Source organism: Microtus oregoni, unplaced genomic scaffold (genome assembly GCF_018167655.1).
Source record: "Microtus oregoni isolate MIOR12 unplaced genomic scaffold, Mior012 000036F_ref0000092, whole genome shotgun sequence".
Lineage (NCBI taxonomy): Eukaryota > Metazoa > Chordata > Mammalia > Rodentia > Cricetidae > Microtus > Microtus oregoni.
Window position 1 is genome coordinate 4,707,606 of NW_024543095.1, and position 109,172 is coordinate 4,816,777.

Below are 109,172 nucleotides of genomic sequence, written 5' to 3' on the forward strand. Positions count from 1 at the left end.
GTAGGACGTCAGAGAACAGAAGCCAGAAAAGAAGCTCACTCATTTGGGCTCAGAGTCAAAGTGTCTGCCAAGGGCATGTAATGGTCTTGTCCCTCCTCACAAGGTTTGCCAGTTCTGACAAGTCCAGTGGTACCTGTTTACCTTTCCTCCCATTTTTCTACAGTGGAACAGCTGTTTTGGTATCATTAGTTCAAAAGCCGGATGTTATAAGAAACCTGGATCTTGCTGAGCAGTAGTGGTGCACGCCTTTAATCCCAGCACTCAGGAGGCAGAGGCAGGTAGATCTCTGTGAGTTCGAGACCAGCCTGGTCTACAAGAGCTAGTTCCAGGAGAGGCTACAAAGCTACAAAGAAGCCCTGTCACAGAAAGAAAGAAAGAAAGAAAGAAAGAAAGAAAGAAAGAAAGGAGGGAGGGAGGGAGGGAGGGAGGGAGGGAGGGAGGGAGGGAGGAAGAAACCTGGATCTTAATGGCTTTGATGATCAAACCCATCAACTGGGTACCTCTGTTGTGACATGCCGTGGAGGAAGAGTGAACTGTCTACTAACTTAAGTCCCTGTGGTTTCCAGAGGTTCCTGTAGTGTTCTTCTGTCCACAACCCTCCCAACCCAGACACAATGACACATAGAATTCAACAGGAACTTTTAGGGTGAAGTGGATCCCTCTTGTGGAACCTAGTCAGGAGTTTCGTTCAGGGTCTCTCCAAGCCAAGCAGGGCCCAGCAATCCCAGTATTCTAGCACTCCCCTAGATGTTCTGCACCGACTTTGGTATAGCTGCAGATGAATAAGTCAGTGTTTTTATAGCCTCTATTATTTGCCTTATGACGCACTTATAATAGAAAAACCAAAGCTAGGAGAGGCCTCAGAAGTCATCTAATATAATATTTTTCAAAATAAGAGCGGGATTCTTTCATCATATGGAATCCTACAGAGATACAAGGATGGAATCTTGAGCCTGTGGGTCAGATGACAGCCCCCTATTTGAAAAGTTATTATTGTTTAAAACCCGCCAATTTTACCAAGTCCTCTTGTTTTGAGGGGTTAAAAGTAACACCTACTCATCCATGCACTCACTAAAATAGTTATTCGAGACTTGCTGTCTGCTGGGCGCTGGGCTTCATTAGGCATTTCACCGCAGGGAGCCCCCCCCCCCCCCACCTCTCGGCTCTTACACTCTATGGGGATATAAAAGGATACTCCCTGACACCACAAAGAGCTATTGTGTCAGATCCAGGTCCTCTGGTCATCACAGCGCTCAGGCTGCCGTGCCTGCATCTGCTTGACCCAGTTCAGATCCTGGTGCAGGATGAGCGCGCCTACTGTGAAAAGCAGACAAGCTCATCCAAGTGTGACACCCGTTTGTGGCTGCAGGCGTGACCCGAGGGTCCCCTCCACTTGTCAAATCTTGTCTGTCTTCCACACTCTAACCTGAACACCCAGGAAGCCTTCCCTGAGTGTCTGGGCTTCGCTGAGTTCCCTTCGTCTGTTGACCCTCAACCCACTCCATCTGACTACCCATTCTTCTCTAATCAACGCTTGTCTGATTAGCACTTCTAGAGGACCTCTAGTCTTTTATTTTTAATTTGTCACAGAAAATTAATGAAACAATATAATAGAAATTCAGATTTTTAATAGATAGACCAAGTCGAGCTTCTTTTTGAAAAATCACTTCAGATCATTCAGAAAGAGGATTCTCTGGTCAGCTGCTATGGAAGTGTCTCTAAATACTGGTCCTCTGCTTTGCTCCAGCTCAGCATGTACTGTTGTTCTTAATTTCCGCGGGTTGTTCTTAATTCCTGCGGGTTAGACGAGGGTTACGCGAGGAAAGACACAGACACGCGGCGGTACCACGTGGTACACTTTTTAATGGGAGGGGAAAACACACTAGGAAAAGTGAAAGGAAGGGACAAAGGGAAGGGATAATAAAAAGGCCGAACTTGTGGCTTGTCCTCGCTTTTAACAGAGGATGCAAAGGCTTCTGGGAAATGTGTCCCGCGCTTGCCGTGCGCTGGAGTCCAGAGGGATGTTGGGAGTTGTAGTGTTGCAAGGGAACAACATGTACTGCTGGTGCCTGGTGGTGATGAGCACAAAATCCCTGCTTGGTGCTGGTGTTTTATTCCCAGGATAAACACTGGCTGGATACCGCTTAGCTCCCTTCATTATCTCTTGGTGTGTGATTAGTTCAGCCTGAATCTTGGCTTTAATTTGTCATGGTGAAGGCACACTTCCTGGAGGGGAAGATCCGGAAATTCTCCCCTGCTACATGAACCTGTTGTAACAGTTAGTTCTTGTGTCTGCCAGTAGTTTTTTTCTTCTTAAATAAATGGGTGAGAATAGCTTCCTCAGGTCTAATCCCATTTTCTTCCCGACAAGTTTCTCCTACCATGTACAGACTGGTAAACATATTTAAAGCCACACCAAAGCACGATCTCACTTCACTGTCTCTTCAGACTTAAACAGTGATCCTTGCTTCTTACCAAGTTCTGGGTCATACACACCTTCTGAAAGACTGAAATCATGCCACCTTGTGACAAGGGACGTGCGTTATGAACTCGGAGTACACAACACCCATCACAGATCCTCTTACAGCGGGCTGTGGTAACACACACCTTTAGTCTCAGCACTTGGGAGGAAGAGATAGACAGATCTCCAGGTGTTTGAGATCAGCCTAGTGTACCTAGTGAGTTTCAGGTCAGCCAGGGCTATGCACTGAGACTCTGTCTCAAAAATAAATTAATTAATTAAATTAAAAAATAAAAAAAACATGAAATAAAGCAAAGAAGAACCTGTCTGTTAACCCTTCGAATTTCAGAACGAGGCCACAAACATGTGTAAATAGTTTATATTGAAATAAGTCTTCCTAAATAGCTGAAAGGGGATCTAGGCCCAAATCCGCAAGTCTCCTGGACGTAATAAGCTGTGGAAGGCATTGGCTGATTCTCAGATTAGCAGCGCTCTTCGCAAAGAGCACAGGGGTCTGGGTCATTTTCACTGTAATTGAGCAGTGTTGACACAGCTCTATAAAGACAAAGCCATGGAACTAGGAAGAAAACAGCTGACTGGAATATAAGACACTGGAGTGCGCAGCCTGAAGGCGTCCTTCCTATGCAGGCAGGTCGGGGGTGGGCATCTTTCTCAGCAACATTCCTAGGTATAGTACACATTACCACGTATTGCTCTGCAGGCCAGAATTCTTTCACATTCAGAGCACTCAATCTTCCCTGGCTCCACAGTGGCTGTGTCCAGCTTATCTACAGGATGGGTGCCAGAGACTGTACTACAATGGTGAAGGGTATTTGTGTCACTCGGTCCCAGTGTCTCAAGCCAAAGAAGGCGTTTGAGTGTAAACTGGCTACTGATGATCAAGGAGCATCATGGGAGTAGGAATCAGGGGCTCCTAAGCAAAAACTGAGCTAGCCTTGTAACTCCTGCCTCCCAGCTACAGGCAGGGCTTTCTCGCCTCTCTTGACAATGCTTTATTTAACATGTTGGAGATTATTATAAAGCTCAGTATGGAACTTTTTAAACATGGAAGAAGGATAGACTTCAGCTATACCTACAACTTATGCCCTTCTATTCCTAAGTCTGTGATCAATGATGGAACTTGTCATTGACCGTGGTTATCACAACTACTCTACAAAGCTAGCACATGGCATTAAGTAGGGGTTATATTATTCTAAAAAAAATTTGAGAACGAATTGCTAAACAATTACCAGATCTCCACTAGTAGAGCTTGAGAAAGCAGGCTGACTGTTGCTGGATAATTTCCAGGTGGACGCGTCCAAACTATTTTCTGTGAATACGGGGAGTCCACAGTCTCTGGTGAGAATCCTTTGTTTTATCGTGATTATCAACCTGATGGGATTGAGAAAGGCCTGAGCAATAAGTCACACAGACCTCTGAGTGTGTCTACAGTGGTATTTCCAGAGAGGGCTAGATCCTGTGGGCTCTGGGCTCATGGAAGACTTAAGCCGTTGATGGATTCCAACAATACACAGGCTACTTGGAGGAGGTAGAACTATGGAAAAGAGGGTCCTGGTTAAAGAAAAGAAGTCATTGGGAGAATATCAGTAAGGACTCTATGTCTTCCGGATACTGCTTCCTGCCTGCTGTGATGGGAGCCGCTTTGCCATGCCCTCCCCACCGGCACGAACCTCTAAAACCCAGAGCTAGCCCCCTTTTCTCCTTTGCCAGGTGTTTGGTCACAGCAAAGACATAATTAGCACGACAATGTTTCAGTGCATTTAGAAAAGGTTTACTACTAACCAAGTGTACGGCAGTAAACAACTCTACCTACAAAAGGTTAGTTGCATGGAGGGCTTTACATGCTTACCTCAAAGACTTGAAAACAAAAGAATGACTTCTCACTCAGCTATGAATTGACTTGTTTCCCAAAAGCAAATGTTGAATGTAGAAATACTAGGGAGACGAGAAGATTTAAAAGGACTCCATTCTACACGGTCAATGTTTTGTTATTAATTTTGGAGAGAAAATGTCTACATTTAATTTTATTTTTTATGAAACCAGGAAACAATACATTGTATTTTAGACCGTTCTCATTCTGATAGTTACTATTGTATGCTTTCCTTTGTCATGAAATGCAAAGGCAACACATAATTATTGCACAACACGCTATTACCACGAGTCAGCCAAAATTTACTTTCAAGACAGTTTCAGAATGTTGGTGACTTTTCAGGTTTCTCCTACTCTGACCAGGATTACTGCATTATAAACCCTAGGGATTGTTTGCCTAAGTTAGGAAGAGAATTAGAATTGTAGCCTAAAGATGGCCTGCACTAAAATATCTAGTACAGTATTGGGCTTTCTAAGAAAGGATTAAAAGCATTTTCCTAGAGCTTGATAGATGGCTCAGTGGGCAAGTGTTCACTACATAAGCATGTGGACCTGAGATTGGGGTTCCAGAACCCATAAAAAGCAAGTGTGCATCTGGAACTATGGTGCTGTAACAGAGATAGATCCAGGGAGCTCGCTCGAGAGCCACACTTGCTGAAGTGGTGAGTTCCAGGTTCAGAGAGAAACCAACCAAATACTCAGGTGGATCAGAATAGAGGAAGACAGCTGGTATTGACCTCTGACTGACCTCTGACCTCCGGAAGCAAACCCATACTACACATACATATTTGCCTCTCCCCCACATGTGTGTGTGTGTTGTGTGTGTGTGTGTGCATGTGTGTATTTTAAGGATACTAATTACTACCATTCATATCTTTAGTTATAAATCTTAGTCAACTCAATAAGATAGAATAAATACGTACACAAATCAGAAAGTAAAGAATCTATTCTTCACAGAGAAATTATTCTACATGTAGAATATTCAAGAGAAAGGGAGGGGAACTATAGGAAATAACATAACTCAAGGATGTCTGCGAGAATGGGGTAATTACATTAGACTCAGTAGAACTCAGTGGCGTTCTTCAGAATATCAACAACTAAGTAGAAATGTAATTTTAAAAACTATTCTTAATAGTGCAGGTTACTGGTGGCATAATTTGCATCATTAATTATGATAAAGGAATCAGTTAGAAATCCTATGAACAAAATAATTATTTCAAACACAATCATTAAAGACACATTAAACAATCACTGAAGAAATTGTCTCTGCTCCATGACCTTGGCATTAGCATGTGTGTGGGCATGTGCATATGGGAACACACACACACACTCATACACTCAAAAATGGAAAGAAATGCATTTAAATAATAATTGTTCTTTATACTTTTCTATCTTTTCTGAACTCTAATTAGTATGTGTCTTTTACCATGAAAAAAAAAAAAACAACACATGTTTTGTAAAATGCAATACTGTTAAAGCCAGCCAACATTTGCTGAACGCCAGGATGGAGAACTGGCAGGGTACAGGGAACTCTTAGGTAACTGAGATGTGCTGTTGTTTATGGTTGATTGCTATGGTTCTAGTTTCATTCTGCTGTTGTGATAAAAATATTTCGACCAAGCTGGACACGGTGGTGCACACCTGTTATAATGGCACTTGGAGGGAGAGGCAGGCAGATCTCTGCGAGTTTGAGGCCTGCCTCATCTACACAGTGAGATCCAAGCCAGCCAGGAACCTGTCTCAAAGGAAAAACCAGCAGCAAAAAAGACCAAAAAAAAAAAAAAAGTCCACTCTGACTGAATGAAACTTAGGGAAGGGTCTGCTTGAGCTTTCAATTCTAGGTCACAGTCCCTTATTGAGGGAACTCAGGGAAGAACTAAGAACTCAAGGCAGGAATCTGGGGCAGGAACCATGAAGGAACATTACTTTTTGAGCTATACCCTGGCTCACACACAGGCTTTGTGGCTTTCTCGTACAGCCTGTGACCACCTTCCAAAAGATGGTGTGGCCAACAATGGGATGGGCCCTCCTGCACCAATGAATAATCAAGACAACCCAAACAGACAAGTCCACAGGCCAGGTTCTCAGCTGAGGCTTTCTTCTCAGATGACTGAGCCTAGTCAAGTAGTCAAATCAAAGCTAGCCAGGACATATGGGCATATGCACATGTCAAAATTCAGTATACTGTGCCCAATACACTAACAAACCCATAGTCCTTCTATTATAGAAAGCAATACTCGAGACGCACAGAGGCGGAGCGGCGGCGGCCAGACGCGGCGGAGCGGCGGCGGCCAGATGCGGCCAGACGCGGCGGAGCGGCGGCGGCCAGACGCGGCGGAGCAACACCGCATACAGGAAGAGGCTTTCGGGGACCGGCGCAGAGACAGACCCAAGCGGCGGGAACAGGCGTGCAATAAGGAGAGCAGATCGCCCTACTACAATCGAATCAAAGAGGTAGGCCTTTGGTTGGCCAGGTCACTGGCACAAGGGGAGCCTGGTCCTGTCCTGAAGATCCTTCAGAGGGGTGAGAGGGTTCTTGGCCTGCAGCAGGAACCACGAAAGAGAGTGAGGGCATTTTGTAAGCGGAGCCCTTGGCCAGCAGGGAAACCTGATCCGGTTTTTAAAGGACCCATTGGATAGGATCAATAGGAGGAGATGGGCAGGCGTCAAGGCAAGAATTCTCCCAATAATCCGAAAAACAACATGAAAACATCAGAACCCAATGATCTTACAACAGAAGTATTTGAACAACCTAACACAGAAGAAATGGAAAAAATCGACTTTATGAAGATAATAGAGTCCCTTAAACAACATGTAAAAAATGCCCTTATAGAAATGGATGAGAAGTATAACAAAAAGTTTGAAGAAATGAGTAAATACGTACATGATACCCTGGGAAACCAAGAAAAAACCATCAAACAGGTAATGGAAACAGTTCAAGAATTGAAAACTGAAATGAAGGCAAAGAAGAAAATACAAACTGAGGACCAGCTGGATATGGAAAATCTAGGCCAACGAGCAGAGTCTACAGAAACAAGCATAATCAATAGAATACAAGAGCTAGAAGAAAGACTCTCAGATGCTGAGGACACCATAGAGAAAATAAACGAACAGATCAAAGAAAACAGCAAAGCCAACAAATTCTCAACACAAAACATTCAGGAACTATGGGACACAATAAAAAAACCAAACCTAAGAATAATAGGAATAGAAGAAGGAGAAGAGTCACAGCTCAAAGGCCCAGAAAATATTTTGAACAAAATTATGGAAGAAAACTTTCCCAACTTAAAGAAAGATATTCACTTAAATATTCAAGAAGCATACAGAACACCAAACAGACTGGATCAAAGAAAAACATCTCCTCGCCATATAATAATCAAAACACAAAATATACAGGTTAAAGAAAAAATATTAAGAGCTGCAAAAGAAAAAGGGCAAGTAACTTATAAAGGTAAACCGATCAGACTTACACCTGACTTCTCGATGGAAACTATGAAAGCCAGAAGGTCCTGGATAGAGGTTCTGCAGAAGCTAAGAGACCATGGATGCAAACCCAAACTACTATACCCAGCCAAGCTATCATTCATTATCAATGGAGAAAACAAAACATTCCAGGATAAGAACAAATTTAAACAATACGTAGCCACAAATCCAGCCCTACAGAAAGTAATAGAAGGAAAATCGCAACCCAAGGAATCCAACACTGCCAACACTGCCTACAATAACCCAGGCATCTAATGACCCTTCACGAGCACATCTCAAAGAAGGGAGACAATCTCTACTACCAAAAGCAATAAGAATAACCGGAGTAAACAACCACTGGTCATTAATATCACTTAATATTAATGGGCTCAATTCACCTATAAAAAGGCACAGGCTAAAAGATTGGATACGAAAACAGGATCCAACATTCTGCTGTTTGCAAGAAACACATCTCAACCACAAAGACAGGCACCTACTCAGAGTAAAGGGTTGGGAAAAGGTGTTTCAAGCAAATGGTCCTAAGAAAAAAGCAGGTGTGGCCATACTAATTTCTAACAAAACTGACTTCAAACTAAAATCAATCAGAAGAGACCGAGACGGTCACTTTATACTCATAACAGGAACAATTCATCAGGAGGAGGTCTCAATCCTGAATATATACGCCCCCAATATAAAAGCACCTACTTATGTAAAAGAAATATTACTAGAACTCAAGGCAGACATCAAACCACACACACTAGTAGTAGGAGACTTCAACACACCTCTCTCTCCAAGGGACAGGTCAATCAGACAGAAACCTAATAGAGAATTAAGAGAATTATTGGAGGTAATGAAGCAAATGGACTTAACAGACATCTATAGAACATTCCACCCAAATAGGAAAGAATATACCTTCTTCTCTGCAGCTCATGGAACCTTCTCAAAAATTGACCACATACTCGGAAACAAAGGAAACCTCCACAGATACAAAAAAATATCAGTGTCCACCTGTGTCTTATCAGATCATCACGGATTAAAATTAGAAGGCAACAACCACGCTGCCCCCAAAAAACCGACAAACTCATGGAAACTGAACAGTCAACTACTGAACCACACCTGGGTCAAGGAAGAAATCAAGAAAGAAATTAAAGTCTTCCTTGAATTTAATGAAAATAAAGGGACAACATACTCAAACCTATGGGACACAATGAAAGCAGTGCTAAGAGGAAAGTTCATAGCACTAAGTGCCCACTTAAAGAAAACGGAGAATGCATACATTGGGGTCTTAACAACACACCTGAAAGCTCTAGAAAAAAAAGAAGCAGACGCGCCCAGGAGAAGTAGAAGACTGGAAATAATAAAACTGAGGGCTGAAATCAACAAAATAGAAACACAGAAAACAGTCCAAAGAATCAATGAAACAAAAAGCTGGTTCTTGGAGAAAATCAACAAGATCGACAAACCCCTATCCAAACTAATTAAACGACAGAGAGAGAACACGCAAATAAATAAGATCAGAAATGAAAAGGGGGACATAACCACAGACACAGAGGAAATTCAGAGAATCATTAGATCTTACTACAAAAGCCTGTATGCCACAAAACTGGAAAATACAAAAGAAATGGACATTTTTTTAAATAAGTACCACATACCAAAGCTAAACCAAGACCAGGTGAATGATCTAAATAGACCGGTTTCTCGCGAAGAATTAGAAATGGTTATCAAAAATCTCCCTTCGAAAAAAAGCCCAGGACCAGATGGTTTCAATGCAGAATTCTACCAGAACTTCCAAGAAGAACTAATACCTATACTCCTTAATGTATTTCACAATATAGAATCAGAAGAGTCATTGCCAAATTCCTTTTATGAAGCTACAGTTACCCTGATACCAAAACCACAAAAAGACCCAACCAAGAAAGAGAATTACAGACCGATCTCACTCATGAACATTGACGCAAAAATTTTCAATAAAATACTGGCAAACCGAATCCAAGAACACATAAGAAAAATTATCCATTATGATCAAGTAGGCTTCATCCCAGAGATGCAGGGCTGGTTCAACATACGCAAATCTATCAATGTAATCCACCATATAAATAAACTGAAAGAAAAAAACCATATGATCATTTCACTAGATGCTGAAAAAGCATTCGACAAAATTCAACACCCCTTTATGATAAAGGTCTTGGAGAGAATAGGGATACAAGGGTCCTACCTAAATATAATAAAAGCTATTTACAGCAAGCCAACAGCTAACATTAAATTAAACGGAGAAAAACTCAAAGCCATCCCACTTAATTCAGGAACACGACAAGGATGTCCACTCTCTCCATACCTCTTCAATATAGTGCTTGAAATTCTAGCAATAGCAATAAGACAACATAAGGAGATCAAGGGGATTCGTATTGGAAAGGAAGAAGTTAAGCTTTCGTTATTTGCAGATGATATGATAGTGTACATAAGCGACCCCAAAAATTCTACCAAAGAACTCCTACAGCTGATAAACAGCTTTAGTAATGTGGCAGGATACAAGATCAACTCCAAAAAATCAGTTGCCTTCCTATACACTAAGGATAAGGAAGCAGAGAGGGAAATCAGAGAAGCATCACCTTTCACGATAGCCACAAATAGCATAAAATACCTTGGGGTAACCCTGACCAAGGAAGTGAAAGATCTACTTGACAAGAACTATAAGTCTTTGAAGAAAGAAATTGAAGAAGACACCAGAAAATGGAAAGACCTCCCTTGCTCTTGGATTGGGAGGATCAACATAGTAAAAATGGCAATTCTACCAAAAGCAATCTATAGATTCAATGCAATCCCCATCAAAATCCCATCAAAATTCTTCACAGATCTGGAGAAGACAATAATCAACTTTATATGGAAAAACAAAAAACCCAGGATAGCCAAAACAATCTTATACAATAAAGGATTGTCTGGAGGCATTACCATCCCTGACTTCAAACTCTATTACAGAGCTACAGTATTGAAAACAGCTTGGTATTGGCATAAAAACAGAGAAGTCGACCAATGGAATCGAATAGAAGACCCTGACATTAACCCACAAACCTATGAACACCTGATCTTCGATAAAGGAGCTAAAAGTATACAATGGAAAAAAGAGAGCATCTTCAACAAATGGTGCTGGCAAAACTGGATGTCAATCTGTAGAAGAATGAAAATAGATCCATATCTATCACCATGCACAAAACTCAAATCCAAATGGATTAAAGACCTCAATATCAGTCCGAACACACTGAACCTGATAGAAGAGAAAGTGGGAAGTACTCTACAGCACATGGGCACAGGAGACCACTTCCTATGTATAACCCCAGCAGCACAGACACTAAGGGCATCATTGAATAAATGGGACTCCCTGAGGCTGAGAAGCTTCTGTAAAGCAAAGGACACTGTCACTAAGACAAAAAGACAACCCACTGACTGGGAGAAGATCTTCACCAACCCTGCTACTGACAAAGGTTTGATCTCCAAAATATATAAAGAACTCAAGAAACTAGACCGTAAAAGGCTAATCAACCCACTTATAAAGTGGGGCACTGATCTGAACAGAGAATTCTCAACAGAAGAACTTCAAATGGCCAAAAGACACTTAAGGTCATGCTCAATTTCCTTAGCAATCAGGGAAATGCAAATCAAGACAACTTTAAGATACCACCTTACACCTGTCAGAATGGCGAAAATAAAAAACACCAATGATAGCCTTTGCTGGAGAGGTTGTGGAGAAAGGGGTACACTCACCCATTGCTGGTGGGAATGCAAACTTGTGCAACCACTCTGGAAAGCAGTGTTTCGGTTTCTCAGGAAATTCGGGATCAACCTACCCCTGGATCCAGCAATACCACTCTTGGGAATATACCCAAGAGAGGCCCTATCATACAACAAAAGTATATGCTCAACTATGTTCATGGCAGCATTGTTTGTAATAGCCAGAACCTGGAAACAACCTAGATGCCCTTCAACGGAAGAATGGATGAAGAAAGTATGGAATATATACATATTAGAGTATTACTCAGCAGTAAAAAACAAGGACTTCTTGAATTTTGCATACAAATGGATGGAAATAGAAAACACTATCCTGAGTGAGGTAAGCCAGACCCAAAAAGAGGAACATGGGATGTACTCACTCATATTTGGTTTCTAGCCATAAATAAAGTACATTGAGCTTATAATTCATGTTCCTAGAGAAGCTAAATAAGAAGGTGAATCCAAAGACAAACACATAGGCATCCTCAGGAATATTAACCTTCATCAGGCGATGAAAGGAGACAGAGACAGAGACCCACACGGGAGCACCGGACAGAAATCTCAAGGTCCAAATCAGGAGCAGAAGGAGACGGAGCACGAGCAAGGAACTCAGGACCACGAGGGGTGCACCCACACACTAAGACAATGGGGATGTTCTATTGGGATCTCACCAAGGCCAGCTGGCCTAGGTCTGAAAAAGCATGGGATAAATCCGGACTAGCTGAACATAGCGGACAATGAGGAATACTGAGAATTCAAGAACAATTGCAGTGGGTTTTTGATCCTACTGCACGTACTGGCTTTGTGGGAGCCTAGGCAGTTTGGATGCTCACCTTAGGAGACCTGGATAGAGGTGGGCAGTCCTTGGGCTTCCCACAGGTCAGGGAACCCTGATTGCTCTTCGAGCAGATGAGGGAGGGGGAATTGATCGGGGGAGGGGGAGGGAAATGGGAAGCGGTTGTGGGGACGAGGCAGAAATCCTTAATAAATAAATAAATTTAAAAAAAAAAAAAAGGGAAAATTTACCTACACAAAATCACAATATCTCTCAATTTTGCTCTTAAGTAATTTTACAATAAAAATTCAGAATTTTCTCAAAAAAAAAAAAAAAAAAAGAAAGCAATACTCAACAGAGTTGATTCAAGTTGAAGTTTTAAAGTCAATTTAAGAAATGCAAGCGATCATTTCAGCTCCTATCCTTAGGCCTTATCTTGTTTGGAATCACAATAGCTGCTGAGCTACTGAATTTCCTGTCTGGCAGCTGTCTGTCTCTTCAAATACCTGGGAAATGGTTGAGAACTGGGTCAACTTTAAAGCTGGGAAGAGAGAGAGAAGTTGCAGAGTAGAAAAGAATCTCAGGATCTCAACAGAATACAAAACGAAACTTGTTTCAGGATCCTTAGTCCCTGCCCCAGTGTTCAGCTCAGCTATATCCTCTCTGAACACCTAATATCTGCCAGAAACTGTGCCTGGGCTGGGGCTGAGCATATATACTAGCTTCATTCACCTGCAAGGGTGAAGTCCAGTATCTGAAAAGGAAAGAAAGGATGTCCCACCCCCTTCCTTCCGGGTTCCGTAGTCATGCAGAAGCCTCCTTGGGATGACGGATTTTCAGAGGCATCTGGCATCTTGCCACAGCCACTGCATTGCCCCAGGTGAAATTGGAGTTAGAAACTTAGACTCCATGTACAATGGCTGTCTGTAGGACATGAAGCTCTACATTGGGGAGATGATTAATTCCATGTTCTTGACACTCAGAACAAAGGAGCAAGATGGATTGTTGGTGCTGCCTGATCTGTCGAGTTTCTTGTGTATAAGGAATGCACAGTGGCTACAGTGTTGACTTGGAAAGCCAGGGCTGTCTCAGCAGCTCTTTCTCTCAGCCTGAGCTAGTTTTTGTACAACAGGGGTGAACCTCACTTACCGTTTTAGTTCTTTCCTTGTTGCTGTGATAAAACACTGACCGAAAGCATCTAGGGAAGAAAGGGCTTGTATCATATTATACTTCCAAGTGACCATCTCCATCTCCATCATCAAGGGATTCCAAAGCAAGAGCCTGGAAGCAGAACCTGAAGCTGAGACCATAGAGAAGCATTGTTTGCTGGCTCGCTCTCCATCACTTACTCAGATTGCTTTTCAATGCTACCCATGACCACCTGTCCAAGGAAGGCCCCACCCTCAGTGGGCTGGGCCCTCCTACATCAATCATTACTCAAGAAAATGCCCTGGAGACTTGCCTACAGGCCAACTGATGGAGGTATTTTCCAGAATACTTAACTACTGTCAAGAGTCAGAAGAGATGATCACGTGAAAGGGTTCTCAATCAATCAATCAATAAAACCTTCTAGTGAGACTTGACAAAATACAGACTGTGAGCTACATCCGGCCCAACCCTGCTCTAGTAAAGAAGACCTAACGAAACACCATTACACATGCCTGTGCTCTCTTGTCTATAGCTGCCTTGGGAAGACAAATGAAGGAGTGAGTAGATGCCACAAAGACCTTGTGGCTTACAAGCTGAAACTATTTCCTATCCAGGCCTCTGAAGTTCACTGAGCCTCCTCTAAGTCAGGGCTTCTGTATTTGGAACCCCTTTTTACCAGAGAAATTCTATGTAACCCTGGATAAAATCAAATATTTACCAACCTTCATAGAACAATTTACTTAAAAAAAACAGTTCTTTGGTATGCATGCTATTTTATCATTCGTTAAGGGTGAAGGCAAAGTTGCATTTGAACAAGATAAACATTCTTGTTAGTTGACTATCTGATGCTGTAGAATGCAGAACATCCTCAGAATTTCTCGGAAATGAGTGGTATTTTGATTTTATAACCCTCAAAGCTGAGAATGCTGCTGTTCTTTTCTTCAAAAGAATTATTTTATTTTAATTCTCTCTCTCTCTTTCTCTCTGTCTCTCTCTCTCTCTTTCTCCCTGCAGAGGCTAGAAGTACCAGCTTCTCCTGGTGCTAGAGTTACAGGTAGTTGAGAATCATCCAGAGTAGATGCTAGAAATTGAATTCAGGTCCTCTGCAGGAATGCTGCATGCTCAAACTGCTGAGCTATCTCTCCAGCCCTTGGAATGTTACTTTTCATAAATATGTAGTACAAATGGCAGAAATATGTTTAGGGCCATTTCAGATATTCTATTCCACTCTCGACCCAAAATTAATTTCATATTTCTAGGAGACTCAAGTTGGCAACTAAACAGTAGCTTTTAAAATCAAATATCCTACTACAACGCAGTCCAAAGATACATGAACTTGGTACTTAAGGCTGAGGAATGATAGTGGGGGAACTATTTTTTTTAAACAAACTTTATTTTTATCATATTTAGACTTTGTTGTTGTTGTTTTGACTTTTGAGACAGGGTCTCTCTCTCTTTGTGTGGCCCTTGGCTATCAAGGAACTCTTTTTCTTTTTATTATTATTATTTATTAGGTATACATTATTCTGTTTGCTTGTATGCCTGCAGGCCAGAAGAGGGCACCAGACCTCATTACAGATGGTTGTGAGCCACCATGTGGTTGCTGGGAATTGAACTCAGGACCTTTGGAAGAGCAGGCAATGTTCTTAACCTCTGAGCCATCTCTCCAGCCCCGTGGGGGAACTATTAAAAGTCCTTGGTGTCGATAATGTTATGTTATGATGTTTCTATAAGAGCAGAAAACCTATGTACACTGTAAAACACCACAGCTCCTAGCATACAGCAGTCTGGAATTTGAACCTAGATGGCCCATGAACCATTTGTTGGTACAGGACAGTGTGATAGTGTGAGCTGCGCAAAGTGCACATGTGTTCAAAGCCAAGGTTACACAACACAGCATGGTGAGTGAATCCAGAACACCTTGGATTCATTACATATTTATTGTTGAATTAACTTTTGGTCACTAAACATCCAGAAACATTTCTGGCTGCCTAATTTTTCATGGCCCCAACAGTCAGTAATGTGACCCCACATATGGGTTGTGACATAGTACTGTGTCTGTTGGCAGACTTCAAGCAAGACTTCACAACATAAGACACAGTTGACCAAATCCATTACTAAATTTATCTTAACAAAATAGAATTTTTGTCTCTCATGAATTCACTGACTTTCAATAGACTCCTCATATTTTCAGTTATAGTCACGTCTCTAGGTGAATGTGGTCCATTATTCTTCTTAGTAAAAGTTTTATCACTGCTAAGTTTTAGCTACAATGATAGTACACATTCCTGGGCAGTTTCAGGTGGCTCTACAGTTATTCAGCTTGGCAAGGAAAACCCATCTCTTTATGTGCTTGTTAAAACCAGTCCACAAACGTGGGAATGGTTGTACAAAAATCAGTGGTTTAAAAAAAAAACCTAAGTTTTTGGCTATCTAAACATCTGTCTGCATTTAGGTTGGCATTTTCACTGAAGACTCTAAGCACACATCTTTAGAAAACAGTAAGGGATGTGACCCAATGTCAAGCTCTTGGAGACAAGGACAGCATCCTTCCCCTGGGTGTGCGGAGTCGCAGGGTATTGTATCATGAACAAATAGATGTTTGATGAATGTTCCCTGGCTGAACGGATGAATTCATGGCTTTTTCTTCATTTGTAAAATATGTAGCGATAAAAAAAATACTAAATAAATAAAGTGTACCTCCACCTCCTATCGAGTAGCAGAAATGAGATAAAGGTGTCAAAAGGAACTGCCTGCCATTTAGCTGCCATTCTGATATTCTAACCACATCTCTAGGAAATGATGGATAAAGTGGCCTCCTTCCTCCTCCCTGCCTGCCCCGCTGCTTTCCTGGCTTGCTTTAAGGATCCTTCAAGGGGGGGGGGGAAGGGAGTCAAGGCAGAGCACATCAAAGAAGCAGACTCACAGTTGGCTGTGAAAGAGAAAAGACCTCTCTAAAGAAGGCGTGAGCCTTGAGAGTGGCCCCAGTAAGAACAGGAAGCCCTAGATCAGTGGCTCTCACCCTTCCTAATGCTGCAGTTCCTCATGCTGTGGTGACCCCCAGCCATAAAACTATTTTTGTTGCTACAGTTATGAAAACTGTAAATTTGCTACTGCTATTAATCATAATGTACATATCTGTTATGCAGGACGTTTGATATACAACCCCTGTGAAAAGGTCATTCTACTCCCCTAAGTGGTCGTGATCCACAGGTTGAGAACCACCGCTTGACTGGTAGTGTTGATGCTGGAGGTGAGCTCCCACGGGTTAATTTCCCGTCCCTATGGAGTGGAGCTCCTGACTCACCCCAGCTGCTTTCCCGGCTTTCTGACCCCAGGAACTACTGCACTGTCGCCAATGTGTGTCCCCAGAGACGCCAGAATCTTGGTGTCCATCTTGAGGTACTAGTTATGAGGACAGCTCTTCCTGTAGAAGCTCGGTTCTGTTGTCATTTATTGCAGGTCCCAAATATCAGACTAGCAAGAATTAGTGGGTACTCTGGTCAGTGGCCCTTGTGTATAATCAAATGCCCAAATAGTTCCAGGGGCTCTTGGCCTACTTAGTCTGCCTCAGGTTATCCCTAGAGCATTCTTTCTGCATATCCTTCTCTTACAGCCTCTCATCAACCGTAACTATTCCCCTCTACCTATCTGCCCTGACACTTTACATCAAGTTCAAAGTCCATCCCCACTCCAGCTTCTCCACTAGTTCCTATGCTTTAGAAGCAATTCTTTGGTTTCTTACCACTGTAAACATTTGAGAACACATCTGGGTAAGAAAGGGTCTTAAAATAAATGTAAACCAGTTCCTCTCATGTTTCTGCAGCATTTGCATCTTAAATGAGCCCCAGAATATCAGCTTTATTAAATGGTCACAGAGGTATTTTCTCCTCATCTTGCATTCGCCATCTGACTGACCACTTCATGAAATGTTTCCTTTAGAGCCACAGAGCTCATGCCTTCAAGTTCACATGGCCAGGCTGTTGGGATATTAATACCCCATCTCCCACTGCATGCCTGCCTTGACACCATCCCAGCCTTTAAAAACATGTTTGCACAGAAAGGAGTTAACCCTCCTCTGCTTTGTACCATGCTCACTTTTCAAAGTTCAGCACAGATTGCTCTCCTCCCAGGAGACTGCTCAGACCACTTATCTTCTCTTGCTGGAAGAATCACCTCACCTCAGAAGAGGTACATTGAGGACTTATGAGCTTACTACATCAAAGACGAAGGTTTAGTGCAAAATGTGCTTCCATGAAGGAGAAGCCCTTAGTCTTTCACGGCCAGTGCTTCCTCTCTCTTCAAGGTTATAAACTGCAGAGAAGGCAACTAGGTAAAGGCATGTCTGAAGCTCTCTCACTGTAGAAGAAAGCCCTAGCACCTCAGGTACTCCAGAAGACCAAGCTGTGTAGGTAGACGCCTAGGTGAAACTTGAAAATAGCTAAGTTAATCAGAAACATCTTTTAGGAAAAACATTTGATGATAAATACCAATGCTAACTGTCTATATGCTTATGATAAAATAATTCCATTTCTGGGAGTTACATAATATGTGTGCTTAACTTCATGCACGAAAGACATGTGGAATAATATTCATAGGATATTCAAAATAGTCCACAGTGGAAAACTACCAAGATGACTGCATACATGGGTAAATAAAACAGAGGCACATTTTTACAGTAGAATGGTATATATCACTAAGAACGGACAAACAAGCATTACATGCTACAATACAAGTGGGGTTCACAAATGAAGTACTGGGGGGAAAATCCAGACACAAAAACTATTAATCCATTTACAAGACTTTCAAAACTGGCCAAAGAGGGGGTGGGAAGCAATTCATGCGTTAGAAGTGGTTTACCCTGGAGGTGAACTGATTTATCACCAAACAAATTATACCCTTAATAGTTAAATCAATTCTATTCTTTTCCTATTGATTGTTTTGATGGTCAGGAGAGAGATTTACACAGGAGTTTGAAATGTAATAAATTCAATTCATTTTTAAACAAGGTATTATTGAGTACCTCCCTACAGACAGAGGTTGCTGTAAATCGGAAGGGCACAGAGAGAATTAGATAAAATTTCCACCATCTAGGATATGATAGTCCACTGATTAAAGTCACATTTAGACAGTCCCCTTTCTCTTTACTTCAATGTGCTCTCTCTGTGTGTAACGGCTGGTACCTAACCTGTGCAAGAATCTTAATTCAAAGACATCTGCACCCTGTTGGACCTGAAGATGATTTCACAATAAAAACCCTAGCTCAAGCTGACATTCAGTAATAGCCACGAACTCCAAGACTCCACGCTGCATCCCATATATCAAACACTACTTCCTGCCTTTCTAGGAAAGGGTTGAAAGCTGACCTGAGAACCGGATGCCTTGCTCTGGTGTTCTTCAGAGAGTTTATTAGTGTTCCTCTGCGACTAGAGACTAGTAAACTGCGCAGATAATGGACGTTTCTGGATTTCTAGTCTCCATAGAATTCCTCCAGCACCACACTGACAAATGACATTCTGAAAATGATTTCATCCTCACAGGATGTGGATGTCATCCAGGCTTTTACATCTCACCTCACAGAATTCAAACCAGGCTTGTTTCCCAGTCTAATAAACCAGAGAGGAGCCTGTCCCCACCCCTTGATCTGTGTGATCTCACAAGACCCTGGGCAGAAGCTAGCTGCTCCCTGATTCCTTCCATCTGGAAACGTGCAGAAGCCCCTGGGATGGTCTGCAGTCTGGAGAAGAACAGCACCTAGTGGGTATCGGCAACTCTAACAACCATCTACCCAGAGAAACCAGATCTGGAGGAGACTTCGGAGATTACCCAGGTCCAGAGACACTCCTTATCTTTTCCCCACTTTGATGAAGAGTCAAAAGCCAAAGGGCTAAAGTCTATTCCTCAAGGTGACATTGTTCCATAATGTCAAAACTGGGGCGGGGGCATTTACAAAGAGTCTTGGGTCTCCAGAACTTCCACATACTCTTGAGCTTGCAGCCTTCAAGCTGGATGAAGTAAGTACCTTCGTTCTGCATTCTGAACCCAGACTCTGTGGAGACGGTGGAGTGCACCAAGGACTCTGTGCCAAAGCAGACCAACGCTTAGAACTAAAGTAGACGCCCAGGAGATCTTGCTCACACTCTGATGTAGTTGGAAGGCTGCAGTATAAGACTGTCTATTATGTATAGGTGCTTGGTTGAGATGCCATCTCTCAGGGTTGTGACTCCTCCCCCATCTTGAGTTCCCTGGAAAGGAGAGAGGCACTCAGAACTTTGTGAAAGTTTTATACAAAGCCAATATTTTTTTTCTTTTTTCTTTTTTCTTTCTTTTCCTCCTTTTTTTTTTTATTCAAGATAGGGTTTCTCTGTAGCTTTGGAGCCTGTCCTGGAAATAGCTCTCATAGACCAGGCTGGCCTCGAACTCACAGAGCTCCACCTGCCTCTGCCTCCCGAGTGCTGAGATTAAAGGCGTGTGTCACCACCGCCCAGCAACAAAGCCAATATTTTCTTAAAACACCCTACTGAGCAAACTTACTGCAGCAATACTGTTTTAGTTTGGGTTACTACTATTATGATGAAACACCTTGCAAGCAAGTTGGGGAGGAAAGGGTTTATGTGGCGTACAAGTCTACATTCATAGTCCATCATTGAAGGAAGTCAGGACAGGAACTTAAACAGGCCAGGAATCCGGAGGCAGGAGCTGATGCAAACAGAGGCCATGAAGGAGTGTTGTTTACTGGCTGGTTCCCACGACTTGCTCAGCCTGCTTTCTTATGGAACCCAGGACTAGAAGCCTAAGGATGACTCCTCCAACAACTGACTGGGCCCGCCCTCATCAATCAGTAATTAAGAAGATTAAGAAAACATTCTACTGGCTTGCTGATGGCCCAGATCTTATGGAGGCATTTTCTCATTTGGGGTTCCCTCATCTTAGATGACTCTAGCTCATGTCAAGTTGGTGTAATATTGACCACTATAAATACATTGACAGACAGTCACCTTTACGCTTTCAAGCCTTGATGGAATCCCTAAAGATGTTGCTTAGAGTCTGGTCCACAGAGGAACACTTAATGATGCCTACTTATATCTTCACTCACAAAAGCTACGATTCCTAGACAGCCATGTGTTCAAACTAAACATTAGCCAGAGGCAGAGAAGTAATAAGGAAGGTTGCTATGGGTTTTCTTTTTTAGAAAAGATTTATTTGTTTTTACTTTATGTATGAGTGTTGTTTACATATATGTATATGTACCATGTGCATGCCTGTGGGAAAGTCTGTGGAACCTTTATTGGGTGGCACCTAATTGGCAAAAGTAAGTTACTATAAAAGAGACTTTAAGGTCACAGCTCAAGTCCTTGCTATTTCCTGGTCCACTGTGATGTGAACAGCCACATGTCATGTTTCCACTGCCATGGACCAAAGCTCTGCTATGCCTTTCTTCCTGTGATACTACTAAAGTTCCCTGAAGCCACAGCCCAAATATATCCCTCCTCTTTTAACTCATTTCTGTCAAGTATTTGGTCACAGGGGTGGAAAGTGGCTAACAGAGCCTGGTACTAAGAACACTTATGCTGGGCAATAGTGACACATGTCTTTAATCCCAGCACTTGGGAGGGAGAGGCAAGTGGATCTCTGTGAGCTAGAGGCCAACCTGGTCTACAGAGCTGGACCCAGGACAGCCAAGGGCTACACAAAGAAACCCTGCCTCGAAAAACAAACAAGCACACAAATAGAACACATACCTTTCTTGACCGTGTCCTTGCATTGCATACTGGATGAAGTTGTTTCAAGTCTTCCTTCAAAACATTTGGATCTCATGTGTCTCTTCCATGTGAAGAGTTCTTGGTCTTCTGGGGCCTTTCTCTTGGCTCCCACCACCAAGTACGCAAGCTTCCTCAGCAGCGGCTCAGTTAGTTCGAGCTTGCCTGTCTCTGTTTCCATCCTTTGAACCCAGACTCTAGAAACATGAGGGTACCCAGTAGGTACTGAATCTGGGAAGTGTAATCAATTGGACTTTTATATCTCAAACTCATTCTTTGCCCATCCTATCTTCTTCTCTGATTTTTTTCTTGACTCTAGTCTCTCATGTCTGATCTTAATTGATTAATGTTTCACCATTTTATTAAAACTAATAAAGATAATATCGATGATATAAATGATAATAGTCAACATCTATTGAATGCCAATGGCATGCAAGGTGTATCAGTGAACATATTACAGGTAGTGTGTCATCAAATTGCCACAATGTTAGCTGTTGGTTCTATTATTATCATGCCTATTTTATAAAGTAGTAGCCAAGGCACAGAATGGTAAATTGTCTAAGCAATTTACAGCTTGCAAAGAGGGGATTAAGACACAGGCATGTGGCATTTTACTGTTTTCAGCATCTTGGACAAGAAAGTATGTGTCACCTTGGACTGCCCACAGGGCAGGGAACCCTGACTGCTCTTTGGACTGGAGAGGGAGGGGGAGGGGAGGGGGGTGTGGAAAGTGGGGGGGGGGGGAGGCAGGGAGGAGGCGGAAATTTTTAATCAAAAAAAATTTAATAAAAATAAATAAATAAATAAATTCCTAGCAACTGGAAAAGAAAAGAAAAGAAAAGAAAAGAAAAGAAAAGAAAAGAAAGTATGTGTCCCCAGGTCAAATTCTGACTTCAGAGTCCCTTGGGTTCTTGTTCGCACTGCCCCTCACGCCATCTGGTTTGAAAGTATTTTAAACACAGCAAGAACAGTTGCTGGAGAGGTTGTGGAGGAAGGGGTACACTCACCCATTGCTGGTGGGAATGCAAACTTGTGCAACCACTCTGGAAAGCAGTGTTTCGGTTTCTCAGGAAATTCGGGGTCAACCTACCCCTGGATCCAGCAATACCACTCTTGGGAATATACCCAAGAGAGGCCCTATCATACAACAAAAGTATATGCTCAACTATGTTCATGGCAGCATTGTTTGTAATAGCCAGAACCTGGAAACAACCTAGATGCCCTTCAACGGAAGAATGGATGAAGAAAGTATGGAATATATACATATTAGAGTATTACTCAGCAGTAAAAAACAAGGACTTCTTGAATTTTGCATACAAATGGATGGAAATAGAAAACACTATCCTGAGTGAGGTAAGCCAGACCCAAAAAGAGGAACATGGGATGTACTCACTCATATTTGGTTTCTAGCCATAAATAAAGGACATTGAGCCTATAATTCATGTTCCTAGAGAAGCTAAATAAGGTGAATCCAAAGACAAACACATAGGCATCCTCAGGAATATTAACCTTCATCAGGCGATGAAAGGAGACAGAGACAGAGACCCACACGGGAGCACCGGACAGAAATCTCAAGGTCCAAATCAGGAGCAGAAGGAGACGGAGCACGAGCAAGGAACTCAGGACCACGAGGGGTGCACCCACACACTAAGACAATGGGGATGTTCTACTGGGAACTCACCAAGACCAGCTGGCCTGGGTCTGAAAAAGCATGGGATAAATCCGGACTAGCTGAACATAGCGGACAATGAGGAATACTGAGAATTCAAGAACAATTGCAGTGGGTTTTTGATCCTACTGCACGTACTGGCTTTGTGGGAGCCTAGGCAGTTTGAATGCTCACCTTACGAGACCTGGATAGAGGTGGGCAGTCCTTGGGCTTCCCACAGGTCAGGGAACCCTGATTGCTCTTCGAGCAGATGGGGGGGGGACTTGATCGGGGGAGGGGGAGGGAAATGGGAAGCGGTTGTGGGGACGAGGCAGAAATCCTTAATAAATAAATAAATTTAAAAAAAAAAAAAAGAACAGTGAGGCTGGGAAATGAAGACAAGGGGTCAAACCATGACTCAATTTTCTCTTCTAAGAAACAAGAAAAAGAGCATCCCTAACTCAAGGTATATGCCAGGTCATGAATGTAAGAAGAGCTTTATGAAAACCCCACAGAGCTCTGTTGACACATAAGTGCATGCTCACCATTATACCAACCTCTCCGTCATTCTGTTTTCACTTCCATCTCCTCCTAACCCTTAGCTACTCCTTATCCTCATCTAAGGAATCCCAGGCTGAGCCACATCTCTTCCCTTGAGACACCATCCCACTCCCAGCCCAGAGCTGGAGCCCACTCTGTGTTTGAATTGTTTATACTACACTCATAATTGGGTTTATCGTGAGTTGTGTCAAAGATTAGCAGAGCCAGAGAGTCATTTCCTCCCATGAAAACTCTTGAAATTATTAACAGGAAACAGATGATCAGGGAGGGCTCATCGACCTCCCACCCCAGCCCTGGGAACTTTGGGCATTTCCAAGGCCATATGTCCCCTCCCCAGGCTCTAATTTCTCACTAGGTCAAACTATACCTGACACAATGGCAACTGAGCCCATGAAGAAGCTTTGGCCTCTGTGCGGCACAGGAGGTCTGACCCAGCAGTGGATTGTGGGTGTAGCTGGTTTATAGCCAAGAATTTGTTTCCTCCGGAAACAATTCCTTAGGAGAGCTAGGTTCCCAGGAGGACTACAGCAATCTGCAAGAAGCCCTGGGCAGCAGAGTCTGAGCACTTGCTGGATTTTTGCACCTTGGTGGCAAAGTAAAGGGAGGAAGCAAGTGACCCCTTTGAGAAGGATGGATTCTATCGCAAAGCAGGGAGTCCAGCCAGGAGGGAAGCTGTGCCCCTAAATAGTCCCAGTGCTCAGGAGCCTGAGGCAAAAGGATGGACCATTCAAGGGCATAAAGTGTAAAAAGAATGTTTAGAGACAGACAGGCACAGAAAGATAGAAGCAGAGAGGGAGGGAGGACAGAGAGGGGAAGAGGGCACAAATATGAGCTGAGGTTCCCAGAGAAAAGGCCACGCCCACGTGAAACTTTCTATTTGACTGAGGAGAACTTCCATTATTGTGCAGGGTTAGAATGTGGCAGATCCACAGCCAAATCCTTTTAGACTCTCTTAGCCCCTTAAATGGCCATTTATTGCCCATCTCTGTGTGTGGCCCAATATCTTTGTGGAATGTAGGACAGACACCTAGTCTCTACCAGCACAAAGACAAAGAATGTCACCAGGAAGTTTCTAAGGCCCACAGCAGAAGTTTGGGGGCTTTGCTGTAAATATAACTTTGCTATGTGATGTTTCCACTAACATGTTTAAGGAGTGTTTTGGTTCAGAATTTTCTTTAAAACACTGTAAAAGCCTCAATGAACCGTGACCACACTGGAGCACAGTATTTGCGGTAACCTAAATCTGTGTTCCCAGGTCACAGTCACTCATATTTGCCCCCAGGATAAACTGTTTCTTCTTCCCTTGGAGGGAAGAGCTGTGCCTCTTTGTATGAATAACGGAAGAGGGAGACAGAGGAGGGGAAGGGTAGAGAAAGAGAAAAGGAGAGGAAAGGAGAAGGGGAAGGGACAAGAGAAAAGGAGGGGAGGGGAAGGGCGGGGCGGGGCGGGATTCAGGTTCACTACAAGAGGCTAAGTAATTCACTTCCTTTCTCCAAATCTCAACTACACAAAACAGGGGTGTCCTCACCACCATCTCTCAATGTTCTATTCTGACACTCTGTGACTGTTTGGGACTGCATTAGGCAAACATTGATAGGAGTTAAATCTGTCTTTTTACCCTCTAAGGCAGTTCTCAACCTTCCTGAGGCTGTGACCCTTTACTACAGTTCTTCATGTGGTGGGGACCCCCCCAACCATCAATTTTTTTCCTTGCTCTTCATAACAGTAATTTTTCTGCTGTTATGAATTGGAGTGTATATTTAATATGCAGCCCAAGGTGTTGAGACCCACATGCTGAGAAAGACTGTTCCAAGGGCTTATTTCCCACCTGTTGACACTCCTCAAACTTCCTTTCCACCAACTAAACTGCATTCTCCAAAGTTTCTCCTTCCTGTTGGTTCCTCCAGCCCAAACCCTGGCTTCTTTGCAGCATCAGAAAGCATTCTGATAGTGACAGCTCTCACTACTGTGGAGAGAGTCCATCAGTTTCTCTTATCATGAATTTTCACTTTCGAACATAGATAAATTCCTTTATCTAAGGGAACCCTTTATTTTCTGGATTTTCGGGCAATAAAATAAGAAGTAAAAAAGTTCAGTCGAGGCACGAATTAAAGTGCCTGGTATGATAGTCAAGAGTTACCTGAAGCATTCATCCATGCTCACACGGATCATGCATGGTGCTTGGTTAAGCTTGCATTGAAGCACTTGGGTCCAGTATAGTTGCACACAGGTGAACTACTGATAGACTTACGGCTATGCTGTAAACCTGGATTCCTTTTGTGTGGAGATAATAAAACCAGACATTTGTGGACTACCATTGCTTTGCACGGGGTTCTTTTTGCTGTGCTAAGGACAGGACCTGGGGTTCCAAGCCTGAGAAAATCAACTTGAGGGGATGTCTTACTCTGCATTAGCTTTTGTTGCTGTTCGCTTGGTGTTATGTTTTCAAAACCAGGATTTAACAAGCTGAGAAGAAGAACTTTGACTTGTGAGTGGGAGGAAGAACAATACTAGCAATTTCTAACTAACAAGAACAATTTCGTCTAGAAGAATGAAAGGAGAAATGGCTGTCTCCGTGTATATACCTTCAAAGAATTAGAAATTTATCCTCAAACATCCAGATCATAAAAAGGGACTTTGTAAGCTAGCTCATAAATTTAAGTCATCTCCTAGGATACGAAGAAAGTTACGAGACCCACTCTATCAATCCCTTCGCCTCACAGTAGCTCGAGACTGTCATGGGGAAAATGTTCTTTAAGAAATGCATTGCAAAGTCTAGAAACTAAAAACAGACAAGCTGTTTTACTCAACAGACCACTGTTTTCCTAAATCATCCAAAGCCCAATTAGAATTCCAAGGACATTTGTTTGAAACCCATAACCCTGGCGAACTCAAATTAAGCAAGTGTGTGCCATACAGGAAGGGCGTGGTGACACACACTGGAGCAGGCAGAGGGCATGAGCTGAGCACCAGAACACCAGGCAAAGTCAAGGGCATCTGAGGTTGCTGGGAACATGAAGATGTAGACCTCTACAGAAGTCCAACTCGAGGAGGGCGGGATGCCATCCGACAGCTCCCGAGCCATCTGTAGTCTCCTGGCCACAGAGTACATGTGGAGTCTGAGAAAGGCAGCCTTGCTCTCCATGGAAAGTGGGCTCCTTGCTTTCCCAGGCAAAGGGGCTCCAGACAGCGCTCTCGAGTGCTGTTGCTATCTGAGGCAACTAATTGACTGTGGGAAGTAGAATAAGTAAAACGTGGAGTTGTAGAGACAAGGTCTCAAGGGTCCACGGAATAATGTAAACTGGACTGTATGCACTCACCTGGTCTTGGGTCAGAGGAATCTTGGCCAGACTGGGGTTAAATGGAAGGGAAGGCAGAGACTTCTGTCTACCACCTTCTGTTTTCATTACGGCCACTCTGATGGAACATCAGGCCAGGGCAGCAGGTTTGCATACCCCTTGGAGGCACCATGGGCACACTCACAAATGACAGGCATGTAGCATTTCAGTAGACGGGTTGTGCAGATTCGCCTTTCTCCAGCATGCTCATGCAGCATGCATGAGTTCAGCGTGCTCCTCCTCCTCCTCTTCCTTCTTTTTAAAACATGCTTCTCCCACAACCATTGGGAAAAATATGATAATAACTTTATTCACCATAAGGCATGTGTAACAGATAATGGACTGTCAAGGGCCAGGGAGTCCATTAAAAAATATTGATCTGGAGACATAAAGAGAAGCAATGGCCTGTTCCTCAGAACAAGAGCTGCTCAGGAGAAACCAGAAAAGGCCTTGTGGTGTCATCTGCCCCTCCAATTCCTTTAGCTCCTCTTTTGGCTCTAAGATTGAAATGTCTAAACATCCCCCCCTCCCAGTATAATCTCTCATTTTCTGCCTCTGTTATTCATGTGTTTGGCATAGTCCAATATATATATCAATATTATCAATATCCTCCTAAAGAACACCTCTATTCCCCTTTCTGCCCCTGGCATCATTTTCCCTGGGGGGTTCTTGGTTTCGCCTCTGCTGACTCATCTGCTTTGGATTGTTGTTTTTTGACTTTTCTTTTGACTGGTGACCTGGCCTATCTTCCTCAGCAGGAAATTCATTTGGCATTCTGAAGCCTGTGACTGGGAAGACTGATGGCCCCCGGGCACAGAGTGGCTTCCGTGCTTCCTTCCATGGGGGGTGGGGTGGGGGAGGGGATGGGGTTCTGCTACACATCAGTGAAAATGAGCCAGTAGGAATGGAGGCCTGATGGCAACAAACCCTGACAAGCTCCCAGGGCGAGAGAGTGAGAAAGGTAATAGGCCTGATGCTGCAGAGGACAAGCAATGGAAGGAGGTGTGAGAAGCCCTCAGGTTCCCAGCATCCTAACCAGAGTTTCGTGTCCAATAGAGGTGGCAGCCTGCCAACCCTACTCATCAGCATCCTCTCATGTAACAATCCAAGGAGATGACTTTAGTGTGGAAGCTTCTAGAACCCTCAAAGAAATTCCTCACCTTAACAGCTATGTCATTTAGTCATCCTGAAGCCTGCAATACCATGAAGGGACTGGCTTCTCAGAAAAATGGTGCTTTTATTGAATTGCATGGGCTAAAACGTTAAAAAGGAACATAGCACAGATTTATACCGAGATGTCTTCCTCCCAAAGTTCTGTGCCTGCCAAAGCACAGAAAACCGATCATGTAACGACAGATGCATAAGGCCCCGCTGCTTTCAGCCAGAACTTTCAGCAATGAGGAAACAGCCCCGAGAAACTAAGAGCCCTTTGAGGAGATGCCAGGACAGGGTTTCCACCTTAGAGAGACCCTTGATAACAGTGTCTCCAGCCTACTGGGCCACAGTGGCCCCAGGTCCACAGAATGGTGTTACTATCTGCCCAGGGATCCCAGAAATAACACTCAGGGGACACTGCCTAGGTGTCAGGCATGACCGACAAACATGTTTGATAAATTTGAGGCCAGGTTACAATAAAGATACTCTCCTTTGTAGATTTTCTTTCTTTCTAGCCCTTCAAGTTTGAATCTGATACACACCACACACACACACACACACACACACACACACACAGAGAGAGAGAGAGAGAGAGAGAGAGAGAGAGAGAGAGAGAGAGACTCATAGTTTGAATGTGCTGTTCCTAGATGATGGCATTATTTTAAGAGGTTGTGCAAACAGTGAGAGATGGGGTCTAACTTGAGAAGAGAGGATATGTGTGTGTGTGTGTGTGTGTGTGTGTGTGTGTGTGTGTCTTTGAAGATCACATAGGCCTCCAGTCTCTTCTTACTTCCCCTGTCCAGGTGGGAGAGAAGAACTTCAGCCATCAGTTCCTGATGTTGGGATGTTCCACCTAAAGCCATGGAGCCAGCTGACCATGGACCAAACCCCATGACCATCATGAACTAGAATAAACCTTCCTTCCTTAAGCAGCTATGCCAGGCAATTCAGACACAGCTACCCACCAGCAGCTGACACACCAAACAAGAGGGATAATTGACTACGTGTGTATGTGTGTGTGTGCATAGAAAAGAAAGGAAATAAAATTATCCCAAATTTTCATAATTACTTTTCAGTTAAAGAGAATGAAAGATTGGAAAAGAGTAAGAAAAAGAGGAGGGAGAGAATGACAGGAAGAAAGGGAGGGTGTGGAAGCCGTGTTTAGAGAGGGTGACAGATGCCGTGAAGTTAGAGAGTCACAGAGTTTCCATGAGTTAAGTACCACCTCACAAAAAGTGGATAAAAACTCCTGAGACATAGCAGACAACCTGGAAAAGGGCTTACAGGCACTGAACAACTTCTCTTCAAGATGTCTTGACAAATCAAAGGAGAATGGAAGATGATTTGGCTGAAAGAAGTAGCAAGGCCAGAAATGCTTTCAAGTAGATTGGTCTCCTTCAAGAGACAATGACTGTAAAAGATACAAACAAAAACGTAAAGCTTATGAAAGAAAAGACAAAATGTTCTCACATTTTCGACAGAGGAACACTTTCAAAGTCGAGTGTAATAAGAAAGCATAAGGAATAAAATCAATAACCTTTGCAATAGGACATTTTCAAACTTACCCAAGTACCACACACAAATTTTACCACTTAAAAAGGTAAAGAATAGACGATAGACCTACACATTTGAAACAGAGAAGTAAGTTGTGTCTAATGTGTAGCAAGCCAGGATAGACATGGACAGCTCCCCCAGAACAGGCTCTGAATTCCCCTCCTGTCTGTTTTTGTATTTCTAACTAATTCACACTTTTATCTTCTGCCTCTATCAGTTTCTGTGTCCTTGTAGACATTTTTATGATATTGCTATTTTATGATCTTTGGCCAACTACAGGCAATTCACATCTCCAAGCTTCCTGTTTGTTTAACAAGAATCCCACTAGCAATGAATGAAGGATGCAGCCTACACTGGCCCAGGACCAAGCCTAGGAAGCTAGGGTCCCTCCCCTGAAGCTTTCTCTAGTTCCCTTCAGAGGGAGATACAGAAACCTCATTGGCCAGCCCAAGAAAGGGACTCAGAAACCTGCTCTGCTTCACTACCCTTTGGCCCCAGGCTCTGCATGTTTTTCTTACAATCAGTATCCTGCTCTGTTGGGATAGGCTGGCTTATCTGGGACTGGAACCACAGGCGTGGTCCTGCTTTGCTCAAAAAGAATTCTGAGGTTTGGTGTCATGGTGTGCGCCTTTAATCCCAGAACTTGGGAGGCAGAGGCAGGAGAATCTCTTTGAATTTGAGGACATCCTGGTCTACAAAGTGAGTTCCAGGACAGCCAGGGCTACATAGTGAGACCCTGTCTCAAGAAGATAATGAAAGAGGAGAAGGAGGAAGAGGAGGAAGGAGAGGGGGAGGAAGAAGAAGAACTCTGCTCAGAACTAAACTAGCTGCCGGCTCTAGGGAGGATTCGTACTTCCTCTCCTCCAACACTGCGTTGTGCCATCTACCTGCCTATTCTCCCATAGCCTCAAGAGTCAAGTTACTTCTTAGAATGCTGAAATTTGGGATTTTGTTGTTGTTGTGGGTTTTTTTGTGGTTTTTTGTTGTTGTTGTTATTGTTAAACCAAAGGAAAAGGGAAAAGTAGCCAGGATGAAAAACTGCTCAAGAAAGGGTACCCTGGGAGGCAACGCTTTCTGACTCCTGAGCCTGAATACTCTGCACAGCATCCTCCCTTCCCCTCTGAGACTGCTGAGATGGTGTGGGACTTTAAAGGCACCACCCCTCTCTGTGAACACTGTGCCACGAAAGCAGAGTGCGGCAATGGAGGTGAGGAAGAGGTCCTCCAATTAGGGCTCATGTGTCTGGTCAGTTCCAAATGTCCAGCCTTTTGAAGCTGAGCTTCTCTGACAAGAAACTGAGCTAGCCCAGCTAGCATTCTCATGAACCTAGATACTCTCCACAGCCTCCCTTGGGTGGGCTTTTCTTCTTGAAATGGTGGGTTTCTCCTGTGAGTACTGTTCTGCTATACCTGGGATAATGGGATGATGTTATCCCTGCTACCTCAAGAGCTACTAAGTAGGATTTTAGACTTTCCTGCATCTAGAACTAGGAGCATATACGTCTATAGTCATTACAAACCACCTTGCTTGGAGTATTCTATTATAGCAGCACAACTCAGGATGATACGACTCATATAGTTCTCAGTAGGAGCAACTGGCTAGTCAGGGGCATTTTCTCTGTGTGTAACTTGAGTTTCCTCTGTTGTTGTTTTTTAGGAGTAAACTATGGGACCACTTGGAAGACATGTACAGTGAAGGAGGATGAATGAAGTCATGGGAATCCTGGAATCATGTGAGGTGGCTCAGAAACGGAGAGGAGGAGGAGAAAGGCTTACTCCTGTGGGAAAGCTGTCCACGCAACTCTTCAGAACAGACACGGACCAGTGAGGTGAGACTTGATGGCGGCAGTCCGTTGCAGAGATGGGGAATGGACTAATGGGTTATTGAGGGTAGGAGTTCCAAGGAACTCTGCATGGTAGAAGCAGGCATTTCAGTACCAAGACCCTTGTTTATGCGCGTGATGCTCTAGGAGGCGCACTGGGTTATGGGGAGGGGACCGGGGTTGTGAGACCTAAAATGGTCCTGATTGCAGGTGACTGGTTGTGCCCGGAGGATACTTCCTGATTCCCCTGGAAAGGTGAAGCTTTCATGCTGGATTGCCACTTCACCTCCAGCTTCTCCCGTTACCTCTTTCCAGATGGTGGTGGTCTTGGCACCAAGGAGAGGAGAAAGGAGACGAGTAGAAGGAGGTACATTTCATAGCGACATCCCCAATGGATTGCATGAATGTCACAACTCCTACTATTAGCAATGAATGTCACAGCTCCTACTATTAGCAATTATATTCCCTGGAGCTAATGAACCACCCCCAGTTAGGACACAAACGGACCAGACGGAGCTGTTCAGAGCTTATTAAGTAACTTATTAAATATTAAAGTTATTGAGTATTAACCTTATCAGTAGCTTATTAAAAAGCTTATTAAACATGATACAGGGCAGTACCATGAAGTGAATAAAAGTTACAGTGATTATACTAAAGAGCTAATGATACAGAGAGGCGCTCTTAGTAGAACAGGCACGGAGCTAAGCATGCTTTAAGTATTCTGTCCCCTAATCCAGAAAACCAACACTGCCACCATCACCCTTGCAAACCTGAGCTGAGGCCTGGATGTAAAGCTTCTTGCCATTAGAGTTGCCTACCAAAAACCAAAGACCAAAGGGGCATGGGACCACTCTATTACAGGTGGTAAGACTGAGCTTCCCCCCTCCAGCACACATGGTCAGCACAGGGGTTGTTTGCTGAATTAGAGATAGTAGGATTAGAGAGAAATGCCGCTGCAAAAAGTTGAGTTCCAGGGGAGCAACAGGGGAAGGATGCTTTTTGTGAAGTCTTGAAATGGAAATGCATGCTCTTTAGGCATATGTGTGTGGGGTGTGTGTGTGTGTGTGTTTTACTGGATAGTGAACCTGGGTCCTGGTACATTCTAGGTAAGTGTGTTGCTTTTCCACTGAGCTGTAGCCCATCTCTGTTGAAGTTTTTGAGACAGGGTCTCTCTAAGCTGCCCATGTTGACCTGGAACTCATCCTGCAGCACAAGCCTTGAACTTTTTTCACATATGCATGTATATCTGATACATATAAATTTGCCTATATGTTTGCTGGTTTGTGGGCACGCATGTGGGGAGTTGAGTGTGATTTTAAGTATGCATCCATGCGAGCTCTGAAGCCAAGACTGTCTTCCTCCATCATTCCCCACTTTATACCTTGAGGCAGGGTCTCTTGTTAAACCCAGAGTTTTAGCTAAGATGGACTTACTCTAGGAATGTCCTGTCATTGCCTGGGTGCTGGGACAGCAGGCAGGGCATCACACCCACCCTGCTTTTGGGAGATTTGTAGACCCAAATGGATCTTCAAGCTTCATAGCAAGGGCTTCACCCACGAATGCGTCTCTCCAGGCCTAGGCTTTGAACTCATGATTCTCCTGCTCCAGTCTTCTTAGTTTCTACTAATTCCAAACATTTTTCTTTCCCATTTGCTGTTTGTATTTTGGGCTTTGTTTAAGGGTTTCTTCCTGGCCTATGGTGACATGCTTGCAATCTCTAGGGCAACTTCTCTGTGTGTCATGTTTCTGTGTTTGCTGAAATTTTTGACTCTATCATTATTGTACTGGTCTATCTCTATGCTAAAACCACATCATCTTCCCCACTGCAGCAGTGAAAAGGCCCCCCACTGGGTGGTTCCCACAGTTTATGTTCCGATATTGCTCCCTCCTCCCTGCTACCTCCTTATTGTCTATCCTTCTTGTGGATGGAATAGCTAAGTTATTTGTGGACCATGGTTCTATAGACACCTTAGCTGCACCTTGTCAATTTTCTTAGACAATTCAGCCTGGATTTCCATCCCTGCACCACTGAGTCAATAAATAACTGCAATATTGTCTATTAGGCTCGCATGTTGGTGCTAATATAAAATGGGAAACTATGTGATTTCTCAGCCCTAGCTACAGTGCTCAGAAGAAGATAGTCCGCTTTTGGGTTCAACAAGGGGTCGGGAGACCTGAACTAAGGAAATTCCATTCAGCACCCTCTCTAATGGTCCCCACAGAAATCTCACAGCGTCAGCACATCCATGCATCTGCCACTCACACAGGCTTGTTCCAAGGGCGGCCCACTGTAGCTCAAACACATCTATTCATTCTGCCCCCTTGCCAGCTTCCTCAATTACTGCAAGAGCTCTTCCAACTCTTTGGTCCCCAGCAGTAGAAAATCTGAAACTTCCTTAGGCTTTGAGTCACCATCCTTTCCTCTTTCATAATTTATCACACTGTCAACTCTGTGCCAGAGTCTCTGGAATCTCACCTCTCCTTCTTCCCCATTGTTGCTGTTCTCTGACCTTCTGGACAGTTCCCCCAGCCTCTTATGCTCCCAGTCTCTCCAACCCCATCTGGTCCATTAGCTACTTGTCCACTGAAGGGAGGATAGTGGGAGCCCTCTGCCTGAGTAGAAGGAATGACTTGCCATCACACTGCTCAATAGAGTTAATACTGTCATAAAGTCCCTTCAGTGTTGCTGCCCCCACCCATTGCCGTACCTGGTGGTTTCTCCACCACTCTGCTTGGCATTGCTGGAGATGCTATGGGATGTTCTTCCCCACGGGGATGCTGTGATGTTGAGTTGAGAATGTCTTCTGAGATCTCAGCGGTGGGCATTTTGTTAATACAGCCATTATGGGGCTTCCCTGTCCTGGTGTGCACATCCTTCCATGATTGTCTGCAATCATACCTTCCAGCTTTCTGAAAGAAGCTCTGCCAAACTGTTTACACTGCCCCGGAGGCACCAAGACTCCCTTTCTTTACAAGAACCCTTTACTTGTCCTCAAATACCTTCCTTTCCTTTCTCTCGGTTCATTCTCGAAGATCCATCTCACAGCCGTGTTTCCCGTGGTGCCTACAGATTTTCCACGGAAAAGCAAAAGATGATCCCGGTTTCCACATCCCTCTTCTCGTGTTTGCTGTAATTCTCAGGCCTGCCTTGCTGCACTCAGCTTTGTACGTAGTTGGGCAAACTATGTCGCTGCCCCTGAGCACACACTCCCTACATGTGTGTGCTTTGCTGGGTTACCTGTTTTATTGTGGCAGGGGAGGGAAACAGTTTTGTCTTCAACCCAGGCCTAAAGAAAAGTTTAATTACTGGTACTGGTATTTGAGATTATTTTATGTCACCTGACATCAGACCCTTCTTTCCATGCCCCAAGAAAACATACTCCCCAACAGTGGAATCTTCCCCAGATAAACAGTACTGGTGTCCTCAGGGAACTGACCTCAGTAACCAGAGGAACTGGGTCTCAAAACAGGGAGAGTAGGTCAAGGCTGTCTTAGGCGCCATTCCTGTCCCGGAGAGGGCGCTGCTCCTAAGACAAATCCCCAGGGCTGGGAAGGAAATACCAGAGATTTCCCACAGGACTCTAGAAGCATCAGTTTGCAGATAGAGTCCGCGCGGTCGCAGAGAGCCTGCCCACAGACATGGCGGCGCCCTGCTCGGCTTCGCGTCGCCCGGACCGTGGGGCCGGCTGGGCTTTGCCAGTTCTCGGGGACTTCCTGCACGACTGGCATTTAAACACGCGCCGGGGGCGGCGGGATGCTGCTGCGGATGCGGAGTTGTGTGCGCGGCCGCCTACTCGGAGCTGCCTGGGCACCACAGCAGCGGAGCCCGAGCATCCTCTAGCCACGCATCTTGGGGAGACCCAGGACCTCCCCGCCACCTCCCCACCCCCACCCCCACCCCGCACCGGCTTCCCAGCAGGTTCTCTTTTAATTTCCAAGGCTGCAGCTCTCCTAGCTCAGCTCACAGCATCCTGTTCACCAGCCCTGCTGCGGATGAAGCAGGGACTGGGCTGGGTCCAGCAAGTGGGGCAGCACGGGCCATGGTGCATCTGAGCCCGGTGCTCCGGTGAGGTGGCGGTGGTGACTCGACCCAGGCGGGTGCCTCTCCCTGGAGCCTTTCCCTAGCTGCCACAATGTTCAGCTGGCTGGGTAACGATGATCGTCGCAAGAAAGACCCCGAGGTCTTCCAAACTGTGAGTGACGGGCTCAAGAAACTCTACAAGAGTAAGCTACTGCCCCTGGAAGAATATTACCGCTTCCATGAGTTCCACTCGCCTGCCCTGGAGGATGCTGATTTCGACAACAAGCCCATGGTCCTCTTGGTGGGCCAGTACTCTACTGGGAAGACCACCTTCATCAGGTGAGCCGCGGCTGGGTGCTGAGCCTTCAGGGTGACATGGAAAGTCTTGATTAAGGGCTCCGAAGAAATCCCTGTGGGAGGCCTCAAAAGTTGATCCTGCTGCCAAGTCCCCCTTGAATCCTACGTGATGCCGCTCCGCTTTCTTAGCCCTTGGTCAATTTGAAGCGTTCAAATTAAGAATCATCTCTGTTGTCTGATTTGTGCATTGTGAAGCTGAGGCAGAGAAGGAACCAGGCATCTCGTATAGCCGGGTGTCATAACCCTCCCTTTGGCTAGGGCCTCTCGTCTTGTGTAGAGCAGCCTTACCTTTACAACTGAGTTGTTCTCAGGGCCACAGGCCTGGGAGTAGTGGTGGTGGACTGTGGACCTTGGAGCCTCTTATTGTTTTTTGGGGTTTTTTTTTTGTTTGTTTGTTTTTTATCATTTTTCCTTCTCTGTGTCAGAGCTTTTGCGTCTTTCTCTTAGAGACTCAAAGGATGTGAAGCAAGCCCAGAAACAGAATACTTTTAATATCTGTTTCCTTCTTTGATCTTAATAGTTCAGTAATAATATTAAAGACTCACCAAAGTAGAGGAGATACTGACGTGCCTCATCCAGCCCATTGACTTTGCAGGCAAGATAGCAGAGGTGATGCGGAGGGGAAGTGATGGTTCAGAGCCACACAGTATGGATGCAGACCTGGGATGTGGCCCTTGGTGCATGTGAGGAAATGTTAGCTAAAAGCCTATAACTTCAACAGTGAGTCTTCCATTCCTTTAAATGATAGAGTTTGGGGGCTAGAGGTATCCTTAAGAAGTCCGGCAGGAATTCAAAGAGAGAGGTCTGCGTATTTTCCACCAGAGTCAGGAACATCCCTATCTGAGGAGCAGGCCTCTCTCCGTCTTCAGTGTGCACAGTCTGCAAGGCCAGGCTGTCTTTGCAAAGGCTGAGGAGTACTTATGGGTTCTTACAGTGTGGAGAGAGGGCTTGGTGCCCTGCGAGAGTCAAGGGTACTCCCCTGCAGAAGCAGCTGTCCTCTTATTTCTGGGTTGGTGTTTGTGATGTATAAAGCCATGTGCTTTGTTTGGTGATGAGATCAGGAGAGTTGACAGCCCGGTGACTCATTTTCTTCAGTGCTAAACTTCTGGGAGCACTGCACACAGCCTGCTAACCTGTCATGTCTGAACAGGGCACCAAGTCAAGTTTGTCTTTGGGCTGTCCACTAGACCAGAAGCTTTACAAGGTCAAATGATTTCTAAAGTGAGGGCCTGGGGTGGGGGTGGGGTAATGGTTTGCTGACTGTATTTTAAATAGGAGAGTTTAATCAATTGCTTTCACTTTATTCTTAAAAATCTAAATCACTTTCCTTAAAAAAAAACCTAATGAAAGATGTAGAGCTATTTTTAGAAAAATACATGAATACCCTAAATTTGCCTGTAGTGTTGAGTGGATTTAACTGGAAACACAGAGGGAGAATCTTGGATTCAAGATCAGCCATTCATTTTTATTAAGCATCGATTGGTACCAAACGTGTTTCAGAGATACCTGGGTTGGGTACACAAGGTCTTTTGTGATCAGTGCCTTCCAGTCTGTTAGGTTTTGTCTCATGGGAAATGTGGGCCACCTGCAAACTGTTCTTAGCTTTGCACAGCCTGCCCTGGCCCTCTGATCATCCTTGGTCATGACCCTAAGGACATTAAGCTGCTGGAACATCTTCCCACAGCAAGGGTACTTGCAAGGTAGGCTCTGTGCCTGAGCCTCTCTCCAGGACCTCAGCTCTGGGAATTTCCCAGCAGCCATCTTGCAAAATGGGAGGGAAGAAGCGAGGCATGTGTTTTAAGAGCAGTGTCCCGAGCAGAGAAAGGTTTAAAGTATCTTTGTGTGAGATACCCTCCTGATTTTGCCTGAGTCATCATTGGCTGTTACTAGGTCTGAGAAAGTGGCAGGGTGACGCACCCCACATTAGCCCTTATCTGAGGGGGACAGAAGGCTAAGGGGGCAGATCCCTCCCCTCTCTTATCCTCCAAGCACAAGGGGTTCCCCTTCCCGCTCACACCAGTAACTGAATTTAGCTCATGCTTCCAAAGCTGTTTCCCCTCTAGAGAGAGTCACCTGGTAGTGCAGGAAGGGGGAGAGTATTCTCTAGCAGAGCAAGAGGGGGCATAACTTTTGGGTTTTCCCAAACCAAACTGCGCACTTTGCTTCCCCCTCATAAAATCCAACAATTTCATTTATTACTACAAAGTAAAGAAGCGGAAAAAAAAGAAAATGGAACAAAACTGTCCCTAACTTAAATCCCAGGAGAAAACATTTTTAAAAAATATTTATTTATTTATTATGTATACAATATTCTGTCTGCATGTATGTCTGCAGGCCAGAGGAGGGCACCAGACCTCATTACAGATGGTTGTGAGCCACCATGTGGTTGCTGGGAATTGAACTCAGGACCTTTGGAAGAGCAGGCAATGCTCTTAACCACTGAGCCATCTCTCCAGCCCCCAGGAGAAAACATTAAAAATAATATATTTACCTTCCCTGTACTACAGCTGTTTTATACTCTGTTGAAGACATGCCATGAATGTAATTTTGTATGTTAGAGGTTTTTTTTAGTTATCGGTATAGTGTGAATATGCCCCACATAAACGTCGTTTTGTGGGCTGTATAATATTTCACTTCATGAAGATGCAGTTTGTTTCTTAATTAGCTGTACTGCTTTTGAGCATTCCTGGTTGTTCCTAATTTGTTCACTACTGCAAGATTACCCTGAATAGCATCTTCCGCACAGACCGGCTATCTTTTTTCCAGAGTTTCCCAGAAGCAGAATTACTAGGCCAAAGGTTGTGCAGCATTTTTCATAAATATTTAATTTAAAAAAGTTCTGTATTAAGAGTCACATTCTGCAGTTGTCTTACAAGATGGCAGTAGGCAAAACTGGCACTTTCCTCTGTGCGCCCTTGTCTGTCCCTTGCCTTCCCATCTTTGTCTGAGGCCTGCACCTCAAAGGAACCTTTCCCCTCCAGAAACAAGGGTTTGCGCCTTGGTTCCCCTCGTCCTTGGCGTCTCCAGCCACTTCCAGCTCAGTTTCATCCACACCATGAAGTCCTATTTCTTGTCCTGGGAAGAACACACAGAAAGGACATTCTTCTAATAACTAATTAACGTGCTATGATCTCTGCCTGAAATAACTTCCCTGGCCTGAGGCCCGGCAACCCAGAGTAATAAAATAAACAATAAATTGGTCTGTGGGCTGCTCCTTCCAACACAGTCTGTCTTTTTGGAGCACAGTAGCTCTGTGTTCCTGGCAGCCTCCTTCCGCCTCTGCTGTTTCTCTTGCTGGCCTGCAACTCTAAGCCCCTCCTTCCTTGGACCTGTTAGACCCGCTGGCCACCCCTTCCTGTTTCTTTCCGCGCCTCCTCTGTCTGCTGGCGGTAGGGGTGGATGTGGACCATTCCAGGTACCAGCGGCTACTGTGGCCTCCTTGAACCTTGCCCGGGCTGACATGGGGAGGTCTGAGATTCAGAACCCCCACTGGAATGTCTGGGTTGATCTTGAGCCTCTTCTTTAGTGGGCCTTGAACTTCGGGGATGCTGGGTGTTCCAAAGTGAGGCCATCTTAGCTGGCCCTTTGAAGTGCTCACGCTTCTTTAAGAACTCTGCAGCCTCCACCGAAGGTGACTGGTGCAGCATTTTCTTGGGGTGGCACCATCTCTTATCAGTCCCAGGATAGATAGGGATGGGGTCCCAATCCTTACCCTGGCCTTTAGTATAGGATCACCCCCAGGAAAGATGGTTTTCTTGGAAGCCAAAGGTAGAGAGGCCACCATCCCAGGGACAGCCACTCATCTGTGGACCCAGTTCTGCCTGCAGCAGTACCTACACCACTTCAGGCTCCTGCCAGCCTGAGCCAAAGGATTCTCTTATCGTCAAGGGTCCTGGTCTGTTGGGTTCCAAATGGGGCTGGGTGAATATCCAGTTACTTTCTATCTAAGGCTCATTGGTTTCTGAAGGGAGCAAAGCATTTCAGGCTAGAGGAGCTGTATCTGCCTGCCTCCGGTCCAGTTGAGGAATCACCTTGAAGCCAGGCATCTGGAGGGCACTAGAGACACCATTGGAGAAAGGTTTGTATCCTGTCTGCATTGGCTGTGGCACAAAGGTCTTACCCAGGCTAGGTCAGCAGAACCTGGGTTCCCCTACTTCCTCGCCAAGAGACTGATAAGAAGGATAAGGTCACAGCAGCATTCCTCTCTGACCTTCAGTTTCATTATCTGTACAGTGTGAGTCTTAACAACCACCTCATGGGAATTGGATAGTTCATAGCCAGTTCAACACCATTTAGTTCCAGGTACCATGATGGGGGTGGTGCCATTCCCTCCCTTCTTTCTAGCTGAGGTTGACTCTCAAGAGATAGGGGACAGTCTCCTTCCAGCACTGCCACAGCCTGATGAAGGTAAGGGCATGCTGCCTCCCCATACTATATACAGAAGGGCAGAAGTCTGGGTGGGCAGACTTGTCACAGGGTGGAGCCAGGAAGGGAATGCTAAGAGCAGACGATCTGAGCTCTAAACTATCCTTCTGCAGCAAGCCCTTCCCGTAGCTGAGGGTCCTGTGCACACGGCACCATGGCCAGTTTGCCTGGGGCGTGTAGCTAACTTTTCTTAACCTAGCCATAGAGAGCCTTCCACCCACTTTGTGTGTACACTGTTACTGTTTCCCTAAAACTCAACCAGGCTAATGGAACAAGAATTATCCTGACCTTGTTTTAAAGTAGAAGGAGCCATGGCTGAGTGACCCAAAGATACAGATGCGTGACACAGAATCTCGTGATACTGCACAGCTGTGCAGAGGAGGAACCCTGAGGTCTGCTGTTGCCCAAATGAGGGGAGAGTGTGTGTGGTTTGGGGGAGGCGACGATGAATCTGTTAAGGCTTGAGTACACATCTGAGCCGCGTCTAGAGATGAGGTGGGGATCTGCCGAGTACCTGCAGGCGACGTGGAAGGGATCATTTTCTCTAATTACTGTTTGTGTCCTTGTGGGCAACGTCTGCTGTAGCCTTGCTTTCCCAGAACTTGAGTATTACCTGAAACGGTTTTACTTTTTAGCTGTCGTAGTTAGGAACTAGGCATTTCCCTACTTTATACATCAGGTAGCTAGCGGCTATTCTTTGGAAATTTTACTTATTTGTTTACTTAGCATGTGGGTACATGCGTGCATGTGTATGTGCCTGCCTATAGGTGTGTATACTGTATGTGGAGGTCAGAGGATAACTTGCCAGCATGAGTTCTCTCTTTCCACTATGCCAGAGATCTATCTCAGCCTGTCAGGCTTGGCAGCAGGCGCCTTTACCCACTGAGCCATCTTGCTGGCCCTCCTATTCTTTTGAGCAACTTGTCTAGGGTCATGTGGGTGGTAGATTTGTATGAGTTCCCTAAGCCACTCAAGAGAACAACAGATTCTCCAGATGACTTGGGACACCCAACCCAGAGCCTCCAACAGCGGTATTTGCAGTCCCCCTCCCCACAACCTTTCAGTTCTTTCCCCCAGGGTGTCGTCTCAGTAGCAGCTCAAAGCCTGGGCCTCTGTCTGGGGAGATGGGTGCCTGAAAGGCAGGCCTGGTTGAGATTCTTGGCTCTGTGCCGAGCCCTGGATTCTTAGGTCATCAGTAAAGGAGACCACATACTGAGATTGCCAACCAAGAAGGGCCTAAAAAAAATGAGGAAAATGTTATGAAGTAATGTTCTAGTTAAGAAGCATATGGAGAAAAATTGCCCTCATGGGGAAAAATCAGATTTGTTTTGAGTTTCCCCACACATATTTTATGGTTTAGCTTTTATTTATCTTGCATTGGATGGTAAAGGAGAGGAGGCACCAAAATCCTGTCGGTGTGTGGGACCTCCAACTAGACATGCTAGTTTTCGGCTGACTCCACTTCAAAACTGAACTGATGTCATGCCATGGAGCAGGTAAGGCTGATGACGTGGGGTGGCCACACGGAACAGCCTCAGAGTGTTCTGTCCCTCCTCATTTCATGTGTCCCTGTCTCTGCTCGTCCCAGCCAGGCTTGGATTTAGTCTTCTTTTATTAGCCAGCTGTGGGAATGTTTTTACCCAGCCACAGAGGCGATCTGTCCCACTCCCCGTAAGGAAGCAGTGCGTGAGATTCCTCAATAGATTCTCCTTTCTGGACACAGTGGTGGCTTTGTGTGAGGGGTACCCGGCGCCATAAGACAAACCCAAATGTCTCTGAGAATTTATCCCACCCAGTTCTCTGACTGTAGCCTCTGGGCCTTCTGGTGGCCTCCTTAGACTCTGTGTTTCCCCAGACCCATATGTGGTGAGCAAGTTTTGGGTCACGTGAGCACAAGAGGCCAGCAGGCCCAGCCACCTCAGGCCATGGCTCTGTAACTCTGCAGGAAGCTGACCTGTTGGGCTGGGCATGTTGCCCTTTGTTCATCTGCTGAGTACAGCATGTTTCCCAGGGCTGGAATCTGAGCTGCCTTTTAAAGAATATAGCTCATTGCTGCTGCTGCTTTCTTCGTTCTGGACATTTTTGAGGCTGCCTCAGAATGGATCTTTCCATCCTTTCAGTTCATTTGTGGTATGGGGGTTCCTTCTGTCTATGTGCTGCTTTTATTGGTCAATGAATTAAAAAAAATGCCTTGGCCTGTTATTAGGGCAGAACTTAGGTAGGTAGGGAAAACTAGACTGAATGCTGGGAGAAGGAAGGCAGAGTCAAGGAAATGCCATGGAGCCACCACCAGAGATAGATGTGCTGAAACTTTAGCTGGTAAGCCACAGCCACGTGGCGATACACAGATTAATGGAGATGGGTTAAATTAATATGTAAGAGTTAGCCAATAAAAAGCTAGAGCTAATGGGCCAAGCAGTGATTTAATTAATACAGTTTCTGTGTGATTATTTCAGGAACCAATAAGCGGCCTTGCTGTAACATAGTTGTCCCCAGAGTTCCCATCTACACCCACTATACTGACCTCCTCCACGGGCTGCACAGGACTTTCCTGCCAACATCAACTGTCCCAAGTCAGCACATGGATTCCCACAGAGCATCTGGCCTTACTGTTCCTAATTGTCCTTGTGAAAACCACAGGACCAGGACCTGCTCCTGTCAGCCGGTAGCAACAACTTTTGTGTGCCTCCTGCAGGCACTGAGACTGAGTGGGCACCCAGGACCTGAGTTCCTGGAGACACATGTATTCCTGGGTTTGCGGGTCCCAAAGCCTCCCCTTTTCCCTCAGGCCCCGACGTTAGTCAGCTTTCTTGCCAAATCGTAGACTTTTGTATATTTTCTCACTTTCTGTTTCTAGTTCCACATGGGGCAGGACATCATTTTTGGCCTGTCCCAAGAGGTGGCTCCATTTCTTGGAGGAGGCTTAAGCCATAGAAGGAGATGGTAGGTATAGTGATTAAAGGCATGGGTTCTTACATCCAAATACCACGTTCAAATCCTAGGCTATCTGTAATGCATGTTTTGTCTCATTCCCTTTAAAATGAGATGAGACACTCACTATTTGGTACCAATTAAATGTGTAATGATTGTGACCATCAAACCTTCCGAACAGCCTTCAAGGTAGATTTACTTCCCAGGTACATTTGACAAGGAGGACATAACACTCCCAACCTAGTGCATATGGATATGAAGTAAGATGAACAATGTCTAGCCTATTGCAGGTAAGCAGTAAGGCTAAACTATGATACTCTGTGTGGTAGTGGGAGATGCTGAGGCCAGTGTTTAAATTGAGTGCCTTCTAAAAGCCATAGCCCACGTAGTTAGAAAGCCCATGGTCCTGTCTCATTCAGGAAGTCCCCAAGGGAAAAAGGTCACCAGGAAAGCAGAAAGTACAGCCCTGTGTGTGACTTCCATGTTTATTCTCATCACAGTTCCAATGCAAGAACTCAAAGTGACTCTCTGATTGGGAGAAATCCTTCCTTTATATTCCCAGTTGTTGGGCGTGGCTAGTCGAGGTATGAGGGGCTTCCCGAGGTGACCCAGACTTACAAAGCTTCCTAATACTGCTGTTGTCTAATTCGCCTCTTGGACAACAGCACTCCAGGCTCTGAGAAATCAACAACTTCCTCTGGGATTGGGGCTACAGCAGCTGCTCCCACAGGCTCCTTGGGGACCGAGTCCATAGCAACCCGGCTTAAACCGCCTGGGAACTGTGGAGTAGAGTGCTGCTCTGAACGCTTCCTGAAGGCACGGAGAGCCCACTGGGGACCCGGAGGAAGCCAGCAGGAAACCCGGAGAGGCAAAGGATGGCAGGGGGCTCAGGCTTGGGCCAGGGAAGCTGGGCCTCTGGCTCTGGAGCTGCTTTGTCTTTCCTCAGGCCTTGGTCAGCTTTCTGGGGAGTGATTTCTCAGCAGCATCCAAGATGGTAGAAGGGTGACACCATGTCTCACTGGTTGGAGGTTGGCCCCAGCCCTATTACTCTGAGAAAAGCTACGTCACTCTTCTGCTTCCTCAGTGACTACCTCAAGTGGCACCACAGGGACAAAAGAGACAGCATTGTCAGTTTCAGAATCAAATGTGACTTAGAATTGCTATTACATGTCAATGGTTATTACCAGGAAAATGATAGCGTTGATACGGAGCATCCCATAATGCCCTGGGCCATGTGTTTGAATCATCTGGGAATCTTCTAAAGCCGTGGTTCTCTACATTTCTAATGCTTTGATACGGTTCCTCGTGTTGTGGTGACCCCTCTGTCCCAACCATAAAGTTAATTTCGTTGCTCCTTGTTCCTGAGGACTCACTTTGTAGGTCTGTGTTTCTCAGGCAGTGTCCCTTGGCTCTCTCAAAAGATGCTCCGGGACTATCCTCTGTCTGGCCAATCCTACCCCAGGACACATTCATGCAGTTGTATTCAGTCCAGTCTCCCAGTGTCTGTGTCCAAACTTGTGCTGGGATCCTAAAGGGCTCTGTTGTCTGGTGGTGGTGTTGACTATTCCCTGGGTAAGCATGTGCCTTTGTTCTTAGCGTCTCCCAGGGGCAGCAGAGCGGGGGAAGCAGGTAGCCTTGGGCTCTTACTGCCCAGGCCTAAAGAAGAACGTCATGCCATGCGTGACCAGAATTTCAGAAGCAACTATCCTCCTGCCCCCTCGAAAAGTGCTCTTCATCAAGGGATGAGAATAAATGGCTGCAGATGATACCACCCAGAGTGCTTCCCTGGCACAGTGGCCCAGGAAACAGAAGGCCCTCCGGAGATCACATTGACCAGTCTCCTAGTGGAACAAACCTTGAGGCTCAGATCGGGGAAGGGGCCTGCTTGGGGTCATGAGTGAGCAGAATCAGGTGCAGGAAGTAGAAAGGGAAGGCGTTAAAAACCACCCCCTTAAAAATAGGCAACCACCCCTCCTCCGCTTCCCTTCTTTCACTGAGGTGTGTCAATTCCCGAACAGCCGTTTCTCCCCCTTCTAGACAATAGAAACTGCTGTTAGATAGCAAGAAGAATTTCACTAAGAAGTATTTGTAATAATTCACATCACGGGATTACACATAGTGATTAACAAGGGTAAAGTAAATTTGGGCTGTCTCCCAGATGTATTACGCATAAAAGGAAGCCCCTGCATAGCTATTATCTGCATAATCTTGCAGAGTATGTAAATTCCCACCTAGAGGCTGCACAACATCCTCTGTGGTTACTAAGTCTGCGCCAGTTGGGGGCAGGGTATGTGTGTATATGCGGGTGTCAGGTGCAGTAGAAAAACATCAGTAGTTAAAAGATAAATTTTGATCCCACTTCAGGTAGAAACGATAAAACCTAAACCCTTTCAAAGAATGCAAAGCTAGACTTTCCAACCAAGAATCCCTCCACAAACTGAAATCTTGGTATGGAAACTTCCCGGAAGCCTAAGGACACAAGGGAGGGAAGGGGTCTTGTGGAAGTCCAACACAGGGTGTCTTGAATGTGGTCATATGCTGGAAGCTGCGCCAATTGGGTCGTGACAAGAAGGGAAGGTATAAACTCTTAAAAACTCCAGTTGGCCAATGAGATGGCTCAGAGGGGAAGGACTCCTGCCACTAAGCCTAATGGCTTGAGTTTCATCCCGGGACTCACGGTGGAAGGCAAGAGCCAGTTCATTAAAGCATTCTCTGATTTTCACAAAGGCACAGTGACACATGTCAACACACACACACACACACACACACACAAATACATAAATAAGACTACAACACACACAATAAATAATAAAAGTAAGAAAAAACCTTCGGTCATCTATGTGAAAGTATGCTTAATCACAAAAACTGTAGCATGTTTATAAATGGACTATTTCTACAGAACACACAAGAAAAATCTAGGATGGGCTGCAATTCATTTTGCATAGTTTACCCTTCAGGCTGCTTTTCCATTCTATCACGTATAAATGCTCTATATTAAATAACTAGTCATGTATATAGCTAATGATCTCCAGGAAGCCAGGAGAGCCTTGGGATTGTCTGATTCTTTGCCTGTGTGTGTGAGTTTCAACAGTAACCTTGATTTGTGAACTCTGCAGTACCCTAGCTAGGGATTGACCTCAGCCCATGGTTGCTTCAGAGTCCAAGCCTTGGCTTTCCTTCATCCCTTCCTGAGTCAAGAAGGGGGAAAGGACTGAGAAAATTGAGTGTGTGGAGTTCAGCTAGATCCCACCTCCTCTGCACAGTGCTTGCTCTGGCTCTGTCCCTGCCCCGTGACCTGTGTCTATGCAGCTGCGTAGTAGACGAACGGACCATCTATGAGCACCAAGCCTACATGACTGCACCCTTTCCTGCAGGTACCTGCTGGAACAGGATTTCCCAGGCATGAGGATTGGGCCCGAGCCGACCACTGATTCCTTCATAGCGGTGATGCAAGGAGACGTAGAGGGCATCATCCCCGGCAACGCCCTGGTGGTGGATCCGAAGAAACCCTTCCGAAAGCTCAATGCCTTTGGCAATGCCTTCTTGAACAGGTGAGTCCAAGTGCTGGGGGTGGGCAGGATGGGTGCACAATGCTGGGTGGGTTCTTTGCTTCTTTTTGAAGCACAGGGGTGAAAGGAGAGGAGTGTGGTTCTGGGAGACTGTCTTTTCTATGCTAGCCGCTTGACTGTCTCCTGAGTGTAATTGAGTCATCGTCATGGGCTGTGGGACTTGACAGCTCTGAGTGCTAGGCTGAGGCCACCTAATTACTGAGTAGGGAGAGATCTGACAGTGTCATGATTCACATGGCTCTACCCTGCCCTGTCCCAGTAAAAGCATCAAAGGGAAGTTACATGTTTTCCAGGACTTGCTTATACTATGCCTGGGATTATTTGTCCAAGCAGAAGGAAGCATTAGAAGGTTCTTTCTTGTTCCTGAATGTTCTTACCTGGAAAGAAAGCTAGAGAGGCCTTGAGTTTGACCAGTAGTTCTCTTAAGCTCCCTGTGTGACCTTGGGCAGGTCACCTCCCTCCCCTACGATGAGTTCAGAGTCACCATGAGGCTTTGAGTGGAGAAAGCCCTACACCAGTGGTTCTCAACCTTCCTAATGCTGTGACCCTTTAATACAGTTCCTCATGCCGTGGTGACCCCAACCATAAAATTATCTGTGTTGCTACTTCATAACTGTAATTTTGCTATTGTTATAAATCATAATGTAAATATCTGTTTTCCAGTGGCCTTAGGCGACCCCTGTGAATGGCCATTCAATCCCCCAAGGGGTTGCGACCCACAGGTTGAGAACCACTGCTCTAGAGAGTGCATAGCAAGCTAATCTCAGCCTTCATGTTATAAATCTTCCCAACTGGAGTGGATAGGATCCTGGCTGTGCTTGTCAATGGTTAATCCATTTTACATGTACTCTGCACTTCATTTCAAGGCTACTCTTTCTTATTGGAGATATTTCAAGTAAAAGAGAAGATCCTAGACTTTGGCTTTGGATAAGCCTGGAATCAGATCCCACCTTGAACTGTGGATCTTAGACAAGTTACCAAGCTCTTGTGTGCCTCACTTTGCTCACGTGTAATACAGGACAACAATAATATCGTTGGCCGGGTTGAAGCAGAGGCAAGTGAGAGTCTGAACACTGGGTAGAGTGTCTAACAGAAATGGTAGGTTATGGTTAGGATGGCTAGTGTCAGTGCACAGTAAATAACAGAAATGGTAGGTTATGGAGGACAGCTAGTGACTGTGTGGATTTCCTGCTTTTTGTTTTTAAATTCGATTCCTGGACTGGGAAGATGGCTCAGAGGTTAAGAACAGAGGACTCAAGTTCCATCACAGCACTGACCTCCAGCAGCTCACTGTAGGGGGTCCAGCACCACCCAGCACAGACACACATAGAAACACATACTTAAAAGAATTTTAAATTAATCTTTAAACTTATTTCCTAATTTTTCAGTGAGAGAAATGGGTCATTTATAGCATTTCCATCTCTGGAAATTGAGGCCTGTTGCCCAGAAACATTCTCAATATCTCTTATCCTGTAAACTTTCCTGTAGTGACCTGTAACCTACAGTACTTTGAGACAAGAAGGGACAGATGACCTGGTGTGGGACAGTGTGGAATGCCAACTGGCAAGATATGTTTCCCGGGGGACAAAAATCACTTGTGGGGAGTTGGTCTAGTAGGGAGGATCCTCAGGAGGTGGGCATGGTTTCTTAGAAAGGAAAGTTGAATCTGCATAAATGGATGGGTGGTGCACTGAGGTATGGTCCTTGGGACCCGGAGTTTCCGCTACCTGGAGCTGAGGGACAGAGGCCTGATCCAGGTAGAGGGGGAGAGGGCACATGGAATACTACAACACAGAATAGTATGTGTTGAAAGGGATGAGAAGGGTGAGCCAGCTGGGGGTGAACTGGGGCGTCTGAGGGTGGGAGACATGATGTATTCAATTTCGGGTACCTCAGTTTGTAGCGAGTGACCGACCGTAAGTCAGCGAGGGAGCTTCATTCTTCAGAGGCAAAGATGAGCTAGCTTCCAGGTGAAAGGAAAGAAGAACTTGGGGTACCCGAGAGTCGGTTATCAAAAGAGATGGGAGGGCCAAGGTTGGCGGTTAAGCTCCTTCAGGATAACTGCTTACAGTGATAATAGTATCTCTGTGTAATGGCATGTGGTCAGTTATGATAACAGATCTATGTAATTACCATAGTAGCCAGCACATTCCTGAGGGAGGAGTGCCTTTATGTCATGAACCAAACCCAGGAGGGCCCACTGACTATATGATTAATTCGACTTTTGAAACCAAGGACGCATATGCATGAAAAGTCTGGTTAACAACACATAACCTCTTTCAGTACTGCTGTCTTCATCCATAAGATGACGAAATGCAAGTCACAGACTCTCTGGATGCCCCGCTCTCCTCCTGCAAACATAGAAAGATAACCTGAGAGAGGAAAAGCATCTAGAGAGCGGGTACCTGTGACTGTGGATTTCACAGTTGGAATTGAGGGGGAGAAGGGTGAGGGAAGACGCAGCCTCATTGTCCGTCTTGCTGAATCGCTTTCTTTTTTAAACTGTAGGAAAAAAACTATAATTTAAAATATTCTGAAAATGATTCATTAAAAGCCTAGATGTGAAGGCACTGTGGGGTTGGGGAGTACACAGAAGGTGAGTCCGTCTCCCCTTAAAGCTTTGCTTCCCTTTTGGGGATGAAAATGTTAACTGGAAAGAGCAGACACAGGTGAGGTTCCTTCAGGGTTCCTGGCCACAAGGACCTATACTGTGCGGCTCTGGCAAAACAGACTGAGGAAAGAAAGCAGAGCAGCTGTCTTAAGGACTGTCCCATCCCCCAGGCATGGCACGAGGGGGTGGAGTGCTCGCTTTAGCGCAGGAAACTCTAGTCCTTGGAGGCAGCAGCGTGGTGGGCTCAGCAAGAGAAGTAAGACTCAGTCTGATCCTTGGGTTCCTTCCGGAAGATAAGCTGCCTGTTTCACAGCAGGGGAGAGTAGTCCCAAAGGTGATGTGGGAAAGCCGGCATTTGACCTGGGCATGAAGCGATGGGGGGAAATGACACCGGAAGGGTGAGCAAAGGGATTCCAGGAAGAAGAACCTGAAGCGAGAGAGAAAAATACAAGCAGGGAGAGACCAAAGAAAGGGGCTTAGTGTAGGACCCTCTAACTAGAGGATGGGTGACAGTGTGCACACACCACTAAGACAGAGGCTGATAGGGCCAACTGGGGCCTGCCAGTAGTGACCAGTCGTCAGTCCAGCGCTGGCTATAGAGTTTCACACCTCGTCAGCACCCATCGCTGCTCCTCCTGGGTACCATTAGACAGTCATCCTAGAGTAATGTCTGGCTGAGCTAGCCTTGCAGTTGCCCAAATAGCACACTCCTGGGTGGTATGACTCATCTTTCAAGGACAGCCCCAATTCTACCTCCCCCAAGAAACCCTCCTCCCAAACCATCTCTCTGCCAGGTTCTAACAAACATTTGGCTTTGGGATGCTGGCACCTCAGCACCCTGGCTTGTCATTGCCGGGCATAGCGAGCATCTTTGCCTCCACCAGAGGCAGGGATCAAAGTTGGTTTGTCATAGGACTCTTGACAGCAAGGGCTCAGAGCATGAGCCCAGACTGCCTCAGGGTCACCTGGGGAGTTTTTCAAAGAACAGATCTCCAGGCATACCCGCAGTCACTTTCAGCATGGCTTCCTGTGGGTTTGTGATCTTCTGTTCTGCATCCATCTGCTTACTATCACATGCTACATAAGGCTTGCAGAACACATGTAGGATGCACAGTGATGGGGGGCGGGGGGGATGCAGAGTGATCAAATCAGAAGGGGGTTACCATACCCTGACTATGTGCAGATCTCCAGGCTCCTCCTGCCCCGTGACTGGAAGCGCTGTCTGGAGGAGGTAGAGTTCTGATTGGCCATCAGGAGTTGGCCAAGCGAGGTGAAGCCTTTCAAGGAAGGAAGTGGCTGGCCAGAGCTCATTAAAGACTTGAAGCCACAGGCATTTAAAACAAGGCTTTGGACACATACGAGAGGTAGGATTTCACTGTGGAGCAGCCAACATTTTATCAAGCACCCTGGGTACCAAGCACTCCAAAACAGGATATGATAGGTGGCAAGAGAACCATAACTCACTCCTGGGATTAGCCGGCATACCCAGCATGCCCACAGCAGGTGACCTGGTACCCTGTGGCCCACGGGATGGTCCGGTGATTGAAGCCTTGAAGCTGAGCCAGCAAGGTGCCTCAGTAGCTCACCGTAGCCTTCCTCTCACCATCCGTGCAGGTTTGTGTGTGCCCAGCTGCCCAACGCCGTGCTGGAGAGCATCAGTGTCATTGACACACCAGGGATCCTCTCCGGGGAGAAACAGAGGATCAGTCGAGGTAAGCGGCGTTCCTGGCGGGTGCTGAGCTGGTCACCTACTCCTGGCCTCTCCTGTCGTATCTGCTATGTACCTCTGAGTAGTCCATTACCCTCTCAGTGTGGGTTTAGGATTTTTGAAGGCTGGCCTTGAACTCCTGATCCTCTTAAGTTACAGGTCTGTACCCCAGTACCCCACTGGCCTTGCCTTTCTGTGCCGTGCTTTTAGCAGGAAAACCAGACGAGATGTACTCTCGCCAAACCTGGTGCTCGCAGCCTGGACTGGGACAAATTAGCACTCAGAAGTCTGCCTCCGGGAAGGTTCAGCCCTGTACTGGCAAGGCTCTCTGGGGAAGTGGCCTCAGGTGACACAGGCCTCCTCCCTGGGGCATGTGCCTCAGCACCGTTCACTCCGTGACTCCTTCCTGACGTAGATCTGTCTGTCCATCTTGCCACCGCAGCAGGATCCAAGAACCTCTTCCTCAAGGGCATGGCCTGTGTAACTCAGTACCCATTTACACCCAAGCCTCAGAGAAGATAGTCACGGACCAACAGGCATACAGCCCATGGCTGTGGATCCTTGAGGCTTAGCAGTGCCAGGGAAGGTCCTGAGCTTTTCTCTCCTGCTAGAAGTCACTCTCCTTTAGGAAACGTGAGGATAGAAAGGCTCAGCTCCCTGGGGCCACACTGTAGCTGTGTGTGAGCCCAAGCAATGGGAGAGACTGCCAGAGAACCCTTGGGAAATAGCCTTCTCTAGGTGAGACCCGGACAGGCCTTCCTAGAGCCCCACTTCTAAAGCCGTGTTGGGAGTGAGGCATCATGAAATATCTGAGCAGGACCCCCGCCCCTATCCCAGGAGGTAAAACCTGGAAAGGAGAGGGGAAGGAAGCAGCTAAATCAAGAGGGCATCTGGAAAACCATGTTCCCAGTGCCTATAATTGGTGACCTGTGATGGGGTCCAGGAAGCCTGATCCCTTGGCCCCTAACTCTGGGCTCTGGTGGAATGAGGAACAGTCAGTCTGCACCCCCAGAGCCCTGGGTCTGAGTCTAGGCCTTAAAGGATGTAAGGCTCACAGGGCAGTCCACATCTTGCAGGATAACTCATGCACCTGCTAGGGCAACACAACCTAGCCTGCAAGCAGGCCTGGAGAGGACAGCCTTGAGGGGCCCAAGGGCACTAGATTTGGACTTGTAGTTCAGGGCTGTGGCCTGACAAAGCCCCCCGACGTCTCAGGGAAATGCATCGTAGAGCCTTATGACAAAGTCTGCAGACCTCTTCCCTCCTTAGAGGCTCTCCGAGGCTGCACGTTACATGACCACGGTCAGCTGTGTGATTCATCACCCTTGAATTTGGGCCTGTGCAGATAGATGCACAATGCAGCCTCATCTTCAGCGACTGGTGTCTTCTACCTTCCTGCCCTGCTTCGTTCTTTTCCGTTCTCCACGTCCTCCCCTGCCTTTGTCTTCAGACCCGCGCTACACACACTGGGCACTGGCGATCTTGATTACGTTTCCACCCCCTCCTTCCAAGAACTGACACCGCATCAGACTCCTCCCTTCTCTGAACAAAACAATGACTCTGCTAGGGTGTTCTCTGCCATTCTGAGTCCAGACCGGTGCAGCTGCTGGCCAGAGCAGCCAGAGATAGAGAGAAGCTGGGGTTGGGGCTGCCACCAGCCCAGAGCAGTTCTGATTTCAGCACCCTGAAAAAAAACCAGAGTCCGGGAGGAGAGCAGATACCCCAGTGATCCAGGTGGTGGTGGTGGTGATGGGACCCGATTCAGGAACATTGTCTAGGTACACAGGCTCTCCCATCCTTCCTTGTGGTTAGCCATAAAGCCAGAGTTCCAGTTTAAGCCCCTCCAGACTTCGCCACCCCCACTTACACATTCTTCATACCTATACCCACACCCTGCCTCCCTCACACCTCCTGACACCCACACACAAGTGTCTACACCGATCTACAGTTGATTACCCAGACTTCCTTCACTTATAGGGTTGGCCGTAGTAGATTGGATACTTCCTACCACCCTCTTCAAGCCCAGGTGGGCCAGGTCCCCTCAGATGGTCCTGCTGATTAAGCCCACAGTCCCCTCACCATGCCTCTGCCTGGTTCAGGGCTTATGGCTCAGCAGAAGAGTTAGAATCAAGTCAGCACAGAGACAACCTTAGCCTAGACTGCCCAACCTCTGGCAGTTGCTCTTCGGCGCTCCCAGAGCCTTGGCCATCATTGGGATGAGCCTTCTGCCCTAGGCTAATGTCAAACAGTGTGGTCTTTGCTTCAGCGTGGCCTTCTGTCCAGGCTGGGGATTGGGGTGTATGTCTATAGAGAAGACAAGTCCGTGAAGTTTCAAGCTTGCACTCTGTTCTGAAAGAAGAGTCTCTGGAGGAGGCAGGAAAGGCAGACAGAAAGCTGTTCCTGGAAGGGGCAGGATGTGGCTGGCCCTGGTTCATTACCGGGAAGGAGCACGGATGTAGCAGTGTGCAGAGGGCGCTGGAAGGCATCATGCCTTCTCACATGGAAGGCACATTTCCTGACTGTGTTCAGACTGAGTCCGCCAGTTCCACACTGGGAAAGCCACCCCGGGGCTTCATGCTCTCAACCCAAGACTGCACATAGATGGAGACCCTGGCCCAAGCAAGTGCTCAAGAGGCTCAGAGCAGGTGACACAATTGGGATGTGAGTCCTGGTCTCCCGAGTCCCAGTCCTCAGTGTTCAGTACATTCCCAAAACCTACTGGGAAAGACTAGGCAGGAATGGGGGCTAACTTGTCTTCTCCAGGTTTCCTCTTGAGACGTCAGTGGTCTGTGCTAATACAGCTTGTAGCCTACACCCCTAGCCTACCCCTGAGCACTGAGGAGTTCCCAGGCTCCTTAGAGGATGAGCTGCTAAACCCATGCATGCTCAGAGCAGCTGGGCCCTGATGCCTTCTGAAGGCCTCACTGCCAGTTTCGTGGCACCTGAGGCCTGTGATGGGTCTGCTTGGACCATTTTTTGTGGTTGTTTCCTGGAAGTGTCCAGGGTATTGTTCCGTATTGTCAGCCAAAGGCTCCCATTTGATGCTGCATGTCTCTGTATCTCCCTCTTTTTTTAAGCAACCCTAGGACTTAACAGATTTGGGGAGGGGTATGCTATATGTCCATTATAAGTAAGCCTCCGGCCTCTGGGTTGCAGGCTCACCCAGGACTAAGAGCTAAGAGAGTGTGGATCTGGGTTCTAAGCCTTCGTTTGCTAGCATCTGGTCTGGCTGTGTACTTTGGAATGCCCTTAGCTCACCTCTCTATGTCTGTACTCCCTCTTGTGCACGATGCGTACACCCTGTTTACTCTGGGTGATGGAAGGCTGTAGAGATCCTCCACTGAGTTTTGTTTTGCAGCTGAAAATGCAAAGAACACCGCAGTGTATATCAGACAGCGAGGGAAGTGCTGGGTTATTAAGGAGTGGCCCTGCTTATTGAGTTTGTCTCATTGATTTCCTCCTGCCTGGCATTAATTAGAAATGCTTTCTTCCCCGTCCCTGGAGCCCAGGGGCGGGAGCTGCAGATCCCTGCAGGCTTCCCAGACTCTAGCCTGGAGCCTACCCGTTGGATCTCTGGGTGCCGGCAGACATTCCAAGAGGAATTCAGGAAGGACCACTATTCTGTCTCTCCACCCTATGATTCAGAGACCATGGGCTATTGAAAGTGTTCAGGAATCATTACTGAGGGTCTCGGAGCCATTCCTGAGTTAAAGGGGTGTATCAGGCAGTGGCCGTGGGCACACTGTGCATCCTGGGCATTAGGGTGGTCTCCATCTAGACTGAGTTCTCTCCTCCTCCTAGTATCAGGCCTGCTTTTCATGGCTACACCATGGGTCCTCCATTAAGCCAGTTTTTACTATCCATATTTTTTTTTTACATCCAAGTAAAAGAGGTTCAGACTTGCAGAAGGCCATTCAGAAAACAAATGGGAAAGATAGCTCTGTGTCCCCCTCCTGACTGTGTCCAGTCTTTGCCTTTCCTGTACCTCTATTTCTGGGGTTACCTATAAGTCCAGGCTATGGAAGCACCTCACATTCATCCTAGAGGTTGCACGGGCCCCCAAGTAGTCAGGAGCTAGAAGGGTGAGCATTGAGGGGAGCTTGCAGAGGCATGACTTCAGTCTCACAGTCTTCCCAACCGCACACCACAGAGGAGGCTTCTCCCTGCTTGTCAGTCGATAGCAGCTACCAGAGCCTGCCGAATTTGCAGAAGTGGGAGGATTAATAGGAGGCCTCTGTGCTCATCCCATCATAGGAAAAATTCCCGGAAGCCATCTGCTTGTCAGCAGATTGGAGGAGGCTTCCTGTAGGCATGCCCAGGGCACAGAGGCAGCGGCCTTCAGCCTTTCCCTCTCCGTAGATATAAAGGCATTCTTGTGTCTCGTCTCCGTATGACTGTGTTCCCCATCCTCACACCTCTGGATGAAGACACAGAGAACTGTAAACCAAGAAAGGAAGTGCAGAGATCATCCATCCCGGAAACAGAGACCAAGGATAAGTGAGGGGATTCTATTGGGCAGCGTATCAAGTTAATAACTGAGTAGAAACTACAGGGAACACACCCAGGTCAGTGATCCTACAGAAACACAGACCCGCAGAGCAAGCTCCATCCTGTGGCCATACACAGAGGAGTTCTCTATAAAGGGACCTGGTGTTTGGCCAAGGTCATGAGCCTGCTTCTCTTAGATTTGATCCTCACAACCCTGTGGTCAAGGCATTGGTGGGTCCTGGTTTAGAGAGTGGAGGATTAAGGCCCAGAGATGCGCTGTTCTCTGTTTCCCTGGGCAGAACAGGATTCTGTGTATACTGTGTGCAGCAGATGCAGATGGAGGACCTACCATGTGCACCCTGGGTGCAGTGGGGATGGAGGAGGATAAGGCTACTTTGTTCAGGTTGGGGCCACAGGGAGAGGTCCCTAATTACATGAGGGAAATGGGTACCAATTATTGTTAGGGAGATGTAGCTCAGTTTATGAAGTGCTAGTTATGTAAACATGAGGACCCGAGTTTGAGCCCTGCAACCCACATAATAAAAGCTGGGCATAGAAGCCATGGTGTCCTCTTATATTGATAATCCCAGCACTGGGGAAGCTGAGACAGGGGAATTCCTGTGGCTTTCTGGGAAACCAGCATAGCCCATTTGGTGAGTTCCAGATCAATGAGAATATTGTATTATTTCGATACAATAATATGTATTGAAAAACATGGAGGATGGTTCCTGAAGAATGACCTTCCCAAGGTTGGCCTCTGGCATCCACATTCATGAATACAGATGTGTATATATCTACACACACACACACACACACACACACACACAGACAGACAGACAGACACACGGAGAGAGAAAGAGAGAGAGGAGGGGAGGGGGATAAATGCCTATCCAAACCTCCTGGATCAGACTTGAGGTATTGTCTCAGAGACCTCATGATCCATTCACTTCCTAAAGTAAATTGGCAACCAGTCCTCCCAATATGAGTCTTTTGGATTCCACTACATAGCCAAACCATGACCTTCTCCATGATCCACAGCTGCTTGGCACTAAGCAGAACAGGCGCTCTAGAGTTCCCAGAACCAGCGGATTTAAAGTAGCTCAGGGCTGGATAACAAGGTGTGGCTGCCAGCGGCCCAGTCACATCCTCAGGAAAGGACTCCGTACAGAACAGGAGTTGGGAATTTGGGACTGCAGCAGAGGAGCGAGGAAGGAAGTAAGCCTGGGAACTATAGGAGAATAAGTCACTTGGGTCTGTAAGGAGTTCGTCCCAACCATGGATGGGCGTGGTTTGAATCTGCATTGGTCCCTTGCATCTTCTGTTTTGCTGAGGGTACCTTGTAAAGAATTTCTGAGTCTTTATTCAAATTCAAAACATAAACCAGGTGGGGGTACCTTGGACTTCCCACAGGACAGGGAACCCTGATTGCTTTTCGGGCTGAGGGGGGGGGGACGGGACTTACTTGGGGGAGGGGGAGGGAAATGGGAGGCGGTGGCGGGGAAGAGACAGAAATCTTTAATAAATAAATAAATTTAAAAAAAAAAAACAGAAACCAGCCCAAGCTGATGAGGATGCGCTACTGGAATCTCAGCACGTTGGAGGCTGAGGCAGGGGTGGGTATGGTGTGGGGGATGGCGGCGGTGTTTAAGAGCGAGGCTAAACTGGCGTTTCTAAGAAGTTCAAGGCCCATATGAGCTACTGCAAGACAGTAAGACCCCTACCTCCAAATCTCGGCACAAAAGCAATGTCTAGACTTTTTTTTTTTCCAGCAGGAACTCTAGCTCCCGACTTTAATAAGACGATAACTGGGTAGTAGCTGTCCTTTGTGGGAGTAGCAATGCTTATAATAGAATCCAGCATTTACTGAGCATCATCTCCATCATCCTAGTGGCCAAATATTCACTAATGACCATTCTATAGATGGAAAATGCTAAGGAGGTTTGGAGCTATAGCTCAGTAGAAGAGCATTTGTGTAGCATGCATGAAACTCAGGGTTTGATTCCCACTACTGCACACACAGGGAGGGGGAGAGGCAGGGAGAGAGAGAGAGAGAAATTTGCTCAGGGTCAAAGAACCAAATGCGAGGAGCCAGGCTCTTTCCAAGACTGTGTTGTCTTACATCAGACCCTTCACTGTAGGTCCATGCCCCAAAGCTCCTCCCAATGACTATGCCTCTGCCACAGGGTATGATTTTGCTGCTGTCCTTGAATGGTTTGCCGAGCGCGTGGACCGCATCATCCTGCTTTTCGACGCCCACAAGCTGGACATCTCCGACGAGTTCTCAGAAGTCATCAAGGCTCTCAAGAACCACGAGGACAAGATGCGAGTGGTGCTGAACAAGGCGGACCAGATTGAGACCCAGCAGCTGATGCGGGTCTACGGGGCCCTCATGTGGTCCCTGGGCAAGATCGTGAACACACCAGAGGTGATCCGAGTCTACATTGGCTCCTTCTGGTCCCACCCTCTCCTCATTCCTGACAACCGGAAGCTCTTTGAAGCTGAAGAACAGGACTTGTTCAGAGACATCCAGAGTCTCCCCCGTAATGCTGCCCTTCGAAAGCTCAATGACCTCATCAAGAGAGCCCGGCTGGCCAAGGTAAGGCTGGCCCCTAAAGGTGGAGTTTAGACAGGTTCATAGGTAGGGGTCAGTTGTAAGAACTGCAGTCCCTTGGTTAGATGGCCAGGTTGGTTCCATGCGCACCCCACTGACCCTCAGGATATGCTTTTATAGTTTCTCTGTGCCTTTTTCTGTATCTGTAAATGGAACAGGCTGATGTCGATGTAGAGAAACAGTGTGAAAATCCTCACCACTGCACTAGATGCCTTCGTGCTCAGAAGGTACCACTGTGGTCAGCTCTACAGCATCAGCAATGGAAGCATTCTCACCCCCACCACTGTGACCTTACTTCCCGAGACTGTGAGGGATGGAGAGAGAAATGGTCTCGGAAGCAGAGGCAGGAGGAAGGACTAGAAGGGTCAGTCTGGGCTCCTCATGAGGTTGTTTTCTGTCCCTCTTTGTCAGGTCCATGCCTACATCATCAGCTCCTTGAAGAAGGAGATGCCCTCAGTGTTTGGGAAGGACACCAAAAAAAAGGAACTGGTGAACAACCTGGCTGAGATTTATGGCCGGATTGAACGAGAGCACCAGATCTCCCCCGGGGACTTCCCCAACCTGAAGAGGATGCAGGTAATGAGGGTCAGAGACCCTATGGAGGGAGACAGGGTCACACTAGCTGGCTTCCAGAGAATGAAGGGGGCTGACAGAGCTCCTGGGAGAAACCCAAAGTCGGATGCAAGGAGGTGACATTAGATATGTCCTTCCTGATGGACCACTACTCACAGCAAGTGCCATAGCCAAGCCAGGAGAGAAACAGCCCAGCAGCCCCAAAGGCATGGGTGTGTTTGGTGACACTGAAGACCTTATCTAGTGAAGGGCCCATCTCCACCATCTCTAGGATCATAATAAAGGCCCTTAAGTGCTTTGGTTATTCCCTTCTTGGGAATAGTTTGTGGCAGCATCTTTGGGGGATGTTGGAAACCCTTGAACCTAGGGCCACCACTTGGTGTGTGGTGTGTGTGTGTGTGTGTGTGTGTGTGTGTGTGTGTGTGTGGCCTTCTCAGAAGGAACATCTTCATCTGCCTTTTGTACAAGAATCAGCTAAGGTCTTAGCATTTTCCCAGCAAAGTGTTCACATTACCCTTACGTAGAAAAGATGGGAACTGTCCCCAGGAGCCAAGCAAGAAGCCACCATACCACAAAGACTAGATGCATACTGAACCTTTGTGTCAGCTCGAAACAGGGGATGCAGAGGGGTTTGTACACGAGTTCTGGGAACCCAGTGAAATATCTTGTCTGCAAGATCCTTAGCATAGAGCCCTGTTCTACTCTCCATAGCCCTTCTTCGTCACCCAGCCCTAGAGAGGAGGTGAGAAGTGTCCTGCCAGCCTTGCCCTTGACTGTAGCTGTGGATATCCTTTAAGTTTTCTGCAGTGGACTCCACATGCCAATCCTTGTTTCCTGGCCTCTTCCCCTACCCACACAATGAGATTGCTGTGGCCAGATCAGGGCAGCAGTGGGCAGCTGTGTCCTCCTAGAACAATAGTTCTCAACTTGTGGGTTGCAACCTTTTTGTAATGGACCAACCCTTCCCCTGGGGTCACCTTAGACCACCCCAAAACACATATGTTTATATTACTATTCATTACAGTAGCAAAATTATAGTTTTGAAGTAGCAATAAAAATGATATTATGTGGGGGGGTCACCACATATTGAGGAGCAGTGTTAAAGGGTTACAGCATCAAGAAGGTTAAGAACTACTGAACAAGAAGCAAGTAAAAATTGGATGTTCTATGTTGAGGGCCTTTCAAGACTGTAAAGGTGTTGGCAGAACTTTCTTGTCAAGGAGCTGCTCAATCACAATACCCAGCAGCTGCTCCCCAAATTACCACACAGAGGCTCAATGTTACTTATAAATGCTCAACCAATAGCTCAGGTTTATTATTAGCTAACTCTTACATTTTAAGTTAACCCATAATCCTTATTTACACTCTGCCACATGATGGTACCTTTCCTCAGTACCATGTGCCCATCTTGCTGTCTCCATGCAAAGGTCTTGAAAGGAGAGCATCTTTCTTTTATGATGTGGGCTGGTAGCCCTGGCAAGGGGACCAGCTTTTGTAAAGTCAACATGCCTGCCAGTGCCTACTAGGTCAGAATGCTGGTAGGGGTCCAAACTTTTGAGACATCTCACCAGGCAATTCCACTGAGTATCCTAATTGAGAACAGTAAAGCTGGGAGTGACCTTTGGCTTTTGTTGTGGTTATAGTTGCCTAATTTTCAATCCCCATTACCTTGACCCTCTCACTAAATATGAATAGTGTATGACTTCTCCACCTCCCAGGGCACTGAGGAGAGTGAACTAGTAAGCAGGTAATGAAAGCACTTTGCTGTGCGTTTTTAAATCATAAGCTGTCCTAGAGATCCACAGGACTCCTTCTCAGAGGGCCACCACCTTCAAGAGTCACCATTTGACAGCCAAAACTTACTTTGGAAGGAATATAAGAGTTACCTTTTGTAATAATATTTAAAGAGATGTAAATAAACAAACCAACACTTGTTCCTCAGCTCTTGCTTCTCATCTCTTCACACAGTCCTTTGGCCTCACTGCCTTCACCAGAAAGAACTGGGCAAGCATTCTAGAGTTAGTAGGAAGCACCTTCCCTGATGTGGAAAATCTTCCTTTGTATTCTACTCCCTCCTTTTTCCTTCTCTTCCCAGGACCAGCTGCAGGCCCAGGACTTCAGCAAATTCCAGCCATTGAAGAGCAAGCTGCTGGAGGTTGTAGATGACATGCTGGCACACGACATTGCCCAGCTCATGGTGCTGGTGCGCCAGGAAGAGACCCAGCGACCTGTCCAGATGGTGAAAGGCGGAGCATTCGAGGGAACCCTGCAAGGCCCTTTCGGGCATGGCTATGGAGAGGGGGCCGGGGAAGGTATTGATGATGCTGAGTGGGTGGTGGCCCGAGACAAGCCTATGTACGACGAGATCTTCTATACCCTGTCTCCAGTGGATGGCAAGATCACGGGTGCCAATGCCAAAAAAGAGATGGTACGCTCCAAGCTGCCCAATAGTGTGCTGGGCAAGATCTGGAAACTAGCCGACATCGACAAGGATGGCATGTTGGATGATGAGGAGTTTGCCCTGGCCAACCACCTTATCAAAGTCAAGCTGGAGGGGCATGAATTGCCCAATGAGCTGCCTGCCCATCTCCTCCCTCCGTCTAAGAGAAAAGTATCTGAGTGACAGATCCAGGTAACCAGATAGGCAATGTTAGAAGAGAGAAGGGGCATGATGACCATAGACACACACACACACACACACACACACACACACACACACACACACCCGTGCGACTTGATATATAGATGAGAAGGGTTCATCCTTGTTTGGACACTTCCAAGTTCCCAGGGTTGGAAGAAGGGCAGCTGTACCTCCTCTATCCCAGGATAAAAGCCTGCATCTCCAAACTTCCCCTCTCTCTCCCATTCCCCAGAGACATGAGGCAGTTGACTGGCCCACAGATGGCCCAAGCCACCCTACCCCTAGTGCCTCCACACTTGGGCTCTGAGCAGATGGAAAAGGCTTTCTGTGGAACAGACAATTTGCTTTCTTTTCTGTGCTTTTATTTTTCTTCTTTGGCTTCTTAATTAGAAATTTACTCAGGGGCTAGGAGCTGTGAGGGAAAGGAGAGGCTGGGGGAGGATAATCAAATGGAGAAACCTCCTTAGGGCACTACATCCCAGACCTGAAGAGACACACTGGCCCATGTTCTTTTTATCTTTCTAAACAGAAAACTCTATCTTCTTCAACAAACTTGAACTTAATTGAACTCTGTCTGCCATTTTGTCTTCAAGAATCCCAGATATGGAGAGAAAGGGAAAACCTTGGTAGAAAAGCACAAGGAAGATGCCCTGTGGTCTTCATGGACAGGATGTTTGTAGTTCATGGGTGTATTAGGCCCAGGCTGTCTGGATACTCAGTTTCTTTATATATACCATGCCCCCCCCCCCGGGTGGCAGGAGCAGTGTTAGGCACTTTATACATGTTGGTCCCTGAGGTCTTCACTAATGCCCTAGGCAAGTATACATCACCCCTATTCTCTATTTGTCAGGTGAGGAGCCAGAGACTCAGTAGTTCAGGTGACTTTCCCAAACTCCCGAGGTCCCAAAGAGAGAGGATTCTGATCCTCCATTTGTCCCTGTTCTGTGATGGATAACGGTCCCAATGTTGCTATCTGGTGACAGAGCACAGCACCATCTGAACACACAACTTCTCACACAGCCTCCCAGAGTATCCAGGCAAAGGAAAAGCGCTCGCCAGCATTTGGTGGGCCATCAGTCTGGCCATCTGTCACCTCCTAGAAGCAAACTGTGCCTTCTGGCCCTGTGCCTCATGTTCCCAACATCACAGAAGTCCGACCAAGCCATCAGGAGAGTGGGCTGACCTGCTAGATGCTGTTTGTGCCTATTCCTGCTGAGCCTCCCATCCCTTCACCTTGAGCACCCCAGCTCAAATTCAGCCACTGGATGTCACCAAGCAGGACTCTGTGCTAGTTCTCAGAAGACCATCTTGAGAGGACTGGGACCTTGTTCTCTGTAGAGTTTCAGTGTTCTTGGCAAAAATCCCCACTGTAATCAGTGCCCTCCATCCTCCTCTTGGCCTTTTCCTTGGCTTGATCCCTGGCCACTGACCCAGTGACTGTCTGCTACACTCCTACTGTGATGGAAAACAAAGCAACTGTAACTTATTTTGTATCTATGTTCAGACTATATAGAGACTGTTCTGTGTATCTACAATGTGCTTATAACCGCAGTGTGTTTGTCATTAGGATTCATGTGAATACAACACATTTATCCTTTGGTACCCTCCTGGCAACTGAGCATCATTGCATAGCACTAGATTCTGACATGGGGCATCTACTGGCAACTTTGGAACAAAGTAGTTAATCCACTCAGAGGTCAGGAATGGAATACCTTCTCTTGGACTCACTTACATGAAGCTACCAGGGCCACTGTTTCTTGCTTTTCTGGAGTGGAGATGTTTGCTTCAGCAAACTTTTTCTTCTCTTGAGTCAATAGTAGAGGATGGCTAAGACAGAGAGATCTCAACTCAGAAGACAGCCCCAGTGTACCCAACAGGTGAACCATTCCCCTATATGTTGTGTTGAGCTGGAGGTGATATAAGAAAGTAGAAAGTGAAGTCTTTTTTAGTTCATATGAAATGGAGTGTGTGAGTCTCATGCCACCGTGTATGATGCTCATACCATATTTCCTGTCCTCCTCTATTCCTCATATACCATCTTGTCTTCAAGAACACCCAAAAGAATCCAGAAGGTACAAAGGGAGTTCCATTTATTCTCCTCTGCCATCTGGAAGGAGGAGGTGGTACTTGGGTCTCCTCTCAATGTGGTGATGGTGGGGGGGTGAGTTCTTCTCACTTGGGCTGTACCCCTCTGGCTCTAGCTGTTGTGACTTGCTGATCCCTTGCAGGACCTGAGGGTTTGCAGTGGTTCCGCCTCATCCAAAGGGACATTTCACATGAGAAACAAAGACACAGAGTGGTCATGGCATTTACAAAATCCTCTACACCTTTTTCCCGTACAATTAGCTTAGACCCTGAAGATTGCCAGTGGTGCAGAAACATCCCACAATCCTGGCCCAGTGAAGCTTCCTCTGTACCAAAGAGTTAAATCCTGACCAAAATATAGTTACATACTTGTGCACCTAGGTGAGTTGCCCACCACAGTAAGGTGTGGGCCTCTCTTCACAGACTGGCGAGAGGTTTCTCTGAGTCATCCCCACTCTCATCTGGTTCCCTCCCTTCCAAGAACTAGAATGTGTGAGTTTGTTCATCAAGAACTCTCTGAGGAGAATAAACTTGTTCATTCTCCCTGTGAAATACTAACTGGCCTCTGTGCATACTCAAACTATTCTGTCGTCTGTCCATCCATCCATGAACCATCTTTCACTTGAGAGGTCCTAAGCACTCCCCACAGAAAGACTCTTGGGAAAATCCTAGAGATTTATTCTTTGAATCATTTGGAACTACGTAATAAAGTTCACGTGTGTGGTCGGGTCTGTTTTAGATGAATCTAAACAACTTCTAGAGTGTCCAAAAGCTCACATCCTAGTGGAGAAGTGTGGTACTTACAAAACACTGATAACAGAGAGGGCGTGTAGGGAGAGATTCAGGCAATATGGGAACTCGAAGGAGTCAGAAATGCCTTCAAGACAGAGCAAAGGTGGAAATCACAGAGAGCCTAGGGTGAGGGCAGACACCTGCGGAGTAGAGAAATTGGGAACTGGGCACTGGTGCCTAGAGTTACACGGGCAGGTGTATCGGTTGGAAAGAGAAACTGCGGTTCCCAGGTTTCCTTACAGCCAGGTTCAGGAGATGATTAATAGGTCCTACTCACCCAGTATTCCAATGGAACCCAGGAATGCTGTCCTTCTTTGGAAATGCTTACAATGAACCCAGAAAAAGTTCTGGAGCCAGACTCTTGGGCCTCTGTCCTTCCCTCCTAATCCAAGGATGATAGGCAGAATTTTTATCCAAACCTAGACAGTGTTTCCAGGCCAGATCATAGCAGACTTAGAAACACTGCAAAGCATGATGAGAATTTTGCCTCCAGGGACCCTGCTAGCTTGTTTTCCCATGAGAAAACAAGTGAAAAATTTTAAGTGAAAATTTTATCAGTATCTCCAGTGCATGGAAGAAAAGAAAAATATGGTCACAGAGGAGGAAAAATATGGTCAGCTGAGCGGTAAGAGTGTGCCCTCCTAATTTGAGCTTCCCCTTTAAAGTTAGGTGGGTTGTGCAACTGCTCTGGCTAGTGCAGTAGGAATGTGAACAAGATGCCCCTGATTTAAAGGAGCAAGTGTGCAGGTTGCCGCATTGGAGCAGGTGTGAAGGCGGAGCCCTGGTCAGCCTCATGCGTATCTGACCTCTGTGGACAGGTGACATGGACTAGACAGAGACTCTACTCACTGGTGGTGGAGGCCTTTGCCGCTGTGAACCCCGATAAGCCTTTTCCTAAGGACAAAGAGTTGCTGGTAGACGAGGGTCCAGCCTCTTAAGAAGCAAAACACCTAATGCTAGAAGAAAAGATGATTTGGGTAATACTTCTGCATGCTTGATCCATGTTTAGCCATGTTCCGGAGACACCTGGCCCTTCAATGGGCAGCTGAGGAAATGGCTGTCCATGAAGAGCCTGCCACAAGGCATGAGAACCTGAGTTCAGATCCGCAGCACCATGTAAAGGGTGGGTGTGATTTGTGACTTAGCACCGAGGGAACGGAAACAGCACTGGCTAGCCAGTCTACCCAATGGATGAGCTCTGATTTAGTGAGACACCTTGACTCAAAAGATAGAGAGCAATTGAATACGTGCAGTGTTGACCTCTGACCTACACACAAACACACTGTATATATACACATACTCACAAGCAGGCAAACAGACATTGCCTATAGATACCCCCCACACACACATACACATATATACTGCATACCCCCACACACATACATACATGAAACTGCAATTACAGCATGAAACTGGTAGGACTGGCCTGTGCAGGGATGTCAGTGTTGGGAACTGGACCCTTGTCTGCTAAGAACTACACAGAAAAAACATAGATCAGTTGGAAAGAGAAAAAACTACAATTTCAAGGCTACTTTGCAGCCAGAATCCAGAGAGATGATCTTAGGTCCTACCTACCAGATGGACTTAGGGGAAAATGCTTAAGTGGCTCGCTGGAGGTGACTAACAACTATCACATCGACTTCCTGGTTGGGCAGCTTTGAGCTGAGGTTTTTGTAAGGTTAAATAGGCCAATGGAAAACATGCTAGTAGATAGCATTGGGAAAAACACCTTGTGTTTGCCTTCCTAACCCTGGGGGACCATGGAGGCAGTTAGGTAGAATGGTGTGTGTGTCTTTGTCTCTGTGTGTATGTGTTCTCTGTATGTCTGTGTCTGTGTATCTGTGTGTCTATGTATCTGTGTATATGTCTGTGTGTCTGTGTGTTTGTGTGCATGTCTGTGTGTTTGTGTGTGTGTATGTCTGTTGTATATGTGCCTCCGTGTGTCTGTCTGTCTGTCCGTGTGTTGGGGATCAGCATTGGGAGGGTACACTAAAGTGGTGCTTTACTGGATAGGAAAAGGCGTGGTGAAGCTTTCCAGAGAGAATGGCACAGGAATTTTCAAAGCAGTAATCCTTTTCAAAGGGTAGGGGAGAGGGTTCAATGACTAAAGTACTTGATACACAAGCAGGACCTGATTTTGGACCCCAGTACCCATGTAAAACTGAGGGTACAGTGGTGTGTACCCATGATCCCTAGGGTGGGGAGCTAGGGGATGGAGACAAATAGATCCCTGGGGTTCACTAGCCAGTCTAGCTAACTGGTGAGCACCAGGTTCATTGAAGGAACTTGTCTCAAGGCAGAAAGCAACTGAGGAAGATACCTACCACTGAGCTCTGACCTCCACATACATGTGCACCCTCACACACACGTACACAACACGAACACGTTTTGTAATAGACCTTTTCTAAGAATTGACTGAGACAGGGATTACTTAGGACACTCACTACTATAAAATAAGACTTGTTATATAGAAAGAGGGACTCTATGTACTTCCCTTGGGATTTCATGAGCTATGTCCCTTTTCCTAAGCCGGAAAACATCACTGCAGCATCATGGTAGCAGCTACAGCTGGAGGACGGGTCAGCACATAGACATGAAGCTGCATGGGTAGAGCATGGGAAGAGTAGGTGCTGAGTTCCAGGATGGGACTAGCCATGTGTTCTCTGTGCCTCCATCCATTGTTCCTCTAAGTAGAGGTTCTTTCAGTCCTTTGGAGCCATTATGAGGATACAGAGACCAATGGTGGGAAAGCTTTCCAACTAAGATCAACATTCTACATGGGTTAGTTTTGTTGTCTTCTACTAGAAGAGACAGGCATCAGAGAACAGGGGAGAATTCTACCTATGTCAAGAAAGGAAACCAACCAACCCCAGGAAAGGCATGGAGGGAGACTAGTTGTGGACGTGATGGACAGAGCAGTGCCCAAGTACTGATGCCTGAAAATTATCCAGAAGCTTGTGATTGGTACTTGTGACCTTAGACTCTGGAGCCCACTGCCACTCAGCCACTGTGATCTGGTGCTGCCCAGTCTGTGAATGCTGGACACACTCATTGGATGGCTTTGTAGAAGTAGTAGCTGCAATGCAGAACACCCGAGAACTTCAGAGGTTATGGCAGAGCTGCCAATGCGGCAAGCAGGACTCCAGTGGGTCCCTGGGTTTCTGCTTTGGTATCTGTTTTCAAGGCATTTCTAAAACATCATTTAAGATTATGAACAGTAAAACTGGGCATAATAGCCCACACCTCAAATCCTAGCCCTAGGGAGGCAGAGGCAAAACCATATTTGTATGTTCAAGGCCAGCCTGGTCTACAGAGTGAGTTCCAGGCCAGCCAGGGCTACCTAATTGAGACCCTGTAAAACTGTAACTGTAACAAATAGATTGTTGTAGGAAGGAGGTGACCTTTCTTGCTTCCAAATCCTATCACAGGAAGAGACTAGGGGATTAGGTTTAGCTCACCATTGAATAAGTTAAAAACATATTGGACTCATGAGGATGCTAGTTAAATCTAACTTTGGTCTAGGTGTCCTTGGTCATAAGGACACTCCCTTTCCTTACCCCTATTACTGACTATGCAAGATGCACCAATCCTCTACTGTCTGGACCTTTTCCTTACTAGGTCGGTAATCCATTAATCCATTCCTGTCCTCCATGTCTGCTCCATCCCCAGGAGAAAGGTACTACTAAAGCCTGCTGGCTGATTTGAGGAACCAGGAGACTACAGGTGACATCATGAGGATAGACACTACTGCCATAATTCCCGAACTTTATGAGCCAGGGTAAAGGGTCCCTATCAAGCTCACAGGGAAGTTGAAAGATACAGGATCAAGCAGGCATTTAGGAACACCCCTCCCGGAGCAGCGCTTACATGCAGAATTCCCTGTAGGTCTTCACCTACTTGCTGAATGCCTCCTCAGCTTTTTTTGGCTGGAGGAAACAATTCCTCTCATTCCAAAAAAAATCTTCAGCAATGTGTGGTGGAACAAAAAGGCACAACCCACGGCAGGGAAGCCAGCGGGAACTCTGTGCCCTGAGCACAGTGGCCGTTCTAGCTCTGGAGCAGCTGCAGCTTGTCCTCTTGATACCTCAGTGTGTCCAGGGCAACTGGAACTGAGGCCGGAGATACCAGTGGCTGTGACCTCTTCCGCAGTGCTTCCTGGAACTTCTGGGGATGGAGAGAAAACAATCAAACTGATTCTGAGCCTCAACGCTGGGCCAGATGTCATTCCTTAGCCATGGGGACTCATTTAGCTTCTAGTCCAATGTCCTAATCTGGAGTTTTGTGCGAAAGAAGCCCTGCTTTACCCACCATGGATGTAAACTTTTGCCCTTTGACTTAAGAATGACAAAGCTAAGAATCTTTTAAGGCCCAATGCAAATGTCCCCCAAATAAGATGTCTTCATCTCTGCTATCCTTGCCAAACGCCTAAAGCATCGGGAGCTTCCTCTGCCTGCCAGGTGCCGTTCAAAGCCTCATCCCTTGCATGCTTGTTTAATTCCACCCTGGCTCTCCATACTCATCACAAATGCCTGTGAGCACAGAATGCACTTTGCTCAGAGCAAAAGACATCTCACGGTGTCACCAGGTCTCCCTTTGAGGCTCAAGAACGTCATTCTCCAGATGGCGCCTTTGTTGACAGCGCTAGCCCTAAACTTCAGACTGTCTCCAGAAGTTTCCTGCAGAGGCTGAGATCTGCATCCTGGGCTCATTGTCAGGGGCAGTTAGAGTCAGTGACTAGTTAAGGGGAGCATAGAAGACCCAGCCCCCTTGCCTCATCATGGAAGGCTCTACCAAGCCTCATAACTCCCCATGGGACCAAGCCGAGGCATTGTGACTGCATTGCCACCTAACTGCCCCTCTGCCTCATCTTGCTTCCTCCCTCTTTGTTTCCCAAGGGCAGGACCCAGGCACGCTTTCGAGGAAAATTCCCAGGACTCCAGCTCAGAATCAACTTCCAGGCAGCCCAGCCTGTCTAAAGTATCGGACAAATAGGAGATGTTCAATAAATACGTGTTTGCATAATTGAAAAGCCAACTGCTTGGTAATGAAACCACTCTAAGATGGCCTTGTGGGAATTAGTTAGCTGACTATGCAAATAGGTATGAGGGCTTTGCCATTATGAGGGCTTTGCCGGAACATAAGTGCTACGTGGCATCTGATTCTTCTTGGAAGGTTCTTGTGAATGATCAGGAGCGTCTAAGTGGCTGAACACATAGAAAAAGATCAACAGAGCTAGGGAGTTTTACTTTGGGAAGCCCCAACCAAGTCTGAGTTGCTATCAGTGACTGACGCAAAGAGCCACAGGGCATCGAGTCTGTGCAAAACGAGAAGTTTTTTTATTCCTTCAGCTATCTCAGTGTCTAGTTTCTTTTCCTAGGAAAGCAAGACCCCCACTTTTCAAACATGAACATAGAGAGGGAAAGGCCAGTGAGTTTTTGCTTCCCTGAGGTACAACTCTAAACTCAACTTTACAAAACCCAAGCATTATAGCACAGGAGACTTGTGTGGGAGTGAATACCATAACAATACTGTTCTTGAGCGGCTGCCTAGAGACACTTCATATAGAGACAGGAAAGAAAAAGAACAAGTCACGGCTGAACACTGTGAGGGGCTGTTTCTGCTATGAGCTGGGACTTCAAGGCCTGAATAGTTCATCAATGACCTATAACAGATGCAGCTGTACAATTGTAGCGGGTCTGGAGTGTGTGTTTGATTTTCTCCGTGCCCAGCCCCTTCTCTGTGCCCCACTTCAGCTCCCGTTGAGAGCCTACCTTCTACCATAGCCAAGCCCTGGGATCATTATGTTCCAGCTCCGCCCTTTGCTGTTGTTTCGTTCGACCCATGTGTGGGGGAAAAAACAACCCAGGCTAACTTACTGTTGGAGGAAAAGGAGATAAGTCACGTAAAGGGGAAAGAGAATTATTTTTTCTACAGTTCAGGAAAAGCATCTCTCTAGATAAGTGTTTAAAAAGCAAACTCTCCAACTTTCTTCCAATGTAAAAATCAAATTTTCCTTGAAATTCAATGCATCATTCATGTAGTCCAAACCGCAGGTCATTGCTTTTTCCAGACTAAAGAACTGGGGAAAAAAAGAAAAGAAAAAAGCAGGTTTGCCATGGAAGAAAGACGGTCGGTTTCAGTCCACCCCCTTCTCCGTGAACATTAATTAAACACAGATTAGTTAAAAAGTAAAATGAACCTTCCCATGTCCTTCCTCTGTCTTCCTGCTGCCTGCAGCGGCTTCACACGGAGTTACTCTGTTATGATAGTCCCTGGCCTTACTCCAACTTCTTAAAAAATAATATTGAGAACACCACGGTGTCTGCAGAACGTGTGTGTGTGTGTGTGTGTGTGTGTGTATGTGTGTGTGTGTCATTAGGGAAAGTATATTTTCCATGTGTTCTACATATGTGTATACCTGGGTGCTCGCCTCTATATTTGTGTGTGTGATTTATATACATTTGTGGATGTGGGAGGAGTGGGAGGGTGTTTTTTCATTTCTTCAGTGATGTACCAGCTTTGGACAATACCTGTGAACAACTTGGAAAAGAATCTCACTAGAACCTTCCCACCCTGTTTCTAGTACACACTCCAGCTTTGGAGGAGGACATTAAAAAGTACAATGAATAATTTGAAGATTCAGAATATTGTAGTGTTCAAGTATCATTGAGTAACTCTCTCTGAAGATGGCAAAGCTTGTGTATCTGCACCCTATCACTTGAGCACATTGCTAGGCTCTGCTTTGAACCATGTCTGTAGCATGCAGCTAGTTAAACCCTCCAGCTTCTGATGAGAATGCAATGAGACAGGGCCCGTGATGGACCCAGGGCAGGTGGATAACACTTGCTTTGCCTCGCTCCCCTCTTTGAGGTCCCGGGAGCCTTGGCTCACTGACTATTAACAACCTCCCATGGAGGGCAGATAAGGAATGAACTTAATATGGCTATCACCCTTTAACTCTTTCAGTCCCACTCAAAAGTCCACCATGAGAAACCTGTCTTCTGAACTTGGGAGCGCCTACTAATTTAAAAGCAATGGCACGTGGCTAAATCACTTGCTAAGGTAGCCATATCTCTTGCTTCCAGACTATTGTTCAATCTGTCTTCATGCGACGTGTGTGTGTGTGTGTGTGTGTGTGTGTGTGTGTGTGTGTGTGTGTTGGGAGGAACAAGGCAGAATCATCAAGGAGAAAATGTTTTATCTTTGGTATCTGCAGGCCCAAGTTGAAAGCCCATATTTGTCATTTCTTGATTAATAAAATTTCTCAATCTGGAAATTAAAATGTCATCAAAGACTTTTGTTGAATTTTAAGTTTGTGATTTAGTATTATTTCTATTTAAGTAGTATTTTATTTTAAATAAATTTATTATATATACACGTATATTAGCTATTAAGTTATTAATAATCATATGAGAGAAATGGCTCTGTGGTCAAGAGCACATACTGCTCTTGTAAAGGACCTGAGTTCAGCTCTCAGCACTCATGTCGGGCAGCTCACGACAGTCTGTAGCTCCAGCTCCAGAGGATCTGAAACCCTCTTCCAGCCTCCACAGGCCCCTGCACAAATGTGAGCACACCCACATGCACACATGCTCATACATGCATGCATGCGAGTGAGCATGTATGCATATACACAACTAAAAATAAATAACTCTCAGAAATATTTGTTAAATGCATGCCATACACTTGGCTACATTCCTAACGTGCTTTTTATCCAAACCTTTGAACAGTCCTCTAAGGCAAGTATTGCCATTATGTCCCCATGATGCAAATGAAACCTCAAAGAGACAGGCTTAGATGAGATATGAGAAATAAATTACTTGCCTGGGGTTATCATTCACTAAGCACAGACTCAAGGTTAACAACAGGAAGACATATCCATTGTTCTTAGGTATATCTTGTCTTCCCAGCTCTAGCAAAGGCTTATCAAAGACACGCACTGCTACTGTCTTTATACTGAGCTATATAAACTTAAGAAAACACACACACACACACACAATAACACAAGGTGTAAAGAAGGAATGAAGGGCTTCTTTACCCAAGGGCAAATCTTTGGAAGATAATAAAAATTGAAGTACAGAGACTATGATGTTATTTACATACACAAAACCAGAAGAATAAATTACTCTTCATAACTTCTTTCTAACATTGTGATAGTTAATACTAAAAATAGCCAAGCCAGAGCTTCAAGTTTTTGACCTTGCTCATGTCTTCAACTACCTGTTATGTATCTATTCATTAGCTGTTGATCCTGGGCTCGCTGATGGCTACACTCTGCCCTTTAATTGCAGTGGAAAATTGAATGAATCTGTGTTGAGTGATGACCTCCATTGGCTGGGAGGATTTTCTTTTGACCACATTAAAATGCTTCCAGGACTTGATCAGCTGATCTTCACATGCTTCCACCGAGATTATGACTGCTCCAAGATGACCTGTGTGAACAGGAACTTGCTGATTATTTACTAAACAGGAGGGAACGATGCAAACAAAATCAGGGGAAGAAAAGAGCCTCCTAAGCCAATGTGAGCCCAAAACATCTTCACCCAAGTCAAAGATGAGATATTCTCCCAAAGCTCTGAGAAGTATTTTCTTGCTTAAGATAGATCCAAACTTGCCATCACAGCTTTGGGTGGAAACACATCCCTCTCTAGAAGGATCATGTGACCTTCTGCAAGTTTACATAATATTGCAATTTAGAAGTACCTTCAAACCAAATGGTGCCAATGCCTTTGAAAGCCTGTGGACTATATTTCCTATCCAATTCTTGAAGGCTTCTGTGGACATCAGTGAGAACATGGGATGAAGATCTGAGTCTTGAACTGTACCCCAAGTGGGCAGTACAAGGAAAGGGACAGTCACCCTCCAGACGTAAGCCCGGAGGAAAGGATGTGATCTCAGAAACCAGTGGTGCTAAGTGTGATTGGGCAGTTTCCAAGAGAATGTGTGTGATAGGGGAATAAGGGTCAGGAGCCATCAGGAAGGTAAGGAGACACAATGACAGCATGGCCTATGGCCAGAAAGAACAGTGATCCATACGTTTAAAGAACTGGATAGGAGCTCGGGGGAAGTGGAACTGTTTAATAAACAATTCACAGTCAAGGACATGGTTGAGGCTAAGAAAGGAAAAGACCTTCGGGATGACCTGCTGTCCTTGTTTATTCATGACCTAGGAATGTCTTGGGACTTTCAGTACGAAAACTAGCGAAGTCTCAGGCAAACAGGAATGAGTGGGGGCATCCTACCAAACCCAAAGAGAGCAAGGCAGGAATAGAGCAAGATAAATTATGGAATTCTGGAAGGAGGTAGAAAGGTTAACCCAGGAAAGAAAGATAGATTTTCATACACCATCTTTCATCACACTGAGAGTGACAGATGGGCTGATAAATTATAAAAACAATCTCAGTGGCTCCATTAGCTTGGCTCAGGGGCCAGTCCTTACTAGTGCATATTTCATGTTCACGGTCAGCTTATTCAAATTGTTGAGAACCTTCTGGTCACTGACTTTCAGCTCTCTGTCCTTCAACCAAATGCCGTGCTACCATTGTGCTGTCCCACAAACTTACAAAACTAAATGCTTCTAAAACCAGAGTCATTGGCTGGGCCCCTCTCCATATCAAGGCATGGTCCCTAAGTACTGTGAGTCCCCAAAGTTTATTCCCTAAATTTTCAGATTTTACTTCTTCTTGGAGGTCTCGTGAAGCCTCCTCTTCTAAAAGCATTTCTTACCCTGACAAGCAGGTAACAGGACTCATATCTATGGGCTCCCAGAGCCCTTTTCTGAAAACCTTGAATCTTCACTGGTGACCGCAAGCCTCACAGGAGGAAGCCCCTAGATCTGAGGCTTATGCACCACTTCTACAATGCCCCCCATCCTTTACCTCCTTCCCACCAGCTCGATTCCCTTGGAGCCATGCCCTCAAACCTCTCTGACATTTCAGCTCTGCCAGCCTCTTTCATCCTGGGACCACTATCACTGATGTTTCATCCTGGGACCACTATCACTGATGTTTCATGGGAACTGAGGCACACAGTTCCTTTTCTTAGAGTTTCAGAATTCCCCAAAGCTGTCAAATCATTCCCCCTTCTATTAAGAGTCAGAGGCAAACAAAAGGCCAGATGACGAGGGTAGAGCCCCTGGTTGTGTTTGCTAGTCACCATGTGACTAAGTTCTCTAAACTTCTTCCCACTGAGTGGTCAGAATGTTAGTGTCCCCCAAAAGTCACATGCTGAAACTTAACCCCCAAAGCTGCACAGTATTAGGAGGTATGCATTTTGGGAAAATAAGTCATGAGGGTGGAGCCCACATGAAGGGAGTTTGTGCTCCTATGAAAGGGACTTTGGAGATCTGCCTTCCCACTTTTACGACGTAAAGACTACGAACTCAGAAACACATTTTCACTGGGCACTGTGTATGCCAGTGTCTTGTTCTTGAACTTTAGCCTCCAGAACTGTAAAAAATAAATTTGCATTGTATATAAGCCAGACAATCTTTGGTTTTCTGTTATAGCAATCCAGACATAGTAAGACAATCATATAATACCTACTGCAAAACATTAACCCAGAGGTTCGGTTAGAAAAGAAAACAAAAAAGTTCATGAATTTTCAGGTGCACCAAAAATCACAATGAGTTGGAAGGATGTAACAACAGAACATGCTCAATAAATATTGTTGAATTCGTGAAAATTAGAATGAATGAGAGGCTACTTAGGTTAGTCAGTCCTATAATTAATTTAAATCCTAATCAATATTAACTATTCTAGGTCTGAAATCAAGACCCACCAGATACTAGTTTGGGAGCTCCTGGATGTAAAAGCTTGAAGAGTCTGTAGACAAGCAAGGTGCTAGGATCTCAAGTACAGAGCTCCACAGATGGGGCCTCACAATTGAGGAAAATACAGTGTTTGCTAGAAACCTCTTCAATAAGGATGCCAATCCCAGTGAGTGGACATGATACGCTGTGCTAAAATCACATATTCAGGGACTGTTGGCACTGGGAGAACCATCTTGTCTCAAGATCTACAATCAAATGTAAACAAGTCAAGCAGACACATTTGAGTTGATCATAAGGGCTGGACTTGTGATCAAATAGAGCCTATGTGTCCTTTTAGATAAAGACATTTTATAATTAGTTATAAACAAAATCGTCTTCCAGCAAAACAAGCTACACATGAGAAACTGGCTAAGTGCCAGTTAATGACGGCCCCGCCCCCACCCCTCCTCCATCCCCCCACAGATACACACATACACAGACACACACATATACACTCCAAGGCACATGGGCAGGATAGTGGGAAAGAGAGAAAGGAGTGTGAACAAGACAGATTTAAACACAGATCCTCACTTGACATGACTGGCCTTGTCCTAATCAAAGACCTGAGACAGAGACTCGTACAGGAATTTGAGGTAATATCCTACAAGACTATATAAGGATACTATACCCAAAATATAATGAGGGAGGGAGAGAGAAATAGCCAGTCAAGAAGACACTGGTGACATCTGATCATCCCTCCAAAGCTTTCCTTAGATCTGCCATTTTTGGCTTCATAATACTAGAAAGGAATGAAAGTCTTCATGGACCTAATCTAGGAATGTCTCAATGTATAGCAGAATATCAGCCTGTCCTCCACTCTCAGAACTTACAATTTTCAGTTAAGAACTATTTTCTCATGTCTCTGCAGTCCAAGCAGTTGACCGGGCCTGGAGGGTCTAGCAATGAGCAAGGGTCACCCGCCAACACCGCAGACCTGAAATCATACTTCTCCTGGTTCCACCCCTTGCTATTCATGGAACTTTGACCAGTGTGATTCGCCCCAGGGACCCTCAGTTTCCATATCTACGAGATGAAGAAAATAACACCTGTAAGGAGATAACTCAATATAAATGTAGGGCCATCATAGATATTCATATCTGGAAAAAAGTGTCCCTCAGTCCTGTTACCTAGAATTCACGTATACAAGCAGATATCAAAGAGCGAAACTTTCCAGTCTCAAATGGAACGTCCTTGCTTCAGGATTTAGTACTTCCTACCCCAGAGTAAGACACAAACAGGCTCGTACGTTACATGTGGATCATGTTATCAATAGAAATGTACATTCCAAGATAACGCAGAGCCAGCTTCTCAGGATCTGCTGTATCCCTCCCTCTCCTGTGCCAGTGGGTAAGGAAGGACTGGCGCCATCTTGGACCATAAATCACTTCTAAACAGTTCCTGGAGGGTGCAAGCCCTCAGGGCAGAACCTTCCATGCAGCTGAAGAATTTCCGGCCAGAACGGATAAGAATTTCCTGTTTTGCTTTTCATTATTACTTTAAATAATCATATTTTGAGTCTTAAAGGAGAATCATAAGTAGCAGGGGCTAAGAGGGCATGTCAGCATCATTTCCATGGAGGAATGGTCTGGTACCAGCACAACTGGCCTGCGAGCTCTGAGAACATGGATATTGGGGATTCCCATTTTACTAAATGGGGACAGATGCTCTGCCAGCCACTCACAGTGGGAACTTGGTAAATGAATTCATAGACTTCTTTTGCTGTTACTTTTTTTCTCTTAGGAGCATTTGGTGTCTCAGCATGGAGAGTAGAATACCCACAAATAATTCTTAGAGAGACAGATGACTGACATTTCCGGTTCCCTTCTTGGTTTGGCACTAGATGTTACCTGTGCCTTTGACCGTGACTCTGTACTAGCTAGCGTGTCCTCCATGTGACTCATCCTGGTTAGCACTGGGGATTCAAGAAGGAGCTCCCATAGACTATAAGATGAAGAGATCTATCCTCTTTCCATTTTATGACCTTGGAAAATGCATCTGTCACAGCAGCCCAGGCAACACCCTTTTGGGATATCACGGTCACTGGACATAAGGTCTAATTTTGGAAAACATTGGCTGGATGTTTTCTCCTAGCTGTCCTGGGGAAGTGCTGGCTTGAAATTACACACCTAGAAAGGCTACTGCAGCCCCTTTGAACACCCTAGCAAGGGCTCCCCTCTTGGTAGATTCCCATGCCCACTGAAAGCAGCAGCTAAGAGACTAACTCCTGGCTTCCAGAATAGGGCCTCCCCCTCTGCTCCTCACTTCAGCCCAACCCTTCTTTAACTCCATCTTCCTGCCGATGGCGCACCTTCTGTTTGGATGTTCAGACTCCACCCATCCTCTTCATCTTCGGTTCTCTATCCTTGTGCGGAATTCATCTATTGCCTAGCTCAAGCTCTGATTAAGGTACCAAAGCCTTGCTGGGTTTCACAGGAAACCTGTACATTTGTCCAGTTTCTTCTGCTGTGTACTAGAATGAAGCCTCTGCTTCTCAGAGCCTCATCCTGTCTGCCGAAAGGAGGGCAGGGACCGTCTATAGAGCTTCTAAAACCGCCCCAACAATGATTGATAGGCCCTCAAGCTGGTCTGGAAATCCCAGGGCCAAGAAAACAAGAGATGGATCTCTTCAAGCCCCTGGTGTGACTCATCTTTAAGGCCCTGCAGGGTTTGCCCTCTAATTTCTCTCTTCCTAATCTGTTTTCCTGTGTGTTCATCCACACAGGTGGTACCCATTACATCATCGGGTCCTGACCTTTCCCATACCCTGCTCACATTTCTTCTATTCCCTCTAGATTCGGTAACTGCTAATATCTACCTCTGAGTGCAGCCTGACATGGTCTTTCTGTGACGTCTATTCAGGCCAGGAGTCCCATCCGCCTGAGCCGCACAGCTCCCAGTGCTGTCTCTCTCATATGAGGCACCGTGAAGGTAATAGGACTGTCATCTAATATCCCCATCCTTCTCTCCTCTGGGCACATAGTGGATGACTTGTGATGAGCTTTGCCCAGTAAATTATAAGTGGCAAATACATGTCAGTTTTGGCCACTATATCTAAAAGACAAGGTCACTTGGCCATGATCAGGCTGAGTCATTATTCGCACGGTGTATGAGTGAGAAATAAGTCTCCGAGATTGAGAAGTTGTTTGTTATCAGTACTAAGTCCAGCTGATTCTGACTGTAATAGCACGTGAACTGAAAGATCCGGGTTCTACTACGTTTTACCAGTGGGAAAACTGGGGCTTGGAGGAGATTTGCCCAGTCTCACCTGGTGAGTCACTAATATAACCAACTTCTCCCAATAGACAGTCCAATGTGTCTTCCATGATAGCATCCTGTGGGCTGCTTAGAGGTAAGAGTATAACAGGGCTCTAAGATCTTAACCTCTTCCCTCTACTCCTTGGTCATGTGGGTAACTCATTCCTGCTCTCGTCTCTCTTCCCCACTTCTAAAAGGAGACTACGAGGAAAAGTGGGTCCTAGGCGAAATCTTGCTGTGATCCCTTCCATGGCTCTCCCTCTCCATAGTAACTGTCTCCATGCTTTGCTGTAGCAGGAACTTAGGCTGCGCCAAAGATCCTCTAGCAGTCACACAGATGTCTCATTTTACTATGGAAATAATCCTGAGTTTCCAAAATGAGACCAGTTCAGACTGGCTTATCTTGAACCAACTTTTACCCCTCTAAATTCTGCCTCTTCTTGCCCACGAGCATCTGAATTTTTGTCTGATTCTTGTTCATCCGGGCCTGTATTAACTGTCACCTGTTCTATTAGTACACAGAATCCATAGCTGGGTCCTTGAGTAGCTTGCCTTTGGCAATGACACACACCCTCACCGTGACAGGTGTGAGCTGGGTTTTATGCCGTGCCCTAACTCTTGAGTATTTTAAGAGCTGCCAGATCTCTGTCTTGTTACTGAGTTTCTACCCAGAACAATTATGTCTAATTATTTTCTTTCGATCTTCTTCCCTTGGACTGCTTCTAGATGAATGAAATCAATTCTCTGAAGTTAAGAAATTTATTTACCAGGGTTGTAAAATGTGACAGGTGATCTCTCAATCTTAGACAGGGTGCTCCAGGTTGAACATTACAGTCTATGGGTAGTCAAAGGCCCAGCTGATCAGCCCCTCTGCAGGGATAGTCTCAGAGCACAAATGATCCCTTCCTAATGCTGGTAACAGAGAAGATAGGAGCCTATGGTATTTAGAGATGGGGATGTCATGGACTGCTTGTTCATGTCCCAGAAAAAATCGTCCATTAGAATCTTAAGACAAAGGTGGGACCTTCGTGAAGAGATGGTCTTCATGAAAGGGCTAGTGAACCAGTAGAGACAGTCCCACTAGTGAACCGGTAAAAACAGTCCCACTAACGGGCTCTTTAGCGCTCTGTCCACCATGTGAGAACACGGCCTGTGAATAATAAGGATGAAGAAACCCAACATATACAGTAAAGTTAATAAAGGCCCCAGCTTCAGAACCAAGGCCCAAGCCCAGGTTTTCTGCAATTGCTTGTTTTCTTTTAGAAAAAATTAAAATTCCATGTTTGTCTGTGTCGTGCCTACACTATAATGTGGAGGTGGAAGTCAGAGCAAAGTTTGCAGGAGTCACTTCTCCCCTCTGCCCTGTCCCAGGGATTGAACCCAGGTCACCAGGCTTGGTGGTCAAGGCCTTTACTTGCTAAATGTAATAGTGGTTGGTTGTCAAGGGGATGGCCAGTTCATTGCCTGTCACAGTCATAGAATTGAATGTCCAGGATAGACAAAGGACAATAGAGAAAGGAAAAGTAATAGCTTTATCCTTTTGGAGGCTTGGAGTCTACTAAGTGGATGCTGGCTTTGGTATTATATAGCACCCCTGGGTCCTCCCCTTATTCCCTATTGGTCCTGTTTAGAAACTCACCTCATGCCTTCCCACTGTTTCTCCTTACAATGTGTTCCTAGAACAGAAAGCCACTCTCTCAGGGAGCCCACCATTATCTTCCTTATTTACCTCTGTCTCTTTAACTCTCTTTCATTTCCCCCTCTCAGAGATTAGCACCAACTGCTTAATGCCGAGAAAGTGGAGGAGTCTAGAGGTGTCAGTCTAAGACAGAGGGGTTTTAGGAAGCAGGCTCACCAGACCAGTTCAGAGGATTTGTGATGAAATCCTGGTGGGAAGTGTATTTAGTGATCTGTCTGCAGAACCGTCTGTAGAAGTAGAGGGGCTGAAGGGACGGAGAAGAGACCATCAGGAGCCATCACAGTATTGCCCAGAGTCGGGTCACCATTCCTGGAAAAGTCCCACATAGTAACGATCAATACAAGACCAGGCTTAAGAGTAATGAATCTGCACTGAGTCACTTTGATGGCTACCAGAGCGGCAGTGGCTAGCATCCCAGTGTGAGATCGCTTCTGAGTGGCTTCTGGAGAAGAAACTCAACCACAATTTGATTCTAGGTCAAAACAATAGCAGGTCTGACTCTCTTGGCTGCATATAGGTGCTACAATGTTGGATTGAGCCAAAGTAATAATTTCACATATCTGAGAAGGATTTTACTTATCAAGAATATCATTAATGAGAAATCGTTGCCTAAGTAATATCTCATATGGGTTTGTGCTAATATCTACGGGGTGTGATTCCTTAAACTGTTAGAGAAACATGCCAATCATTTTAGTCTTTGGTTATACTTTTCTGTTAGGTGTTTAAGACCATTCAGGTAGACAAAATTAATCAATTTTCCCACTATCAAAGTCCTGGTCTCTGAGGCTCACTTGGCTTGAAAGGAACCAATGGCTCCTTTAGGTTTCCTTTTTCCCCAGGTGTTCCATCTGTATGAGGATAAGTCAAAGGCTTCACTGGGAAGCATGGAGGAAAATTTTCCTCTGTATTGATACTTCCCTGGTAGACTAGACAATGGTTAGAGATTACCAGGGGTTTCTAGAACCTTCCTGAGTTAGAAAACAGGCGACACCCCAGTTACAAAATAGTGGGAGATGCTCCACAGTTCCCCTAGAACCTAGCTGACGATGTTGGGCAAATGAGTAAATACTCTTCCTTTCAATCCCTCTAACACATTAGTACAGCATCCAAGAAAAGCTATTGAACACCCAGAAAGTCATTAGCATACGTCTAGAACTTACAACTCCCATGTATTACTTAGATAAAGTTTGAACAAAAACCAAATAAATAAAATGTGATTAGACATCCTAACACTAACAAATCAACAAGCTTAGCCACTGTGATATTTGCCAAGGCAACATGGTGATATCATGGCAATTGTTTAACTTGAAAAATTATGCTGTGTAACACCACCTTAATAAAGGAAAGTTGATTCCAAACTGCATGCACAATAAATCAGTGTTAGCTGTGTAAATACTCTTAAACTGTGGAGCTTGGTGAGTTCCCAGGCAAGTATTATAGAAAACAAGACAGACTCCATAAGGTAGCATAACCACACTTTTGGTAAGCAGCAGATATAGACTGAGCTTTCTCATGAGATAAATAATAGTCATGACACCTTTAACCTTTGGCTGTTTTCTTGTTCTCTTTTATCCCTGACACAGAATCAGGGGCTAGCCTGACTCAGGAAACAGGGCTTTGAAGGACATTTTGAGAAAAAAAAAAAAAAAGCTTGAGTCTAAAGTGGGACATCCCAATTCTTTCTCCAGAGCCAGCTTCTCAGTAAGCTCAAACAACACGGGACAGTTTACACAAAAGGCATTTGTTTCTCCACAAACGATCCACACTGAGCAAGAGCCTTGCCATCTACAATGAGTGGGGGTCTTGTTGTCTACACTGAGTGGGGGCCTTGCTGTCTACACTGAACAGGATCCTCACTGTTGAGCTCAGTAACAAAACACCTGTCTTCTGTATAACCAGTACAGATTTCCAGATGAGTCTCAACTACTGGGCCGTGCAGTAGGAACAGGGATTCATAGGAAACAGAAAACATGTTTCTCTCTGGATGAGGTCATGGGTGAGTAACCATCAGTGAGACCTGTGATCAGGAAGGATCAAGCCGACAGACACATTTGCCTTTCCACCCCGAGACTCTCCCTGGTGAGGCACTATGATGGAAATCTCTCTCACATTCTGAGACTGAAACTTCAGGTAACCTCATCACCAAAGTCAGGAACACATTTTGAGGCACTTAAGCATGCTGTCCTACTGTGTGCTCAGCCTTTTTTTTTATTCACTTGAGTTTTGTCTTCAAGAGAACAATGCAGCGAGCAACCTTACTTCCCTTGGATTTCTCATATAATCAACTTTAATAACTTAAGCGAATGCATAGTTGTGTCTTAAGATAGGAGGTCTTCTGTACCCTGACCTAGAGAGCAACACGTGTGTTTTTATGTGTGTTATGATATTCATGTGCTGAAACAGCAAATAGGGGTTGAAACCAACCTTACAAGATTGACTACCATAAATATGGAAGACAGCATACAGATATTGCTTGATGAACAATGTTCGTGATATTGTTTGTTATCTGGGTTATCTGGGTCAGCTGGAGTCAGTGACTCGATCCCCTGTGAAGCTCTGTTAAGATGTCTGTAAAGTATCCCTCTTTCCTTCCCGATGCGATGCTGTCTGTGCTGTTCAGTGAAAGAGAGAGCAAAGCCCTTTGTGAGGGACAAACACACAGAGACAGACACAGGGACAGATTCGAAAGACAGCCTTAAGGCTGGCACAGATTCAGACTCATACAACAGACAAGCAGGAGGCAATGGAGAACACACAAGAAAGTAGAGAATTCGAATCAGAGCTTGTTCTTAGTTAAATGACATTAGGGCAAGTGCTTGGCTTTCATTCCTTAATGTGATGCCAATGCATTATTGGCGACTCTGAGTTTATCGTCAATATAATCAAACCACCTGAACCTCCCTGGCTAGAGCTGGGGTGACCCAATGTCTGGAAGCCTCTAATACCCTCTGCTGTTTTTAGGCTCTGCTAATCAGAGGACTGTGTGAATATGAGTGGCTTCAAATTCTCCCACCATTTTCCTGAAAGAGAAACATCTAGGAGATATTGGGGCTGTACCTCCTGACAAAAGAAATCAGGTTTCTTGTTTGAGGGTCTGGATGTCTGAATCTGCCCTGTGTTTGAGAAGGCAGCTGAGTGGCAACTTTGGAAGCATCTTGGAACCAGTTTATCCTATCTACAGTAAGATGGAGGAGAGATCGAGAGGTCCTTGGGTCAGGGATACCCTTTCCCTATCCTTAACTCACTTGTCCAACTGGATGGACATGTCCAACCTGTCAACATGGAGCAGCTATTGTAGTCTAGTCTACCCCAGTGAGAGGCCAGACTCATTCCCCTGCCATTCCCATTTCTTCCTTCAGTCTTTCTTGAGGCCATATTGCTGTCTTGTTACTAGTCCCTGGGACACAAGACATTCAATGCCAGATGTCCTCTAAACACTTGGTTTTTCATAAGAGTTACTTTCTATGTAAGCCACACAAGCTCCAAGAGGCACCAGAAGCCTCATTCACTGAGCACATGCTATATGATAGGCAAGTTATATGATGGAGTGTTGGGCTTACTTTGTGATGGTCATGCTAGGTAATGGTCATGCTAGATGATAGGCATGCTAGGTGATGTCATGCTAAATGATGGGCATGCTAGGTGATGGGCATTCTAGGTGATGGCATGTTAGGTGATGGACATTCTAGGTGATGGGCATTCTAGGTGATGGGCATGCTAGATGATAGGCATGCTAGGTGATGGGCATTCTAGGTGATGGGCATTCTAGGTGATGGGCATTCTAGGTGATGGGCATTCTAGGTGATGGGCATGCTAGGTGATGGGCATGTTAGGTGATGACATGCTAGGTGATTGCATGCTAGGTGATGCCATTCTAGGTGATGGATGCTACTTGCTCCAGTCACCCATGATTTAAGACATTTCCTGTGATCAAAAATTCATCCAAGTTCACAGATTTGGAGATAGATCCAAATGCAGAAAAGGGGCAGGTAAGTCCCAACTCATTAGACTATTGTACAAAAGATCAAGAATATACTAGGGATAGCCCAGGAACCAAAATGTATCTGCCTTGTTCTGGGTCCCACCCACCAACCAACTCAGAAATCCTCCAAGAGTTGGTCATTTCTAGAAATTCTAGAGAAACAATTAGAATTACATACTTTCTAATTTCAAGAGGAAAGAACCAGGACATAGTCTCAATCAGAAATAACTCATTCACAATAGTCAGCCCTGAAAGAATGTTTGCTTCCCTCTGAAACTTCATTAGCCAGAACTAGTAGTCCAGTATGAGACACAGATGACAGACAGGGTGAGGCCTCTCTCACTCACAGTTTTGTCTCTAGTGACCATCACAACTGGTCCCCAGATGAGCAGACGAGAGGTGTTTTGGGGACCTGTGATTTGGCTGAGACTACTGTCACCCAACTAAAATGAGGAACATGTTGCTCATGGGTTCTTTTAGACTCTGTCAGCTAGGTTTCAGTCACGATGCTGGGCCTGTACTTAGGTCACTGCTACCCTCCCAATTTTCAGCAGACACTGATTATTCACACCAATCTTTCCAATCACATCTCATTAGACAACCATGGGACCAAAGGTTCGAGGCTACAACAAGTAGACTCCTGTCCTAGTCAGGGTCACTATTGCTGTAACGAAACACATGACCAAAAGCAATTTGAGAAGGAATGGCTTATTTCAGCTTCCATCTCCAAGTAACAGTTCATCACTGAAGAAGTCAAGGCAGAAACTCAACCAGGGCATGAAGTTGATGCAGGGGCCATGGAGAAGTGCTGCTTTCTGCTTTGCTCCTCATGGCCTGATCAACCTACTTTCTTATAGCACCCAGGACCAGCAGTCAAGGGATGGTACCACCCACAATGGGCTGGATCCTTCCCATCAATCACTAACTTAGAAAATGCTTTTCAGCCAGATCTTATGGAGGCATTTTCCCTCCTTTCAGATGACTCTGCCTTGTGTCATAAAATTAGCCAGTACAAACCTATATCATAAATAGCAGTCACAGAGAGAATGGCTCCTCAATGGGAAAAGGTCAAAAGCCATTCCTGGTGGGGCAGGGGCTGTCTAATTAAGAGCAAAAGTGGCTATAGTTCCAGGGATCATTTAGAAGGATCCATGGCACAACTAGTGGACATCAGAAAGGACTCTCTTGGTTGCTAGGATAATGGCATTCTCTGATCTATGGAGGTCCTTGGCTATAGCAACCAGGTCCAGGGTCAGGTCAAAGTGGAAAAGTATCACCAAGGGCAGTGAAACTCAATACCTCTCTTCTATCCAGAGAAACACAGTAGTGTATTCTTATTAGGAAACATATGCAAAGCTCAGGGTTATACAATTATGTATTTTTTCCCTAAAGCACTAAAACTTAGTGGAAAATAGAGGCCATCAGCAAGCTGTAGTCTCTCCTTCCACTATGAGGGCTTTAGGAACCAAACACGGATGATTGGTGTTGTGACAAACCCTCTTAACCATGGAAAGCCAGAACCTAAGAGATTCAACCAAGGGGCTCAGAGCATGTTATTTGGACTCCAGAGCCCCAGAACATAACTCCTTCTTATTCTCCTGACCCTTTAGTGGAGAGTGGTGTCCTCTGTACCTAATGGTCCCCTACATTTGTACCTCTGATCAAGTACTTATATATATTGCTTGCACTTTGAGGTCATTGTCCTCATTTGCTGCACATTTGTTCAAAGATTGTTCAATTTTTTAGTATGAAGTTTTTGTCTTTAAGCTATATAGGTATTAAGAATTACAGGTCAATAGTCATCCATGTTTGCCATACTTATAGTTAGACTACTCAGGTTCTTTAGATGCATAGAGATTGTATTCCACATAGATAGGTAATCTTCAAACACTTCAGATAACTTTAAAATGTGGCATTTAAATAATTTAATTCTTTTGGCATAAGACATGATTGCTCCTGGCAGCACCAATCTATTTCTGAGAGACTGTTGGGCACCAAAGACACCACACTTGGAGCTTGTTTTCTTCTTGACAAAACAGGCCTTTGGGCAAAGAACTGCCCCTGCCTTGACTACTGACAAAATGCACATTGTCCAAACTGGACAAGCAGGATACTAGTGAAAAGACCACCAAATCTTGCCAAGACAGGGTAAGACAGTTTTTCAAATTTTCCTGCCTCTGAAAATGGCCTATAAGATACTCTAGACCTTAGCCAAAGTTGGTTGCTACAACATAGCAAATGAGACTTTGGATGATTGCCCAGGTAGCCTGTTGTCTCTGTCATTTCTTGCACCTTTTGGAAGATTGCACTTCCTGCTTACTCAGGTAATACTATTTCCCTTATCAAGACTTTGATGGGGTTGAAGACTAGATAGTCATAGTTACTTTCCTCTCATGACTTAGCCAAGCCATTTTTAAAGTAAGGGAAAGGTGTTGTGGGAACGCCTTCACTCAAAAGCCTTTAAGATACCAGCCCACTTTGGCCTTGATCTCATGTAGTATAAAGGCAGACACAAAGCATGCATGGCTCTCTTCGCTGCTGGATTCAGTTCCAGTTCCCAGCACACACAGAGGACTGCAGATGGTTACCCTTACTGCGAATTGATCCCCAAATAAATAGACCTTTGTTATACTCCATTCTGAGCTATTGTGGAACTCTTAGGTACACCCTCCATCACCTCTGGGGCTTTTCTGGAGGTGCTTCCTTTACACTTAGGAAAGACTCAAACCCGTGACAGCCCATATTGTGGAACTCCTCCAGTACACCCTCCATCACCTCTGGGGCTTTCCTGGAGGTGCTTCCTTTACACTTAGGAAAGACTCAAACCTGTAACAGCCCATCAAGCTTCACCCAGCCAGAAACTGGCCCTGCAGCTCTCAATCCATAACCCATACATCACACAGTCTGGTGAGTATTTTCCACTAAAGGCCACTTTTTAGGCCGAGCCATTATAAAGAAAAAAATACTGAGTGCTTCTTTTTACTTTATTTATTTATTTATTTTTGGTTGTTTTTTTTTTTTTTTTTTTTCTTCAGACAAGGTTTCTCTGTAGCTTTGGAGCCTGTCCTGGAACTAGCTCTTGTAGACCAGGCTGGCCTTGAACCCACAGAGATCCACCTGTCTCTGCTGGGATTAAAGGCATGCGCCACCACTGCCCAGCATCAGGGGCCCATGGTTTAAGGAGATTCCAATGGGTAATTTCACAGTCTTCCAGAGGATCCTTTACATGATGACTACTCAACCGTAACACAAAATAACATATTTGGGGGTGTTTTCCCGTGGAGATACACTGACATGGGTATGGGTACCTGTAACCCCTCCTTCCTCACTAGTGACCACAAAAGAAGGGGGGCCTATTCTTATCAATAAGACTCTTTAATACACTGTAACCGCAACGAATGCCTAATCATATCTTGCGTGTATAAGATCTGCCATTCAAAAGTCCTCCACAGTAAACATTCTCTTTGACCCCTCTCTAATGCCCTTGGAGTGGGTAATTTACCCATCATTTAGAGAATATGGGATGCTCTTTGTCCTTTGCCCATTTCTGTTACAGGAACGGAAAAGTGTAAACAAAAGCATGTATCTAGGGCATGACGGGGCAAAAACAAAGGAGGAAAGAATAGATAAAAACAAACAAACAAACAAAACCAGGCTTGGAGACACTGGGCAGAAAGAGCAAGCATTAAGGCAGGGAATCTTCTAAATCAGACACTTCCTGGTGTTTCATAGTGGTCACGGATCCTCCCTTTCTCCCATTGGTCCCATTTAGAAACCCACTCCCATGCCTTCTCACCATTTCTCCTTCCAGTTGCTTCTGGAAACAAGGAGCCACCATCTTGGGGAGCCCACTTTCACTCTCTTTGTCCATCTATGTCCCCCTAACTCTCGTTAACAGCCATCTCTCCAGCCTCTATAGTGGATTATTTTGTTTCACCATGAAACACAAACAAATAGACAGAAAACGCTCAGCAAATAAGGCGTGGGTTTACATAAACCTCAGACCAAAGCTTAAGGATGTATTAGCAGGCTTGCAAGAAACTGTCATGTGACTTACAAGTTGAAGCCAGCTGAGCAGTGAGGGAATTTCTTAACTACCCTCTAAATGCAGGGGGGATTTGTGCTGTGGTAAAAGCCTTGCAAAAGCAGCTGAACTTGTAAACATGTAAGGGCTCTTGCAAGAGAAAGGATTCATAGCTGATTGCCAGCCATTGAACTGGTAGTGTCCACACTAGAAGACTCCAGATCCTTTAGCTTTGCTTTTGAACTAGAATATAATGCAGAAAAAGAAGAAGAAAAGGATAAAAGAAAGGGGGAGGGAGGGGGAAGAAAAGGAAGAAAGAAAAGGAAGGAAATAAAAGGAGAGAGGGAGGGAGGGAGGAGGAAGGGAAGGAAGGAAGGAAGGGAGGGAGGGAGGGAGGGAGGGAGGGAGGGAGGGAAAGGAGAGTGGGAGGAAGGGGGGTAATAAGGGAGGGAAGGATGGAGAAAGGGAGGAAAAGGAGGGAAGGAGGGAGAAAGGAAGGCAAATCTATAAAAGATGGTTGGGATCAGGATGAGGGGGGAGGGATGTGGCTCAGCTGGCAGAGAGCTTGCCTAGCATGAACAAAGCCCTGAGTTCAAGACCCAGCACTGCAGAAAGTGGTTTAACAGGAGTACTCAGAAGGTAAAGGCCAAAGGATCAGAAGTTTAAGCTCAATCTGGTTTCCAACCTTGATGGGAAACCTCTGCGCCTAATTCTGCAGATTAAGGAAGACGATGCTGACATCATCAGTGATCACTCCTCCTGCATGTCCACTATAAAGATACAGTGGCTTAGCCTGTGTTAGCCCATATTAGGACCACTGACTGGGCTCAGTCAGCTCTGTCTTCACTTTCTCCCAGTGGTTTGGTATGAGGGCCAGTTCTGGCCAGGGAAATCGTAAGTATTAAGTTCTACCATTTGCATTGTCTCATTTTCCTCAAGGGCAACTGGGGAGGCAGTTTCCAGGTCCCTCCGTGCCTCCCAGGTGCCATCACCTTTTGCTCCCTTCATGAGCTCGGCAGCAGCACTGCTACCTGGAGTTAGGAAGAAATAAAGGCAAGGAATCCAAGGACTTTGTCTCCCCTGACAACATCAGTCAGGCTCAGAGGGAGGAAACCCTCATAGCAATGGTTTAGGGACAGAGCTTCTCTAATAAGGAAGAAATTTAGTGCATGGCTTCAATAGAGAAGATATCTCTCTCTCTCTCTCTCTCTCTCTCTCTCTCTCTCTTTCTCTCTGTGTGTGTGTGTGTGTGTGTGTTATTTTTAATTTGAACATCAAGTAAAAATAGAATTTCCTGTTGATCAGATAAGAAATTCCTGTTTTTCTAGCAGCAGGGCAACCTCTGTTGGCAGGCACAGAAGACAGTGGGGGTTACCAACTATTTCCGAGATGAAGAATTAAAGAAAGCAGAGGCTGGGTGGGCCCTGACTCACATCTTTTTTATTTTTTTTTTGAAGTGCAGAGACAGCTCGTAACACAGGGTGCAATGAATAATTTCCTACATGCATTACACTGAGAACTCGGGCTGCCTTCGGAAAAGCTCACTCCGCCGGTTCCCTGGGGCCTGGATATTTTTAGTTGCTAGATGCAGTTGGTTTCAGACTTCTGAGGCCTGAGCTGCTGGACCTGAGAATGGTGGGTGTAAAACGAGAGCTTCTTACAGGGACATGCAGGTATGCTCCCTCCAACTTCCCAAGTCCTTTGTCTCTCCAACTTGGGCTCATCTCTCCTGACTGGGTAGTCCGGTGCCCTACTTAGTGTACCAGCCTGTATTTGCTTCTGTATTTGCTTCTGCGGAGGAGGCTTCAACAAGCCCATCTCCAGTGGACCACCGGGGGCTTTGGGAGCCTTGAGCATCCGTTTTCTTCTGAAAAGCAGCCCCCTGATTTCAGCTAAGGCAATCACCTCTTCCTCGGTATGTAGCTTGATGGAATTGCCAGTCAAGGCTTCTAAGTGTCTCCCTAGTTAAGTCTGCCCATCAGCCATCCCTTCTCAAGGAAATTAGAGCTTTGGTGGAGTGATGCAGAGACAGAAAAAGGACCCCAGCTTATCCACTACAGCAATCAGTGCTGCGACTGGACCCAAGACCTTGTTTAGTCCCTGCCCTTCTAGACCAACTATTCCTATCCACACCAATTTCTGTGGGCTTCTCGGTGGCCTTCTGGCAGATCTCCACTCTCTAACACCCACGAAAAAGCGCACTGACACCAGGTGACTCACAGGAAAGACTGTTGCCATGAGTCAGTCAGAAGCGGCACCTGTGTGACTCTTAACGGGATTGATAGTCACAGCACAAATGTGTGATCTTGTTACCACTTGAGAAACACCCACACATGTGACTGCGCCTTTGGCCCTGTTACAGCTCCGTGTGAAAAACAAGCATCCAGCCCCCTGAGAAGGAGGGGGAAGCAGGGGTCTAGAAACCTACTTTGCAGCCGGAGATCCACAAATCTCTTAAACTCCAGGAGATTTGCTGCTCCAATCCAGAAGGCTCTCAATCAGACCACACGCCTTCTCGGGCTACCAAAGCTTGAGCAAAACTTGAGTGAGTTCCCTGGCTTGAGGGTTATGCAGTCTTTAGCCTATACTGTTTATGGAGATTCATGGCTCACCAAAATCTGAAGGTAGAGTCCTGACTGCTTATATGTTTCAGAAATTTTGGCTTGCTACAGCATCCAAAGAAGAAACTTGAAAAGACATGTGAACATTTAAATTTGTCTTTAAGATGTCACCAGGACGGTGTATATAAACACATATGTCCATTCTGACTATTTAAGTGGCCAAATGTAGGAATAGACCAAATGCCCATTAATCGGTCAATGAAATACCCAAAATGAGGTACACTCACATATCAGAGTAGTTTTCAGCCGTGAAGGACCATGGAGTGTTGATGCAGACTATAAACTCCTTCTCAAACATGTCATGCCATTGCCAAAGAAGCCAGAGACTCAAACCTGCACATATTGTATGAGCCCATTAATATATAATGTTCAGAATATGTCATAGAGATCAAAGACAAATGGGCAGTTCTCAGAGCCTGGAGGGAGGTATGAGTAGAGAAAATCCGTAATAACAGAAGTTTTACTCTATGATAACATTTGGAACTAGATAGTGGTGATGGTGGCCTAACACTGTAGAAACACTGATGCCATTGAACTGTTGGCTGCAAAAATGATTGATTTTATGTTATATGAACTTCACTTGAAATCGTGTGTGAGATTTAAATCAATGAAACATAAGACTTGGTCTTCTGTGTGATCTGCTAAGACTGGACAATGACTCGGGAACCAAGACACCAGGACAGCCACCCACCACAAGAACATAGCAGGGGTGGTGTTGTGTTGTGTAGAGACCAAGTGTCCTAAGGAAAGACAGAGTGAGTTCTCCCCATAACAAACCTTTCTGACTTGAAGAAAAATATCCCAGGAGTGGACCAGCTTCCACTCTCCATTGCTGAGTTGTTAAGGCATGTGCCTTAACAGAGTTATGGAAAGGTTGAGTAGTAAAGAGTTATTATATAGTAAGGGGTTATTTGTATGTTATTTTTTGAGGATGTTTGCCAGGCTGTTTCTTTTTCTCCCTGATATATGCACTATTTTTTGCGCATATAGCTTTAGGCCAGTCTGTATAAGTGCTCGGCTGTGGTTCACAGACAGTGTGGACTCAGTAAGAATTGAGATTCTATTAGCCAAATTTCCAAGGATTATAGCTACTAAACATAGAAAAAGAAGAGAACATTTTAGTATTTATAGTAATCATGGTTTGTTAGGTAAATCACTATCTCCATGGTACAAATGAAGAAATGGAGGCTAGAGATGGCTCAGTGTAAAAGCATGTGCTACTCTCACAGAGGACAGGGGTTCAGTTCCCATCACCCACACAGCAGTTCACAACTGTCTGTAACTCCAGTTCCAGGGCATTTTTTTTTTGACTTTTGCTAGCACCAGAAGCATATGCATGTATGTATGGTACACATACATTCTCATAGGCAAAACATTCACACATAGAAAATAAAAAGAAATATATTTTTATTAAGTGAGGAAAATAAAAGTATAGAAAATTTAGCAAAGTTTTCCAAGTCACATAGTAAGTAGATAAAGAATTAAAACTGAGTCTAAAAGTCCTACTTCTCTCTCCACTCAGTTCCTTAGTTTCTCTTCTTTTATTCTTCGTGAGTGATTTTGTGTGTGTGTGTGTGTGTGTGCGCGCGCGCGCGCGCTCGCGCGCAAATACCCAAAGAGTAGGGAAAATCATGTGTGTGCATGCATATGGAGGCTAGAGAATAACACTGGGTGTTATTTCATGCTGTCCTCTTTGAGTTAGGGTCTCTCATCAGCAGGGACTTTGCTAAGCAGGCTGGACTGGCTGCCAATCATTGTGCCCCAATGATCCTCTATTTCTGCCTTTCCAACACTGGAATTTCAGAAGGACACCACTATGGCCCGCTTTTTGTTTATATGGATTCTGGGAATCAAACTCAGGTCCTCCTGCTTACAAGGCAAGCACTCTAGTCGGTCAGCCACATCCCCAGTCTCCCTCCTCTCCCTTGTCACTCACTCCTGGGAGCTCTCCTGAGAGTTATCTGGCTTTTCACGACACTTGGGGGTCCCTTTTCTGAATGCCCATGGAGCCCCCATCTTTGTTGCTCACTTGAAAATTAACTTCATGTTCTTCTAATTTTTGCTATCCTTAGCTAGTCTAATCTTCTAACGTGCTACTACTTTCGAGTTTCTATTTGTTGAATCTTCAAGGACAAAACAGACTTCTTGGGGAACACAGTTGTCCTGTTCCCTCTGTCCCAGCCTGGCCTCACAAAACTCTGGACAAAGAAAATAGCAAGAACATCACCCAATACTGTAATTGGGGGACTGAGACGGTTCTTAAAGGTGTTCTCATCGGAACCAAGCCACCTTTAGAAATCCCCCTAATGGTCATTAGAGACAATGAACAAAGATGTGTACTATTTCAGTGGACTTCATTCTGCCCAACTCCTTCTGCCTTTAGGTAGCATCTATAATTTCTTTAAAGATATGAAAAGAATCCATTCTTCAAGAGTTTGGGGCTCTCATAGTTCCTGAGTTGACAGATACTCAATTGGAACTAAGGTGGGGGGCATGCCGCTATGCTTTTTTTAATGAAAAAATTTTATGTACAATATATTTTGATCATATTCTTTCCCCTCACTCTTAACTTCTCCCAGAGACTGGAAATTCTAAAATCTTTATATTTTAGAGAGTACATACGGTATATGTTTAACACATCCCATAATGACCCTAGCAACATCGATAGTAAGACAACTCAATTAACACTTCCACAGTGAAACATGTGTGCACTTGTGTTGCCTGGGATAAATGGAATCCCACTACAGTCATGTGCCAGGGCAGGATTTTACTTCCAAATCGTTGACAAGCACAGGATTTCAGAGCTTTTGCTGACCCAGAAACAGACAGTAACTATGAACTGCTCACATTATATTAAGAGCCCTGCTCAGTGTCTACCATGACTTACCCCAATACCCACCACCAGCTCTATGTGGGGCTCATCTTACCCACATGTCACTGATGATGAAACCAGATTTAACAGGTTTGTGACTCACTTGAGATCATATCAACAGGGGCATTGGAGCAAAACTTCACATACACATTAACCTCCCCTCATGTCTGTGGTCCCCTGTGCAGGTGCTAGGATGCTCTATTGAGAAGTTGGGGTGTGGTGAGTGGTCTCATATGATTTCTCGGATTATGGACTAGGGAGATTTTACCCTAAGACCTGGGAAAGTTGAGTTGTAGGCTTTTCAAGAAGAAAAATAAGAACAGCCACCTTCTTTGGTTTAATTAAATGGCAGGAGCAAGGACCAAGCTCAGACTTTACTGTGAAAGGCACAACCATGACAAAGGCTTGCCTGGAACTCAGCGTCTATCTAGCACACCTGTTAAGAATTGAGCCCAGGATCGTTTACCTGCTAGATAGACGCTGAGTTCCAGGCAAGCCTTTGTCATGGTTGTGCCTGCCAGTTTGGATGTTCACCTTCCTAGATATGGACAGAGGGGGGAGGACCTAGGACTTACCACAGGGCAGGGAACCCTGACTGCTCTTTGGACTGGAGAGGGAGGGGGAAAGGAGTGGGGGGAGGGGGAGAAGGGTGGGAGGAGGGGGAGAAGGGTGGGAGGAGGGGGAGGGAAATGGGAGGCTGGGAGGAGGTGGAAACTTGTTTTTTTTTTCTCATTTTCTCAATAAAAAAAAAAGATGTATATATATATATATATATATATATAAAAGAATTGAGCCCAGGCACTGAGGATCCAGCCCTGTAACAAGTTGGGTTGTTCCGTGAAAATGCACTTCTGGCCAAGCTTCAAGTCCTGAGGAAGAAGGTTTCCTGGTCCACAAGACCATTTTGAAAACTAAATGGAACAAGGCAGGTTAAGCTCAAAGCCTGACAGAGTGAGTCTGCTGAGTCAACTCTCAAGGAGACCATGTCGCAGGAAGCGGGGCGGGAAGACAGCAGAGGCAAACACAGAGAAAGACTGGCAGTCTGGTCCTCCAGGGGGCTTGTGCCCAGTCAGAATCTGTTGGCAAACACATCCTGCTTTTGAAGTTATTGATTTGTTTCGCTATGTGGGGTAAGGGGGTTGGATGAGGTTATCGATGTAGGTGTGTCTCATCCAGAGGTAGATATTGGGTTTCTTCCTCAATAACTCTCCACATCCATCCGTCTGTCTGTCTATCTATCTACTTATCTATTTTGAGACAACGTCTGTCACTGAACCTGGAGCCCACTAATTCAGCTAATCTGGCTAACCAACAAACCCCAGGGACCTTGTCTCCCTGCCTCCCCCCACCTGAGATTATAGACGAACCCTGCTTGGCCTCTTGCATGCATGCTGGGGATGCAGCCTCAGGTTGCCATGCTTGTACAACAAGCTCCTTACCACCTGAGCGCTGGGTTTTACAAGCTCTTCAGCACTTGAGCACACTGTACGATTTGAGTGAAGAAAAGTCAGGAGTGGCCAACACAGGCCGTGGAGGAGTGGCTCTTTCCTGGGGATGGGTGGAAGGCATCTTCATCTACTCTCTGTTGCTGTAACAGCATACAGAAAGCTGGGAACTTACACAGAAAAGAGGCTGGAAAATCCAAAAACATGGCACCTGGATGTGCTTCGATTCTAGCAAAAGCTTTCTGTTACCCTAACTCCTGGCAGAATGTGGAAAAGTGGGTGGGTATTGTAGAAGATGGACAATATAAAGGATTCCTGGCCCTGGACAATTCACTCTTTGGTGGCAAATGCAGTCCTGAGAGAGTGAGGATTTCAAATAGAAACCAACCGAAAACTTCACCAGCTCTTAAAGGCCCCACCTCCCAATACTGCCCCAGTGACAATCACATTTCAATACAAGTTTTAGAGGGATTAGTCACTCAGACTGGGACATGGTGAATTAAGCCAGCCTCCACAAAGACCTTGGGCTTAATCCTCTGCAGCTCACCAGCTCTAACACAGATGAAAAGGTCATTTCTCTTGTTGGTTCCTGCTCGTCTAAACTCTCATGGAGAGACTAACTGCCCGGGATTTTCCTTCCACACTTCTGAGACTAAAGCATCTGTTCATGGTGTCATGAAAAACCACCTTGGGCAGCCAAGATGACCCAACAAGGTTGTGTGTCTTCTGCCAGTATCTTCCCTGGAGGCTCCAGGATCACTCCTAGGACTGCTTGGGCCTGGGTTCAAATTATACATGATGCTCATGAAGTCACAGCATCCGTGGAGCCACAGCATCCGTGGAGCCTATATCGACTCCATAAACTCAGGGACAGGCCCAAGAACCAACTAAGAGGGACAGAAAGGATCCGTGAAAGAGAGTATATGACTAATTCACCATTGTGTCTTCAAGAAAGAAGAATGTTTGGTGAGCAATTCTGACCCTTAATCAACATTTCTTGAGTGAAATAAATGCAAAAAGACACATACCTTATGGACAAACCCTTGCATGACTTCATTTCCCCTGAGGGGTACCCCTGACTTGTCCCACCCCATCCTGGCTTCAGATTCCTCCTGGTCAGCCACAGAGTTCACCTGAGTCCCATGTCCCACCCCTGAGACAGAAGGGAGAACGGAGCCAGAGCAAGAACACACTGCCTCGCCTGGTGACTGTTGGCTGTGGTCTGCCATCTCCCTATTTCAAGCTCAAACGCCTGCTCTTGTTCCACAGACAGACCCCCCCCAACCCAATTAGGAGTGTTCCAGACCCAAACCAGCTGCTCCAAAGGGCAGTAATTAAGTCAGCAGACCGCGATGCGTGCTTTCAGCTCTTTTCACACCTGCCTGCCAAGAGCAGAATCACTGTAGAAAGAGGAGCTCTTGTCTGTGCCAGAACTGGTAAGCATCCTACAGAAACATCCGGGTCTGGGGCCAATGAGGAGGGAGGTGGTGGTCAGTCACATGTGGTCCTCTTTCTGAGAACCACACAGCAGCAGCACGTGGCAGTTTGCTGACATTTCTTCAGGGCTGCCATGAGGCCAGGGAGTGAGTACTTAAGATGATGAGGCCCTGGGATGTGGCTGGACTGCAGAGGAAAGTGGTGAACGCGTGGTCAGTAGCAGACTATGAATAGCTCTGAACAGCATTTACTTAGCGCTTTTTAGGTACTCCTATATGGCAGAGTCTTTTCCCATGTCCTTGTCTTAGACCCTTCTCATGTGGGTAGCAAGGATATCCAACCTTTTGATATCGTGACACAATGTTGTCATGTAAAAAAAAAAAATCTCACCCAAGAACTGTGTGATCAAGTTACAAAAAAATAATTCTCAAAAAACAAATTTCTCATAATGGTTTCTTTTTTTGAAATTTTTGTATGTGTGCTATGTACCTGCTTGTCTGTGTATGTAACCAGGAGACTTTCAGTACACAAGGGGGCTAGAAGAGGGCATTGGATCCCCTGGAACTAGAGTTACAGGCAATTGTGAGTGTCATGATACGGGTGCTGGGAACTGAATTTATGTCCTCTACAAGAGTACTAAGTGCTCTTAGCTGCTAAGCCATCTCTCTGGCTGACCCCACACCTTCAGTAATGTTTGAAGCCAGTATATATAATTTTGCGCTGGGTCGCATTCATAGCTACCCTGCAACACGCAAGCTTTGCACATTGATTTGAACATACCTGGAACTTGAAAAGTTCCCTCGGTTGAAGACAGAACAGCACTGCTCTCAAATGACATTCTGAAAGTCTTGTAGAAGTGGGGGTGACATCCCAGAACTTATGGGAGGCTCTGCTGCTGAGGTCCCCTCTCTCTACTGCAGCTTGGCCAACTCTTCAGCATCCTGGCTTAGGCAACAGACTGGAGGAGGCAGGAAGAAGTGTTCAGGCTCCTCAGAATGGCAGTCAGTATGTATGGCCAAAGTCCATAGTTTACAGTAGGGCTCATGCTTGGAATTGTATAGTTGTATCTAACAACACAATCCGACATTATGGTATTATATACTTTTTTTCTGCCCTGAAACCCCTCCCCCCACTTTGTTTGTCCTTTCCTGCCTCCAGGCCTCTGCTAATTGCTGGTCTTCGTATTGTCTCACAACTTTGCCTTTTCCAGAACGCTACATAGCTGGATCTTGGTCACATGTAGTCTTTTCAGGTGAGTTCTGTTCATTTAGTGACATGCAGACAGCTTCTCTGTATCCTTAATGGACTCATAGCTCCCTTCTTTACAGGGCTGGATGATATTACATCGTCTAGATGTATCAGGGCTTCTTTATCCATTCACTTGCTGAAGACAACTTGATTTGCTGCCAAGTTATAGCAATTGCTGATGTTTTGGCAAATATCATCATGCAGGCTTCTTTGTGGACCCAAGACTTCTTAATCGGTCAAACAGCAAACTGCCCAATTTCTCTATTACATTTACTGTAACTCTCCTGACCTCCATCTTCGGGAACGATAATAATCCTATAGGACAGTTCTGAAGTTGACTTTTATGATGCGCATGAAGCTCTTAGACAGTGCCGAGCACTTAGGTGACCTGGATTCTGGCTGTGCACAGAAGAGAAAGCTGTTTTCCCTATAGCAAGCATGGTAGAGATAAGGCCTATAGTACATATGACTCTGTCTTGCTTAATTTCTGTTACTATAAACTACTCTGACAAACGCCACTTAGGACATAAAGAGCTTGGCTTAATTCGTAATTCCTGCCTTGACTACCTCGCTATGATGACTCAGAAACAGCTAGTTACATCTGAACTGAGAAGAATGCATGCGTGCATACATGTGTTCCACAATAGTATAGTCCATGATCATATGCCTAGTGAGAGCGGCTATCCACAGTAGACTGAGCCTCCTACATTAATTTAGTAATCAAAGCAATCCCCCCCCCACAAACACGCCCACAGGCCAACCTGATCTAGACAATCCCTCGCTTCCTTTTCAGGTGACTCTAGATTGTGTCAAACCGACCAGGAAAACCACCGCAAGCCCCAACTCCTGTCAGAGGCTGTGGAAATGACTGAAGGTCACAAAGTTTTACCTTCTAGAGCTACAGCTAGCAGGTGTGAGGGACCAACTCCTTGTGACCCAGGTCAGCCGTTTCTAGATTTGAGAAGAACATGGAGATTCGAGTCAGTTTACCTGGATTTCTGTCTTACTCAGCTCTTAACTAACCCATGCGTGCCATCCCCCTCTTTGCCTATGCCTTTGCCCAGCAGACAGGAATGATACTCAGATCGTAATATTACTGTGAGATAAAGTTGCTCGTTTAAATACAAGGGTATTTGTGAGGTTTGATAGATGTCGGTGGGGGGAATGATGGTGTGAAGGAGGAGAACAGTATTTGCTGTTGAAGAGCCCCTCAGCTATGGGCAGCCTTCCTTGTTATCCTGTTAAGTGTAGTGACGATTTAAATGTAGGAACAATAAGCATGAGTATTGACTAAGAGGTGTAACATATGGAATATCATAATCACAGTGTATCTGTCCACACTCCATGAAGGCACAAGAGCTAGGAAAGGCTGTAAGATTGTCATGGTGCCCTGACTCCCCATAAGGTAGACTCAAGTGTCTCCTACAGACCTAACTGAATAATCATTCAGTCCTGAGCAGCTTGACCTAGGGAGGGAAGTAGAGATAAACCCTGTGTCACGCAGTGAAGCCTGTTATTAAGACAAGGGTGCTGGTGTACCCCTGGGCGTACTTCCTCCTTTCACTGTGTGTTCATCTCCTCCCAGGGATGCCTCTCCTACTCTTCTACCATTTCCACACAGGAAATAGTCATGCCCCATACCTGAAGCTCACAGGTGTGGAAAACGAGGCACACCTGTAACCATGGTGATGGCTAGATGGGAGGAGACAACATAAGAAGAAGCTTGTGGACTAAGTAGCCCAGCTTCTGTGGCAACAGTCCAAGTCAATGAGAGACACTGCTTTAAAGGTAGAAATCCTTGTGGGCCAAAACTTAAGGTTGACCTCTGACTTCACACGTTGCACTGTGCACATGTGCACCTCCATGGACATCCACGTGCACAATACAAACATATGTATGTGTATACTTATATTAAAATTAATTGCCATCCAGCAAGATCGACAGTTGAGCTCCTCAGTCACATTGGACATAATTCAACTGCTTGGTAGCCACATGTGCGGTGACCATCAGATTAGATGGCACGATACGGAATGTTTTCATCATCACAGAAAACCCTTTTGGACAGCAAAGTTCTGGAACATTCTTCCCCCGATTTCTTATCCATCCTTCAAGTCTCAGCTTAAATATCACATTCCCACAGAGTCCTTCACTGACCCTCCAGGCTAAATTAAGTCTCCCTGCTTCCTTGCTCATACAGCCAGCAATTTCCCTCTTGAGATCTTACCACTGTATGCCAAGTGATGGTTGAGCCTCTGATAATTTCCTACCCACATCCAGAGCATACTCCTCTGAGCGGCTACATCAGTCTCAGCCCCTGCCTCGGCGCCATCAGTAAGAGCTGACCAGATGGTGGGTGAGTGGAATAATGAGCTTGGACATGTGGACGAGTACACACTGATGTACATGTACACATCAGCGTCTTGATTAGGAAGTGCCTGGTAAGAAGCAAAAGCTTGGGGACCGCATGCTGTTGGACTGTAGCCCTGACCTCCCTGCCTGAGTTACCCTTTGGAAACCAGCACCTCCTTCTGTGGAGAAAGAGAATGTTCTTACCTATCCCTGACGCTGTGTGGGAGTGAATGGGACAGCATATGTACAGCCCAGGGCATGGAATCGGTGCCAGAGATGTGCGCATTCACCCCCACACCTTGGTTTCCTCAGCCCTTTCTCCCTTCCCCCAAGGTCCTTTGCATCCTCTCTGCATCTCTGGCTCTGCCTACCAAGTCTCATTCTTCATGCTTGTCTACTTCTAAAGGCCTTTCTTTCCTTTTAAGTTGCCACACTTGAAAGATCAAACCCCAAATTTCCCCAACACAGACAACCCATTCACTCTGTCTAGACCCTATTCCTTTTGTGGCTTCCCTGTCGCTATAGGAGCCAGCCTAAACCATTTTCTCACTCAGAATGGGCAAAGGCAACCTTCATCCATGGGCTTGTTCTAAGAACAGCCAGTGCCCACGGCACTCGACCCAGTCTCCTTAGGCAGTTTCTTCTGTTTGTGTTTGTGAATACCCTGCATCAGCACCCCCACCAATGCTTCCTTAAAATGCAGCCCCCTGCTCCCTCCCCATAGACTCATTGGATCTGAATCTTGGTAACAAGACCTGGGAACAGTGTTTTCAACCATAGGCTCAGATGATTGGATTGCTCTCATCAAAGCTTCTCAGAATATATTTAGCCTCACAGAAGGCTGAAGATTCCTTTAATAAACCACTGATCCTTCCTTAATTTTCATTAAAAGATCATTTACAAAATACCTCTCTAGTGGGTTTTCAAGTTTGTTTTTATTATTCAGAACTCACAGGCTCCAGGCTGGATATAGGCTCATCTCAAACATCCTCCAAAGGTTTGCCCCCAAAGCTGTGGCATTATGGAAAAATGATAGAACTTTTTGAGAGGTGGGAAGCTAGTTGAAGAGAGTCCTTAATGGTATATCTTGGAAGGGATGCTAAGACCCTAGTGAGGGTCTTCCTTTATCACGTGACCCCAACACATATACACATACTTTGTAGCCACAGGCCCAGCTACTATGTACTGAAGCTATGAGCCAAAATTAGTCCTTCCCCTTGTAAGGATCTCAGATGTTTTGTCCCAGATAGAGACACAGACAGCATTGTACATGAGGAACTTAGCCAGGTTCACAGTGGACTCCAGATTACTGCTAGAAAAGAAGGTAGCCACGCAGTACCAGGCCCTTCTGTAACCTCCATGGAGACACATGTCAACAAAATTCACTGCAAGTCCCCATTTGCATTGAAAGGTCCAACTGCAATGAGGGGGCCCTCACTATTGGTTTGGACCCTCCTTCCTTCACATTGCTGCTCTTCTTGGTGGGTTCTGATAACATGTGGCTGGTTCCTCACTATGGATTCACAGTGGAGAGATAACATTTAACACGATCACAATAAGTGGACTGGAAGACAACTTCCTCCTTGTCTTAGTAAGGGTTTCTATTTCTGTGATGAAACACCATGACCCAAAGCAAGTCAGGGGAGGAAAGGGTTTATTCAGTTTATACTTCTGCATCATAATCCGTCACTAAAGGAAGTCAAGCAGGACAGGAACCTGGAAGCAGGAGCTGATGCAGAGGCCATGGAGAGGGGCTGCTTACTGGTTTGCTCCCCATGGCTTGTCCAGTTTGCTTTCTTATAGAACCCAGGACCACCAGTCCAGGGATGGCCTCACCCACAATGGGTTGGGCCCTTTCCACATCAATCACTGATTAAGAAAATACTCCCACAGGCTGACCTACAGTCTGATCTTATGGAGGCATTTTCTCAATTGAGTGTCCCTCCTCTCCAGTGGCTCTAGCTTGTGTCAAGTTAACACAAAACTAGCCAGCAAAATTAGACCCCTGTCAACTTGACATACGAACACATCACTATTAATCCACAACTTTTCCTTTCTTATTCACCCCCACAGATAGCACATTAATACAAACATAACAATATAGAATATTCCAAATTTTAAAAGTTCTACAGTCTTTAAAAATTCTGTCTCTTTAAAATTCAAATGTCTTTCAAAATTCAAAGTCTCTCAACTGTGGGCTCTTGTCAAATGAAAAATAAATTGAATACCCTCTTACTTCAAGAGGGAAGAACCAGAGCATAGTCATAATCAGAACAAAGCAAAACTCAACTCCAAAAGTGTAAATCACTCAATGCCCAGCTATCCATGATTTACCGACGATCTTCTGGGCTCCTCCAAGGGGCTGGGTCACTTCTCTGGTCCTGCACACACTGGTTGCCTTCTAGGCTCAATCCATACCTGTCACTGTTCTTGGTGGTTGTCCCATGACTCTGGCATCTCCAAAATGCTGGGCTCGTCCACTGCAGCTGGGCTGCACTTTTGCCCATCGGTTCTCCTACACTCTCTCCAGGGACTCCAGCCCCGCCACATAGTGCCAAGCCTGTTCCCTATGATCTCCTCAGGCCTTCAAAACTAGGACCGCCCGGGTGACTCCTACACATTCTGAAGTTCAGCCGTCGGCATGAGGCACCACTTTGGCCTCCTCTGGCACACAGCTTCTCTGACCCTGAAGAAACAGTTCCCAGAACACTTGCCTCACTGGTGCTGGTGTCTTCTTAGTTCCAGCTGACCAGCATCTATTGTCCCAGAAAAGCAAAGGTTTCACACTGGGGGCCCAGGTCTCGGTGATTCTTCAGCCCCGGCTCACCATAAACCTCAGATTCTCAACTCAAAATAGCAAATGGTACTGACAGAGTCTTTAAGGGGCTCTCGAAACTTCCCTCTGAACTTCACAAGCCAGGCCTCCTTCGCCCACAGTGCCTTCAAGTTCTTATCTTCCAAACTCCTACAGAACAGTTCACCAAGCTTTGAACACTCAATGAATTTTCTTGCCCAGAGTTCCAAAGTCCTTTCACAGTCTTCCCAAAAGCACACATGGTCAGGTCTGTCACAACATTGCTGTACTATCCTTGTACCAACTTGTCTTAGGATTACCACTGCTGGGCTGAGACACCAGGCCCAAGAGCAAGTTGGGAAAGGAAAGGGTTTATTTCGCTCACACTTCCACATCATAGTTCATCATCAAAGGATGTCAGGACAGGAACTCGAACAGAGCAGGAACCTGGAGGCAGGAGCTGATGCAGAGGCCATGGAGGGAAGTTGCTTACTGACTTGCTCTCCATGGCTTGCTCAGTCTGCTTTCTTACAGAACCCAGAACCACCAGCCTAGGGATGGCACCACCCATAATGGGCTGGGTCCTCCCATCAATCGCTAATTAAAAAAAACACCTTATAGCCAGATCTTATGGAGGCAAGCTCTCAACTGAGGGTCTCTCCTTTCCAGGGACTCTACTTGTGTCAAGTTGACACAGAACTAGCCAGCGTGCTGCTCAAATACAAATAACACCAACGCTGGAGCAAATGAGTGTGTACACAATCATTCCAAATTGGATTTTGTATTTATATTCTTCACTTGTTATAGAAATCAGCCCATTTTCCACAGTGAGCTCTAAAGTGGGGGAATGGAGGAAGTAGATAAAGACTCTTGAGTAGCCCTGAGTTGGGTTCTGGGTACAATTATTGCCACTCCTTTCTTTCATTGCCCTGGTGAAGCAGGGAACCCTTCCCTTGTACCTTAGGCCAAAGCTCTTCCTTCAGGATTGCCGACTCCACAGCCCCTGTCCTGTCTTTCAGAATCTTCCTATCATCTCTGCCCTCAGGCGCCACGCTGGACAGACACAGCCCACTGAACTGGTTGAGGTTTCTCTGATCCTCAGAAATAAGCAGCTTCTAGCAGCCCCAGCCCCTATCTCCTTTCCCTTCTTGCTAGGGGCCAGCTGACTCACAGCCTCCATACTGAGGAAACCACAGAGTGCAGTGGCACCAACCACTGCCAGCACAGCTCCTGGAATGTTCCTTTAGGTCCTGACTAGCTGCCCTGTGTGTACCCCCCGTCCCTAGTCAGGTGGGCTTTCCCACATGGAGCACCCCATGAATCTGCTCTCAGGCTCCACACTGGGCAGATACAGCCCACTGACCTGGTTGAGGTCTCTGGATGCAGGAGGGAACAGAGGCAGGAGCTGGAATAACGTGAAGTGGGAGGTGCTGTCTCCAACTCCTCTGCAACATGGAAGCAAGAAGCCTTTAGTATTTGTTTATTTATTTTAGTGGGTCTGAATACCAAAATCACAACCTTGCACATCCTGAGCAAGCGCTTCGGTATTGAGCTCCACCCCAAGTCCTGCAAACAAGCCTATTGCTGCTTCCTTTCATCCCAAAGGAAACAACTTTGCAGAGATGCCTTCTTGGCCACACCCTTCACCAGCTCAGCAGCCTGCTAGTCCCACACCTCGGGCTATTCCCAACCTGAGCCCACTGTACTCTGCATCTGGCATAGTGATGCCTCTTCCTCTAAGGAGCCCTCCCCTGATGCCACAGCCTCAGCACCTTCTCCTTATCTTTGTATGCCAGGGGCCTGCAGGAGCCATGGGTCAAGTTAACACAGAACATTACATGGTGGTTCTACCAAAAAGTCCTCTGCCCTACGCAGGTACAAGGCAAAGCACCCCATTGGCTGTGACTACAACAGTCCCCTCTCCACATCCCTGCTGAGGGTCTAATGACATCCTGCTTCACAGGTCTGTAAAAAAATCAACTTTGTTATGATCATCTCAGTCTTGTTGATGTTACTAAGACAACTTGGGAGCAAGCCAAATGTCAACACTGGGAGAGTCCATTAAATAAACTACAGTTCAAGCTATACAATGGAAAATTACATACCCATTAAAAATAACATCAAGGAAGCCTATAAATAGGCACGGAAAGCTAGGGAGATACATTTTCAAGTTTTAAAGGCTTGTTACAAAACACCCGAGTGTTAACAGGCTTCCTCTCTGAAGGTCAGCGTTGCGGGTCATCGTCTCATTCATATGATAGGCTGTGCTTTATGCAAGGTGTGAGTAGTATCAGATGGAAGTTATTTACTGAAGGTGCCCAGCTTGACGCTGTAAGAGCTGGAGGGAAGAGCAAGCACAGAGTGTGGGAAATGTTACGACAGCAATCCCTGTGAAGAACTGACCCCGGTGTCCCTGTGCAGAATTGACCCCCATGTCCTGTGAAGAACTGACCCCAGAAGTCCGTAGTTGCCCGTGCCTCCTTCAGGTCTTTCGCTGCGCCAGAGCTTGCATGCACAGCTCATTGTTTGGAGGAACTGGCTGGTTTGTATCCAGAGGAAGGCTGAGTGTACATTGCTTCTCAGAGATGGCTTCTTGCTCCATGGTTTTATTTGGTCCCCCTCCCTTTCCCAAAGAGCCCTTCTTCATGACTCAGCAGACATTATCCACCCATCCATAGCAAGCAAGTCAAAAACTCCTCAGAGATGTTCCGTCCCCAGTCCTCTGGGTCTAACTAGATTACACGGTTTCACAAAAGTGACTTTGCAGACGTGATTAAGGTGACAGACCCTCAACTGCTTGAGGCTCTTGGGATATGCTGATAGGTCTATAAGATGGAATCACGTGAGCACGTGAAAGCACAGAACTTTGTCCAGCTGGAGTCAGGGAAGACACAGCAGTGTTCAGGGAAGCATGAGAGAGACTGTCTCCCATTGGAGGGCCACAGGGTAAGTGTGAGGAGTCTGGGTAGCTGTAGGTGACAGGCAGCAAGGGAGGGGGGCCTTTAGTCCTAAAGCCACCAAGATGCAGCCAACAACCTGAATGGGCTCAGGAGCAGACACAGAGTCGCTCACAGAGGAACACATTTGCAGCTCCTTGATTTCAGCCCTGTAAAGGCCCAAAAGAAGGACCAGCTGGGCCCCCACTGCATTCTCACTGCAGATAATAAGTAGGTATTGTGTTCATCTATAGTAATATGTTATGCTAATGATTAAAAGGGGAAAACCTAATGCCCTTTGAAGGTTTAGGTCAGCATCCCCTAAAGCAACAGTTCTCAACCTTTGACCCTTTGGAGGGGGCAATGATCCTTTCACAGAGGTCATCTAAAACCATCAGAAAATACAGATAGTTATATTGTGATTCATAACATTAGCCAAATTGCAGGTGTGAAGTAGCAATGACAATAATTTTATAGTTGGGGGTCACAACATGAGGAGCTGTATTAAAGGGTCACAGCATTAGGAAGGTTGAGAATCACTGCCCTAGAGGTCTGTGAAAGCTTCCTCCCCAAGGTAATGATATTAGAAGTTCTGTGAACCTTTAAAAGGTGTGTTCTGGAGGCTGAAGAGATAGCTCAGCAGTTAAGGACCCTTGGTACACAATTATGAGGATCCAAGTTTGGATCAACACCGCCATTCAGCTTTTTATTTTACCAATCACAGCAATACATTTTCACATAGTGTACAAATATCCCACAACAAGTGCCCACAAGGATGTCACCAGCTAGGGGACACCTGGAAATAGGCTATCTAATGGGACCAGAGGAACACATACATGGGCCATTCAACACTTAGCCAAACAGGGACACGCCACTCAGACTCTCAAAAAGGCACTCCAGCAGGGAGAGTGGAGGTGGGGAGCTACGAAGAGGGGAGGGAGAAGAAACTTTGGCTAGAAAGTAAAACAAGAAAAGATAGATAGATAGATAGATAGATAGATAGATAGATAGATAGATAGATAGATGATAAGAAGCTTTGGCTAGAAAGTAAAACAAGAAAAGATAGATAGATAGATAGATAGATAGATAGATAGATAATAGATAGATAGATGATAGATAGATAGATAGATAGATAGATAGATAGATAGGAGATAAGAAAGACAACCTGGGATCCTGTACTGATGCAGGAGTAAAGGCTGCAGAAGAGAAAGCCCATCTGCTTAGCAGATGCATGGTTCTGTTGCAAAAGCATGGACTTGGAGCTGAGAGACTGTGTGATGAGGCTGGCTCTGCTGTTAAGGGGCTATGGGGACCGAAACAAAGCCAGTTACTGACTGTGAGCTCTCATTTCTCATCTCGATAGCAGATGAGTTGAACGTGATGGTCCCCAAGATTCTTCTAACTTTAGGATGCTGAGTTGGTCTGGGGGATTATGCAAGGCCAACGCCTTGGTAGCTCAAGGACAGAGATGACGTCAGAATCCCTTAGAGCAGAGGCTGCCACTTCCACCAGTGTCAGTGGCTGTTTTGTTTCGGGTGACAAATTGTCATGGGCCTGTCTTCTGACTTAGGGACATGTCCTTCTCTGGCTCAAGATAGAGACGAAACAAAAGGGCAACTTCCTGGGTCTGGGGGCATCAGGCTGATCTCAGGCCTCAGCCGTTGAAGGAAGCTGCAAGGCTCATCTGGGGATCCAAAATAGGCAGCAAAGGGACTGCTTTCCAAGTGCTCCCTCAGCTAAAGATAAAAATATCCCAGGCTCGGGGATGTTCCCAGTCATAAATCAATCAGCCAGAACTATTTCTGTTCACATCCTTTGCCCAGGGTTCCCCTCCTTATGACTTCCATCCTGTCCTCTCCACTCTGGCCCTAGTCACTGTACCCCCCGGCGTAGGATGAGGTTTACCAGATTCTCTTACCACAGGTCACCATCTTGTCCGTGCCAGTATGGGAATCCTTACCCCGCCTACCAGTGAGTGGGTAAGGATGCTGGTCCCTCCAAATGGCCTCCATCATTCTACACAGTAGAGGGTCATTCTGACGGGCAGACTGATTCCCCCAGGGCATGCCAGATCACTCAGCCTTCGAGGCAGAGGAGTTGCTCCTGGGTTGTGGTGGGTTTCTAGAAGTAAGCAATCTTGACTTTGCCCCCGCCCCACCTCCGGCATGGCTAGAGTACTTACAGGGATTAGTGTCCCTACCCCTTAGGGCCACTTGGAAGATTAAATGAGGCTCTGTAGATAAAGCATTAAATTTGGCACGCGACATGTTGCAGATGTTCAAAAGACAAGAATTGCCTTCCCCTGCTAGCCTTCCATCTGGCTCTCATCCTCCCACGGTTGACCCACGTCTTGAAAAAGCTCCTTTGAGAAGATTTTGTCAGCCTGTCAGATTCAAATCTAGCTCCTGGGGAGGCCCTTGAGGATATCTGATCTACTCCGAGATCCTAAATCAGTCTCCTAGTAATAATCACAGATGCCACGCTGCTGGGCCATCTGGAGACTCCTGTCTTATAGTCAATCTTTTACCGCCCTCTACTGGCTGTAGTGCTGCACTGCAGGCAATGTCGGCTAGCCCAAGAAAGACTGGCTGACCTCACTCTGTAGATCCGAGGTGCTCTATGGATTAGGATAAAACAGGGGCAAAGCAAGATATCTGAGGCAGTCAACACTTCAGAGTATCAAGAAGATTTCTACTTCACAAAGCACTTGCTGGGTGAGTTTCCATGGACACTCTGCTCTTGCCTCAACCTAAGTACACAAGGGAACCCAGTCATTCACTGCTCACTCGGTAGAACCTTATAACATTACAATCATCTGAATCAGTTCCCTGAAAATGCCGTCTTGGGGACTAAAGTGTTGTCAGCCTCATGCATGCTGCAAACAACGGCATTACCTATAACACACTGAAAGGTGTCTGTAAAGCGAGGAGGTGGCCGCGTTGGTCAAGTGTTAACCTAGCGTGCACGAAGACCCAGGTTCCAGCCCAGTATTCCACAAATGGAACAAGGTGGCAAGTGCAAGAAACACTGGCAATTGAGAGGTAGAGGTAGGAGGATCTGAAGTTCAAGGTTATGCTCAGCTACACAAGTTTGAGGCCAGCCTGGGACACTTGAGACCTAGTCTCAAAGAGGGGAGAGGAAGGGAGAGAAGGGATGAGGGAAAGAGGGAGGGAGGGAGGGAGGGAGGGGAGGGAGGAAGGGAGGGAGACAGGGAAGAAGGGAGTTGGGAAATGGAAAGAGAAGGAAAAAGAATATGGTGTGTGTGTGTGGAGAGAGAGAGAGAGAGAGAGAGAGAGAGAGAGAGAGAGAGAGAGAGGAGAGCATCGAGAGACAGGAGAGAGAAGTATACATGTTTCACAGTTTAGAAACAGTGATTGGCTGCAATATGGAAGATGCTAGCGTTTGACGTGATAACTCAAAGCATTTCTTACATGCCAACCAACTGGCAGTTTGATTTGTTAGTATCATCAAACATAGCTGGGCTGCATCATTTCTGCCTATCCTTCCATGGGCAGAAACGCAGGCTATGTCTGGCAGACCCCACCATA

The 109,172-nt window shown here is 45.8% G+C and overlaps 1 protein-coding gene across 1 annotated transcript; it reads left to right on the forward strand.

The window, feature by feature from the left end:
- The first annotated feature begins 35,014 nt into the window (after positions 1–35,014).
- On the forward strand, positions 35,015–62,877 carry Ehd3 (EH domain containing 3). The gene is made up of 6 exons (XM_041631186.1): positions 35,015–35,700; positions 46,449–46,625; positions 50,869–50,966; positions 57,634–58,046; positions 58,473–58,637; positions 60,730–62,877. The coding sequence occupies exons 1-6, from the start codon at positions 35,474–35,476 to the stop codon at positions 61,255–61,257; spliced, it is 1,608 nt and encodes a 535-aa protein (XP_041487120.1). The 5' UTR covers positions 35,015–35,473; the 3' UTR covers positions 61,258–62,877.
- The last annotated feature ends 46,295 nt before the right edge of the window (positions 62,878–109,172 follow it).

What these genes read in the sequence shown, in the direction of transcription:
- Ehd3 (XM_041631186.1), top strand. Translation starts at nt 35,474, where the DNA reads ATGTTCAGCTGGCTGGGTAACGATGATCGTCGCAAGAAAGACCCCGAG. An exon ending in GGGAAGACCACCTTCATCAG is followed by an intron (nt 35,701 to 46,448) that starts GTGAGCCGCGGC and finishes CCTTTCCTGCAG; the next exon opens with GTACCTGCTGGAACAGGATT. An exon ending in GGCAATGCCTTCTTGAACAG is followed by an intron (nt 46,626 to 50,868) that starts GTGAGTCCAAGT and finishes CCATCCGTGCAG; the next exon opens with GTTTGTGTGTGCCCAGCTGC.